This window comes from Crocodylus siamensis, chromosome 7 (genome assembly GCF_052110815.1).
Source record: "Crocodylus siamensis isolate JL-2025a chromosome 7, ASM5211081v1, whole genome shotgun sequence".
Taxonomy (NCBI): Eukaryota; Metazoa; Chordata; order Crocodylia; family Crocodylidae; genus Crocodylus; species Crocodylus siamensis.
In genome coordinates, this window is record NC_143401.1 from 22,176,304 (window position 1) to 22,320,482 (window position 144,179).

Genomic DNA, 144,179 nt, shown 5'->3' on the forward strand with positions numbered 1-144,179 from the left:
GATAGAGGTGGGAGTATCTAAACTAGACTGCAATGGTCTCTTCAGGTGAACAACTCCCTTAGTGGGGAGGTTAAACATGCTTCTCTCTCTGCTTAGAATCTTCTCAACTTAAATTCTCAAGGGTTGAGCATAAATTCACAAAGTCATGGTTGAAGGAACAAGACTGCACCACTTGAGCAGGTTAGAATGATGAAGAATACTGACCCCATTGCCTTTCTTGGAATAGTAATCCTTTAGTGGATTTTGGATGGAGGGGCCACTGAGTTGAGAGGAGTAAATTCAGTATTTGCTTTGAACCAGGGGCAGGGAGAAGAGCATAAACAATTTATGTAGGAGAGAGGTTTTTTGTTTTGTTTTTTACACCATGTCTTCTATATAAATTCCTTTCCTGAGGAAGCTTTCTTCTAATTTATATGCTGGTTCCTGAGCATACATTTTCTTTAGACTGTTCCCTATTACAGTTCCTCAAGAACTCCTTTTTACCCCTCCATCAGAAAGACACTAGAGGCAGTAATGCAGGCTTCCTGGCACTACGTGGCATTGCTGGAGTGCTGACTCAAGAAAAAATACTTCCTATGGAGCCACTAATGTCACTTCGTGCAGCAGTTAGCTGTTTCCACAGAGGTCTCACATCCAAATAGTGAGACAGCCCAACACTATTTTGCTTCTGGCATGTGATGGATCAGTTCTACAAGAATTTGTTTTGCACCAATAGTTCATTAGTGCCAGCCCTTTTCTGCTACACCTTCCTTGAAAGAGTTTTGCCTGTGTTTCCCTGTTGTTTTTTCCAAGTCCTGTTTTTAAGACTGTTTGAACAATTTAATTATGACAAACAATCATGCTGTTTTATAACTTTTCCCAACAAGTTGCATCTTATCTTCTGAAAGCTTGCAGCTTTGCTGGATTTGTGATGGTTCCTAGGATGTTTTCTGCTCCTCCAGAAAAGGAGTGTATTTCTTCTTAGAAATATGTAATATTTTTATTACAGCAAGACATTACTTGTTTTCCTGCAGCTTTCAGACTTTGTTTTTTAAATCTTATTCATTTCACAGCACGGGGCTACCTCTGCAGGCTCCTCTATGGCATTTCTGCATAGACAACCAATAGTTTCACACTGCAAAGAGTAGGTTTCTTTTAGGATCAGTCTTAGCAAAAGACATACAAAGGCTTTTTTTTCCTTACCAAAAACGGTGGCAATAAATTTCTGCCACTCAGTGGGTTCATCTACACGTGATGTTACGTCACTGTAGTGATGCACCACGGCAACGTAGCTCATTGCTATGGCAGGCACAAACTGTGCTGCTGCCACTCACTACATCACTGTAGTGACAAGCTACTTCATTATAGCACATCACTACGGCAACGTAGCTGGTCAAAGTAACTGTGCACTGCTGGGACAGTGCAGTAATGGCTTCCTAAAGAAAGTACTAAATGATGGCGCAGTAACAACTGTGCCATGGGCAGCATGTGTAGATGTGCCCAGTGTCAAGTTTACGTAGTTGGTAGGTATGAAAAATAATAGAGTCAACCGATAGAATTATAGACAAATAGGGCTGGAAGGGAGCCCAAGAGGTCATTCATGCAGTCCAACCCCATATCAAGGCAGTATCAATCCCTGACACACAATTCCAGACAAATGTTTGTCTAACCTGCTCTTAAAATCTTACAATGATGGAGATTTTACAATCTCTCGAGGCAACCTGTTCCAGTGTTTAACCAACCTCATGGTTAGAAAGTTCATCTCAGTATCCACTCTAAATTTCACTTGCTCCAATTTAAGATTGTCCTGTCATCTGTCATCACATAGTCTATCACCACCTTCTTTATAACCACCCTTCAGGTATTTGAAGACTGTTATCAAATGTCCCCTCAGTCTTTTCTTTTCCAGACTAAACAATCCCAGTTCTTCTACCCTTTTCTCATAAATCATGTTTCTGAGAAACAAGAGTTCATCAAGTTAATCTAGATTTACAGCAGCATAAGAAAGAGCATTATGTTAATTTCACAATGGGTGCATCTACAAGTGCAGTTAATGCGCCTTAAGGTTACTGTGTCAGGGAACATGTCTACACACGTGCTTGCATTGGGAGCAAATTTGTTCCCATTGGGAACAGTTGAACCCAAGGCTGCTCTTGCCCCCCTGAAGCGGCCAGGGGAGCTCCAGGCTCCCCCAGTGCCAGACCTGGGCCAGAAGGGGGCACAGGGGTCAAGCCTGGGCTGGGGGGGGGCGTGGGGGAGAAAAGGGGGGCAGGAGGTACAGGGGGCAGCTCCCAGCTATTTGGAACTTAGGATCACCGCCCAAGTTGGCAGTGCTGGCTTGGGGCAATAACCCGTGGCCAGGTGGTAGCAGTTTCCTGAGCATTCCCCGTCATGTTGCTTGCTGAGGGGATGGGGAAGCTCAGTGTCCCCAGAGTGCTGAGCCAGGCACAGAGAGCTTCCCCATCCCATCAGCTTTGTCACTGCCCATACAGGACATGCCCCATTTGGCTCCTGCTCCCTGCCTGTGCCTGGGGGGGGGAGCTGGGAGCAAATCAGTGCCAGAACTGGGGGGAGCTGTGGGGCCCCAGGCTTGTGGGTATGCTCCAGGAAGGGGGTTGGCTGGATGTGAGGCACCCCTGGGGAGGCACTCATAGCTTGGTAGGTGGTTGGGCGCAGTGAGGTGGGTGGCTCAGCACAGAAGCCTCCCCCTATTGGCCCGCCACAGTGCCCACCCCTGGCGCTGCATGATTGGGTGTGAGGCCAATCAGCAGCCTGCAGAGCCATGGCAATACGTGCCCAAGCAAGGTGGTGGTGACTGCTGCCATGTGTGAGCCCCTGCCACTTGGCCCCCTGTACCCAGCACTGCTGTTACGCACACCCCTGGGAGGGCATGTGTCCCAGGATCAGCATGCGGGGCAGGGCAGGCTGGACCAGGTGCTGGGACAAGTGGAGGCTTGGGGTGATGGGGCCCCACTTCTCCACTCTGTTTGTCCCACCACCCTGCCTGTTGGGTGGGGGGGGGGCACTCAACCAAGCCTGTGCCCTGCTTCCCCCCTCACAGCAGGGGCCTTGATCTGCTCTCCCCCCACCATGGCCCATTCCTTTTCCCCTCCCAGACTTACCTGTTGGGAGGGAGGGGTGCATGCACACATGTGCACTCACCTTCCCCAAATAATTTTTTCTCCTTCCACCTATGCAGTCCCTGCCCCAGCCCCTCCCTAACCATGGGGGTCTCAATCTGCCCCCCCATGCCATTAAAAATAAGAAGAAAATATAAGGGGGTACATGAGCTGAAACCGAGACTGAAGGGGTTAAAAAAGGTTTAAAACCCCTGGCCTAGGGTGATTAGAAGCAAGCTGCTCATGGTCAGCATCTACATGTGCACTACAGTGCAGTAGCTAATGCACTGTTAATCTAGTACCTGTATTTCTTGGTACTAGCAAACTGTGCATTCATTTAATTTACTGTGGAGTAAGTCTCATGCACATGTATAAGGTGAAACTTAATTGTGCATTAGTTTAGTCTAATATGCAGTAAAATATCTCACGTAGACATGGCCAGCATGAGCTGGATGGTAGAATAAAGAAAGAGACCAATATCTCCTTTCATCAAGCTTTATGAAAGCACATTTCAAACTACAGAGTCCAATGATCAACCCCACAAGCCATCATCGGAAAAAACTGCAAGAGAAAAACTTCTCATTCACTTCAGCTGAGTTGTAACCAGTACCAGGTAGTGTTACTATCACTTCCTGCATCTTGCATGCTACATAATGCTTATAGCCAAGGAACCTGGATGTAAAAAAAAAGTCCAGGCTCTCTTCTGATTGAACAGATTTGTTAGTTCAGACACTAGCAGATTCAAATCTCACTATGTATCCACAAGGAGGGATACAGCACCACACTTCATTAACTGCTAACATTTTTGAGATGCATGTTTTTTTCCATAGATAACACCTATTTACATCTATTTGGAAATGCAGATGGACTGTTGTCAGTAATAGACATATTTATCATCACATCCTATTCAGAAGAGGTGTAGCATATACACAGTTTTAGACGGAACCTTTTTTTTTCCTTCCAGGGCATAATATAACTTTCAGAACAAAGGATATAATATGCTGTGCAGCTAATCCAGTTTAGTTTATGCAAAAGGCACAGTAGAGGCAAAATACTGATGTGGATCAAATCATCATATTAAAAGCAGGCATAAATCTCTACTTCTTTTAAAAAATGTATAGTTTAAACTAGAAGGGAAAATTATGATTTAATCTGATCTCCCACAGAATGCAAGGGAGAGGATTTAACCCAATAAATCCAGTCCATATCACCATAATTCCCTACAGAAAAATCAGGATTTGTAGGAGTTTCCCCCCTTTCTTCACATAATGTTCCTACTGTTTGCTGTTTGGATAGGTAGATCACAAATGATGATTGCACATTAAATTTAGGCTTGATCTACACTATAAAGTTTTGCTGGAAGAGCTCTGTTAGCTAGGGGATGAAAGGTCATTTGTTCGAGCTGATGGAGCTCTGCAGCAAGAAGGCTTCTGCCATCAGAAGCTCTGTGGTAAGGGAAAGCAGTTTAGCAAAGTTGGCAGACACCGACTGCCCTGCAGCTGCTATATATTGCATCTTCACTAGGAGGCATTGCTACCACAGTTCTGTCAGCAAAACTGTGGTGGTAGCAGCTTTGTAAAGTACACAAACCTTAGGAGGGCAAGGTGGGTTGGACCCAATTTGTAATACTGTTCTAGAAATTATATTTTAGTACTGTAGTAGCTCTTTGTGCAAATGCGTTTTTAGTTAATATATCCTATTGGAATGGTTTTTGTCAGTAAGATAGTTTTATATATTTCTCTTAACACATGATCCTGTTAAATTGTGACAATTATTTGCATTTTCTGCTCACAAAAACACATGTGGATTAACTCTTAGAGCCAACGTAGTTTTGGAGAAATATAAAGGCCACTCTGCATAAGGAGTACTTTGAAACAAAGGCTGCATATACACATTCAAATAATCTGGGAGAATTCTCCCAGGTTTGTTCTACTAGAAAAACTTAGCCAGAACTGTGTACACAGACATTTGAATATGCAGGCCTTGAGAGCTTGCAGTGCTGACACTGCAACCAGGGCTAGGGAACTGGCTAGACTCTGCTACTGGGGAGGGAGGAGGACCTTGTGAACACATTTCTCAGTAGTCTGCCTGGCAATAAATGGCAGCATTGCATAGGGCAGCCGTGATTGGCTGACCCAAACTGGCTATGGTCAGCCTGTATTTCCTTGCAGCATAACGTGGGGATTGTGGAAGGAGTGTGCTCTGCTCCTTGCTGGAGTAGCAGAGTCTATCCAGTGACATCCCTGGGAGGGGAGAGGAAGAAGGGAGATGCTGGAGGACTATGTGCTCTTCTGAGAGAAGCCACAGCATGTACAGACATTCACTCTCCCAGGAGAACTGTCCTAGGAGTGATTCAACCCTGGTTGTTCCCAGGTTATTTTTCTTTTGGAATGGGTAGTTTTACTCTGGGAGAGAAAGCCTGAACATCTCTACACTCATGGGTTCTCCAGGGGAGGCAGCAACTCCCCCAGGACAAACTAAATGTCTATGTGCCTGGCCAAAGCCTTGGTATGCCCACATCTTGAATACTGTGTGCAGTTCTGGTCTCCACATCTCACAAATAATGTAGTAGAATTAGAAAAGGTCCACAAAAGGACAACAAAAGTGAGTAGGGATATGGAGCAGTTGTCATACCCAGAGAATCTAAAAAGGGTAAGACTCTTCCTTTTGAAAAGAAGGCTGAGGGTAGATATAGTAAAAGTCTAACATGATCATGAAGGATGTGGACAAAGTGAATAGACAGCAGTTATTCACCAAGTCCCAGGATACTTGGATGGGATGATGTAGTTGGGGACAGTCCTGCTTTGAGCAGGGGTTTGGACTAGATGACCTCCCAAGGTCCCTTCCAACCCTAATTTTCTATGATTCTATACTAGAACTACGGGGCACCAACTGAAAATAGGATACAGGTATAAAACTGACAAATCCTTTTTTACACAGCGTGTAGTTAGCTTGTGGAACTACAAGAGGTTGTAGAGGCAGATGACCAGGTTCAGAAAGAGACTAGACAAATACGTGGATGGTAGATCTATTAATAGCTGTTATTAAATAGAACAGTCAGAGATATATTCTCTGGCATCTCTAAACCAATGATGATGGATGCCAAGAAGGGTAATGAAAAGGGGTCCTTGTTTTCCCTGATAAAAAAAATAAAATCACAAATTCTCTGCTAAACCCCCAAAATCCAAGATTAAAATTAAAGCCCCCCCCCACCACCACAGCCCCTGCTCCCTCAGCCCTGCCAGAAGGACCCCCAGCTGCCAGAGGTATGGACCCAGGTCCATGGCCCCCTGCCTCCACTTCCCTCTGCTGTGGGCTTGGACGGCTCCCCGCCACTGTGTGCACTCCCAGGGGGCAGGGAGGACCTGTGCCCCCCAGATCTGCACCCAAGGCAGGCGCAGGCTGAGGTTGCTGCCTAGTTGGGAGGGGCTTGGGGCCCAAGGCTGCAATGCGCAGCTGCAGGGCCCCAGCAGGAAGCAGGATGGGGTCATGGGTGGCTCATCCGGGAGAGGGCCGGTTCCCTGCTGCGGTGTGCACTCCCAGGGGGCAGGAGAGACCCATGCCTCCCAGATTTGTACCCGGGGCAGGCACAGGCTGCAGGCCCAAGGTCCTGCCCTGCTTCCTTCCCCTGGGGCCTCCCCAGCCCAGCGGCATGACCTAATGCAGCTGGGGACAGTGGGGCAGTGCAGGGATTCTTCACCGCTGCAAGCTTCCTCCCCCTGCTGCCCTGGTGATGTTCCTCCAGCAGGGGAACATACTTACATACTTACCTGGCATACTTACATACACATACTTACCTGGCAGGGGAGACACCATGATCAATCAGGTGGTTTTCCCAGGGTAATTGTCTTTGATATGTCCTCCATAGGAGGTCTATATTGAACAGATTCTTTTTGGTATTGGGTGGTGGAACCGGAGCGTGCTCCATCCACTCCATGCATTGACCTGGTATTGCAGTGCTTCCAGGACCGGTGCAAAAAAAACAGAAAAGATGTTCCTCCAGCACCTGCTGGTTTGTGAGGCGCAGTCCCGTGTGCAGGAAGTGTGTTGCTGGGGCAGCAGGGGGGACAAGCAGTGGCAAGGCGGTTTTCTAAAGCAGCTTCTCAGCTCCCTGCCACGCTGGGTGAAGGCGGCAGGGAACAGCATGCCCCCTGCTTGCTGCTGTTCCCTGCTGCCCTGCTTTCCTCCCCTGTGACCTGGCGCAGAAAACCTCCTCACTGTCGCTGCCCCTGCCCAGGTGATACACCTCCTGTGCGCAGGGCTGCATTGAGGGCAGTGGCAAGCACTGGAGGCATGTTGCCAGGGCAGCGGGGTGGGGGCGGGGAGAAGGGGGAAGAGGAGGTAAGTGCGTATCAGCGAGGAATCTCCACACCACCCAGCTGTCCCCAGCTGTACTGGGTCATGCCCATCAGGGTGGGGAGGCTCTGGAGGAGGGAAGCAGAATGGGAGCTTGAGCCTACAGCCTGTACCTGCCCTCAGTACAGATCTGGGGGGCGCGGGTCTCCCCTGCCCCCTGGGAGTGCACGTGCCAGTGGCCCTTCCCCTCCGCATCACGAGCCACCCGTGGCCCCATCCTGCTCCCTGCTGGGGCCCCATAGTTATACATTTCATCCCTGGGCCCCAAACCCCACCTGCCCGTGGCCCCAGCCCTGCCCAGCTCCCTCCCTACAGGAGCCTCAATCCCCCTTTCCCCACCCCCACTTACCTATTAGAGCTTCTCTGCAGACTGCTTGGAGCCACATGCATGTCTATGGATGTGGCACCCCTGTCTTTCTGCTTTCCTCACACTCCCTCCTAGCCTGCAGGGAGCTCATTGCAAAATGGCAAAATCCGTGGGTTTCTCTGGTAAAATGAGAAATACGCATTTGCCTCTGGTAAAAGGCAAAATCCATGGTTTACTCCTTTTTTCCATGGGAAATGGAAAACCTGGATCCCTGGTAATGAACACAAAATCGCTATAGATCAGTGGTGCTCAACCTTCAAGTCAACCAACTTGCCAGGCTACCCATTGATGCAAAAATTTGTCAGCAGTGGTAGCAGCCTCAATTGCTGCTTCCCTGACACTGAATTTGTCGACCCGTGGGGAGCCTTGCAGGCTAGATAATATGGTCCTGTGCATGGGCAGTGCCAGATCTGGGTGCATGGAATCAGACCAGCACACAGGGTCACACAAATAGACCAAGCCTATGTACCACCCACACATGCGATTCTGTCTGTGAATTGGCCTTGTGCCACTTATGTGGTGCTCAGGGCCAGACAGTTGGGCACTACTGCCCTACATATATCCTGTTCAGTGTTCCCTCTCTAAAGTATAGCTTGTTGCCAAAGATACTGGGCTAGATGGACCACTGCTCTGACTCAATGTGGCATTTATGTTCTTGAACTGAAAATGTGGGTATATGCTGAATTTTTCTAAGGATGTAAATTGACATTGTATTTGTCCTGGGATCCTACAAACATGCAAATCTGTTGTTCCATTTCAAGTCCCTCTGAAGTTTGTGGGATAAAATATGCTATTGCTTTTTTCTGGAAGATGGACATGAGTGGATTATTGTGAGTCATTCCTGGGATAGGCTGGCCAGGCTGCGTACTCTTGCTCACCACTTACTGGCAGAGGTGCAGCAATACAATTTGGAAGGTTAATATCTATTGAGCCATGTGTATTTTGACCCCTGCACAACCCTGTCTCAAAAGAGACATTTATGTACACAGCCTACGTACGTTTAGATCTCCAAGCCACATTTTGAAAACAGACTTAGGAATGTAAGTGCTTATCTATGCATGGTATTATTCTGGAATAGGCCACTCCAGAATAACTCTATGTACGGAAGAGATGGTTTTGAATGTACATTAAGCTAAATCAGGCAAGGCTATCCAACTCTGACACACCCAGGGCTTGCACATGGTGCTGGTGTGCAGCCCTTGGGCCACAAAAGGCAGGGCCACATACTGAGGGGTGGCCACCTCTGCAGGATTCCCTGCACTGTACTGGTGCCATGTAGCCCACTGCCTGCAACATGCAGCGCCTCCCTGCCCTCCAGCATGAGCTATGCTGGCAACATATAGCCCTTTCCCTGAGCTAAATCAAAAGAATCCAAACTCTTATTCTGGAATAAGAATTCACACAAATGAGGTTATTTCATAATAGGTATATTCCCCTTTATATTTGCCCCCTTCCTTATTCCAGAATGAATATCATGTCTGGATAAACCCTTTTAGTCCTGCAGACTTTCATTTTAGATTCCTAAGGCCCCCTTTACACATGCAGGTAAAAGCATGATAAGATCCAACATACGACCTACATGATTGTGCCTCCTGCTGTGATGTGCATGGCAGGAGGCATGACTGCAGCATCAAGCATAAGATCCTCTCATGCCTTATTGCTGGAACAGGGAGATCCCAGGATTGCCATCCTGGACTCCCCTTGCACCAGCAAATAGCCAATTCTTGCAGCTGACAGGACTCTCAGCCTCACCTGTGCCCTAAATGCAGCCAGGGCTGTGAGTCCCATCAGCTAATGGGACTCTTAACCCCAGCAACTGTGGAGTCCCCACCCCCCATGGGTGGGAGATCGCAGTTGCTGCGAATTCCCAGCCGTGGGTGTGTGGAGCCCCACAGGGCTGGGAAATTGCAGGTTCACCTTATGGTTGGCAGGACCCAGAGTCCCACAGCTGCCAGGCACTGCAGGGGCTTAGAGTCTCCTCAGCTGCTGGACTTCCGGTCTCAGATGGGCAGGATGCACCCCTGTGGCTGGGAGCCCCATCACCTTACTGGGTCCCCACCTGCAGGGGAAACCCTGCTACACATGCAAATTAAAGCTGGATAGCAACCAGCTATGAAGTTAGTACACATATGTGAGGTCTATCTTTATAGCTGGTTTGAACTTGTTACTGTGCGACAGGTACTCTGCATGTGTAGCTGGTCTTAGTATAATTGCACAATTAACCCATTAATTGCACAATAGCTGTAACATGGAGAGGTGGGTTTAGTGCCTAAAGTTACTTTCAAAATTGAACTTCTCTTCATTTTACAGAATGACAGAAAAGTAGTGCTTGAGAAGGACCTCAAGAGGTGATCTAGTACTATCTCTGATCGAGGCAGGATCATCCCTGTCTAAACCATCTAAGACAAATTATTTATCTATCTTGCTCTTAAACTTCTACAACCTCTCTAGGAAGGCTGTACCAGTGCTTAACCCATCTAATTATGAGAAAGTTCTTCCTAATATTCCATGTAAATTTCCCTTTTTGCAATTTAAGAACGTTGTTCCTTGTTCTGTCCCCTTGGCCAAAACGGACAGGACAGTGTTTCAGAAAATGCTTATTCAATCTTTAAAAATCCTCCTTAAATTAACGGTTAGAAAGAAACTTAGAATGCTAGGATTTTTCACTTTCAATTGACATGAAAAACCATTACAATTCTTAATCTGAATTAAGCACAACATAAGTTCAGGCTTGAAAACATAACCTAACAGCAAAAAAAAAAGACTGGAGATAAAGCACTCTTCTAAGAGGTGTTTGTTTCATTCTACTGACGTTTTATTAAGCTTATAAAGGCTGAAGAGTTAAAGTTATGTACAGGTCCATGTTCATCAAAAAAAAAAAAAGTCAAATGAGATGAGAAAACTACAGATTTCTGCTTTTTTTAGAAGATGAACTATGCCTTAAAGACTGAAAGTATTTGAATTAGGGCACCTGAATTCTGATATTTAGAAGTCACATTCACATTTTTGCTGTAGTCAAGAAGTTTACATTTCATTTCTGGACTGTTCCAAACAAAAAATGACTTTTTTAAAACTTCTTCCAGGTAAAATGTAAGCAGAAGACTTGGAAAAAGCTCAAGGGCTATTTTTCTGCTTGTTCCAGAGCAAGAAAAGAACTTTTTATTCTTACTTCACCACTCACCCTTACACTTTGCTTGTTCTTGTATTTTATTGGGAAATTGAATAGAAATTGCTTATTGTTAATACATGGAAACAAAGCTCTAAAGCTGATCAGCTTTGGTACAGCGACAGGGAGAAGGAAGTCACTGGTGGCATGTGGCCATTTTTTGTTTAATTTATACATTAAACTTCCCACTGCTGCTGCAAGGATCTTACAAAATGGCATTCTTGCAAGTTTTCTACTAAGATTTTTCTGTCTAGCCCACGGGCATTTTGAGAACAGATGCAAGCAGGCACTGCCCAGTATAAAAGTTAGCTTTACTACAATTAGTACATTTTTTTTTTAAAACCTCAAATTCATTTATTGCTGGCCTAGCAGCCATGGAGACTTAAGATTTCTTTTTATCTACAGAACAGGAACAATATGACACTCAAAATATTCCTCAACCTTTACCTGTAATGATTGTACCTACAGGCATAATGATTAATGATAGCACGACCTCCATAGCCAATTCACTTCTTAGACTTTCTTGAGACTGAAAACAGGTAACAGTGCCAAGTGTGGCAAGTTTTTATGTTATGGAAACAAGAGCCACAATATACCAATATGAACCAAACTTCATTACCAGACAGGCTTTTCACTAACATCTTAATTGACTTCTATGGTAGTAAGTATTATAGCAGTTAAATGTGAGGGGGCTGAGGCTGGATTTGAATGGATAAAAGGGTTCTTTTATAACCCATTACCAGTCTCTCCCAAGTCATGCAGATGCTCTGCCAGGCTCTCTATTATTGCAATTAAACTTTTATGGCAGTAAGTTTTTCCCCAGGTTAATTACTGATACATGTCAAATTTCATACATTAATTGCTTCTGATTTTGCCAGCACACCCCAACAAGCAAATCCCCTTATTCCCTTACAGTGATTTCTTGATATCAGTATAAAGAAATTACCTTCACATACTACCTTACCCATTCATTATTAATATCTGTTTGGCAGCATGCTGTGTCTCCATATGACCATTCAAGTAATGTACAGAATATAAAAGACAGAATAACTCATTGAATCTCACATAAATTGGCTAAAATATGACAACATCCCTGGTTCTTACTGCAATAAGAACTTAGCGTGGTCCCCAGTGCATTTGTATTCAGATTCTTTGAAAATAAAGATGCTGCTTTTTGTATTGTTTTAACTGTGAGGTAGGTAACACTTTCATATAAATAGTATAAAGAAGAAATCTGTCATTATGCCTCTTCACTAAGGCAGATTTTTAAGTGTGGCACCATGCTGTGCAAGTTAGCAATTAAAATATTAAACACAATAAAATCCCCCCTTTTAAAAGATAAATAAAAAATCCTTGGAAACCGTCTTGGTTTACGCACAGGTGGACCCCTGACCAAAGAGTCAGCGGAATTCTGGCTTTAATTTCCAAATACCTTCACCATTTGGACTTCTATGGAAAATACAAAGATTTCTCAGAAGTTCTCGAAAGACACAAGACTGTGCTGACGATAACTTGGACTCAAATGCCTCCAGTATCTCCTGAGTACTGGCCTGTCCATCTACACAAGCCTGGAATGCAATAAAGTTTCGAACATCCACTAGCAAGTCATCATGCTCTGTTGAGGCTGGAAGAGGAGCAGAAGCTTGCTGATGATTCTCAATGCCTTCGTTCTCTGTCCTCTGAGGTAATATAAGGTGGTTCCTAGCCTTCATCTTAGCTAACAAAGATGATGAATCTAGTACACTGGATGATGACTCTCCTGCTTCCGTTTTCCCATCAAAATGCATGCTGGAAATGCTCTTCTTCATATTCTCTTTCTTTATATTATCAACCTCCTGCAAAGAAACACAGTTTGGAAAAAGATGGATTTTGAAATTCACTCAACTTTCTTAATTAAATCTCCCTGCCATGTAAATTAAAAAAAACTAACAAAAAATTGTAGAAGACAGCTACATGAAGTAATACACACCAGAATCAATACGGTGTTATCTTAGCTCAATTCTATATTTCACTAACTAGGAAACTACAAAGATCTCTGGGTCTCAAATGAAAGTAAACAGAACATGATGAATCCAAGGGCCTTGCTACATATTCAAACTAGTGCTGGCTGGAAACCAGCTATAAAAGTTGTTACACACTTTCAAACACTAATTTATAGCTGGTTGGCTCTTTTTATAGCTGGATAGTCATTTTTATCATGTAATAATTATTTTGCATGTATGGTTAGTTTGAATTTATTGTGTGATTCACCAGTTAATCGTATAATATATGTAACGTAGTAAGGGCCCAAGACAATTTCATCTCAATTAGATTTGTTTCGATGCTACATTTTTGGGGGGTGGGGAGGAAATTATTTAGGCATACTTGAAGACTTTTCAAACTTATCGGAATTCTGCATAAGACCAGGGGTGGCCAACCTGTGTGTGGCAAATAGCAGATCAGGGAGGGGGCAGGCAGCACAGTGGCAAAAAGAGGCAGCAGATATCAAAAAAGGTAAATAAGGCAGGAAACAAAAGGCAGGCAGCAGCAAGCAGAGCAGTAGATTGGATGGGGGAAGGGGATTGAAGTGGCACTTAGGGAGGGTGTTGGGCTTAATGTGTAGCATGCTTACCAAAAAATTTGGCTGTCACTGATACTGAATAATGACAACTGTTTCCGAGACATACATTCTGAAGAGCTAAGAGCTAGAGCTAAGAGGTTTTACTTACATCAGTTACTGAAAGTAAGGTTCTCAGGTGTGTACCTACCTTGCATTTTTTTCCAGGAGATGGGTCTCGTAGCATAGGATTTTTCTTTTGGCCAAACCTACTCCTAAAAAAACAAGCAAAAATTCATTATGACAGAGGTATCTATAACATGCAGCTTGCCAGTGCAACCTCAGTGGCTTGCCATAATTCTTTATGAAAATATTATGTTAAACAAAAAAGAATTTGAAAAGCAAAACAGCAAGTTCTCCATCTTCCCTACACAATGATTCATTCATCTGTGTATGAGACTTCATGTGCACTATTGAGCTTAGAAATGTGCTGACAGCATATAGCTGATCAGAGCAGTTCCCACAAGTGAGGGCCCTGCAGTGGAAAGTGCACTTTAAGTGGCACTAAGAGTTTGAGTTGTATAACCCTGCATTACAAAATCCCCCTAAAAAGGCATAACAAAGCTTTTGCTTTTATTACTGTTATAGGGGTTCTAAGAACCTTCCCTGAATACTACGGATCCTGTCACTTCAGGCATTGGGGGGAAGCTGGCTTGGGGCTTCCCCCCACAGGAAGGCAGTGTGGGGTGCGGCAGCAGTGATGGCGGTGCAGTGGTGGCCGCTGTCCCATGTGCAAGGGCCTCCCCCCCCGCTGCTTTTGTGCCACTTGCCTGCAGGGCCGTGCAGCTGGCTGTGGCAGGGCAGCATGGGGCATGGCTGCGCCGGGGTGGGGGGGCCCTTGCACATGGCACAGCGGCCACCACTGCACTGACACTGCTGCTGCCGCACCTCACACTGCCTTCCTGTGGCCGGTGCCTTTCTGTGGCCGGCCACATGGCTTCATAGGCACAGGCCCACGGCTGCACAGCTCTAGGCAAGCGGCGCAGGGCAGCAATGCCCCTCTGTGGGCTTCACACAAGTTGCCCAGCCGGCAGAGGTGCACCACTGCCCTGTGCTGCTTGCCTGCGGAGCCACTGCTTTGCCACCACCACTACCGTGTCTCGCACTGCCTCCTTGCGGCTGGCTGCATGGCTCCACAAGCAAGCAGGGAGCAGCAGTGGTGGTGGCTACCACATGTGAGCCACAGCCCCCCCTTCTCTGGCTGGCCAGGTAGCTTGTGTGCAGCTCGCAGAGCACTGCTGCCCTTGCCCTCTCCGGCCCTGCTCCCTCCCCCACCATTCTCAATTTGGCCCCTCCTAGCCCCTTCCCTTTCCCCTACATACTTACCTGTTGGAGTGTGTGTCTGTACCTCTGTGTGTAGGCTGGGGGTTGCGCTTTAATTTTAATCATGGATTTTGGGGGTTTTATCAGAGAATTTGTAATTATTATTATTTATTTATTTTTTATCAGGGAAAACCAGGATCCCTGTTTATGATAGTTGTTAAACTTGCCCCTACTTGTGCCTACGAAAAATGGTACAAAACCACTGTAGGCAACTGGTGCCACCTGAGTCGGGGGGGGTGAGTGCCCCCTCCACAGCTGATCTCGCTGACCAGGTAGAGGGGTCCCCCCTGCGGCTGATCTCACTGACCGGGGAGCATGAGCGGCGCTCCCAGAAGTGTCATTGGCACTTCACCTGGCGCTTCCACTCCCTGGTCGGTGCTTGCAGGGGTGGGCATCACCTAAGTGGGGAGCGCTGTGTGTCAAGAGGTGCACCAGTGCTCTCAGGGGGTACATGTGCACCCCCTATGTGTCACCACTGAAAACCACCTAATGTCACCCTCAAGTTTTCAGAACAGACCCAAGACAGACCAAAGGATTTTTCACTTGGTAAACTCTATAAATACATACTGGAGTTCCTACGCGCTTCTTGAAGGTCTCTCGTTTAACTATAAAAAGTCCTTTTTTAGATATATGGGGAGCCGGAGGAAAAGCAGGGGCAACATTGGACCCCTGCTAAACCAGATGGGGCAACTGACGCCCAGGAAAAAGCAAACATACTAAATGGGTACTCTGCATCAGTTTTTCATCAGCCCCATGGCCCTGCCCACTATGGGTCAGGGAGGCCCGGGCAAGGGAGATTCCTTGCCCTCCATCGAAGTTGACCTCATGAAGGAACACCTTGACAGGCTGGATACCTTCAAGTCACGTGGCACTGATGGGTTACACCCAAGGGTACTCAGGGAGCTGGTGAGCATCATAGCTCAGCCCCTGGCACGGATCTTTGAGAGTTCTTGGTGCTCTGGTGAAGTGCCTGATGATTGGAAGAGGGCCAATGTGGTGCCCATCTTCAAGAAAGGGAGGAAAGTAGATCCAACAAATTACAGGCCCATCAGCCTGACCTCTGTCCTGGGGAAAGTCTCAGAAAAGATCATCAAGGAGACCATCCTTAACAGACTAGATGAAGGCAATATCCTGAGGGATACCCAGCATGGGTTTGTTGTGGGTAGGTCTTGCTTGACCAATCTAATTTCCTTTTATGACCAGGTGACTTATCACCTGGAAAAAGGGGAAGAGATTGATGTCATATGCCTTGACTTTAAAAAAGCCTTTCATCTGGTATCCCACGATCACCTCTTGGTTAAACTGGCTAACTGTGGCTTTGACGTCACCATGATCCGCTGGCTGGGGAATTGGCTCCATGCTTGGACCCAAAGGGTGGTGGTTGACAGAAGTCAATCATCATGGTGCCCTGTGACCAGTGGGGTCACACAAGGCTCTGTCCTAGGGCCTATACTGTTTAACATCTACATCGATGATGTAGACATTGGTGTCAGAAGCAGACTGGCCAAGTTCGCCAATGACACCAAACTCTGGGGTAAAGCAGCCACACCTGAGGACAAGAGGGTGATCCAGGCAGATCTGGACAGACTCATGAAATGGGCGGACAAGAACCTGATGGTGTTCAACACTGAAAAATGCAAGGTTCTCCACCTTGGGAGGAAAAACCTGCACCATGCTTATAGGCTCAGTAGTACTACGCTGGTTAGCACTACAGATGAAAGGGACTTGGGGGTCATGGTTGACCACAAGATGAACATGAGCCTTCAGTGTGATGCTGCAGCTAGTAAAGTGAGCAAAATGCTGGCTTGCATCCACAGATGCTTCTCAAGCAGATCCCGGGACGTCATTCTCCCCTTGTACTCAGCCTTGGTGAGGCCGCAGCTGGAGGACTGCGCCCAAGTTTGGGCTCCTCAATTCAGAAAGCATGCGGAGAAGCTTGAGAGGGTGCAGAGGAGAGCCATGCACATGATCAGAGGGCAGGAAAACAGACCTTATGATGAGAGGCTGAGAGCAATGGGGCTATTCAGCCTGGAAAAGTGCAGGCTCAGGGGTGATCTGGTGGCCACCTATAAGTTTATCAGGGGTGCTCATCAGGATCTGGGGGAACAACCGTTCACCAGAGCCCCCCAAGGGATGACAAGATCAAACGGTCACAAACTCCACTGTGACCGGTTCAGGCTGGACATAATAAAGAACTTCTTCACTGTCTGAGCCCCCAAGGTTTGAAACAGACTGCCACCTGAGGCGGTTCAAGTGCCTACTTTGAACGCCTTCAAAATTGGATGCTTACCTTGCTGGGATCCTACGATCCCTGCTGACTTCCTGCCCCTGGGACAGGGGGGCTGGACTCGATGATCCTCCAGGGCCCCTTCCAGCCCAAATGTCTATGAAATCTATGAAACTACTTCGCTTGAGGGATTAACAATATGAAAGCGGTATACTCACAGGCTAAACATTAATTTATAGTGACCCCTGAATAATTCTAATTTTATTCTCATCATCTCTCCTCTGTGATTTGGGAAAATTTTCAAAAACATTTAAAGGATCTAGGAACTAAAGCTCCACTTGCAAATGTCTTTTCTAAGTGTCTAAGTCACTTGAAAAGAAAGTATTGAAAAACTGTCTTGAAAATTTTAAACAAAATATTTCTAAGCAATCTTACAAATCTGATTATATTTCATCTAGTAAATATTTTAAAAGTTTTTGATTCAAATCCAGCACACATTAGCCAGTACAAAACCAACCTATTAAACACCCACTGCTACAGATCGCAAAAAATGTGGAAACTAAATTTTACTTTATTCCTGATGGGGCACCAGATAGCCCACTGCTGCCTGTCCAGGTTGGCACACCAAAAGCTGCTCCTAAACATCGCTGTCGGGAGATCTTTAAGGCTCTTAAGGCATCCTGGGCCACTCGGTTTGCTTCTGCTTCCATTAGCACGTAATCTGGACTGGAAGCTTCCATAATAACATCATGCTTCATAACACTGTGTACTCCTGATGAGGCACATACAAGGAGGAAACAGCTAGTCGTTTTTTTTCAACCTTATCCATTTTAGTATATTGTAGACATGTTCAACATTTCACTATTGTCACTTGAAATGAAATAATTGAAATAATATTGGGAATAAAATATTTCTAGTGGTGTTGGAATCAAAATTCATGCATTTATACTTCTCCCAGTTACCATTAGTTTAGCTGTATTTCTGAGCACACACTAATTCATCTTGTCAATTTGAAGGATACTATTCTTGATTAAGTAGTAACTTCAGAACATCAGAGCTCATGAATACTGCTGTCCTGTGCAAAGCAGCAAGTATTTGATTCAGATTCAGCCGATTCAGAGGTACAGTGATTTGATTCAGTGATCCAAATCACTGTCCTGATTCAATTTGGCCGATTTAGATCTGAAGATTCGGCCATAGACTATACAGACAGCAGTCTTCAATGACATTGGACACAGTGGCCTCCAGCTGGTAAGTCTATTGTGGTGGGCAGAGGGGGGAGGGAAGGGAGGTATGTGGAGGGGGCAAATCAATGCCCCACAGTGAGGGAGGGGAGCTCCTGCCATTGCACACCACTGTGTGCTGCCGGTCCAGGAGCTCCTCTTTCAGTGGTGCCTTTGGCAACTCTCGCCGCTAGTCTGGGAGGGCACGGGAGCAGATGTGTGCCCCTACATCTGCACAGGGTGGGCCAGGCTGCACTCCAGATAGACGGGGGAAAGTGCTGGGAGCAGGGGCTATGCCTTCCCGCCACTTGCCCAGCTGGGGCGGGGAGGTGCGGAATAATGCCACTGTGCTGCCTCAGACAAACTGCACAGCGCCACTTCAGCCTCCCTGCGCCACCTGGACAAACTGTGCTTTGCCCTGCCCAACTGGGCGAGCACTGGCAGGGCATGGAGGTGGGCACATGCACCTGGATCAGGGTGGAACCAGCACAGGGGGCTACAGGGAATTTGCCCAGCCCGCCCTGAGCAAATCCAGGGGAAACACCTGCTCCCATGCCCTCCCGGACCAATGGTGAGAGCCACCAGAGGAGTCATTGGAAGAGCAGCTCCCGGACAGGCAGCATGCAGTGGTGGGAGCCCCCCTCCCCAAGTCCTGCACCCCCTGCCCTGGCTGGACAGCTTGTTTTAGCCCCATTCCTTCCTTTGCTGTGGGGGTATTGATCTGTTCTGCCCCCCCCTCCCATGCCCCTTTCCCTTCCCCACTCTGCCCATTGTAACAGATCAGCTGGAGGCAGCTGTGTCCAGTGTCATTGAGGACTGCTGCCTATATAGTCTAAAGCCAAATCTCCAAATTTCTCTGAATTGATTTGGAGGGTTCTGAATTGATTCAGACCTTTTAATGCGTCTCCCAGTTCGATTCGGAGATTTGGCTGCCAAATCGCCTCCAAATCGAATTGGCTACTGACGTTTCACACCGCCCTGTGTATCCTCTATTGGATTAGAGTTACTAGCACTCACAATGATGACAGCCCATTCATGTAGATTTTATGTATGTTTCTTAAACTGGCATTGTACAAATGAATAAAAAGGTTACCTGACTTTTTGAAAAGTTTCTCCAAGACATAATCATCATTCTTTTTTTGATCATCCTCCTCTTCATTGTCCTCTTTCCTGTATTGTTTTTGTTTCACTAGGTGTGAGATGCGTTCCCCTTCAAATTTGGCATCTTTTTTAGTTTTTGTCTTCTTTTGGTTATTCTTGCAGCCCTCACGTGCCAGCATATCTATGCTGTGTTTTGTTTTTGAGGTGCATTTATAATGATTATTACCTAACTGTCCAACTTCAAAATCTGCTTTCTGCTTTTCCTGTGAGCTGTCGGTTCCCCTCTCAATACTTACACCAGATGCTCCATGAACTTCACTAATGAATCCAAGGTTCTCTGGAGTCCCAGCATTCCCTGGGAGTGGTTGTAACACAGACCTGTCAGCTGTGTCTAAACTCTTCTCTTCACCCTTAACCAATGAATCCATATTATGAAGTACTTGTGAATCATCTTCTGTAACACAATTTGGGTTAAACGTATCAGAGTTTCCTTTGGTTTTGCCAACTGCCTCAACTCCTTCAGAGGAATTAGTTAGATGTCCTGTTGAAGGAGAACATGAGGGCTTGCTGTATTTAGATGAAATGTGTCCTTTAAGATGGAGACCACTTTCAGAAGAATTATCAGGTGGCTTTGCAAATTTTTGTTTTGATTGACGTTTTGGAGCTTGAACATCTGACCCAGTACCTGTTATATGTATGAAATTGATTTTAATAATTAAACATTTTGAACGGTCTCATTGTATAAAAATCATGTGTATAGTTAAGGAAAAATATTTCTCATACCTGCGAAAATAGCACTAGTTTCTGTTCCTTGAGACCCGTCTGGGCTGCTCAGAGTGAAAAGTTCATAAAGATCATTGGATTTGAAAAATCGCCTTTGTTTTGGATCTTTCAACACTCTGTTTGTTAAAAACTGTTTGAAGATTTGTCTGGAAAAAAATACAATTGTTCTATATATGAAACAATATCTAGCTATGTTTAACTATCGAATAAAATGCTCAAAGAGAAATTCTGTCAACACAAATTTTACCCTACAGAACAATTAAGCAGTAGGAGGAAGATGCTTGCTTTACAGAGACAATCTGAGTTATGGTAACTTTTAAACAATCCACTAAATTGTTAACCATAGGAATTTATTGCATTTCAGCAATCCCATAACACACTGGGTAGCCACCATCCTGAAATGTCCTACGAGACATCACTTATCTTAAGTTGTAAAAAACTTCACGGCTAGGAATGTTTTGTACATTAAAACTGAAAACCTGGTATACACTACAGTAAAGCTCAATGAAAGAGTGGGGGCCCATTAGAATGATTATATTTTAATGCCACGACGTTGGCTGAATGGGCTGAGATGGAAAGAGGCAATGCACCAGCATAGAGCCTGATAGCATCTGATGGCACAGACTAGATAATTTCTGTTAAAACAGATTTAAAAAAAATCAGAGTTAGGGAGTAGTTGGCTCCGCTGCCAGACCAATATATTTGGCAGTGATACATTTAGACTTTTGTTTAGCTTTAACCCATCCCTGCAGTTATGCTCATCTATCCTGTGTGGTTTTTTATAGCAATTTTTTCCATCCAAAGCAGACATTTCCTGCTTGGGTTGCAAACTGATTCTCAAAATCTTTTCCTCTTGTCCATACCACAGTTAGGCCCCGATAGGACCATGTGGGGAAAAATCTATGTTCAAACACATTTCTCACTAGCATGGTTTTGAACTACACCCCAGTACAGTAATACAATTGTTTCCATTTCAAAGCAGATTAGAATACCCAATTTAGCCTCCCAAAGGATTCTGAAGATTATCAGAATTATCTGCATTTCACAGACAAAGAAACTGAGGCAACAAGTAAAAGGTGATTTCTTTCTGAAAATAACTCTGACTGTTCAGACCCTTAGGCCCCACTTCCTCTGTGTGGTCAGGGTCATTCAAAGCAAAGTTTGATGGTGGGATGCAAGCCAAATAGCAGTGGAAACTTTATGTCTATGTGGTAAGGCGATTGGGAAATGGACTCAATAAACTGTTGACATTTTATTACATACTTTTTCATTTATCTGCATTTTAAAAAGAGGGCTTTATTGTAAAGGGAAATGCATAGCCAGGTAACGTCAAAGTACTATCATTTTGAATTTACATGAATGAGGCTTACTATTTAGAAGACAGTTGAGTGGAGAGGAAAACTAAGAGTTAGGGCTTTATTGCAGAGGTGTCAAACTTATAGCCCATAGAGCCCCATGATCTGGTTCTCAGTGCTGCTCTTGGGTCTAAACAGGCCACATGGAGCATACTGCATGCCAGACCACCCCCACGGTCAGGGACCAGGCATGCAGTGCCCACTCTGGCTGATCCAGGACTGTGCCATACAGGTCGGCATGTGTGGCACAGGTCCTGGAGCAATTGGGGTGTACAGCACAGATTCCAGACTGGCCAGAGTCAGCACCGTGCTGCATGCAGCACCCACTGTGATCAGACTGTACTACATGCGACTGCAGTACCTGCTCTAGTCTGGAACCCGCACTACATATAGTGCCCGCATGTGCAGCGGTGCAGTGCAGGTCCAAGACTGGCTGGAGTGGGTGCCACGTGCAGCGGTTCTCAGCGCTGGTGCTGTGTGTGGTGCAGACTGTGATCTATGCTCCATGTCCCCAAGCAGACTGCTCTGCACACAGTGCCCATTCCACCCACTCCAGGTTCTGTGACACATGCAATGCAGGTCCCAGATTGGCTGGAGTGGGTGTTGGATTCAGTATGCCAGGGTAGGAGTGAGGGGAAGGGTCTGTGAGCCTGATCCTTGAGCCACTCATCCAGCCTTTAGGACCAGAGTTTGACACCCTTGATTTACAGGTACAGGCAATCCCTGCTTAGTGCTTTTAACTGGTTCCTGAAAAAACAAGTGTTAAGCTAAATGAGCGTTAAGCGAAACCAAAAGAATCTGACGACCCAAGATGGTGACCGCAATTGTTTTTAATGACCCAAGATGGCGACCACGAGTGTTATAACAAAACTTGCTGAGCGCTAAGTGAAATCAGGTATTAATTTCAAATGAGCGTTATAGCAAAATAGTGCTAAGTGAAACAGCATTAAGTGGGGGTTGCATGTACATATATTAGATATGTTGCTTGCATTCTAAACATATCTAAATATTAAACAGCTATGTTTGACGACTTTGGTTCACTTTAATATTTTCAGAGTAACTATTGATTTCGTTCTTTTTTTTTCCTTACTGATCACAAGTTATATATGTACTGTGCAAAATTCTAGAAATCTTGTTGTTTCAAGTTAGGGAAGGAATGACAGTACACCTGGGTATGTGGGGAGGGACACAGAACCCACAAGGCCTTGGATGCAATATTAATGAGAGAATTAGCTGTATTAAAAGGTTTTATCAAATGCTGACTCCTGAAATCAGATTTTGGCAGACAAGAAAATGATTTATAAAACGTTTGATAATATTTAAATTGTACTTTAAATCCTGACTCCTGCACCCTGTGTTTGTTTGTGCTCATGTATCTGACTGAAAAATGTGTAAATGAAACTGCTGGTAGTCCACCAGAATTAACAGAATGCAGTTCACTAATTTATGGTTGCTCTGGTTTTGCACATCTAACAAATAATAAGAACAGTAGCCTGTCTTTGGTAATGAAGTCATTGGACTTATGTCTCGACACCCTCAGGGAGCAGATCTGCTAAACAGTTTTTTTTTTAATATTGGCAAGGTAACATACTTTAGTGTCATTCAAGTATTTTTTGTTTTAAAGGCAGCACACTTTTCAGAGTACTAAATGGTGTTTATAAAGATTCACTAAGTATGGAAACTGCTCTAAGGGGCAAAAAATGAGCAACAAGCATTTGCTTAACTGCTCTCATAGAAATTAATGAGGGGAGATATGGCTTATGAAGTGAATGCTGGTCTATGGGCTTAAGGAAACCTGTCTCCTACTACTAGTTCTGTTCTTGGCCTGGTGAGGGACAGTGGGGAAGTCACCCTATCTTCCTGTGGTTCAGTGTCCCTGCTTGTAGAGATGGTATGATAACAATGCGCTAAGATCTGCTGATGAAAAATATTGTATTTTCTGAACCCCAGAACAAAATATACACCTTTTTTTAAGGCAGAATGAAGGGGGAAAAAAATTCTTTCTTGTTTTAATTAACTTAGTGGCAGCAGCTTGGGAGCTGAGTGCTAATTACTGTATTCTGCTCCTTGTGGTTTGCATAGTTTATTTTTGCTTTTACCTGTCCAAAGCTTAAATGGCAGAAACTGCAGTTATCATAGTTCCTCACACAAAATGTAAATGTTAATTTCTGACAGTTCTTTTTTGGAAAAAAGAGAGGGGGGTGGGTGGGTAGAACATTACAGCTACATTCAACAAAGTTATAACCCGATTACATTTTTTCATAATACTATCAAATCCTTCAATTCTTATCACCCATTTGGTGGCAGAATTTTAAAAGGGGGCTCCAACAGACATTCACCTGCTTAAGACAGTTAAGTTATCAATGAATATCAGTACCACTTACCTGTGGTAAATCTTCTCTTCTATTGTACCTGCAGTAAGAAGCCTGTACACAGTCACCTGTTTCGTCTGACCTATTCTCCAAGCACGCTCTCGAGCCTATATAGCATGAAAGTTTTATTTAGCAGAAACTACCTTTCAGAAATAAAGGGCTGTATACACAGTGAACTACTGGCACCAACGTGTTCTAAATGTACTTTGGAAACTAGCACAGTTTGAGAGATTATAATAACCACATTTCTATGCTGATGGAAAGACAGCTCAAAAAAAGAGGTAAACAATTTTAAGAATCTGATTCTAAAGTGATAAATGACTTTATCCAACAGTTAGAATTAAAAGTTAATGCAGGATAATGTTGCCCCTTGGATAACCATATCTCAAATTAAGATCCATTTCATACATTAACTAGATTTTATTCACGTATTGTCCAGAAACTTTTCCTTTTTTCTCAATTTAATTAGTAAGAAGACTTCGTAATTCCTCATTGGGTTTTAGGAAGTATTTCCTACATTGAACAATCTGGATCACTCAGAATGTATGTGCAAGAATTTTCAACGACTTGTGCTGACAGTTGACTGAAGTCCTATTTCCTCCCAATAAACAGAAAATTAAACTATATTTACAAAGAGGAAACTAACATACATACCCTGATATTTTCAATGATGAATTTACAGAAGGCAGCTCACGAACACAAGAAGAAAGAGCGATTTTAAACTAGTTTTGAGATATGTAGGCTATTTTAATATTTGACTAAAATGAACTATGAAATTGCTAAAAAAAAAAAATGCCCCAAATTAAAAGAAATTTCCTACAGTCTCATCCATTCAAATGGGGCAAGAATTCTCAAAGCCCTATTACACTCATAGATAAGACCAGTTCTTCAACAATACCAGCATAATGGCAACTTCCACTCAGGATATGGCACCAATGTACATTTTATGTGCTTTAAAAGGGGAGGAGGAGGGTGTTGCTGCTGATGCTGTTGAGCCACTTGGCAGGGGGCTTGCTGGCAGCTGCCCTGCTTGTGGGATAGTTCCTGTCCAGTCCCCTGCTGAACAGGGCAGGTGGGGTGGGGGTACAGGGCTCACTGGCAGCTGCCCTGCTTGGGTTCCCAGACATGCCTGCCCCCTCAAACAGCTCTGCGTGGGTGTGGAGGTGGGAACTCGGGAGAGGGAGTGGGTGCTGGAGTTCCCAGCTCTGCGCTGCGCAGAGATGCTCTGGAGACCTAGCACTCACTCTCTGGAGCTTCCAGGTCTGTACTGGGAGCCAGGATAGAGAGCAGAGAGATCCCCAGTCCTGGCGGTTATCAGCTTCTGACTCCTGGGGGGTAGCCAGAAGCTGAGCAGCACCAGGACCAGGGACAGAAAGCTCCGTGTCTCCTGTGCCCCCCTTCTGCCTATGCTGACTGGAAGCAAATTTATTCCTTGTGTCTATACATGCAGTACTGTGTAGTAAGTACCTGTATTTACAGGTACTAGATAATTGTGCAGTAGCCTTATTTACTGTGCTGTAAATGCTCCACATATATGACACTTTACTGCTCAGTAGATTAGTCTACTGCGTGTAAAGCATCTCACGTAGACATGTCCTGAATCTCACTAGATAGTTCAGAAAAAAATTTAAGAAGCCCCCTCTTCTTTCAACCCCCATTTCTTTCAATTTGGCTGTTAAATGGAACATGATGAACCAAGCAACACCAACCTGTGTGTCTGTACTGGGATTCCAGTCAGGATCATAGATAATAACCCTGTCAGCACCTGTCAGGTTGATTCCAATGCCACCAACTCGAGTTGTAAGAAGAAAAATAAATATGGATTTATCCTGTAACATATGCAATACAAGACAGAATTTAGCAAAGCTTAATTATTAAAGTAGAATGTTACTTTTCTCCTGCTAATTCTGTATAGACCAATTGTGTATTTTTATGTAAGAAAGTGTGGTCCACTTTAGTCAGTAACATAGAAGTAGAAAACCAAAATTAATCTGCAGTCTAGCTCTAATTTAAATATTCACAATGAAATAATGACGTGCACCTATACCACAAACTCTCTGGAAACAGCACTCTAAGGATTTCATTCTGGGTTCTTGCAGAGTTTAACATTTTTGTCACTCTTGTTTCATCATCTATCTGTTGGAAGTTAATTCCATACTTAGATTCTATTAGTAAAGAATGCATTGTCCCCAAATCTCACATTTCATCCCGGGCTTTGTGATCTTTGTTGTTCCAGAAAAATACAACTGTTACAGTAGGTCATTAGATCAAAATATGATCTAATGTAGCTGGAGTTTGACTTTTTAATTGCTTAGAAAAGTTGGACCATGGTATTACACTGCTACCAAAAGGTAACTTGGAACCAGTGAAGTAGGCACTGTAGATCATGCAGGAGACAGACACATTCCCTATTAGCTGGAGGCTATGCACACAGCTTTAGGTACAGTAAGCTATAGGAATCTAACCTGGAGCTAACACATGCATGGATTATTTTGGCAGTCCTTATCTGGGAAGAGAAGTTGAATTTTTTAGGAACCTAGAGAATAGAGACAGCATTTTTAGATGCTGCCCCTTCCCGGCAAAACTGGGTCCAGAGGCTTCATTCTGCTTTGACAAATGCGCTTGCAAGCCTTAAATGGAGGAATAGCGATATGGTAGAGCTTAAAACACTCCTCCCTTCCCACTAGTGTTGCTTCAATATTACCTGGGCTGAGTTTAAGCTAGCTCCTCCTGAGCTAGAAACTGATCGCCTGCGGCTATGTTGGCACCTTAGTAGTGGCAATGGTTGTTTCAATGGAGAATGATATAGGCTGGTGTAGAAAACTCTCTCTGCCACTTCATATAGAGTAACATTGATTCTACAAGACCATAATTATCCCTCCTGTTGGTGATGCATCAGTCGGTACTATCTAACTTGATCTTCCATGGCAGCACTGACTGTGCACAGCTAACAAGCACAAAAACACAATTCTGTCAGTCAAGTCAGCAAATCTGACAAAGATGTAAAGGGATCAGGATATGCCTAATGTTGCCTTGTTTACTTATTCAGTTTTTTGACCAGAAGTCACATATTAAAGCCTAATGTTTGTTCAGGGATATAGGGGGTAGCCGTGTTGGTCTAAGGACGTAGGTTCTTCAGGTAAAGCTGACACCTTTTATTAGACAAACTCAAGTAGTTTATTAATTCAACAATTTATTCAACTCAACAATGTTTATTCATTCTTTTACAAGAACATTTCTTATTCAGTCCTGGGCCTTGGTTCAGAGAACCAAGCTTCAATTTAGGCAAAAAATGGCAATTTCTTTCTCTTACTCCTTACCTCAAGAGAAACAGTTTGTCTTGATTCAGAACTCCAAAAGCTTAAGAGATCCTACCCACCCAGAGATTTAAGCTATAGTAACTACTGAAATGGAAGAAATGCTTTCAAATGCACCAGAGCAAATAGTTAAAAGCAGTCTATTTTGATTGACCCTCAAGCATCAATCACTGGTAAGAATTTATGGGAGGGCTGCAATTTCGCACCTCATTGTATCTTGTTATAAGAGGCTGTCTGGATGCGATTGTTGTGGTACCATCCATCTTGAGGTAGGAATAGTTTCTGTCTCTCAAAAACGCTTCAAGGATGTGTAGCATCTGTTGTTATAGAAAGATTCTAATGAAATCCGAGCATGAAATTTAACTGAATAGCATGTCATATCATAAGCATTTCTAGTATTAACCAAAATGGCAATTAAATGGACAGTTCAGGCCTTTCCAGGAAAAAACAAAAAACAAACAAACTCAAACTCTCTAAAATGGTTAGAACTCCCACTGAACAGCATAGGAGTACAATTCTAAGAGAGGGCGAATTAACTTCATTCATAGTATGTAGCAAATTGCACCCCCTGTCAGAAATTGACTGACAATACCAAATCCATTAACTGCAATTCCTTATCTTACAGTTATTTGTACTGTTGTTCTGAACCAAATGCAACTCAGTTACATCAATGGCTAAAAGGAATTATTCTGGATGTACACTGGTAAACCTGAGAGCAATATTTACCCAAAATATATTTAACTACACTCAGCATATAAAGTCCCTCTAAGAATTTTCATGGAATAGACATCTAGGGCATCTTTATACATGCTTAGGGGTGGGAGGGGCGCTTTAATTAGAATGGCTCAAGAACTACTCTAAATTAAAGCACCTGCAGTGTCTCATGTATTCAGCATCCCACATGCTTCAAAATGACAGCAGGGACACTAACTCATGCTCATTTGATGAGTCTTAAAGTGCCCCCACCAGTGCCATTTTGAAGCACAGGAGTTGAATGCATGAGGCATGGAGGCTGCAGGAACAGGTTAATTATCATGCTCCAGGAGACTTGATTAATCAAGCTTGCTCTGATGTGCTGTAACTACAGCATACCAGAGCAGCATCCCCACACATGTACAGGCACCCCTAGTCTCCAGTTACCAAACACAAGAAACTAAAGGAATGTTTCATCATTGACACTTTTCAGGGGCACTGGAATTTTGTTTTCTAATACACAACTGTGTTAAGTTTATCTAGTAAACTTACTGCTGCACATAAGGTTGTCCCCATAGTTTTTAAGAACAGGTTCAACCAGGAGTCACCCATGGGCTGAATCAGGCCCATGGAGCTACAGGTTCTAGCCTGTCAAGGGCTTTGGTGGTGCTAGGCTTTGCTTATGCTGTACTGTGACCAAGTGTTTCGTCCACACCATGCTGCAGATAGATCCTAGCACTGACCTACTGACTTGGGTCATTCTGGCTTGCCTCCTGAAAATGTTGCTGACCCCAGGGTTAGATCAACACTTGTCAAGAATACTATAGATAGGGATGATCCTATCTTGAGCTCCCTTCCAGCCCTATGTTTATATGATTCTAAGATGTTCTTACCTGTCTTGACTGAGTAAACAGCAGCACTCTGTGACCCTGCTTATGCCATATTTTCAGCAGTGATTCTACCACTATCATTTTTCCAGAACGTTTCCAATATCCAAACTGATCCACTTCATCTATTTCATTATCTGGTACACTTTTCAAGACCTTGGGGCCACCAGAGAAAAGATCAGGATGATTGCAGATCTTCCTCAATCCTACAAGTCCAGAGAAAATCTATAGAATATAGGAGAACGATGATTTTTTCAAACAGCTTTCATTATGTCATTTAAGGAAAAAAGACAAAAAAGGATCAGATTAGGCATACTTAAGAAAGTCACTGGATTTTTATACCTGCAAATATTAGTTCTTGTACCAATAAAAAGATTTCAGAGAGCTGATATATTAAAGTGGCCAGTGAAATTCTACAATTTTGAGAATTAATTTTGGTGATAACATTAAGTGAATTCTGCAGTAATTTCCAGACTAACGCAAACTAATACTAGCAGCATTTTTCTGGAGCTTCAAAAAAACCACAGACATCATATCTGGCTGGAAATCACATGGTCTTCCAGCACAGATTCATAGATGTAAGGGCCGGAAGGGACCTCAATAGATCATCGAATCCGACCCCCTGCATAGGCAGGAAAGAGTGCTGGGTTCAGATAACCCCAGCCAGATGCCTATCTAACCTCCTCTGGAAGACCCCCAGGGTAGGGGAGAGTACCACTTCCCTTGGGAGTCCATTCCAGATTTTGGCCACTAACTGTGAAGAAGTTCCTCCTAATGTCCAATCTAAAACTGCTCTCTGCTAACTTATGGCCATTATTTCTTGTAACCCCCAGGAGCGCCTTGGTGAGAAGAGCCTCACCAATTCCCTTCTGAGCCCCCATGATTAATTTATAGGCAGGCACAAGGTCGCCTCTCAACCTTCTCTTGCGGAGGCTGAAGAGGTCCAGGTGCCCTCGTCTCTCCTTGTAGGGCTTGGCCTGCAAGACCTTAACCATATGAGTGGCCCTTCTCTGGACCCTCTCCAGGTTATCCACATCCCTCTTGAAGTGTGGTGCCCAAAACTGCACGCAGTATTCCAACTGCGGTCTGACCAGTACCCAATAGAGGGGAAGTGTCACCTCCTTGGTTCTGTTTGTCATACACCTGCTGATGATGCACGATGAAGTCCAGTTAGCTTTGCTGATGACTTCGTCACACTGACAACTCATGTTCGTCTTGGTGTCCACTAGGATTCCCGAGATCCCTTTCCACTTCCGTGCTGCCGAACAGGTCATTTCCTAGGCAGTAGGTGTGCTGGACATTTTTCCTCCCTAGATGCAGCACTTTGCATTTCTCCTTGTTAAATCGCATGCTATTGTTTTCTGCTCATTTGTCCAACCTGTCCACGTCTGCCTGTAGTTGTTCCCTGCCCTCCGGTTTGTCTACTTCTCCCCACAGTTTTGTATCAACCACAAACTTGGACAGAGTACACTTCATTCCCTCATCCAAGTCACTGATGAAGACATTGAAGAGTATCAATCCAAGGACTGAGCCCTGCGGTACCTCACTGCCCACGTCCTTCCAGGTCGATATTGACCCATCCACTACCACTCTCTGGGTACAACCCTCTAGCCAGCTTGTCACCCACCAGACTGTGTAATCATCCAAGTCACAGCCTCTTAATTTGTTCACCAGAATGGGGTGGGATACCATATCGAAGGCCTTCCTGAAGTCTAAGTAACCGATATCTACCCCTACTCCTGCATCCAGGTGCTTTGTAACCTGGTCATAAAAAGAGACTAGACTAGTCAGGCATGATCTACCTGCTACGAACCCATGCTGGTTTCCCCTCAGCATAATATTTCCTGCTGGGCTCTCACATATATGAACCTTAATAATCTTTTCAAAGACTATCAAGGATGGGGGTGAGACTGACTGGCCTATAGTTGCTTGGATCCTCCTTCCTCCCCTTGAAAATAGGGACCACATTGGCCCTTTTCCAGTCCTCCAGGACCTGGCCCGTGTGCCATGAGTGCTCAAATATTCTTGCCAGTGGCTGTGCAATGACATCAGCCAGTGCCTTCAGTACCCTCGGACGGAGCTCATCTGGGCTTGCCGACTTAAACGCATCCGGTCCTTCCAAGTGACTCTGCACCATCTCAGGGTCAATGCTTGGTAGTCTGGCGCCCAGCTGTTGCCTCTTTACAATCCCATTGTGAGACTTGTCTCGCTCCTTGTTTAGGAAGACTGAGGCAAAGAACTCATTGAGGAGTTCAACCTTGTCCCCCCTGTCTGTCACCAATTGCTTTTGCCCATTCAGTAGTGGTCTTATACCGCCCTGGGCCTTCCTTTTACTCCCTATATATCTGAAACCATCCACCGTAAAGCTGGCAAGTCAGTCAGCAACACAGAAGTCCTTGACTTCAGAAAAGCTGACTTTGACAAGCTCAAGAGGCTTGTCGGCCAGGCCCTCAGGGACCATGACCCCAGGGAGATGGGAGTTCAAGAAGAGTGGTTGCTTCTCAAGGAAGCAATCCTCAATGCACAAGCTAAATCTATTCCAACACGGAGGAAAGGCAGCAAGAAGGCACAGCACCCCTCCTGGCTCTCTAGGGACCTAGCGGACCTCCTGCGGCTAAAAAGGAAAGCCTACAAAGGATGGAGGACGGGATTCACCTCCAAGGAAAATTATTCTGCACTGGTCTGGTCCTGCAGGGAGCAAACCAGGGAAGCCAAGGCTGCAACTGAACTCTAACTAGCTTCAAGCATCAAGGACAATAAAAAGTCCTTTTTCAGATATGTGGGGAGCCGGAGGAAAAGCAAGGGCAATGTTGGACCCCTGCTAAACCAGATGGGGCAACTGACAACTGACGCCCAGGAAAAAGCCAACCTATTAAATAGGTACTTTGCGTCAGTCTTTCATCAGTCCCATGGGACGCCCATGCCTGCTATGGGACAGGGAGATCCGGGTGATGGGGATCCCCTACCCTCCATAAATGCTGACCTCATGAAGGAACACCTTGAGAAGCTGGATACCTTGAAGTCAGCCAGCCCTGACAATCTGCACCCCAGGGTACTCAAGGAGCTGGCGAGCATCATAGCCCAGCCACTGGCACGGATCTTTGAAAACTCCTGGAGCCCTGGTGTAGTGCCTGAAGACTGGAAGAAGGTCAATGTGGTGCCAATCTTCAAGAAAGGGAGGAGAGTGGATCGGCTAACTACAGGCCCATTAGCCTGACTTCTATCCTGGGGAAGATCTTAGAAAAGTTTATTAAGGAGGCCATCCTTGATGGACTGGCCCAGGCTAACATTCTAAGGGATAGCCAGCACGGGTTTGTTGTGGGTAGGTCTTGTTTGACCAATCTCATTTCCTTCTATGACCAGGTGACCTATCACCTGGACAAGGGAGAAGAGATTGATGTCATATATCTTGACTTCAAAAAAGCTTTTGATCTGGTATCCCATGATCACCTCTTGGCCAAACTGGCCAGCTGTGGCCTTGGCTCCACCACGATCCGCTGGCTGGGAAACTGGCTCCGTGGTCGGACCCAGAGGGTTGTAATTGATTGCAGTTACTCACCGTGGTGCCCTGTGACCAGTGGAGTCCCTCAAGGCTCTGTCCTGGGACCCATACTGTTCAACATCTTCATTAACGATGTGGACATTGGAGTCAGGAGTGGACTGGCCAAGTTCGCCGATGACACCAAACTTTGGGGCAAAGCATCCATGCCAGAAGATAGGCGGTGATCCAGGCTGACCTGGACATGCTCTGCAAATGGGCGGACGAGAACCTGATGGTGTTTAACACCGAAAAATGCAAGGTTCTCCACCTTGGGAGGAAAAACCTGCAGCATCCTTATAGGCTCGGCAGTGCTACGCTGGATAGCACTACAGAAGAAAGAGACTTGGGGGTCATCATTGACCACAAGATGAACATGAGCCTGCAGTGCGATGCTGCGGCTAGTAAAGCGACCAAAACGCTGGCTTGCATCCATAGATGCTTCTCGAGCAAATCTCGGGACGTCATTCTCCCCTTGTATTCGGCCTTGGTGAGGCTGCAGCTGGAGTACTGCATCCAGTTTTGGGCTCCACAATTCAAAAAGGATGTGGAGAAGCTTGAGAGAGTCCAGAGGAGAGCCACGCGCATGATCAGAGGTCAGGAAAACAGATCTTACGATGACAGGCTGAGAGCCATGGGACTCTTTAGCCTGGAAAACCGCAGGCTCAGGGGTGATCTGATGGCCACCTATAAGTTTATCAGGGGTGACCACCAGGATCTGGGGGAACGTCTGTTCACCAGAGCACCCCAAGGGATGACAAGGTCGAACGGTCACAAACTCCTGCAAGACCATTTCAGGCTGGACATAAGGAAGAATTTCTTTACTGTCCGAGCCCCCAAGGTCTGGAACAGTCTGCCAGCGGAGGTGGTTCAAGCACCTACATTGAACACCTTCAAGAGTATGACCCCAGCTGACTTCCTGCCCTTTGGGCAGGGGGCTGGACTCGATGATCTCCCAAGGTCCCTTCTAGCCCTAATGTCTATGAAAATCTATGAAATCTATGAAACAATTTTTTGTTATCCTTAACTTGGAATGCCATCCTCCGCTCCATGATAGCTTTGGCCTTTCTAACTGCCTCCCTACAACTGCGAGCTGAGAAGGTGTACTCCTCTTTAGTAATTTCTCCCTGTTTCCACTGCTTATATGCCCCCCTTTTTGCCCTTAGGCTGCTCTGGATTTCTCTGGTTAGCCAAGGAAGCCTCTTGGCCGCTTTTCCCCCGCATCAGGATCGTGCACCTCTGTGTCTGAAGGATTGCTTCCTTAAGGCACAGCCACCCTTCCTGGGCTCCCAACTCACCAAATCTCTTACCCTGCAGTGCATCACTGACTGAACGCCTGAGCTTGCTGAAGTTAGCCTTCCTAAAGCATGGAGAATTAAATATATGTTATCTACTAAAGCTGCTATACCCACAGCTGGACTTACAAATCAAGAACAAATATTACTTATATGCTTAAGCGGGATCTTTTATTTTATGCTCTTAACTCATTTGTTTGCTCTACTTCAATCACTGAGTAATTAAAGCAGTGAAGAATTCAGAGAAGTTAAACTTCCTATCATGAATTGGTTCTTTTTTTAATTATAAAAAAATGTGGCAAATTCCTAACTGATGGTATATTTTCAATAAAAGAATTAATGTTAATTTTCCTACTCTCAAAAGAAAAACTTAAATTTGCACAAACTAATTTGAGATAAAATTGTGCAAAGGCTAGCAGAAAATCTGAAGATGAGGGAAAACAACTCCAGTTTGGTAAGTAATACTTCTAACTAAAGTATTTGAATAGAACCTGTACATGGGGCTAAGACCAATCTTTACTTCACAGTATTGTACGAGTCATGTCCAATCATCTATTGCTTTAAATACTGTATATAATAATCCTTTTCTTTCAACAGTGAGAAAACTATAGTTAAAAATACCAAAACAACCACAACAAAAAAGAACCTGCCAGCATTGTCAAGTTGTGAATCAGGACACCAAATCCATCTGCTGAGGCCACCGAAGTGATCTACACTATAAAAACTTAGCAAAGAAAGCTTAAATAAAATATATGCTTCAGGGAAAAATGCATATTTGAATATTTCAGTTGTACGTGTGTTTGCTTACTACTAACATAACTCAAAATAGAAATCTGAAACAGCCACACTGCCCCTAGTATCTCCACTTCCTCCCCTCTGCCCTGCAAATAAGGCAAAGTCAGCAAGGAACATTTATAGTTTGTACAGTACCTTATCACATAGGGCCCTTGATCTCTGATGGGGAGCCCTGGGTGTTGTTGCAATAAAAATATTAAATAACTGCATTCAAATTTAGGGTCCAAAGTTTTTAAGACAGTAATAATTTAGGGAGACTTAATTTGAGCGCCTAATATGAATCTTCTCAAAGGAGTCAGTATAAACTCCTGTGCAGCTGCCTTCTGACATTTAAGCCCATAAAAGGCACTTCCAGACGGACACTGAAAATCACTAGTAACATTTGAGAACCTTAGCTACTGTACCATTCCAAGACCAGAAACAGCATAAGAAAATTATTAGTAGTCAGCTTACTCTTAGGGTAGAAACAGACATTGCCTGACATCTCATTTGTGTCATTTTGGGTACGTCCACACGAGTGCACACGTGTGGTCTGTGGCACTGCAGACCTGTCTGCGGCGCCGCAAATTGCATGCACTGCATATGCAGGTCCTTCATTGTTGGTAGGGTTGGAAGGGACCTGAACAGATCATCAATTCTGACCCCCTGCCATGGGCAGGAAAGGTGATTGTCTAGCCTCCTTTTGAAGACCCCCAGGGTAGGAGCGAGCACCACTTCCCTTGAAAGTTGGCTCCAGATCCTAGCCTCCCTGACTGTGAAGTAGTGCTTACTGATGTCTAGCCCGAACCTACTGTCAATCAACTTGTGGCCGTTATGCCTAGTTACTTCTGGTAGTGCTTGGGGGAACAGGGACTCTCCCGTTCCCAGTAGGTCCCCCCTGGTAAGTTTACAGATGGCCACCAGATTCCCTCTCAGCCTTCTCTTGTGGAGGCTGAACAGTTTCAGGTCCTGTAGCTTCTCTTCGTAGGGCCTGCCCTGCTGCTCCCTGATCATGCGAGTGGCCCTCCTCTGGACCCTCTCCATGTTGTCCACATCCCTCTTGAAGTGCGACACCCAGAACTGGACACAGTACTCCAACTGTGGCCTGACCAGTGTCGCATAGAGGGGGAGGATTACCTCTTTGGACCTGCTCGAGATGCATCTGTGGATGCACGACAAGGTACAGTTGGACTTCGTGACTGCATCCCCACACTGCCGGCCCATGTTCATCTTGGAGTCAGTGATGACTCCTCCAAGATCCTTTTCTGCCTCTGTACTGACAACCTGTAGGCATGGTGCTTACTGCATCCAGTTCTGGGCTCCACAATTCAAAAAGGATGTGGAGAAGCTTGAGAGAGTCCAGAGAAGAGCCACATGCATGATCAGAGGTCAGGAAAACAGACCTTATGATGACAGGCTGAGAGCCATGGGGCTGTTCAGCCTGGAAAAGTGCAGGCTCAGGGGCGATCTGATGGCTACCTAAAAGTTTATAAGGCCAGGATCTAGGGGAATGTTTGTTTATCAGAGTGCCCCAAGGGATGACAAGGTCGAACATTTATAAACTCCTGCAAGACCATTTCAGGCTGGACATAAGGAAGAACTTCTTTACTGTCCGAGCCCCCACGGCCTGCAATAGCCTGCCATCGGAGGTGGTTCAAGCACCTACTTTGAATGCCTTCATGAGACATTTGGATGTTTATCTTGCTGGGATCCTGACCCCAGCTGACTTCCTGCCCCTGGGGTAGGGGTGTGGATTTGATGATCTTCCAAGGTCCTTTCCAGCCCTAATGTCTATGAAATCCTATCTGCTGGTTCTCTCTCGCTAGGTGCAGTACCCTGCACTCGTTGGTATTGAATCCCATCCTATTCTCATCCACCCACCCCTGTAACCTGTCCAGATCTAGTTATAGCCTGTCCCTCCCTTCTATTGTGTCCACCTCTCCCCACATCTTAGAGTCATCCACGAATCTGAACAAGGTGCTTTTCAGCCCCTCGTCCAAGTTGCTCATACTTTCCAGCCACACTTGGGGGACTCTCTCAAGCCCTCAGGGCACCTGTCTGCTTTCCCTGTTCACAGAGAGGCACCCCAGAGAATTGGGGGTGCCTTTCCATAACCAGGGAAGTTGGAGTTCCTTGCTCAGCCAGACCCACTCCCCAGCAATTGCAGAAGACAGGTCTGAGCAGGGAAAAGCCCTGCTTTTCATATTCAGCCAGACCCGCTCCCCAGCGATTGTGAGGGATAGGTCTAGCTGAGTGGAGAAAGCAGGGAGATTACACTGCCCCTCGCTCTGCACCATCAAAAGCAAGACAAGAGACAACATACATTTTGTCCAACAAAGAGGATCAGCTGTGCTGCAAAACGTTAAAGCACACCTGATCCATTTTATTAGGTTACACCTATTTCTAGCCTTGGTGACATAGCAACATGCACTACTACACCAATGATACACTCAAATCTCTTTGGGATGGTGGAAGGGAAGAGGGAGGCACAGAAGATTGAAGGTGATACTATCTATTTTTCTCATACAGACGTATGAACATTTTAGCAGTATTCTATATTGAAAATGAGACAACATATGGTAATGTACATTTAACTGTGTATCATATCAAGAAAATCACATTTCTCCTTCAAAGGACAGTTCTATCCTGTGAAAGCTTCTTCAGTGGGACTGGAAAGCGCAGCGCCTGCATAATGCATACTGAGGGGTCAGCTGGATCAGAGGCTGGAAATACAAGACTCATAGAAAAAAGCAGTACATTTTATATAAATTCTATGCCAATTATTGCTCTTAGCTTTTCCTCAGGTGGAAATAATGCTAGCATCTGCTGTGCTGAGTGTCTAGTCATTGACTATTGCAACAGGGACACAGCTCTGAACTGTAGTCTCTGCAAATAAAACCCTTGCAGTTCATTTTAGCTGCTTAAGTCTATCCATGTGTTGTCGTAACAGCATGGATCTTACAATTCTGTTAACTCAACAGTAGAGAAGGGTGAGTACTGGCTATTAAAAGGTACCAGCACATGATGTTGCTTTGTTACTGCTGGCCTGAGCAGCTGGTTAAAGCACTGTATGTAGGATTCTGTAGTCCTCAGAGACTGCACCCTGAAGACCAAAGAGGACAGAAGTTATGGGATATACTGTAAGATTTCACAGGCTGTATATGGATCCTCTGAAATAAATGGGACAAGGAAGTGTGGGATATTATGTGAGCTCACTTCACTTTGCAAGGGAGGGGACCTTCTTAAATGTATGAAGTATACTTCTTCAGACACCATTACTGCATTCTCCCTTCTAGAAGAGTGTTATGGGGCTGAAAGCCAGTGACACTTTTGGGTCTGTACTAGGACAAAGCTGCAAAGATCAGAAATCCTTCTGCCTATGATTGCTCTATGAGTAGAAATTAAAGCTCCAGGTGGATGCTAGGAAATACTCTCTCTTTCAATAATGGATTCTTATATCCAAGTCAGTATTCAAGCTCGTACTGAACATGTAATGGCTTCCTCAACCACTAGAAGTCTCAAATACCTTTCTTTTTAAAGGACTCCTGGGTATCTTGATTACAAAGGTACTTGAGCAACAAAAGTCCACTGCATTCTATTACTTTTGTCTTTGGGCTCTGCAGTGCAGACACCACCTGCTAATCTCTACAAATTTTGTGAAAATTTTGAGGAAAAAAAAGAACTAATGTTCACAGGAATAGAACCAAAATCGCCATGTGTTTCCCCTCTGAGAACCTGCTCAGGGTCTAGAGAGAGGACTACTGAAGGGCAGTTCGTGTCTTTATCAAAATGGTTACCTTTAGACTAAATGCCATCGTCTACTTTAATTAATGCCAACCTGCATTTCTCCATTGAGGATCTGGTAAACTTCTTTGGAGTCAATGAAATTTTGATAGACTTGACGTTGCTCAGCTGTCAAACGGCAAAACAAGACCTATAAAAAAAACCCATATAGTACATGAAGTTATTTTTTTTAACTTTGTACAATATGAAAATGGCAACAAACGTATTGCACTTTTGATCCAGTAGAAATGTTAAATTAAGACATGCTGTATAGGGCCCATTAGAAATGAGAACCCATAGGAAAAGGTAATAGTGTTAGGATGAGTTTCATTTTCAGTTATTCACTCCCTTATACCAGTCTCATACTGATATAATTTTTCAAACTTTACTTTTATTTTGTGTTTTATTGCTTACCTATGTAATGCTGATATTCACTTAAGATAAGGGCTCCCTTCAAGTGATTAAAAAAAAAAATCCCCAAAAAACGAAGTTTACGGGAAATACTTTCAATACTGAATCTATGTCCCTTAGAACTTGCACTCCTTTTAGGACCTCCTGACAAAACAACAGGTTCGCACATAATCTATTCTGTCATTAATCTTTGAATGTGAGCATATAATGATTTTTCAAATGCCCTGTTGGGCTAAAATGGAACAAAATCACTTCCTTGTATCCTGCAGGGCACCAAACATTATGCTGTATGTCAAACTCTGTACAGCTCAGTAACTGACTACAAGAAAAATCAAATTGTTTCAGTCCACTTATGAAAGAATTCTTCAGGGAAAGCAGCCCACATTGAAACCTTGTTAAAGAGCTGGATTAAAGAGACCAGAAGTCTGTGGGGTGGATATAGTAAGTCCATACTGATGGCTCGCTGTCCACTCCTATGCTCACCCAGTGAGGAATCACTAGCACATCCACTTGACTTAAGATGGCACCTGTTTAAAAAACTTTGAGAGAAGAATGTAGCAAGGTGCAATTGCAAAGCCAGCAGGAAGAGGAGATGGAAGAAAACTGGGAGCACAGAAATGAAATCTGTAGCAAAAGAGGTGGGAAAACCTAACCCAGATTAGAAACAGTTATTCCTGGAACTCACAGATGCTTAAAACAAATGAAAAAAACCACCTTCAGTTATTTCTGAGGTAAGTTCAAGTTTCCCGAAAGCATTCATCTTTAAGAACGTAGCAAGCATGGAAAAGTTCAATCCAAAAATGAGAATGTATTGGAAAAAATGTATTAACACATACAAAACGAAGGTCACAATATAAACTGGTTGACCACCTAACTACCACTGTGAATATCATACATTTCTCTACCAAAATTAACCTCCAAACTACTTAAACAGCAACAGTTTTAATATGCCTACCAGTGATTATCGTTAGGCATCAGAGGAATCATCCTAACGACAGCTCAACTGTTTTGACTTAGGGTGCACATTTTTGGCCATACAAGGCCTGCAGTAATCACTCTCTGTAAACCAAAATGGAATGCCCTTTATGTACCTTTGCTTTTAACATGGAAGTATAGCTGTGCAGGGACTAGAGCATTCCATGCTGGATAGAAGAAACTGTAAAAATAGTCTTTGGAGGGCTTCAGTTCCTTAAAGGTGTAAAGAATGTATCTGCATTTATAAATTCTAACAGGTAATTAACAGATGTTTACAAAATAAATCAGTAGTTGTTCAAGCTACTAGTCACTTTGACCGTCACATTTGGAAACATTAACCACAGAGAACTAAAAATACCAAGGAACTTTTTTGCTTCAGTAAGCACACTGTTGCATATTTTGTTGTCCAAAACCTGCTATCAAAAAAGTTGGGAAGTTTGGCTACAGAATTCGGGAGGAGGATCAAACTCTCCACATATCTTATACAAACCTGTTCATTTTTATCTGGTAGCGAAAGGCTCATTTTCACGTCAGCCTTCATTCTCCGCAGCAAGTAGGGATTTATGGTGTCCCGTAAAACACATGCACACTTGTAGGCAGTTTTTACCTTCAGAAGAAAAAGAGCAAAGATTTGTGTTTAATTTTGTTTCTTAATATAATGCGTTATAGGTGGAAAGTCAGCAAAACTAGCTAGTACAAACCATCCACATTACTCTTCTTTTACCCTTCAGTGGATGTGGTTCGTCCTATCTATCTATCTTGCAAATTCCATGACAATTCATGTTACCCAACCACTACATTTAATAAACTGTCTCTCTCATAACAGATACCATTCATTTATTGTGCTCTAATTTGATGGAATTTATTCCATATAAAAGGAGATCAGAAATGAGAGATTTACTGGCAACTGAGACACTTCCCTCAGGCAAGTCCCTTTTATTAATGAATCCTTGTGTGTAATCTTGCATAAAACCCAAAAGCCACATGCAAAACTGCTAATATACAGACTGAAGATCAAAAAGAAGCCTGTTGGAAGCCTGCAGCAATGGTGGTTACCAGACAATACGTGAAGATTAGTGTCCACTTGAGACTATTAACAACAAAAAAAAAAAAAAAAAAAATCGGTACAAGAAAATCCCTATGATCACAGAAACTAAAGGTCACTCTGGCTTTAAATGCAGCATATGGTTCTGTAATGGGTAATGGATGTGTGAGATGGGTATTAACTATACGTAATGGCTAAAAATACCTTCAATTCTCTTAAAGCAAAACAAAGAATACAATAAATTATTGATATGTAAAAAATCAAAATTAGCCACCCAATTTAGTAAATTACCAACCATGACACAAGAGAAGCACTTACACTAAGAATAAAGAAAAAACTGTAGAAGATTATGTACATAAAACATTACCAGGAAATCTTATAAACAATTCATATTCTAAGCCTCTATATAAAACTTTAAATGTCCAGATCATTTTGCAAGTAATCTATTTACTAATGTAATAAATGTAATGCAGAGATATCCATCAAAAATAAAAAAACCCATGTAAAATACTGAAAACTATATTCTTAAACTACTAAAGATACATTTTAAACAAAGACATACAAACATTTTAGCTTCCAAGATTAAATTTTGTTTTAATAACATTTTCTGTTATGAGAAGGGGAATAGTTTATCTGTTTAAAATTTCTTTCACTTTAGATTTAAAGCATCTCTCTATAGTGTCTGAATTCCAAATATTACAACTGGCGAAGTCAAAATAAAAAAAACAAATGGACATTTCTGTTTAAGTATAAAATATATTCTTTACATTTTTAATCATATAATACGAACCATTTGAAGGCACCTGATCCTGCAAACACTTACGCTTTGTACAAGTGCCCAGTCCTAAAGAGAGGTATGATACCACTGTTACGTGTATAAAAGTTAAAAACACATGTGTAAGCATTCACTGCATCAGGGCCTAACATGCACAGTACAATACACATTTCCAAATGAGTTCTGAAATAACAAAGCAGTTTCCTTTAAAATTAATAATTAACTACTAAAAATATTTTGATGCATATTTACCTGCACAGGAGAGGCATTAGAATATCCTCCCATGGTTATTGGGACAGAAAACTGTTCCATGAAGACAGGCAGCGTTCCCAATTTTCCTGGGAATACAAAGTCAAAGAGGGACCAGAGCTCCTTTAGGTTATTTTGCATAGGGGAGCCAGACAAGATGATTCGATGGGGAGTGCAGAACTATTAATATAAAAAACAAAACAACTCAGTAATAAAACATTTTTGTGAATCAGTTTGTTAGAAAATTCCTGCCTCAGAAGATTACAAGTGTCACATAAATGAAGTGTCATATTTTAAAATGTATAGCACATTACCCCTGAAATATACATGAACTGTTTATGAAATATTATCTATTGAAGAGACAGATCAAATAAAACTTAACAATTATTTTATTTTGGGCTGCTTTAATGATAAAAATAAATTTGTTTTAAAACCCTTTTTTATGGTAATGTACAACATGTTCTAAATTTGTCCTGCCATTAAGCCATTAAAAATCTATAATGATTATTGTAAACAATTAACGCCCCCCCGAAAATATGTACCCAAGCAAGTTAAAAAAAGTCTTATCTTTTCATTCTTCAAAGTTCAATGATTCAACAGCACATAACATAGCTTCTACCAGGATCCTGTGCCCCCTTATTTTTTCAAGTAACTTATTTTTCTAAAACAACTACTAAATGAAATACTTGGTTTGCTTTCTGATACCGTACCTGTTTGCATGCAAGTGTAATGGCAGCATTTGGATTCCTAATTTTATGACCTTCATCTAAAATTATATAATGCCAGTCATAGCTGTGGATGTTATCCTGCATCAGCCGAATGTATGAATAGGAGGTAATCAGAATGCCATGGCATCCAGCAATTTCATGAATTAGTTTCACCTGCAGTCAAAATGATAGACAGTCAATAATTTCATACTGAAGATATTACATTAAGATCTAGCAAACTGTGAATTTATGATCCTACTGTTGTTAGCCTCCTGCATTTGGGGAAAAAAATGGTACTGTTGTTTTTCAATGAAACGAGTGTAATCAAAGCTGGTCATCACTCACTACAAATGGGCAAATTCATTAAAAAAAGCTGTTTTACTATAATAGTGTGATTCTTAAATAGCTAAAATGACTCAAAATGGATGTAAATATTGTTAAGTTTTGCAGCAGACTGAAACATAGTTTTAAGTCTATTTAGGGAAGAAAATACTGAACTAAAATTCAAGACCTTTGTTTGAAGGTTATAAAAAGATAAACTTCACCGCTGAAATAGATACAGTAGGGCTTGAAAAAACCTATTTCACATTTAATTGTAGCTAAAGTGCCAAACTTATGAACAAAATAGGAAATAGTTAATGAATTATTTTGGAGAGATACAGAAATCTGTACATTTGGTTAATCCCTTCCTGCATCCTGAACCAAATTCCAGTATTTTCTTTTTTGATTCCTAAACCAATATTTGTAAACCATCAAATTATTTACCTGACTTATGAGTTCTACCCTTTTCTCATATTCATGTGTCTTAGATGTTTAGGTATAACTCTGGATTTGGGAAAGTATTACTTTCCTTGGCTGCTTTGGTGTTGTTCTGGCCTTAGTATGTCTGCATCTCAATCTTTACTGTTTTATTTTCTTAAAATGCCCTTGAGATGGGTGTTATAATCTTTTTTTATATGCAAAGAAGAGAAACCCTGAACGATTAAGACTACTGACAGACATTAAAGCAGTTACATGGGCAGGATCTGAGGAATTGTGTCTCCCATCTCCAAAAGACCACGACTTGCCAGGTCACACTATTTTGGGGATTAGGCATAAAATTCTCTCATTCATAATCATAGGTGGCAGAAGGCTGGGGCTAATGGGGCTTAGCTCCCTCAAACACGGGGCAGTGAGTAGGGCCACAGGGCAGCCTGGGTGCAAGCTCTGAGCAAGTACAGGAGAGAGGGAAGGGCATGCACAGACAGACATGAAGCCACAGCCTGCTGCAGCCCAGTGCAATGTACAGCACTGCCCACTACAGCAGATAACTCTGGCGTGGGGAAAGGTTGTGGGGAGACAGATAGAGGGCCCCATAATGAGAGAGTGGAGCAGAGGCAGGGGAAGGGCTGGGACAAATGGGGCCCTGGGGCGAGCTGTGGAAGGGCTGGAGCCCTGGCAGCTTGTTCAGGTGTGCAGGGGGGCTCCCACTGCTGTGTGCATAGCAGCAGAGGCCCGGGGGGGCATATGGCCTCCAGATCTGTGTGAGCAACAGTGGTGGGCTGTGGGCTGGAATCTGAACATTGCTGCTGTTGCTCGGGAGTGGTATGAAGCCATGTGCCTGCCCCTGCTTGGCAGGAAGGGAGTGCAGCACAGTCAGTGTGCCCCCCTCCCCCACATTTTCTCCCTACACCTGTGATCTTAGTTGTGTAGCTGCCAGATGCTAGTACATGGGGGGCCCTGGATCAAAAGCCCATGGGGCTCCCTTGACCAGGCAGGTTTTCTACCTTGCCCTGTGGGGCTTGCACATGCACTACAGGGCAAGGTATTTAGAGGCAGTGTGAACAACTGAGGTGCTGGAAACTCTTGGCTCCCCAGCTGCCCCTGCCTCAGATGTAGAAGTGGCACCTGGGAGGCATGGAATTCCCTGTACCATGGCTGTTTCTTTCATGGGTGCTTTGAAAAGGTACCTAGGTGTGCAACTATGAGCTGCAAACCCCTTTTTTAAAGGTGCGGTCACAAGCCCAGCACTGGATAGCCTCTACCCAACATTGGGTTCACAATGCTTCCTAATGTCCCTCCGTGGAATCAGGCAGCAGAGAGGGTGGGGGAGAGTGAGGACCTAGGTCTGCCCCCAGCCAGATGCCACTGAACAGGCAAGGAACAGCTGTGTCCCAGGCCCTGGGATTACGTCACGACCAATCCTGATGGTCAGCTGAAGAGTGGGATCTGGCACGGACAGTCATGCCATATGTTCAATTTAAAGATGTGATATAAACAAATCATAAAGAAGTTGCACAATAAGTTGTACACATGTGCAATGTCTTTATAGCTTATTTAATATAGCATCACACCATAAACTGGCTTTAACATTTAGCATGTTACAATTTATTGTGCGATTAACATCTTAATGGTGCCAAATATGCAACACCTGCCAGGGCCCTAATGGTACATATACACAGCACGGTCCAATGTAAATTTATTCTATTGTCTTATTTCAGCTACCCTGAGTTTTTCTAAGGAAGAATCGCATATAAATCAAAAAAGTATATAAATATCATAAAGAAATATACCAAGCTTGCTGCAAACATGCTAGCCTGCATTTCAGAATCAGCATAGTACAAGGCTCCGGAATTACAGATAGTCTCTAGACATGTTAATGTCTAGCCTTGCTTCTCCTTGGGAATTATTAGCTAGGGTGTAGCACTAGGCTAATACAGCTATAGTACCTTCAGTTTTAAAGATAGTGAGTGCACAGCTAACTCCACGTCTGCATAGTGTTTCTTTGTTCTGTGTGTAGACATACTCTAAGTGACTTGCCCAAAAGCACTCTGGGAGCTTGAAGTGCAGAAAGGAAATGAACATAAGTCTCCATCCATTAGGCTAGTACACTAACTACAGGGCTAGTTTTTTATTAGTTTGTTTGTACACTGCCTAAGAAAATGGTCCTAGGTGTTGCCTTAATGTAAGAAAAAGAAATAAATTAATTACCATTTTCCTGGACACTTTAAGGAGGACCAAAGATCAAAGCTTGGGAATAAAATGACTAATGAGAAATCTGAGAAACAAAGATAACGGGTATGTTTGACAGCAGAACTATGAACTACACGTTCTAAAACTTATTTAATTTGATTTCAGGAAGTTCAGAGAAATTTCTGCATACGTAAGCGTCATACCTACATTTGTAAGGATCAAGGTTACTCGCTCACAATCTGTAGCAACATTTAGACAACAGTATCTTTACAGTTTTCTAAGTGGAGTGCCTTTTTTATATGTGAACTCTCACACTGCCTGCTGTTACCATTTACTACTATTCCAAGAAGTGTGTGTATTCACTACTCACTCAGGGCTTGATGTTGCATCACGAAAACCAATGGGATTCTATATATGGACATTCATGCAAAAATAAAATTAGAAAGATGACGACACCCTGGACATCTCCCAATATTGCAAGCACCCAAGATGAACAATAAAAAAAAACTGTCAAAGGATGGGCAGAACTGGGAAATTACAAATATGATCATGTTTCTAAAAGACTTCTGAGCTTCTAAAAAAACTGTTTTCTGATTTTCAAAATCAGAGACCCTAAAAAACCCAAAAAGCAACTTCTCCAACAGTCTAAAAACCAAACCCCACACAGTGCTTTGCCCGTCTCAAAAACTCAAAAGTAAAGCCTTAAAGTCAATCTTCCCTTTCTGTAAAATTTCTTTTTACAACAGATTGCTGTACAACTAAAAATACAAAAGGCAAAGGATATAAATCCTAATCCAAATAAAAGAATTTTGGCCACATAAACATCATCTACCAAAATAAGTCTAATGTAATTTAAAATAAAAGTAGAAAAATTCTCCTTTATATCCATGACAGAAAATGAAATCTTTATCATCTTTATATATAGAAGCAGAAACATTCCTGGACAAAAATGTACACATATAACTCAACCTTCCCTGGATCACTCTCAATATTCTTTAACGGTATGTTCTAGATTCTACGCAACAGCCTATCATGGAATATTGTAGACATCTCTACCCAAACACTTAAGACAAATCATCTCGGGCGATTTCAAATTAAAAGCTTGTAAAATATGTAACCTCTCCTAGTTTTGCAATTAATAGGGTATGTCTGCAATTAGCCTGACTTACAGAATGCTACACTGTTGTCATTAAAAGATGTTTTGTGAAAGTGCTGCTGTTATTATGGAGGCTCAAGAGACCAATCCCTCCTAGAGGGCAAACAGTGGACTGGTAGAAAACAACAGCCATAAATCACATTGTCAGGTAGCAGAGAGAACAGGAGTGAAACATAGGCACATGAAGGCCATTCACTGTAAACACAGCACAGCAGATTCCTAGTCAGGATTTACTGAACCTGTAATTAATTAAAATTTCCTTCAAGCTAAATCTTTAATAAACAAGGATTTGTGCTGACAAGGAAAAAAACAGCAACACAGTTTTAACAATGCATACAACATTTATTAACTATCATTTTACTTTAACTATGCACAGACACAGTTAAGGTTATACAGCATTAGGTACAGCTCTCGAAATAATTTGAAGGGAAAAGGTTTTCACAAATTTCAGAGTTTAGGCTATTTTAATAAGCTAGTAGACTTCTGCTCTCTTCACTTTGCTTATCTCAAGATGTACTGAAGTGAAATTTAACTGTATTAGGATGTCTCTCCAGAAACAAATCCAGCCTAATTCTACATGGTAATAAATGACTACTGTTTAACTGGGACAAGTTCTGCTTAATGGCGACAAATTCAGCTAATGTCATGTGAGTAAACGGAGGTTTACTATCTTTGAAATTCTGAGGTCTCATCTATTAATAAAGAAGGAATGATGGAGTACAAAAAATGATGAAATGGAAGTAAAATAAACTTTCTTTTATTTTTATTCAACATAGTGTTTTATAATTTCTGATTTCAAGAAGTGGCCTTTCCTCACCAAACCTGGATCGCTTACCCTCAATGTGCAAATTAACAAATCTAATACAAAAAAGCCAGCATTTTGACAAGCAGTAAACAATTTTTTTGACCATGTCCTTCAGCTCATGATGAGCACCAGGGAAACGGTTGTAAACGCACATATTTTCCTCTTCCTGGATAAATAAGAGTAACATTCTATGGGCTTGTTGGAATCTAAACTAAGTATCTGAAAACAAAATTCTCTGCATGCTCTCTACCAAAATAAAAGGAATTTATAACATTTTGTAAATAAACAGGGGTGTGCACCGATAGAGATTTTGGGGCCCAATACTGATAGCCAATTTTTAAGGAGGCACATTGGCTGATACAATCCGATTTCTGACAACAGCCTGGCAGCTTGGATAGCTGTGTGAAGCTGGTAAGCCTGGTGTGATGGAAGGGAAAGGTGGGGGATGAGCAGTGGGAGCAGTGGCAGGAGCCACCAAAAAAGCCACCAGACCAGTGGCTCCCGCACGAGTGGTGTGCAACAGTGGGAGCTGCTTCCCCCACACTGGGAAGCGCTTGTCCCAGGCCCTGCCCCACTTCTCCCTCACTGTGCGAGCCTTGATCTGCCCCCCATTCCCCTTCTACCACACTAGAATTACCAGCTGCACACAGTTCTTCAAACTTCCTGGCTGTGCTCCTTGTCACCTATGTGCTGCGCTACAGCTGCATGCATTTGTGGGCCATTTATCAGCCAAATTACATAAGAGTCTGATTTCCAATACAGACAGTCTTCTTTATATTGGTGCCAATCCAATATCAGGCTGATGTATCGGTGCACCTTTATAAATAGAACTATAAATTTGGTGCTCCCGTGTCAGAATTGAAATTCTCTGCCTCTCTATTGCAGAAGTGACCAAATCTTCTGGACAGAGAGAGGCAGTTAGCTGTGTTAGTCTGAAATCAGGCAGAAAACAGGGTAGGGATGCAACTTATACATCAACTGATCAGAGAAGTGTAAGCTTTCATAAGCAAAGGTTCACTTCATCAAATGCTAACTGCATCTTACTGTTCACAAAGCTCACAAAAACTTATGCATCTCTGATTCAGTTAGTCTACCCTGTCTTCTATCTCTGGACAAAAACATGTACAACTGAACTTTGCAGAATCAAAGTACAAATGAAAAGTGACACTATTCGCTAAACGTTCAGATGTGTATTTATAAAGGAAATGTGAATCTACAAGTCAAAAATATGATCACTTACGAAACCATACTTCATTTGTCAATCAAAACTGTATTCTTTAGCACTCTTTTCACTAACTCATATATAACCACTAAGACTAAGATCCATAAATTCAGCTTATACAATCTCTCACCCCCTAAACAATTTAAATGGCACCATGAAAAGGCTTCAGAAGGACATACTACAATCTTTAATAATGTAAAAGCTGCAATATGAATAACTAGAGCACTTACTATATATTTAATGGCAATGCTATTTGTTGTAATTTGATATTTTAAGTTTATTTCCATATTTAAAACCATACCAAGACAGTATCTTTGGGTATATCTGAATGTTGTTTCTGCTACTAGCTCAGTTAATTTCCCCCCACATGCTCAACAGCATACCTACCCTATGAGTAACGGCACAGTGCTTATCTAAGTTTGTGAAAAACAACATAGGTCTACACTGCCTTGAAGGTAAACCTAGGATTGCTGCGGGAAGCACTCCTTTTCCTCCTGTTCACAGCATGCAGAAGTTCAGGAAATTAGGCAAGAGTGGGGTTTTGGATTGGCCCTAAGTGCATGCTAAGAAGAACACCTGAGACAGACCTGGAGTGCAACTCTGGATGCATGTTTAGTATAGTGAATAAAGGGTTTTGTCCTTTATACAAATAACCTGCAGTATACCATGAACAGGACTTTATTTATGAAGTGCGAGAATTGGTTAGCTTCATTCTATTTCATCCTGAAAGATCTGAAACTGCTCTGAACATCCAGAAATCATTTAACTTATCAATCAAATATATAAAAAAAGACTGGGGTATTTTCAGTAACTACAAACAAGAAACAGCAAGTTTATTTCATCCAAATTGTCTTAGACTTGCCTCAAACTGTTTGGAAAAAACAGGAGTTAAAAGGCCTTTCTTCTTCAACCCAGCTACTGTTTTCTAACCCCAACCAACTTCAATAATTTGCCTTTCTTTGCAGACAGGTGCTGTCATTTTACCTGCTAATAATGCCTGGAGGCTCCCAAGACAAGCCACCTCTGTAACTGATGTCACTGATGGAAGGGGGAAAGAAACAGTCTGTTCTTTGAAGCTAGGGACAGATATTACACAAACTGGTTTAAGTGATCAGAAACTGGTTTAAACCTGTAACAGAACAGACATTTAGTGCACATAAACAAATCTGAAAATGACTGGAACTGGTCTGAGATGAAATTGGCTGAATGCAGTATCAGACTTAACTGATTTGGGTCAAAGCAGTTTATGCAATGTCTGTCCCAGACTCCTTCCTAGTTTAACCTAAACCAGAGTCCCCCAGCATCCCAGATACTTTGCAGTTCTGGATGGGGTTCTCTGCTTCCAAGCAGGGCTGACCCCACCCCTCCACTCCTTGGCTGGAGCTCTTGCAGCAACTGCAGGCACAGCAGGGTCTACCTGGCTTCCCTGCCCTCCACTCACCACTCCCTGTTCAAGCAGGGATTCCCTCCGCTCCTGTCTTCCACAGCACAGACCAAAGCCAGCATGTGGTATGCTAACTAATGTTGAGAGGTGTCTGTGTAAGGCAGACAGGACAGTGTCTGCTCACAGCTTTTTGGAGCTAATCAACAGGTAGCTGGTAATGTCCCTCTGTTCCTTCCTTGGAAAAAGCTGTTTAAGAAGAACTTGAACTAATGAGAGAGGCTTTTTTTTTGCTGATGGGCTGATAAATGTTCTTATCAACTCCTTGCATAACTCCCTGCCATGTAACTCCTTGCTGGACCTGGCCATGTCCCCCTCAGCTCAGAATTGTAGCAGGGAAGGGAGGGCTGCTCTACCGCACCCCCCCCCCCACCTTCTGGCCTGAGCCATTGCAGATATGTGCCTGCATTTTTTCAGTCTAGAGGGGATGTCTGTGTGGTTACAACTGGTTCAGCCCAGCCAGGTTAGACTAACATGCAAAGACTGAATCAATTTAGGCTCAGGCTTTTTGAATGTCGGTCCTTAGCTTGAACAACCAGATATTAAACTACTAGCAATGAGACTTCAAAAGAAATTACCACATCCCATTTAAGCTTGCATGAACATTACAGCAGTGCTATGTTGCTTAATTCAGCTGGCTGGGTGGTCAGTTTATTGCTCACAATTTAGCTTCTTAAACAACATTAACCTTTTACAGAACCAAAAGTGCCTACCAAAAAGACAGAGGGAAAAGTAGTGAAAAAGGGCACAAGTTCAGATATCCTTTGGATACTTTAACCATATCGCTTTCTATAATAAAATATATTTGCAAATCATATCCCAGTTAGGTAAAGAAGAAATTCGATTGCCATTATAAATCCACAACTAAAATTCATAAAAATGGAGTGTCTGCCTCAAAACTGGTATGAAAATGGTTATAGATGGCTACAGTAAACACAAACATTTATACATTTTAGGAAGAGATTTAATTTCAAAAGCAAACTGACCACTTTTTGATTCACGAATAGGTAGGAAAAACTGTCACAAAAAACATGTCCAAGTTAAAAAAACACAAAAAGCCTAAAAAACAATAGGTGACTTTCTTTGGCACCCTTGCTTAAGACATTCAGAACTCAAAGGTGCAGCACGAGGGCAGTGTTAGAACGCTGATTCTATTTAAAGAGAAAATCAGCTGCGAGTATTTGAATTGTTCAGTTTATAGCGAGGGCAGTGTGAATCCTGAAGTTGTCAATGTTTCCCTCTCTCTACTTACAAAAGTTCTGTGCAAGTTAGATTCATTAATTAACAATAACACTATAGTAAATATGCACTGTTTAATTTAAAGACACGCAAGTACACTATTGTGGTCAACAGACAGTTAGGACTTGGATGAAGACAAACTAAGTTAACTCAAAAACAGGAAGCTATTAGCACATAAGAGTGTGATGTTCATTTTTTGCTGGGTACTGTAATTGTATGGATTATTTCTCAATAGAGTTAATCAAGTGCAATTAAGCATCATTCCATTTTAACATTATTACAAGAAACTCAATAAACATTCGAAGAGAGATTTAAAATGATTTACTAAATTCTGAAAAGCCATTTAAGCGCCTGCTACGTGAAGTCTGAAACAAAAATCTAGATTGTCTTCTCATTTCATTTCAAACTACAAAGGACTGAATCATCACGTGAAAACAGAACAAAATAATTCAATATCAAAGTCAGCCAAGAAAGTCAAAGGATGGTGGAGATACTGGCTGAGGGAAAATAAAATTGCATTGTCACCGCTTGCAAGAAATGAGACCAATTGATGTAAACTGAGATAGTAACCAATTACAAAAAAAGGGGAGGAGGAATATGCCTGCATGCACTGATGGAATGAAAGAAATACTAGATCGATGCCATTCTGATGCAAGACAGTGTGATGGAAGAATGCACCAGTAACAGAAATCTGTACACTAATAGGTTCTTAGACACATTGATCTGTTGCAGCAAAGGCAGCTAATAATATCATAAGCTTTTTTATAAAGTAGTCAATGGAAAGAGTTACATCATAGCTTTGCACAAATGATGCACTTACTGGACAGCATCTTTATATGTATAAAGAAGAGCTACTGAATGGATTCAGAGAACCAAAGGTCTATCATTAAGCTCAGAAAGCAGAGGATAATCGTAAACTTGCTGGTTTCCCCATTCAGGCACTAAAGTTTGAGGAAGGGAAACCTACTGTGTTCAGGACATAATAAAAGTGCCCCAGAGGGAGATGTGCTGACTTGGATTATGACATTAGAACAGAGGAATGCGAAATTGTGGACTTCTAGAAATTAAGCTAAAACAATAAAACCTTATGAGAGTGCTACTCATTACACTGCTGTCAGGAAAGTGATCTGAGTTTGGATTCCTCTATCTCTAGAAGCAAAACATTTAACTCAGACAAGATTTAACAAGAAAAGATGCATATTAGACTACCACCACCAGACACCTGGGGTGTAAACAGGATTAGATACCTCTTATATACTTGAGTGTATTAAATTAATCCTCAGATTCGGGATTAAGAATTTCTTTAACTGACACATTTTAGCTTCATAGGGTGTGTCCAGATAAGCGCACACGTGTGGTTTGTGGCACTTCAAACCATGCGTGGTACATGGGAAACTGTTCAACTCACTGCAAATTCACAGCATGGTGCTAAAATTTATACTGGGGAACTCCCAGTATATATATATATATATAAAAAACACACCGCAAAAAAGTAGTGTGGCATACGCTCCAGAAGCACCTGAAGAACTGGAAGTTGGGTCCTGCAAAGAGATGTCCTGGCTGCTGGCCAGAGCATCTCTACTGCTTTAGGTCTCCCCTGGCTCCTCCAGCAGCCAGGAGGAGCAGGGAAACAGCTGTTTCCCTTAAGCGGGACACTTTGCCCCTTACCAAACCCCACGTGCAGGGACATGTACAGTGACACAAATTTGTTGTGCTGATGTTTTTGCTGCAGCAAACACATGCCCCCATGGGAATGCACCCATATTGTATATTAAGAGAAGTGTGAGATACATAATTTGCATGTGAAAAGACCAGAACAGTACTAGTCACTATGGATAGACATATTAAAACCATTATGAATTGAGACAGCGTTATGCTTTAATGTGTATCTTCACTGTGGGACTGCAACATAGCATAGGCCAGGAGTGGCCAACCTGAGGCAGGCATGATGCTACAAGTGGCATAGACAAACTCTGTGGCACACAGCAGACCAGGGAGGGGCAGCTAAGTGGCAGAGAGAGCAGGGAACAGATGAGAGATCAGGCAGGAGAAAGGGACATGAGTGACACTTGGGGCAGATACACAACTCATTTGTGGCATGCATGCCAAAAGAGCTGGTCCTTACTGGCATAGACGTACCCAAGCTACATTTAAACAAGCTAATCAGGACACTGGAAGCAGACTAGCTGCAGCAGCATGGTACACAATAAGGTGAAATTACATTGTGTAAACCTCTATACCAGAGGTTGCCAAACGTTTTGTTATTGCGTACCCCTTTCCAGATTTACCAACTCCCCACATACACCTACCAGCATACATTTCATATTTTAATCCCTTACATGCCAAAAAATATTACAATGAAAATTAAACCTGCTATTTATTACACAATTTCTCCCGTACAGCCTCCAGAAATGTCTCGCATACCCCCAGGGGTACACGTGCCACAGTTTGGAAACCCCTGCTCTAAACAGTCAAAACTAGATTGCTTCCAGTTTCTGAGCTACCCCATTTAAAACTACTTCAGCCCCCGCCATAATGGATACTGAAGTGTAAGCATATCCTATTCATCTGCTTATTTAGTCTACTTTATTACAGAATCTATGCAATCACACTACATTTTTTATTAGGATAAAACACAATTTAAAAAAAGGACAAGGAATATAAAAACAATGAAAAAAAAGACATAACCCTTGGTATTTACATAAACACATTTGTACAGTTACCTTTTTGTTGGTATAAGAGCCAGTTTCATGAAGAACTGCAACTCTAAAGGGAGGCCACCATGTGTGGAATTCTTTCACCCACTGATGCATTACTGTCGTTGGACAAACTATTATTGTTGGGCCCAACCCCTTGTATCTAAAAAAACCAAAAACAGTCAGGTAAAACATTAACATGAGGTAAACACTTTATATTAAGTGACCCATTAAAATAACCGAATACACACTTAACAGTTCAAGTGCAGTACAAGAGCTATAGACATTGATTGGCATTTTCTTCTTTTTCAAAAATCTATTTTTTAAGAAGCATGATGAAAGGGAAGCAGCTATAAGAAATCATCTGCTGAACAATTAATGGATGCATTTATCAATATAAATATAGAAAGAAAACAGTTGCAAACAAAATGATAAAAGGGAACTTCCTATGGTGGTAATGCAAATCATATTTGGGATGCATGTCATCCCCTTAGAAGAAAGAAAATAACTAACTGTCCACAACTTTGTCACTACCATGCCAGGAAGAAAGACTTTGGGCTTTACATTCTCTCAGATGACTTCTTATACTTTAAAGTTGTTTTATGCTGATAATAAAATATATGCAACTTTAAAACCAAAAATACTCCTGAGTTCAATTATTTGGGTCCTGTCCTACATTCATTTTCTTACAGACAGACAATTATTCTGCAACATGTTAAATTTTTAAAAGTCTTTTCAAGCAACTAATCTCAATACCCCGTAAATACTATTATCTCCCCATTTTACAGATAGAGATAGGAGACAGGATAGATGAATGATTTGTGCAAACCATTAGAGGATGCCATTGCTGGCACTAAGATAAGAACTTGAATGGCTCCCATGCCCCCCCGCTTCAGAGCCTTTGATGAAGCAGTGGTCACCTACAAAAGTTTATGCCTCTCTGAACCAGTCGGTTTCTAAGGTGCTACCCTACCCTGCCTTCTGCCTGTTTTTTTCTTTGTTCCTATAAGACTCTTCCTTCTGTCTAAAAATGACTGAAGATGTTGTTAAAAACAAAATCCCCCAGGAAGATATCCTATCTGAATTCAGAGCAAATTTCTATTTCAAAAGGAGAGAAGAGGGAGAAGCTTATCTTGTATGATTTTCCATGATAAATATACCAATACCAAATGTCAACACACTTAGGTATTTAGAATTTATTTTATTACAATGATTGATGCACTGGTAGGCTTCCAATTTTTTTTAAAATTGTAAATACACCAATATAACTTTGTGTTCAACTGCTACCTATATATATAGTTTCATTTTAATTTTGGAAAATCATAGACTTTGGATTTTTTAATCAGAAAATTTGGGATTTTTTAAATCAGAGAATTGGGGGGTTTTAAACAGGGGGGTTTTGAACAGAGAAAACCAGGATCCTGGGTGACGAAACAAGCAGGAAGTACTCCAACCAGACGAGAACAGTAACATGGGAAGGACTACAGAACAGCTTCTGAATGGCCACACACCAAGCAGGTCACATGCTACCTGGGCCACAAACCACATCGTATGTCTCCTCCCTCCTCCTTGCTACATTTCACCACACCGCTTGTCCCCCTGCTGCATTGGGTTGGTGCCATGTGCTCCTGACTCCACATCCCCACTGCTGTACAGCATCATGCTGCATCCTGTGGGCCCCTCTGCTGGACTGCACTGGCACCACTGCTGCCTTGGTTCTACACCCTGGGGTCCCTAAACCCTCCCAGCTATGGGCTGTCCATAAGCTCTGGGCCACTCCACCCCCAGCAGCAGGGACAGGATGCAGAAGGGAGGGAGAACGCAGAGACTCCAGTAGAAGCAGTGGGAGTGGGACCCAGACCAGAAACCTGGGGACTATGGTTTAATTTCTTTGGGGTTGGATATGGCCTGTGGACTGTTAATTGGACAACCCTAATACAGATGACTCAACAGTAGGAAAAAAAAATCAATACAAAACGTTTCTGGTTTACTGTTAAAACATTCTGTATGTTTAAATAGAACCATAAGAATAAGATGAGCGTGCATATTTACCCACAATTACACACTGACTTATGTCTTCAGGTCATGCTTACTTGCCTTGAAATACTGCATGAATTCCAAGAACTATTATCATCACTGTGCAAACTTAAAAGAATACTTTAAACACTTCTGAATTACCAACAAACATCCAAGGAGGAAGAAACAAACCAGAATTCTCAGTCACAACCCCTGGACATCAGTTTTCAAAAAGACAAAAGGAATCAAATTCTTGAGAAACAAGACACTTTATGGTCACTATTGCATGATCCTGTTTTTAATTCTGAAATGTAGGAAATTAGTAACTTCATATCTACAGTCAGGCAGCAAAATCTACCTCAGACATACTCCACTCCAGTCTTTTATTTGTTCACATTTTAAGAGTATTACAGCTAGCTAACAGTCAGGAATAATTTTAGGTTTTTTGGGCATGTAAGCGGCAGGCAGGATTGCCTTTTGGGGAGAATTCCATCTTGTGGGGCTCCCTAGTCCAGGAAGTGAGCCCCTGCCCTTTCTCTGACTGTATTCTATATCCATGTTCTGAGTGTGAGCCTCTAAAATCCCAAATGAGATGCAGGACTACTCATATCCAAGGCATTCGCATCATATTTGGATTCCAGAAAAAAAACCTATCAGTCAGCACTTTCAAACTTGTTTTTGGCTCTGGAATCATAACTTCAAATCATAACCGTCAAAGCTTAGAAACTTTAGTTGCTCTGCACCTCTGAAAGTACAGGAACTATGCTTAAGGGCAGACTTTGAGATAAATAATCTCAACATTTTTGCTTTAAACTCCCTAGCTGTGATACCCTTCTCTATGAGCTTCTATACTGCTCACCAGCACTTTAACTGTCACAATCGGATAATTAAAAGCCCTTCCTCTATAATAAATTGTGTATGGATTTTATCCAAATGGTACACCCCAAAAGGAACCAGTGACATGGATATGATGAATTCTGTAAAGTCAGCAACATTTGAGCCTTCAGCATCTACAGAGATTGCCTCAAGGCAAGAGATGGTTACCATAAATGCAGTCCTGGTCTTGGCTGAAACCTGCTCTTTGGCAAATCCCTTGTCTAGTCTACAAAGTTATGGACTTTAAACAATGGGGAATCCAGCCATGGGACTCTTTAGCCTGGAAAAGCGTAGGCTCAGGGGTGATCTGATGGCCACCTATAAGTTTATCGGGGTGACCACCAGGATCTGGGGGAACGTTTGTTCACCAGAGCGCGCCAAGGGATGACGAGGTCGAACGGTCACAAACTCCTGCAAGACCGTTTCAGGCTGGACATAAGGAAGAATTTCTTTACTGTCCGAGCCCCCAAGGTCTGGAACAGTCTGCCAGCGGAGGTGGTTCAAGCACCTACATTGAACACCTTCAGGAGTAAATTGGATGCTTATCTTGCTGGGATCCTATGACCCCAGCTGACTTCCTGCCCTTTGGGCAGGGGGCTGGACTCAATGATCTCCCGAGGTCCCTTCCAGCCCTAATGTCTATGAAATCTATGAAATATCTTTGTTACAAACTCATCTTGTTCAGTTTTACAGAAGTCAAGGACCAGTTTCACCAATACAATTAAATACATTTAATTCTTTTTTTAGTTAAAACAGGGGTGTCAAACTTATGGCCTGCGGGCCAGATCTAGACCTCAGAGCCCTGTCACCCAGCCCCTTGTGCTACTCCTGGATCTGAGCAAACTCCAAACAAGGCACAGTGTGCACCTGTGGCACAGAATCGGTTCATGGACTCTCTCCCATCCCCTTCCCTGTTCCCTGCCCACAGCATATCTGACCTGGTGGCTGCTCCACCCAGTCTGGGACCTGCCTGTGTGGCATGAATCCTGGAGCAGCCAAAATGTGCACCACATGCAGCGCAGTCCAGCTGGAGTGACAGCTATGTTTCATGCAGTGGCCACCCCACCCAGACTACAAAACACACAGTGCTTGCTCTGGGACATGTGCTGCACATGGTGCCAGCTCTAGTAGGTCCAAGACTGGCTGGAACAGGCACTGTGTGTCGTGCAGTCCTGGAGCTACTGGGGTGGGCACTGCAGCGAGTGGGGTGGGGTGGGATCCTGGTTCTCTCACATGCAGCGTGATCTGGCTGGGGCAGCCAATGTGTGCAGCATGGCTGCTGCTCCAGCCTGACTGTGTTGCACATGGTGCCCATTCTGGCTGCTCCAGGGATCTATGCTGCATACAGAGCTGGCCCCAGACCAGCTGCTGAATCAGGTATGCTGGGGAAGAAAGAGGAGGGGAGGGGGTCCATGAGCCATATCTGGCCCACAGATCTGTCCCACACCAGTTGGGCCAGACAAGTTTGACACTTGAGTTAAAGGAAACTACTTACAGGAAAACTATAGCTTTCACCTCACTACTCATATTTTACTTTGTTTGAGAGACAATAGCTCTCCAAGCAATTTCTTATCTTCACCACGAACTCTTTTTTCAAGTCACAGCGAGCCATTACAGCGTAAACATTTTGACTTCCTCTTCAATTTTCACAGCTGAGCTGTGCTTCTCTCTCCCATTTCCAATGATTCCCATTTCTTTACCAGCCTGAGATGTTTGGTGATGTTTGCCAGACAGGGCCCCAAACAATTCACCCAGAATCCCTCTGTCACTTCCTCTCTCAACCTATCACATGATTAGTGTGGCCCCGCCATCCATGAGGTAAAGCCAAACCAGGTTGCCCTGCACTAAATCTGAATATAAATTTTTGGAGCATCTCAGGACTCGTGACAAGAACATCTGACTCCAGTCATGTGTGGGGGACTGATTAGCACATAGGTCCTTTGAGAAGGCGGTATTTGGAGCACACATACTGAGCAGTGCTGAGTTCTGGGGTCACTATGGCTTGAAATGCTGTTGACTCTGCTATGGACCAGCCCAATAAATCATGATGCGACTTACAAGCCTCTTGGGCTTTGGATTAATATCATGCACAGTAGGTGTATCTAAACGTGCAATTCATATGACACGATGAACTATGGAGCACTTTGAACTGAAGCGAACTGCTCCCAGGCACAGCATCTACATTTGCACCCGAGACAGCAGCACTTTAAGCCAGAATGGAGCTGGCCCAAGCTGGCAGCAGGCTTGGGAGACAAGTGTGTGTGGGGTGGGGGGGACAGGGTGAGCTTCCAGGCCATGAGCGTGCCGAACGTGTGGAGTTATGTATCTAGACAGCAGAAAGCCCTCACTTAGGAACCCTTGTGCCCCAGCCAGCCCCAGTCATTGGTTCAGACTCCCAGTGGGGGTGGTGCAGGCTCCTACTCTGGAGATCTTCAAAAGGAGACTGGATGCACATCTTACTGGGGTTATTTGACCCCAGCAGTCTTTCCTGCCTACAGCTAGACCCGATAATCTCACAAGGTCCCTTCCAGCCCTAAACTTCTGTGAATCTGTCTACATGTGTGGTGTACATAGTACTATCTTACAGTGGAGTTAATTAATTTATTGTGCCATAATACCAGCACATGTGTAAATAGTAATGCTGTACCGAGGAGCTAATTAGTCAACTCCTCAGCAAAGTACATGTGTAGATGCACCCACTTTGTACTATATATATCAGTAGGTGCCAAAGCACTTCTTTTGAAAAAAGGTAACATTAATTGATAGTAGATAAACTGAAGTCAATGGGTACTATACACAAATTTACTACAGCTATGTTTAATTTCAAGGTCACTGCTTTCAAATTTGCTCCTCACTTCCATGTGCTCAGGGAGAGAAGGGTCTGACAGTAAGGAGAAGGAGCTGTAGGGGAAGCAAAAGTCAAAGGGGCTACCTGACTCTCCCAGATTCATTTTCTTTGCTGTAGCAGTGAGAAGGGGACAAATTCAAGGGAAGTTTTCAAAAAGTAGATTCTATACCTGGAAATTTATAACAAATGTATATATTTTCTGCATACAAAATCTAATTATTTGGGGGTTGTCTTATAATAATCAAGGTTGTTTTATATTTGAGAAATATGGTATTAAATATGGTATCATGGCATCATACGATCCAAAGTAATTTTTTTCTTCTCTGACTGCCGCAATGACTTTCTGTTCTCTCTAGCTGTGTGGATTTTATTTCAAAATAAGTCATCAGCTGGTTAAAGAAACATCTTAATTTATTTGATAGTTTTACCCTAGGAAAAAATTGCCTTACTGCATCTAGTTTTTTTCTTTCCCTGGGCCACATTACGAAAAGAAGAAACACTGAGATTAGAAGCTTGCCCACTGACAATTAACATGGAATTTCTTATTTTGAAGCAACAAAAATGTCTGCAGGGTTTTATTAATCCAACATAAAGTATATCCAAAGTTGTATTTTTTGGATATCAAACATACACATACAGTTCCCATTACAGCAGTACATGTCTCTGGCCTTAAAATATTTATCTTTACAACTCTTCCCTATGGTGGGACAGTGTTATCATGTCCATTTCATAACCAGGGAACTCAGACAAAGTAGGTAAGTGACTTGCTCTTACTTTTCATTTTATATGCAAGGCAACAATAGAAGGCAGATGCTTTACAGACAAAAACTAGGAATAGCGTCTTTCCCTGAAGTGTTCATGGTAAAAATGTTTCTAAGCATGCAGGCCAAGAAAAACAAAGATCTAATCATACATTTAGAATTAATAAAGATAAAATAATTATATTCTGGCTGCCTTAGTTCTCCTATAATTCAGACCGAGAGAAAGAGCCTCTCTGTAGTCTTACGCCCCATTCCTGTAATGGACTCCACATAGATGGATCCCTGTGTCACCGGGATTACCACTGCCTACAGTGGAGCTCCAGCTAAATACTGTGATCCATCCCTTGGGAACAGCTTGCAGAATTGGGTCCTTCAATTGTGCAGGAATGTCAAATTAAACCTAACATTTGCAATTCTGTGAAAGGAAAGGGATAATAAGGATAGAGATGTTATGCATTAGGCATTACTTTAATATTTGTGTCTTTGCCAAATATATTTTATATAATGATGCTTTACATTTAAAAAAAAAAATCGCATCTACTTATTTAAACTTTTAGTAAATTTCATTTGGTAGTTTGAGGTGATCAGATAATGAGTACCACAGATCTGGAAGTTATTAGTACTATTACACATGTACTAATAAATTCCAGGATGCATAAAAAGTAGATTTTCTGATAAACTAACAGATCTACAGATTAAAAAGGAATTGTAAATCTTAGACACTCCCCAGTGCCATATGGGAAGGAGCATATGGGGTGCAGTAAGAACAGTCAGTCAACTTAAAGAATTATTTTTTAAAAGAGAAAAAAGCTGATATAAATCTATATACAGGCTTAAAAAAAATTGCAAGGATGATTCCCCCCCATCAGAAATTCTGACTTTCATCATGAATAGGCTTGATACTTCCTGTAAAGCATTCACCTGGTCTCTTGCCAAAACAAATATTTTAATGTAAAATTTAATAAACGGAACTAAAGGTATTGCATCTAATTTAAAATTCCATATTGTGTAAACTATTGATATTAACATAATTGAGTTTGTAAACAATCCATTTGTGGAAGCTAACCTTAGACACTGTATTGACCCAAAATATCTAGCGAGGCTCATCTGCAAAATGAAGCATCAATGCCTGGAATTCATTAAAAGTGTTACATGTTTAATTTTTCCTGCCCTACAGCTCCATTGTCTCGTAAAAATTTTCCTTTGATGTCCCCCACTAAAAGAATTAAAGGAATATTGTAATTGAAATGTCATTAATAATTCACAGGACCCTCCTCCACCAGCAATACATCTGATGAAATATTAATTGAGCTCCACAGACTGACAGTCTGCAGAGGAGCACTTGCCTGTAATTTGAACCACGAGTCCTGATCTTGCTGTAGCTCAGACCTGCCAAGAAGGCAATTATCTGGATGGTCTTGCCCAATCCCATTTCATCTCCCAGAATTCCTCCTGCCTGCTGGCAGTGCAATTCCCAGAGCCACCTAACACCTGTCTGCTGGTACCTACAACAAGGAAAAAGATGATGGCAAATGTTTGATAATACACATCATAACAGAAAGTACTCATGAATTAATCATTTGGCAAGGTTCTAATACTAGTTACAGTAACATGCTGCATGTGTGTTTTACATGAGTGCTGTATTTACAAGGTCATACATTTTTGATGCACTTAGACATTATATGTGACACAGTCATTCTTCATGCAATGCTAAAACATTTCTAATTAAACTGATAGACATGGTAATTAGAGGGTTTTTTATTTCATGTATTTTTAAATATATTGTTAGAAGTAACTTGGGAAACTGCTCTAATATGCAAAGCTTTAATCTTTCCAAAAAAGGGGGACGCATAGGCAGCTTGTAAGTTATAACATTTAACCTTAATTGAAATGAAAACTTCGGTTTGTAAACACTGGGGTTTCTATGCTCTGTAACAAGATAAACAACCCGGTCAGTCAAAGCTTGTTTATTTTATATAACCCGAAAATCCTTAAAAAAAAATTTACCCTCTCCCAATACAGAAAAAGCTGACAAAAAAAAGTTTTTCCAAAGCAGAGCACCAAGATCTCTCTCTGAGTGGGATGCAGGAGAGCATTACATGGTAAGTATACCAATACAATTACAATTCAAAATGAAAGACTGAAACTAGATTAAAATAGTAATGCAGAACAGACTCCAATTAGAACATGTAGCTTAAGCGGCAAACCAGTTAAGATTAAAAGCTGGAAAGGCGGGAATTGCAGGGTTGGACTATGATTGATTTTAAGACTTTTATTTATTTATTTTTAATAACCTGCATCAGAAGCAGGAATAATACTGTATTAAAGAAAATGAGGTTAAATCAAGAAGAGGGTGAAAGCTAAGAAACAGATGGATTTAAAATATAAATAATTTAAAGAGAAAAATTAAAGAGATTGAAGCGTTAGTAGACTTTGGAAATTCAGGGGAAAAGCAAGATTACTGATTATATTTTCTCTGTAACGTAAGTTTCTAGATTGGATTTTGAATGTTTACAGTTCATTATACTGTAGCTTCTTACAATGTTTTATGTCATTCATTTGTCATGCTTTGAATGAAGAATACTTAGAAACACAGCTGCCTACTGCCACTTGTGTCTATAAATTCCTTGTAAATGCCTTCAACTATATAATGATAGGCAAAATAATTTAGGACACAGTTCTTCTCCTAGGTACTCATATAAAAGCTGAAGAAGTGAAAAAAACAGAAAAAGATCTTAGAAGATGAAAGGGTCCATGTAATACTACAGATGTTCACATCTCTTGATTCTCTTGAGTATACTGTAACAACCCTTGCAGTGGTAGGGAGTCCTCATCTCTCTGCTTTACCTGTGGCAGCTCACACACACATCTCTTTTTCAGATCTGATGTTTTGCAGGGGAACAATGAAAATATTCCTCTGTTGTGTTATACTGACTCTTTGGCTTCATCCAATGATTGTGACCGATCTTCAAATTCTATACAAATATCAGTTAAAAATACTAAAAATTCCCAAATACCATTTTTAGTTATGAATTCTATATTGAGATAACCATCCTAACCCTGATCTTCTCCCTCCTGTCACCCCTCGTTGTTACCAATGCATACATTTTCTGTGTTTTGGTCTTTACTATGGAAGACTACTGGGGGGCCAAACACAATACCAAATGCCTTTCCCAGAATAGCTGTGGTTGCATTGTGTTAACCAAGTAACCATATTACTTTACAGCCATGGAACATCATAGTTACAGCATATCTTGTCTTCAGTGTTGGACAGTGAAGTGTTTTAACCTTATCTTCACTTTGGACAAAGATATTCTTTAATTGCCTCAGGGGAGCACTATCCTAAAAGCAGTTATTGCAACACAGTAGATTTCAGTAGTGTAGATGAGTCCTCTTCTAGGCTGAAAAAACAGACATCTGGATAATTGTACAATAAGGCTGGAAACAATACCTTGCCCAGCAGTTCTTGTTCTGTTCTTACACCACTGCTATTGACGCCTAGCCCCATTATTGTACCATGAAATATGAAGTTAGTTCATCTAGCTACACCTTCTTGAGAGCACAAGAGAAAAGCTGTAGTAGTAGTAATAGTACAATAATACCTTAATAGGCTTACCAAAAAAGTTAAAGATCAGCTATTTCTAGCAGCAGGAACAAATCTATTTGAGATTCAATTTAGTATAGAAAGTATCACTTAGAAGAGAGGTTTTCAACCTTTTTTAACAAGTGTAACCCTTCTACCTCAGTTTCAATTCATGTACCCAATTATATTTTCTTGGTTTTAAGGGGCGGGGAGGAGAGGGGGCAGATCGAGGCCCCCATGGTAAGGGAGTGGGGTTGGGGCAGAGGTAGGCGCTGCACAGCCAGGGCAGAGTGCGGGACGGAGCCATGAGAACAGTTTGTCTAGGAGGTGCGGGAAAGGGGGGGTAGTTCCTGCCACTGTGTGCACCCCGGTGGTGATTTAGGGTGCATGCCCCCCAGATCTGCGTACAGCACAGAGGTAGCTGCTACTGCAGGCTGGACTCTGCATCCCACTGCCTCAAGAGCCACACGACGCCATGTACCTGCTGTGGCTGAACAGGCAGGGGACAAACACATGCACAAAGACACAGACATGCAGATGCAGACACAGACAGACAGACACACACACACACACACACACACACACACACACACACACACACAAAGGTAAGTGTATTTGGGGAGGAAGGGCAGGGTGGGAGACAGTGAAGGGGCTGGGGGTGCAGATCAAGAAGGTGGGGGAAGTGTATCTGTGCCCGCTCCCAGGAGCAGGGCCGGGAGGGCGAGGGCAGCGGTGCCCCTCTGCGGACTGTACATGTGCTGCCCAGCCGGCTGGCGGGCCGGGAGGGTGAGGCTTGAATGTGGCGGCTGCCACTACCCCACACTGCTGTCACTGCTGCACCCCACTCCCACGGCTGGTCGCACATGAGCTGCTGACGGGTGGCGTGTGAGATGTGAGGCCTGTCAGCAGCTCAAAGAACTGCACATGTCACCAGCTGCAGGAAAGCTGCGTGGGATGTGGCAGTGGTGGCAGTACAGGGCAGTGGCAGTCGCTGCGTGTGAGCCCCACATCTCCTGTCCAGCCAGTGCATGTTCCGCCTACAGAGGGGCACCACTACCTGTGCTCCCCCAAGCCCTGCTCCGGGGAGTGGGCACAGAGAGAGGAGGTGGGGGGCGGGGAGGCACCACAGTGTGCCACGTAAGGCTGGCAGTGCCCAGAACGCCCCTCCCCCTCCTCTAGGTAAGAAGCAAAGTACGCAAAGGCGCCAGGGGAGAGATTGCCACCACACCCCAGGGTATGCTCCATCCCTGCCCACCTGCATGTACCCCCTACATCCTTTCTAAGTGCTCCTGGGGATAGGCGTACCCCTGGTTGGCAACCCCTGACTTAGAATATGCTACTGTACACTGCCTCATAAATATACTGACATCTTCATACTCAAATTTGTTCAGAAATGAAAGGTTAGTACTTATTGGGTGTGTCTACATGAGATGTTTACTGTGCAGTTGACTAATTAGTTGTGCAGTAAATATCACAAGTCTACATGTGCACCCCTATTAGGCCAGAGTAAACTAATTTACTCAGCAGCAGGATAGTACTTGTAAAGACAAGTACAGAATAGTAAATACAAGTACTATCCTGCTGCAAAGTAAAAAACTCAGCAGCAGTACACGTGTAGACACTGCCCCAGCTAGCTTCATTGTGCTAAGAAGGTGCTTCATTGCGGGGGCTGGCTGCTGACTAGCTCTGCACTGAAGCACTCTCATGACCCACCCGTCCCTTTGCATTATGCTGAGCCAGGGGGAGCAGCTCCAGGCTAGCAGGCTGATCCCCTGGGTCCCCTGCTAGCTGGGGCCGCTCCGACACAGTTCAACGTGCTACACTCCCAGGCGCACATGCAAACAGTGCCCAAGAACACAACACTCTGGAGCAATAAGCTTCAGAGCTTATTAATGCGCACAAACAGCACATGTAGACACAACCACAGACTGTGAGCCTTCATACGTTGGAGATTTCAGCATTTAACTTACAAGTCAAACAAATCATTCAACTCCACTGATGTTTTTAACCACTTAGAAGTTCTGCCAACTGACTCATACTTACAAGGATAGCCTTCATTAATGAGGCTTACATCTCTAAGATTACTTTTTAGTTGCCTGCCTCTGTTCAGTTCCCTTTGGATTGCTCAGACCATACATACGTTATGATGATTATTTCTACAGTACGTCTGCATAAACAATTGGAGACTATGTATTGGGTCACTGAGGTCCTCTCAATCAAGTCATTATTCAAGTACTCTTCATAGCTAGTGCTTTAGTTCTGAATAACGATGGGACAAAACCAGTAGTTTCTTATCTGCAGAGCTAATTAGAAAGATCTAGTGTTAATCTTTCAGGAAGGGAGATGGTTTTCCTGTTGAATGATCTGAAGAGATCCTTCAATATTAATACCACTATAACACAGAAATGAAAGACAGACATGCCCTGCTTAGTTTTTTAACGTCAGACAGGACAAAATGCTTATGTATGAAAAGGCTGTAATTGTACCCTGGCAGAAGTGGAGAACTGCTACAGAAGACTGTATACTCTTGTATAGCACATTTAGACCTGATAAAATGCTCAAATAAGGCTTAAATACAACTAACGTGTTTCTCAAGATGGACTTGTCCATATCCTTTAGCAAAGGAGAGTCTGACTCATACCTTTCCCACCACACAAATATCTATTTTCCTTATTTTATATTCAACTGAGACAGCTGCATCTGGAGAATATTCCTCATTAATTAAAATAGTTTTGCCTTTCACTTCAAATCCTAATTAAATTAGTAGTTGAATGAGAAAGAGCCCCACCCCAAATGCACCCCCCCCCACTAGGAAGAGCCCAGTGCCACCCCCTGCCTCAGCCCACAGCAGCAGCCCACCATCACCCCGCGCACAGATCCAGGGGGGCACATGCCCCCCATGCCTCCCCTGGGGGTGCACACGGCAGTGGAAGCTGCCCCCCTGCACTCCCCAGACAAGTGTGCCTCCATCCTGCACCCTGCCCCAGCCCCATTCCTCCCACTTCAGGGGGCCTCAATCTGCAGCCCCCCAATGCCCCTTCCTATCCTACCAAGCCCCCCGCCCCCCCACCAGACTTACCAGCCAGATGCTGCTCTCCAAGCTGCCTGGCTGCATATTGGCAATTGGATTGGTATCGGCCAATATGGCTCGTTAATAATCAGCCATCGGTACTGGCCCAAAGAATCTTTATCGGGGCACTGCTACAGCCAACTATTATCTATTTGTGAACAACACCCAAGCTGTATAATAATATAACAACAACCAAAAAAAATTATACATATATATATATATATATATATATAAAAAGACATACTTAAAAAGCTTTTTAAAGAGGAATCCTGGTACTCTGAAACCCTCTTCAAATTCAGCATCACTTTCATCTGAATCTTCTTCTGCCATCCGACGTTCCTCTTTGTCCTTCAATTGCTGTTTATTCCACCTCCTACCACGACATTAAGAATCACAATGTAATCATTGTGGTTATAAGATATAAAATGAAAAACTAAATTGATCTATGCAGAAAGGAGAAACTTAGAATAAATTAGGAAAAAAAAGTGCTTGGAGTTCCCACTCCCAAAAATTATATAGTTTTTGCACACTACTTCGCACAAATTTATCCTAAAACACCTAACAAACTTAAAATGATCCATTAAGGGCACAACGTTATAGTTACTTAGTTGTGTTCTACAATTCAGAAATACAAAGGTTGGCATGCATACATCTTTAAATTGCTTCTGCATAAGCATTTCAAGTATTTAACTTCAGGAGCATGTTTAATAATGTTTTTCTACAAAATTAGATATACAAGTAGAATGGAGTCAAAAGGCAAAATTTTCAAAAGCAATTGTGCAGCATTAAATAAACAATTTAAGTTTTTAAAAGTCAACAGAACTTTGGCACTGACGTCTTTCTTGCAAAAATATTACCTCTGAAATATTCTTTATGTCTATTTCAGCTCACCAGAAAAATCTCATGACACCCAATAAATTTATACACAAGATCCACTTTGCTGACTAATGAAACACAGTTGTCTTTAGGGCTGCTTTAGTTGTTTAACAGCTACTGTTTAGGGGAGAAAGAGAACATCATAATGATTTCAGTGCGTTTCCAGGTAGGCAGTACTAAAGTTGAAATTCAGACACATCTAGGGGGTTATGACTTTCATGATTATGAAAAAGTGCCAAAGAATCTGAATTGTCCAAATGATTAAAAAAATAAATCTTATTCAAAATAAGGACCTCCAAAAGCAATATTCTGTCTCCCAGGGCACGTTTACATGTGCATTAAGGTATAACCTGTAATAACCGGTACTAAATATGCTGTAACTGGCACCACTGGGCAGTAGCACTGGCACACATCTTTTATGTGATGCTAATGTGCAGTAGAGTAATTCTAGTATTAGAATACTACAAAACTAATTCTAATAGAATTAATCTACTACACTTCTAGTGTCTCATGTAGACATGCCCCCATTCCTTGGAAGTCTCTCATACAAGTACTATAAGATCCAATCACATTAAACTCATGCACTCTGACAGAATTTCTACATAAGGTGATATAGCTATGGGACAGATGGAAAATGTGCCACCATGCTTCTGTTCTAGAGACACAGCATAAAAGAAGTCATCAATATTTAACTTAATGAAAGGTTGCCACATACTATAAGAAACAGAGGATGCAATAAGTTTTTTCTTATAGCTGTTTTTAAACTGCTTAGCCATAGTTTATACCTGCATAAATTCCACTTCCCACATGCATTTCCCTACCCCCGAAAAGACAAATATTCTGTTTCTCAACACTTAAGTGAGTATCACTACTTAATCCTTTGCAAAAGTTATCATAGGTTGGAAGGATAGAGTCAAATAAACACTATGATGCCTTATAAGAGGAGGTAGATGCAACAGGATTTGAGGGCTGTAGACAAACAAAGTGAAAAATGATGGCCTGTTTCAGATGGTTCAAGATGTTTTAAACAGTGGCAACGAATGAAAACAAGAAAGGGAAAATTTTGGCCAAGTACCAGAATAAAGTATATAACCATCCCTCACAGTAACAGCTATTAAGATGTGGAGCCATGTTCCAGGTGAAATGTTGAAAGCTTCATCTTAAATCATTTACACCAATATTGGAGAAACCACCGAAGAATACATCCTCTAGAACAGGGGTAGCCAAGTGCCACAGGCAGCCTGTATTTGTGGCACATGGCTGATCGGGAGGGGGCAGGCAATGCAGGAGTGGACAGGGCAGGAAGCAGAGCAAGAGATCAGGCAGGGAGCACATGGCAGGAAGCAGAGGACATAAGGCACTCAGCACAGGGCTGGGAGCAGAAAGCAGTGGTAGATTAGGCAAAGGAAGGGAATTGGAATGTCACTGGGGAAGAATATACAGTATGGCCAATTTGTGGCACACTTGCCAAAAAGACTGGCCCCCACTACTCTAGAACAACCTTGCAGTGGTTCACTGGGGGAGGGCTCAACAGGAATAAACAGTTTGTGACGGACCCCGTTACTACGAGACAAATATTACAGCTGAACAAGCAACATTTTCCCTTTGCTAAATTCTGAGCTCTTGAGGTTTACTATTGTGAAAAGTTACATAAATACATTTTAGTTAGCTTAGGCTCCCTCTGTTGGCTGGACAGTTGTAACACAGAAAAAAAAAGTTAATGCAAGACAATGCATTCATGTAGCTTCTGTTTTTTTGGCCTAATTGCTCCACATCAGCATGAAGGAATTAAAATGTCTTTAGGAGGTAAAGCACATTTACAGAGCTGTTGCAAAAAGTATTCTTTCTTGCTTCCTGTTCCATAACTTTTCATTTTTATTAAACATTTCAGTTGATATGGTAGATGGCATGTATTGGATTTCAAGAATCAGATTCCCAAACTTTGGAAGCCATTTTGGCAGTGAGGGGCTTTGTTCATACAAGGGCTGAGCAGTGGGGAGAAATGGCAGTGGCAGCACTGGGGGGAAGGATGGGAGAAACTTATGGCTTGGACCCATGCTACCCCATGTGCCCAGCCCCGTGTGCCCTCTAGTGAACGGGGCCACAATATCCAGCCCTTGAGACTCTCCATGCATTTGGACATATGGCAAAAAGGGAGTGGTAATTAATGCTGCCAAGTTTTCAGGCTGGTTGGGAGCTCTGTGGGTCTGATGACATGGCTCCGTGGGCTGGATCTGGCCCATGAGCTGGGTGCTGAACATCCCAACTTTAAAGAGAGGGAAGAACAGTTCATGCCACTTAATTCCAGAATAACATACGTCTGATAGAAAAATTCATTACTCTACAGGCAATGCCTCACAAGGATGACTAAGCAATAAAAGAAATACAGACATAATTCTATTATTACTATAGTATAGAATGCTATGGTGACCTTTTGGAGAAATCTTTGCTTTTAAGTTATCAAGGGTCACTGCCCCAGGCATGGCCTCAATCTGTAAGGGCAGCAGCAAAGTCATATCAAGCAGTTAAATCTTTCTTCATATGGACTAAATTCAGATATTAAGCTCATTTTCTACTTATTGCAATACCCAAGGAAGACATTCTGCAACTGAGGCACAGTAATAAGCACAATTTGATTTTTTAAACTATACTCAGGAACCAAGCTGAGTGTTTAATATAGTTTGCATTTGTGTAGCACAATATGTTTTCTATTTTAGACAGCTAAGAATCCCTTACAGATTACTCTAATTTGCTAAATTGAGACATTCAGTTTTACTTTTCCAATCTGACTTTTTATGGTCTACATGGGTGGATTTAATTGGCATGTCCTAGCAGATGAAATACATGCAGTTAGTAGCATAAGCCTTGGTTAGTAAATTAAGACCGATGCAGACAATTATGCACCTGTGCTTGGAATGAAAGGTGTACTCAGAGTGTGAACCAGAATACATCTTCATTTGTGTCTTAAGTTTCTCATTTTAAAGAGCAGTCAGGATGCTCTAAGAGAAAGTCTTCAAGGAAAGAGAATGTTTAATCCTTAGTTTATGTCTCTGAGATTATGAAGTATTTGAGTCACTGAATCTGGCAGAGGAAGAGAGGTGGAACATAAAAGTTGACAAGGCCAGAGAGGACAAAAATTAATTCCTCAAATGTCTCATATGTTTGGTTGAGTTCTTTGGACCCAAAAGTTCTGGATACCTCCGTGACTATAAAAGCCTACGCCTGACAGATAAAATGACTACTGCAACTTTGGGTCACTTTTGAAGGGAAACTTGGAAAATTAATTTCAAAAGTGTATGCCTGTTGATAGAAGAAAGATCTTTTCATTCGTTCTCTAAGACCTTTCATAGCATGAAAACAATGTTTTTTCAAAGTCCAAAGATGTCTACTTGATAAGAGACTGACAGATGCATTATGTTGGCATAGATATGCAAGTAACTTAACACTTGCTTGTACCTGTAGTATCTTTTGATCGTGGGTAAAGGAAAACAAAACGTGTTTTCCATTCACAAGCAACAAAATCTTCAAGTTCATCATTCTTGTCTTCACCCTACCGTTATAAAGGAAGGAAGGCAGCCATTTAGGACTAATGTTAGACATCTCTAACTTAAAAAAGCTGTAGCTAAAGTACGATGAACTAAAACTCAACGCACACAAACAAGGTTGTAAATGGGGGAAATTACACTTGAGAACTTCAGCAACAAAAGAGAGTCCTTTCTTCATATCAGGCCATAAATATCTCTTCTGCTGATAAAGGAGAGGATAACAAAAATGTATTTTTATTCATTCCACTTAACGTGTACCTAAGTCTACATTTTACCCCATTTAGAAACAGCCAGTTACATACATTTGCAGCCTCTGTTGCCCTCATCCTCTCTTCTACTGTTTACTACTCTTGCCTGTTATGCCCCATTTTAAATTAAATTTTTACCTTCTAGCTGGAATAATATTTCCCTAGGAGTCTGTAGAATAACAAGGCATCAAATCCTGACAGGGGTCTTTGGATACTACTCTAAACACATAAGGGCAGGACCTAACAAATTTGTAATTTTGCCAAATCCAGATAAGGCTTGTGAAATCTTCAGAAAAAACCGCACCAAAAATAAAACAGTGGCTCCCCAGAGGGAGCCAGCAGTTCTCAGCATACTGCAGCAGCCCAGCTGGGTGGAAAACTGAGCAAAGGGCCAGGGGAAGAGGGCTGCCCATTTCAAGGGCTGCCGGCACGATGGCTGCTACCCCCACTACCAGTTAGTGACAAGGGCTGCTTGTCATGTGACCCTTCCCTTCTCCACCAATTGGTAGCAAGGGGCAGGGTTGCATGAGCAACAGCCCTTGCAGCCAATCAGTGGAGAGGGGTGGGGCCAATAAGAGGCATGGGGGGAAGTTGCCATACTCCACCTGTGAAATGGCTGCCTGGGCCCATGTTTCGCTTGAGAAAGTCAGGGGGTCAGCCCTTGTGAATTAGGTAGGTCCCTACACAAGCCAATATGCCTCCAGATGGAGGTTGCAAGCTGTTCCAGTTTCCAGTGACAGCCACTAGAGGAAAATACAACCAGATCCAGTGTCTTTCTTACATGGTCTCTAGATCTAGACATTGGTTGATATTACCATAGTTTGCTAATCATCAGGCTTTAAAAACATTATACTAAATTACCCTTTATTTGGTGCTTAGCATAAAATTACCATTCAGCTGAAGGATCCTAAAGGTTTTTCCCCCCTCAACTCAAGAATAAAACTTACTGTTATCTCATCCAGTCACTTATACCAAAACTAAAAACTGACATGAAACAAGACATAAATATAAGCAAATGACAGCATTTATAAGGCAGTCTTAATACGTTTCTTAATTCACTGCTTTTTACTTTCTAGTCTAATTTCCATAATGAAGATTACCTGGGGGTGTCAGTAAAAACATCAATGTGGACAGCTGCAGTTTAACAACCACAATAACTGAAGCTATGAAATTTTTAAGAGATGTAGTGTTTTGGTAGCAATTACAGTTATTGATATTTCTAAAATTCATTTAGGCTTTTATTGTAACTTTAGCAACTGAAAGAAATGTAGTCTGTGATATGACTTTGCTAAGGATAAATTGTCACAATCTTAACATTATTAAAAAACCTGTTTGAATGAATTTAAACTGTGAATCATATTAAAACTTTCAATCAAAATAAATTACTCTTGATGAAAACACTGAATTAAAAATGATTTAATATTGGCTTAATTTAATGGGAAGAGCACAGCTTTATTCAATAAAATAGTAAATATTTTACAGATTAATACAATTATTAATTCTTCATTGCATCCAACAGAAAAGGCATCTCTCAGACCTTATGGGCATCACTCAGATTAATCCCTTGCTGAAATACCTATACAAGATAATTATGTAATTAATAGGTGGTTTTACTTTGAAAAATAACCAACCCATGATTCTACTGTTTCTTGTCTACTCCAGCAACCCAGATCTGAAGATAAAGCTAGGTTGATTTGTTCTGGTTGTCTTCTTTAGCTGAGGCCTCTACAGTTAGAATTTATTAAATCATTTGTCCCTGAGCCATCATCAGCAGACACCATTTTCCCTCAAGGCTTGGTTTTCCTCCCTTGGGAATGAGGGGAGAGAGAGGCTGTCATAGACAGTTAGTTGCACTTCTTAACCGCTGCTTGGTTTCTTTGACAGCATATTGCACTCAAAGCCCTAAATCAGGGGGTGGCAACACATGCCCTGTCAAGCCAATGCATCTGTCCAGCAGAGCCAGAGGACCTGGCCTTTGCCCAGGGCAGGGCAGGGCAGCAAGGACCCCCAGGTAAACCATGGGCAGGAAGGACCTCTGTTATAACTTGACAGTGAGCAACTATACCCACATTGTTGTAGCTTCTCCCTGCCACCCCCTTCCCCTTGCTGATGCACAGGTGCATCTTCCAGCAGGTGGAGAACAGAGCCAGGGCTGGGCAGCTTCCAGCTATGTATGCACTGCAGCAAGGAGGCTGGAAGAATCAAAGTTAGATCTTGACCTCAGTGAGGTCACAGGGAATCATTCTCCCCCCCACTGCTGACATACCACCACTCAGCCCCTACTTAAGTCTTTACTTCCTGGGGGCTATAACTCCACCTTTGTCAGCCCATCCCACATGAACAATCTGACACGCGTTTCCACCTCTCTCTCCAGAAGATCTTTAAGTGTTTAGTGATCTTTTCATTCCCAAGCCCAGCAGCACAAATCTTGCAACTTTGCTTACACCCAAGTGGCATATTCACAGTTTAATAGCTCAGAAATTGCTGCTTCATTATGACCTTAAACTGTTGTCTAAATGGAGACACTGTGCTTACTACTGGCTCCTCAACAAAAGCACTACTAAAATCAGTATAAGCATACAGTAGGCCAGTGAGGCAAACATTTTTGGCAGGTGTGCCACAAATTAAGCCCCATGCTCTCTGAGTGCCACTCTGATCCCCTTCCCCTGCCTAATTCACCATTCTGCTCCCTACTTCCTGCCCTGCACTCTGTATGATCTGCTTTTTTCTGCTCCTTGCTTTATGCTCCATGCCCTATTTTGCTGCTTTATTTTCTGTCTCCTGGCCTATCTGTGGCTGTGGTGCCTGTCCCTCTCTGTTATGCTGTGTGCCACATGTACCACGTATACCTCAGGGCAACTACCCCTGTAGCAAGCATTCTTTAACTTAATACAGCTGACCAGTAACCAAGTGCACAATGTTCATAAATTCCAACACCATGCCCTGCCCTGCCCCGCAGCATCTTTATTTAGGCTCTTTTAGCTGTACTCCCTTTGAGAAAGGGAACAACTCCAACTGGAACTGTAATACCAGAAGAAAATTAGTTTAACAGACTTCAAAATGCCTGATTTTTAATAAGTTATTCATGTACGCAGTTTGAAATAGCTATGTTATGCCAGAGTGTTAAAACGTTAGGTAAATTAATTTTAACCTCGAACTAATTAAACAATGTTAGTTGTACATACTCAGAAAATTCATTTGGCCCTCAAAGAGCAGCTGCTGCCATTTTGGGGAAGGGATTTTATTCTTATGTGATACATTGGTTAAATCCCTGCTTAATATGTAAAACTCAGTATTAACTATGGAATAGCAACCAGGATTTCTCTAATAGTTTTGTTGATGATACTGGGTGGGGGAAGGGGGCAGAATCCAGTCTTCTCTCCCACAGCTGTGTTGGTTGGACTGCCAAGGCTGTGAAAAAATATTTCGCACTATAGCAAGTAGATGTGATCTTGAATACCTAGGAGTAGATCATTTGAGCAAGATTATGCCATTTTAATACAGTGAAACCTGTTTAAAATGGAATTGTACCAGACTGGGAAAAAGTTCTAGTTTAGATTTTATCTTACAGGAGGGACAGAGGCATCTACTTCCCCAGCTCTCTGATAGCCCACCCAGCAAATGGTCACTGCCAATCAGCTGATTGGCAGGACAAGGTACAGGGTGGCTCTATACATAGGGACCACTGAGAACAGCCCTAACCCTTGTGGGGCAGAGGTCAGCAAGCAGAGCTGCTACCCATGCTGCAGACACCCTGGGGAACAGCAAAGGTAAAGGGTCAGCCTGTGCCCCCCAATCAGCTCCTGGTGCTGCTTGCTGAAACTCTCTCACCCTTCCTTCCCTACAAGTGGTCCCACAGACAAGGCAGCCTGCAAGTGCTGTTGCTCACCAATGGAGTGGCAATGGGGACAGGGCAATACCAATGAACACCCCAGAACTAGGCAGCAGCATCCCAGTCCCAGGCAGAACAGACATTGGGTGCTTTAAGAAGTATGCCAGCAGCCCTAGGACTGGGAAGCTACTATGCAGTCCTGGGGCTGCTGGCACACCCTTTAAAAGGCAGGGCATGCAAGCATCCCAGGTCTAGGAAGTTGCTCCCAGTTCCCTGCCTGCTTGCATGCCAGACACTTTAGAGGGTGAGCCAGCAGCTTCAGGACTTCATACTAGCTCTTGTTTCTGGATGTCTGACAAAGGTTTTTGCACACCCTCAGTCAGCATCTGTTGCCAATATAGCTGCCCTGTTCCCATTACCAGCCACTGCAGGTGGTAAGTAGGGGCAGCTCACAAATTGCCCCAGCCCCACTGCTACCAAGCAGTAGGGACAGAGTAGCACTGATGGGCAGGGGGACAAGGCAGCCTCTCCCTCCCAGGGCAGCTTGCAGGCTACCCTTTCCCCACTGCTTTAAAAATTGAGGCAGGACAGTACCAAGTGAACTAGGGCAGCTTGCAAGCTGCCTTGTTCCCACTCCTGCCAAGTGGCAAGAGAGAATGCAGCCTACTGGGTCCCTGCTGCCACCAGCTACCAACGGCGACAGAAAAGCACAGAGGAGAAGGAGCAGCTTGCTGCTGCCCCACCCTGGCTGCCACAAAGCTGTCTATGAGACTGTGACACCTGTCTGAGAGGAAACCTGTAAAAGCCAGAAACACGTCAAACTTCCCTTCCATTTCTACTTTAGACATCTTCTGTCCTATACAGACTAAATCAGTCACTCTCAACCAGGCTGCTCAGAGATCCTTTGAAGGATGCCAGGACATTTGAAGTGATAAGCAGAAAAATGCAGGATGATTCTTTACCTTTACTGCCCAGCCTCTTTGCAAGGAGTTAAGCACTGTAACATATAAATTATTTTTGAAATTGGCTGCCATTCAGTTCACAAAAGTAATGGAAGTGTGCCCCAAATCCAAAAAGTATGAAAAGTACTGGACAAAATATACATCATTTCCTATATGGCATACTAGGAACATGGAAGTTTTCTAGCTTGAGCAAGCGTTTGGCTTTTACAGGTTTCACTGTATACGAGCCCTCGTGACTACAGTAACTGCATCAGAAAATACAAAATCAGAATCTCTTTGGTCAGTAATAATACTGACCATATATTGGGAAGTATCTTGCACATATATTTAAACAGTACTAAGTAAAAGAGCACGTGTATTTGATGGAAGGAGTTTCTCCAGCTATCCTCATACACAAGAAATAAAAGGCTCCTTTTATTGGAAACCAGAGTTTCCCCAAGATGCAATTCTGTAAATTCCAAGTTGTGGCATAACCCAACAGGTGCTACAGGATCCCATAAGTGAAAATGTAGAGAGGTCACTCAAGGGAGAACAGAGGCTAATCTTTACTGAGCTAGTGCTAAGGCAAGCTTTGTTACAGACAATATTACCCTCTGTTATAAGGTGTGACTGCACATGCCAACAACTGATTTGACTGTGGAAAAAATAGTACAAAAATCATCATTCGTGTTATTTCTTTGTGGACAGTAAAATCAAGGGCTTAGAGCACAGGACTGGCAAATCAGTAGTACTGCCTTTTAACCATAACTCTATCTGTGACTGAGAAACAAAAATGTCAGGCAAGTCATGCTCTCTCTGCCCTTGCAGTTTCTCTCTACCTGTAAACTGGGAAGAAGGACACTTATTCATTTTTGTAAAAAATATGAAATCCTTTAAAACACAACAGAAGAGAACAAAATTCTCTAAGAGTACTGAGACATGTACTGTCTTATTTTGGATGATTTTTGAGCACATTCAGAATGCTGAAAACTAAACATGAAGTAACAGTTATTTATTTCACAAAACCAGGCTGCATAGTAGTAAGACATCCCTATTGGCTCAGTCTAGTTTTACAATCACCTCCCCCACAACTAAATTCTTAAAAAATTTATTTTGGGGATTTTGCCCTGTTTGTCTAATGTAACCCCATAAAAGTTAATAAAAAGCCTTCTTTGACTAACCTTAGCCTTTGTTTATAGCAATCTTCATCTCCATCATCTTTGCATCTTTTTATTCTGCATTTTCCTATTTTGTTCTCTTCTTCCTCTTCCTCTGAACTTGGGAAGAAATCTTCATCTTCAGCTTCTTCCTTTAGGTCTTTCTTTGAAGATTTTCTTTTTCCTAGCAAAGTCTTGAGTTCATAATCAGAATCATCATCAGCATGAGAAAGTGCCTCTTCCTCCTGCTCTTCCTCTTCAGGGTTGAAAAGCTCCTCATCTGGCACATAGTCTGAATTTTCACTATCATCCCCATCATGAACTCTCATCTTCCTCTTGGGCTCAAGAGGTCTCTTTTCCTTTGGGATTCCTGACTTAGAATGGATCTGAAGAGCATGGTTCTGAAGTTTCTTCAAACGCTTTTTCACACACTTGTCTGTTGTTGAGAGGGGTCTAGTTTTGCCATTTTTCCCCTTTAGGGTTAATGCGGGCACTGCACACTGAATGTTCTTAGACTGTGCTTTCTTCTTTGCTCTTTTCTGAAAAGACAGCCTCTTCCTTTCAGATGACAATTTAGCTTGATCTGCTAAGTACTTTTCAAAATCAGATGCTTCAGTTAGCATTAGCCTGCGTGGCTTCTTTTCTGGCTTTTGAGGGACTTTGGTCCCAAAAGGGGTCATGTGGCCAGTGCGAATAAGCTCCTCCCATTCTGTTTCCTGAGCTGGCATAAGCATACTGCCAAGGGATGATGGACCAGGCTCTGCAAAGAGAGTTGGAACTGTCACTTATCTCATCTGTAAACTCAGTAACATGCTCCAAGTAATTTAATGTGGGTCCAACAGATAACTAGGTTTGTTTCACCTTTAAATGCAGGTTTTGGAAAAAGGAAACAGAAGATCAAAATGGCGAGATACTCTGTAGTATGTACATAGCCATCTTTCCTCCCAAAGTGCTTTTTAAACTAGACTCATAGAGGAACTACTTCATCAACCATTGAAATGCAGTCATGTCTGGAGTAAAGGATGTCAACAGCAAGGAACATAAATTACGAAAATATCCACCCCTGCAGGCTCAATGCCCAAGTATGTTCTGTAAAAGTAATGGATTAACACAGTGGTCATGTATCAGTGGATCTCAATCCACTGGTAGATCTCAGAGCCTCTTGGAGTCAATCCTGAGGCCGGGGTGGGGGGCTGAGGTCTCCTGTGCATGCATGTGCATGCCCCAGCCCAGCAAGTCAGTCTGTGGGGGAGGGAAGGGCCAATGGCTAGATCGAGGCCCCCCGCAGTGAGGGACAATGCCATAGAGGCAGGAGCAGCGGTAAGTTGACTGGAGCCTCAGCCAGGTGGGGAGTGGTGACAGAACATGGTAGAACTTGGGTTTCTTTTAAATACCTAAGGTGATCTGCTACTTAAAAAGGTTGGAGACCACTGGATTAACAAAACCACCAATGTACCAATACCTTAACACACTTTCAGTTCATCAACCCTCAGCATATATAACATTGAAAATCTCACACAGCATTAACTTCAGTCATTTAACACTACAATTAAAAATGATTGGGATCCTTTCATCTGCCAGAGACAGTGGATGTTGCAGCCTATGACATAGATGGTTTGCAATGTTTCATGTGACTGAATAGTCCAGTCTGAGGTTTGCATGATCTAGAACAGTGGCTACAAGTGTATATGATTGGGTGGCTGCGAAACTGTTTACTTCCTATAGACTCTTGTTAGGGCAATATTACTGTTAAACTTGTAACTGGCCATTTTTGCTTCCCATTCAATAGAAAAGGGACACAATGGCAGTATCTCTACAATACAACTGTCCATATTCCAGCCTTCCCACTAGAAAGATAAAATTCATAACTCCAATCCTGTATGGTATACCTATCATCCAACATAGTACTTAAACATGCTTAAAAAATTAAATGCGAGTTTTCTTTTTGAATGCAGTGGGAAACTGAACTTAAAGTTAAACATGTGCTTAAGGGATTCCTGCTGGTAGTTGCAAAGTATAGAACTGAGTTTGTGCAGTCAGTGAAATATTTTATTTACAGCTTTAATATATTCCAACTTAGCTCATAAGAGAACAAATCAAATCAACTGTATTTACTTACCCTACTCAAGAGATGATACTAACACATGCATTAAATGATACTATTTAGTTTAATTAATGGTTCTTCCCCCTGAATCTGGTGATTACACTCACTTATTGACTAAATTTGATAAACCATAGCTTTCAGAAGTTAAAACACAGTTCAAAAGTTTTCAGCATGACCAAGCTGCATTACCTTGTATCAAAGGCCTGAGGGGTTCACTGCATTCATCAATGTAACAGCAGAGACCAGTGCCTGAGGTCCCTTCCAACCCTAATTTTCTATGATTCTATAAAAGCAGTAGTTCTTTGGAGTAAGAATGCCTTTTTTTTTTTTTTTTGCAAAAATCTTGTTGGTCTAATAAAACATCTCTACCATGAGTCCCAATTGCTGCTTCTTCTAGACTGATATGGCTACTACAATGTCGACACATGACACATGGAAGATCTCGAATTTTAGTCATTTTTTAAATGAAATCTTCATATTTCCCCAAGCAGGAAGCAATTGTGACCACCTGAAACCTGAGACACGGCTCCTGCCTTTGTTTCAAGGTAATCTGCATCATCACAGATCCTCACAGGAGGTGAAAGACTCCATACCAGCTATAAACTGACTGCCCAGAGGAGTTTTCCATCTATTGACTCCTCTGTGAAATCCCATGAAATATGAGCTTTCATTTCTACTCAGGAGAACTTTCACAATCTTTTCTCCAATGCCTGATGAAAGTTGTTTGTGCCTGAAAGCTTGCAATTATTTTTTTTTTTTTTGCCAAAATTTTGTTGGTTTATTAAAAGACGTCAGGACTTGCGTTAGAAATGATGTCTTTTAATAGACCAACAAGCTTCTGGCAAAAAAAATAAATAAATAATTGCAAGCTTTCAGGCACAAGTCCTGACTATTTTTATTGTTAAAATTGTTCAGTTTTTACTTCTATAAGCTACATATACCCAAAACATATCAGACTTGGAATCTGCTCCAATTCATGTCCCAAAACATTTTACTATGTTTCAGTTCGTTACACCTAGGATAACTCACTAACACAGTGGCGCTCGACATTTGAGACATGCAGGGCGGGTGGCAATCTGGCACAGAGCTCAACGGGGTATAACTGGACCTGTGGAGTCGATGATTAGTGATAAATAAGAGAACAGATACCAGTTTGAATCCAAGAGCCTAAGCTGAGTTTGTAGTGGGCAATAAGAAAAACCATGTGCTTGGTTAATTTGATTTAGGAAACACTGAGACAATGAATGTAGTATTCCATTAAGAGTTGTGTGCTATATTGTATAAGAACATCCAAAACAAATATTTTCCCCTTCTAACTAGCATTTCCTACCAAGATAGGAAAACCAATTTTGTGAGTACTGATTGATGACATTCAGCTTATAAAATGTAATTCAATCATGATGTTAGTCATCTTTATCAAATTAGCTGTGAAAAAATGTTAAGATTTCCAATTTATTAAGCCTGATACTTTAATGCACAGTTCTCCCTACTGAACTAAGCACAAATTTACTTCCATTCTTTAAAAATCCCCACATGAGTATTCTGTGATCTGCAATTCTGCAGGTGCAAAGAATTAAGCATTCCTAAATCACTCTTTGAAAACAAACGACTGAAATTTATTTACTCACATACAAAGATCTTGACAATTAGCTTCAAACAACAAAAGGAATTACACAGAGTCAAAAATGAGGAAGAGATATACCATAATGTTTTACCTCACCTTCATCATCCTCAAATTCAATATTGTTTGCTTCAATGAAACTCTCTCCTCCACCAAGAACTGCCTGGAGACGCTTCTGTTTTGCTTTGATTTTCTTTAGCTGTTGTTCCTTGAATGATAAGGGCATACAATATTTAAAAAAATAAGAAAAGCAAGTTTGCATATAAGTGAGAGACTTGAGTTACTCATAACATGATATGCCAGAACAGCATGAATAGCATTTCACCTCTGAAATATAAGTCCAAATTTTGATGTGTTCCCACATGAATACAAAATATGTAAAAGGATCAACACACAAACTGGTGGGTCCTTGTTCAGAAAACTTAGACAATTTGGCATGGTTTACCAAGAGTAAGTCTCAAAGTTTTAAAAGTGCATTCAATTATATGTAAGAACACACCATACTTGTGCAAAATACTAGTTAACTACACCCAAAGGAGAGTCGTTTTTTGGACAAAGTGCACATTGGGGTAATTACAAAAAGTTACCACACAACCACTTACCCATCCTTACTAACAAAATATCCATGTCACAAAACACTTATTATATGTTATCATTAAGACAGAGGTTTTCATGCATCTGTTTTTATCTTTCTACCTCAATATCAAGAGTCGGATTTTCAACTACTGTAGTTTTTTTAACTGCTGGAAAAAGGAAAGTAGTATTAAAAATATTGCTGTAATTCTCAATTTCAGTACAAATATAGTGAAGCATTGATTTATGGCAGGGGTGGGCAAAATATGGCCCACAGGCCAGATCCGGCCCTCCAAATGATTCCATCAAGCCTGTGGCACAGTCTGATCTCCTCCCTCTACCATGCAGATCCAGTGGGGGCTGAGGCATGTAGTGGAGTGTGCGCATGCAGGACCACAGAGGGAGTCAGTCCCTAAACCACCCTCCTGTCCCTCTGCCGTGGCTCCTGCTGTAGGCACTCCTCCACACCAAGCTCCAGGCACCTTCCCCTCCCGCCATGAGTTTGCACATGATGGCAGTGGAGAGGGAATGTGTGAACACAGCTGTAGAGGTCAGTAGGGGTCAAAAGCTTACAAGAGTAAGACTATTTGGGTTATTATGCAATCTCCTCTAAATACAATACGCAAAAAAAGGAAACCAAAACAAACAAACCAGGAAAAAATTATTTCTTGAAATACTGTAAAATTTTAATTTTAAACATTTGATTTTTTAGTGTATTGCTGTTTATCTACAGTCTGTTAAAATGATATCTTTTGAAAGATTTTGTGTGTACAGGCCTCAACTTGATTCGTTTGGTGCTATTCTCTGGGACATCCAACACCCCTGAAATCCCCACCAACTGATAGAGGGAGATGAGGCAGGTTATCAGAGGGGTCATAACCTCCCAATACATAAGTCATGCCTGTGTGTTGTGGCCTATGGGGCAGAACTTCTGGGACCCCAGGGGCAGGTCATACACCATGAGGGTGGGCCCTCTGGATGGGCAGTGTTTCCCAGTCAGGGGGTGGACCTTCTGATGCCAGGGACCAATAGGAGCAGGAGAATCTGTGACCAACATGGTGGCTAACATGGCAGTGACGGGGACAGGGTCTGATGTCAAGTGGGCAGGCCTTATGTCATAGGCCACACGACAGGGTGGGACTTCCAGTTCCAACACTGCAACCCCCCCCAACTCCCAAAAGGAATACTTCTGGGGCAAGGGAAGAAACTTCTGGTGGCAGAGGTCTGAGGTTAGGGGTGGGACTTCTAGTCCAAAGATGGCTAGGGGCAGAGTATTTGTCAAGGGATGGAGCTAAGTTTGACAGAAGTTGTACCCTTGCTGCCCTTGACAGCTCAACAAAACTTGTCAAGTGGCCCTCCAGCTGAAATAGCTGCCCACCTCTGATTTAGGGTCTAAACCTGATTCAAAGCCCCTTAAAGTCCTGCATTCAAATCCCAATGGACTTCAACATTTCTGGATGTCTTTACAACTTTTGGCAGAAAAAAAACAAACTACTGAAAAGGTAAAGGAGCATAAAATGTAGACTCTGACTGTATTTGAATTCTCAAGCATGGAGCTACTTGAAGCAGATTCCAAGCACATGTTTTTTCCAATAGAAAGATAAGTTCTTTCAGTCACCTTGTTATACTTTTGCCGTTTTACGGAATCTAGTTTTCTGTTTATATCTTTGTTTTTTGCAGCTTGTGGGGTAAGTTGCTCAATAATTGCATTGATGTGTTTCAACGATGTTATACATGACCTGAAAAGTAAAAAAGGATATTAATGTATTAATCAGATATTATAATGATAGGAGTAAATATAAGACATTTTTCAAATACAAATAATTTAAACCAAAAAGTTAAAGCAAAATTTAAACACATACAAAAGCCTAAGATTAAGTCCCTAAAACTGAACAGATTTTCTAGACCTTTGAACTTTATAAAATCAAGCATTTAAGATTGCTTTAGTATTAGCAGAAATATTTCTAAATTTAAAAAAATTAATATATGAACAACCCATTGCAATATCTGCAACTCAAATCACACCTCTCCTAATGCAGGACTACCTAGACATGAAACAGACCACTTTATTTTTATTGTCTAAAGCAAGTGGCCTGCAAGAAATAAGCATGGGGGTGAGAGAGGTAGGTCTCTTCAAAAACTGTTTTAACAATTTAATGCCGGGATATCAAATACATGGCCCAAAGGCCAAATTCTGCTCACGGAGCCACACAACTCAGCCCTTGGGTGGCTGGATCAACCACATGCGCCAGCTCTGGCTAGATGGGCTGTATGAGGCACATAGGGCTGAACTGACCTTACATGGCTACATGTAGTACAGGGGGCCAGCACAGGGCATATGCTGCATGCTGTGCTACACAGGACCAGCCCTGAGTGATGGCTCTGGTGGTGGCCCAGATAGGGCTGGGCTGGAGACAGCATGCAGGGCCAGTCCAACATGGTACCACATGCAACTTGTCTTGTGCTGGTCTCCTCTGCTGCATGCAGTACACATGACCAGTCCAGCTTCATGCACAGCATGCAACACACATTGCCCATTGGGGATTTACTGTGCGCATGGAACTGACATGGCGATCACGCTTTCTGAGACAAACAGGCTGGACACAGCATGGCACACAACACAGGGGAACTCAGACTGCATACAGTGCCCTGAACTGATCCATGGGGCTAGGTCCAGCCAGCATGCTGCGAGCAACATGCACTCTATGCCAGCCCCACAGACCACATGCAGTGAGGCTTAGCACATGTGCTGTACAGCTTAGGGTATGTGCTGTGCATGGTGCACGGGCTGGACAGTATGCAGGAAACGAGGAGCACAGCCCAGCAGCTTGGAGAGCTGCATGCAGCTGGAAGTCCATTGTGGTGGAAGGGGAGGGAAGAGGGGGGGAAGGGGTGTGGGGGGGTATGGGGGGCGAGCAATGGGGCTGCCCAGCTGGGGCGAGGCGCAGCATGGAGCTGCAGCTTGTCCAGGGAGCAGGGGCGTGTGCCCCCCCAGATCTGCGCAGGGCAGGGCGGGCAGGCTGCAGCTGCTGGATAGAGCCAGGGCTGCATGAGGCTCTTCTCGGCGGGAGCTGGGCTTGGGGAAGGTGGCAGCAGCGCTGGGAGGGGGCTATGGGATGGGGGGGTGCAGCCACCCCAAATCTGGCTGTAGCAGACCCCCCCCAGCGCTGCCGCCACCCACCCAGAACAGCCCCGGCACATGGGTGGAGGCAGGGTTTGAGCCAGGGCTGCACCAGGCAATTGGCAGCAGTGCTCAGAGGGGGGTTGGGGGGTAGACGCTACAGCAAAATTTGGGGTGGCTTTTATCTGCCCCCCCCATGCCACTTCCCTCCCCTTCCACTGCAACAGATTTACCAGCTGGATGCAGCTATATCAAAAATTGGATCAGTATTGGCCAATATGCATCCTTAAAAAAGACTCGGCTATTAGTACTGGCGCCCAGAATCTCTATCAGTGCACCCCTACTAGCTGGGATTTATAACGATGAATACTTAAGTTAGGGGTGTCAAAGATATCGCCTCTGAGCTAATTCTGGTCTGTGGCACTCCATCAACTCGCCTGCAGTGTTGTCCATGAATCTGAGTGGATTGACATACTGCATGAAGTATGCACTGGATTGGTTTAGTGCTGCACACGATGAATATGGCCAGCCTGGGATGCACATGCTGTGCAGCATTTTCACTGAGTGAGCCCTACACGCTGAATCTAGCATGTGAGGCCAATCTATGGGTCCATTTGGCTTTTGGACCAGTTCTGCACTATTCATCCAGCCCACAGGGCCAGATGAATTTGATGCCAGCTATACATGGCATCTATTCTATAAATGCTTTTGACTCTACCACCCTCAATAAGTATATCTTTTCCCATCAATTCTGAAACCATTCCATTTTCCCACTCTCTAATTCCTACCTTTATGACCATTCTTTCATAGTCTAACCTTCTTCCACTATTCCATCTCCCTAAGTCTAGAAGACCATAACCATAATTACTTCCTTTTTTTTCATTCTTTATGCAGTTTCGTCTAATCATTTGGTTTCAACTACTGCCACACTGCTGACAAAGTAAATCTACCACTCATTACTACTGTTCTCCAAAAAAGTCATATTATTTCAGCATTATAAATCCCAACCCTGCAAAATCAGTTCCATAATCTTGTGGAGGTTGCCCCATTCTTCTTCCCTGAGCATCTGTCCACAATGATGTGATTTTCTGAACAGTACCCAAAACTGGGCTCTGATCCCGTAAACACTCATGAAACCTGCTTAACAGGACTACTCAGGTGCATAAAACTGATTCAGTGAGACTACCGATGCTTGCACTTATGCTTAATTTGCCTTGCTTCTAGTTGTCAGTTCATGCACTTATTTAACAGTGCTAAGTTTAACTAAGTGACTGATATTTGTAGACACTTATATCAGGCTAGGCACTTACGAAACCAAATAGAAGTCTCTCTGGAACACACCTGGAAAACAAACTAAAACATGAAAACAGAGATGGGGACTGAGTGTCACTCTACTAGAGGCCATCACTTAACTAGTCAGCTAGAGACAAGAAAAACTGCTCTGAGCTTATATACTATATTTAATACATCGCTAATGTACTTTGGCAAAGTGGATTTTCTTAAGCAAAACAAGTGCCAGAATAAGTTTTAAAAAGGAGAACTGCATGTTTCTATTGCCATCTGCATTATGTACTGAGAATGCACACTAAATGCTTGTACTAGTTTTTTTTCATTTTATTTCCTATTGTAATTTGGGTATAGAACATTGTTTCAAGCATCTTCACAAGGATCTCCTCCCACTAGTAGTCACTGTCCTTAAATCTCGAGTACTAAATTCTTACACAGAAAATTTCCTGAATATTTTTACAAAGCCTTGCAACAAGATCCTTTGTTCTACTACTCTCTACACACATGAAGCACATCACATGATGCTATTTTCAGCATCACTGTACTCAGCATAACTCCACTTAGGCTAGCTGTTCTTAACCAGGGTGCTGGAGCACCCTGTGGTGCTACCAGATCTTTTGAAGGGTGCCAAAAGGATGAGGATGTAAGTGAGGTGTGAAGAAATAAGCAGATAAGCGAGGCTCAGGCCTAACTGGGATGATCCCCAACCCCTACTGTCTTGTCCTTGTATAAGAAGATAAGCAGTGTAACAAACAGTTTTTTAAATGAGGTGCCACTCAATTCACAAAAGTTATGAAGGGGAGCCTCGGGTCCCAAAAAGTTCAGATTGACTTAGATTGTCAATAAACCTTACAGCTTTTGCAACACATTATGAACCAATCTTGCACTGACTAGTCAGACAAGGAACAAAACAACTCAGGATGGGCTAGTGGATACAGCAGGGCTCGGCAATGTTTTTGGGCAGCGTGCCAAAAACGCCTGCCACTCAACTTACAAGATGTTGATGTGCCAGGGGCAAATGATGGGGAAGCCGCAAGGGGCTGGATCCTTGTAGCAGCACAGCTTTGTCTCCTCCCCCACCATCTGCCTCAAGATGTGCATGCCAAGCAAAATGCCTTTGCGTGCCGTGCCTTGGCACCCGTGCAGGGGGTTGCCTACCCCTGGGATAGAGCACCAGACCGGCAGTCAAGAAATTCAGTTTATAGTTCTTCATCTGTCACTGATTTACCATATAAACTTGAGCAAACTGCTTAACATCAATCCCTACCCATAAAACAGAAACAAAGATACTTATCTATCTTTTTAAAGCTGTTCTGAGCTCTGATGGTGACAAAGGCTAATTATTTTGACATCTGGAATTCAAAAAAAGAACCCCTAAAACTGAGCAGTTTTAACTCATGTGCCCAATTACAGGAAAAGACATGACAAACAAAACTTACCGTAAGTCATCAAGAACTGACTGATATTCCTTCTCTGCATCAGCTACTTTTGCTGTCTTGTTAGCTTCATTAATTGCATTATCTACCTGCTGAAGGACTCCTTGTTCCAATACATCTTGATCATAAACATCAACTCCCAAACCTTTCAGCTCAGCAGTTTGAGCACTGTGTGCAACACACTGGATCTGCTGTCTGTCAATATGTAACAGTGGCTGTTTTTTCCTCGGCACCTCAAAAAAAGGAGCCATAGATGTGGATGGCCTATTCTCCGTAGCAAGAGCTCCTCCAAGACTGTCTTCCAAGTCACCATCGCACAACTTATTCTCTTGCCCAATCCCTGTTTCCTCAGAGTCGTTTAGATTCTTATCACTCACAACAGCCACCGCAGCCTCTTCTTGGCTACTGTCTGGGAGGTGGCTAGTCTCTGTTGGCATCATCTGCTCAAATACAAATGACAACATTAAGAATTTAATTATTCTCGTTGGACTCAACGTCTGTGACATGGCTGCCTGCAACTATGGGGAACTCACTGACCACTCCGTGACCAAAGCAGCTCCCTCCAGGCCTGCATTCCAGATTTGCTTTTTGGCAAAACCCTCACAAATCAAACTCCCTAGGGAACTGCAGCTGGGGGGGGGGCAGGGAGACAAGGAGCTGGCTCCTGTGAGAGAACCTGGCTTTCCAGCCTCCTCCTGAGAGCCCCAAAATTAGCAACCAAAAGAAAACAAAAATCCTAACTGAAGCCGTTTTAGATTTCACAAAAACGCTAATGGAAAACAGCGGCTGCCAAGTTATGGGTCACAGGTGACAGCTGGTTCAATCACTAGGCCGCGGCCTGTAAGGCAGACCAAACCAATCTCCCGTGTAGGGCGACTCGGGTGTGCTGAGCCCGGCCGAGGCCGCCGAGTCAGCCGCCGCCGCCGCCGGTCCCAAAGGCGGGCTCGGGGCGCCAGGACGCGTGGGCGGGCGCGGCCAAGGGGCAGGGGAAGGCGCCGCCGCACCACGTGGCTCGGGCCAGGGAGGACGCGTGGGGGCCCGGGACCGACGGGGCCGCTGTGACTAGCGCCGCCGCTACGCGACAACCCCCAGCAGCCGCGGGCCAAACCCGCAGAGCCCGCACTCACCTCCCCCGCCGCACCGGCAAACACCAGCGCGCCTGCGCACGGGTCAAGGCTTGCATAAACGCGCCGCATACTCGCCACTGCCTACCCATCGCGCAACGCAGCGCTACGCGCACGCGCACGCAACCCTCGCCTTGCTCGGGTGGGGACGCGCATGCGCCGCCTCCGAGCCGACTGGGGGCGGGGCCTGGGCTGCGATGAAGCCGAGAGGGGGGCTGAACGTTGAGGCCGGGGGTGGGACTGGAGTATTTCCGGGCCGAGGCTCTGACTTTGCGTCGGGGAGTTTTAGGGGTAGTTTGTGGTTGATCTGTTGTTGTGTAACAGTCTCCTTCTAGGGGAAAAACGTGTAGGAAATTATGATTAGCTGCATAATTTTTAAAATATCTAGCGATCAAAGTAAGGTGTGTGTTGTTGGTGGGAATGGAAACTGAGCTGACTGTATTTTGGCGACATCTTGTTTATCATTGCATACTTTCCTTCATAGAATTGTAGAAAAGTAGGGCTGGGCGAGGAGGGGTGCACCAATAAAGGTTTTTTAGGGCCAATAGCAATGGCCAAATGTTGACCAGCCACTTATTTCTCCCCTTCCTCTGCCCCACTAGAGAAGGCGCCAAATCCCCAACCAGTTTGCCATAGGGTAAAAATTTTTCCTGACCCCAAAAATGAATGGACTTTGAGCAAAGGGACTGACTTTCCCTCTACCCAGGAACCTCTGGGTGTGTCCAGATAAGTGCGCAGTGCCTCTTGCAGTGTCCCAAACCAGTTTGAGATGTTGCAAGAGGCATATTGTGAACAAAAAAATATTCCCTGCACTGCATAGTTGCAGCGCAGGCTCAAAATATGATACCTGGAAATCCAGGTATCAAAAAAATACATGGGGGAGAAAAAAGCAGGGCAGGGCGCAGTCCCGCACAGTGCCCTCAGGTAACCCAGAAGCCTGTCTTCTGGAGAAATGCTCTGGTCTCTAGCCAGAGCGTCTCTGTGCTTTTACCGCCCCAGCATGTGGGGCACACACCCTTAGCTTGCTGGGGAAGCAGAAGCATGGCAAGAATCAGGTGCGACTAGGGCCCGCTGTCATGGGTAAGTAGGGACTGGGGGTAGGATTAGGCATAGACTTCATAGACATTAGGGCTGGAAGGGACCTCAGAAGATCATCGAGTCCAGCCCCCTGCCCAAAGGGCAGGAAGTCACCTGGGATCATAAGATCCTAGCAAGATAAGCATCCAATTTACTCTTGAAGGTGTTCAATATAAGTGCTTGAGCCACCTCCAATGGTAGGCTATTCAAGAACTTGAGGGCTCAGACAGTAAAGAAATTCTTATGTCCAGCCTGAAATGGTCTTGCAGTAGTTTATAACCGTTCGACCTCATCATTCCTTGGGGCGCTCTGGTAAGCAAATGTTCCCCCAGGTACTGGTGGTCACCCCAATAAACTTACAGATGGTCATCAGATCACCCCTCAGCCTGTGCTTTTCCAGGCTAAAGAGCCCTATGGCTCTCAGCCTATCATCGTAAGGTCTGTTTTCCTGACCTCTGATCATGCGCATGGCTCTTCTCTGGACTCTCTCAAGCTTCTCCACATCCCTTTTGAATTGTGGAGCCCAAAACTGGACACAGTACTCTAGCTTCGGCCTCACCAAGGCTGAGTACAAAGGGAGAAAGATGTCCCAGGATTTGCTTGAGAAGCATCTATGGATGCAAGCCAGCGTTTTGGTCGCTTTACTAGCTGTAGCATCGCATTGCAGGCTCATGTTCATCTTGTGGTCAATTATGTTACCCAAGTCTCTTTCTTCCATAGTGCTAGCCAGCATAGCACTGCCAAGTCTATAAGGATGATGCAGGTTTTTCTTCCCAAGGTGGAGAACCTTGCATTTTTCGGTGTTAACCACCATCAGGTTCTCATCTGCCCATTTGCTGAGCATGTCCAGGTCAGCCTGGATCACTTGCCTGTCTTCTGGTGTGGATGCTTTGCCCCAAAGTTTGGTGTCATCAGTGAACTTGGCCAGTCCACTTCTGACTCCAATGTCCACAACGTTAATGAAGATGTTGAACAATATGGGTCCAAGGACAGAGCCTTGGGGGACCCCATTGGTCACAGGACACCACGACGATTGACTTCCGTCAACCACCACCCTCCAGGTCTGAGCATGGAGCCAATTTCCCAGCCAGTGGATTGTGGTGGACCCAAGGCCACAATTAGCCAGTTTTGCCAAGAGGTGATCATGGGATACCAGATCGAAGGCTTTTTTGAAGTCAAGATATATGACATCAATCTCTTCTCCCTTGTCCAGGTGATAGGTCACCTGGTCATAAAAGGAAATGAGATTGGTCAAGCAAGACCTACCCACAACAAACCCATGCTGGCTATCCCATGTTGGCGTGGGCCAGTCCATTAAGGATGGCCTTTTTAATAAACTTTTCTAAGATCTTCCCCGGGATAGAAGTCAGGCTGATGGGCTTATAGTTAGCTGGATCCACTTTCCTTCCTTTCTTGAAAATAGGCACCACATTGGCCTTCTTCCAGTCTTCGGGCACTACACCAGAGTGCCAGGAGTTCTCAAAGATCCATGCCAGGGGCTGGGCTATGATGCTCGCCAGCTCCTTGAGTACCCTGGGGTGTGGATTGTCAGGGCCAGCTGACTTGAAGGTGTCCAGCATCTCAAGGTGTTCCTTCATGAGGTCAGCATTGATGGAAGGCAGGCGATCTCCCTCACCTGGACCTCCCTGTCCCATAGCAGGCATGGGCGTCCCATGGGACTGACGAAAGACTGATGCAAAGTACCCATTTAATAGGTTTGCTTTTTCCTTGGCATCAGTTGTCCCATCTGGTTCAGCAGGGATCCAATGTTACCCTTGCTTTTCCTCCAGCTCCTCACATATCTGAAAAAGGACTTTTTATTGTCCTTGATGGTAGAAGCTAGTTGGAATTCAGTTGCAGCCTTGGCTTTCCTGCTTTGCTCCCTGCAGGACCAGATGAGGACCAGACCACCTCCTTGGAGGTGAATCCCATCCTCCATCCTTTGTAGGCCTTTCTTTTTAGCCTCAGGAGGTCTGCTGGATCCCTGGAGAGCCAAGGGGGGCTGCTGTGCCCTCTGGCTGCCTGTCCTTCAAGATGGAATAGACTTAGCTTGTGCATTGAGGATAGCTCCATTGGGGAGCAACCACTCTTTCTGAACTCCCCTCCCCCTGAGGTCATGGTCTCTTAGGACCTCACTGAGCTTGTCAAAGTCGGCTTTCCTAATGTCAAGGACTTCTGTGTTGCTGACTGACTTGCCAGTTTTACGGTGGATGGTGAAGGTGATCAGCTCTTGCCTCGCCCACAGATTGTACCAGGGCTGGGGCAGGGGTAGGGCTCCCTTAAGTGGCTTGGCCTGCTGCCTTTGCAAGGGTTGCTCAGTGGGCTAGTGGTGGTAGTCCCCCGTCCCCCCTATTGTGGGTGTGGGGACTGTAGGGAGGGGTTGTGTGTGGGTGGGGGGGATGGTTGGGGGTGTGGTCCCCTGCAGGGCACACAGCCACCTGCTGCAGCAGTGGGTGTGGAGCACTCAAGGCCTACTGGTATCAGAGCCTCCCTGTGGTGCAGCCCTGGCCACCTCAGAGCCAGCGCCACCTATCATGGTTGCGACCTGGTGTGGCACGGCATGAGGCCATGCATCTTCTGCAGCTCTGGCTGCTGCATACGCTTCCCTTCACCCTTGGGTCACACATGGCAACCGGCACATGCACCTTAGTGGACTGCAAGGGATCAAGCTGTTTCCTGATGCCTTCCTTCAGCTGCCTCATCAGTGTTTGGACATCTGGTGACAGCGGCTTGTCCCAGCCAGGAATATTGATCCCCTGGAAGCTCTGCATTTGGTTCTGAAGTTCCCTCACTACAGGGATCACCTGGTTAAGGAGGGCATCAGCAGTGCTGAGGGCATCGGCAGTGCTGAGAGTCTCAGTGGCCTTGAGGAAGGGCTTGAGGACCACCAAGATATGGGACATGGTATCCCAGTCAGCTCTGTTAAGGGGGCTGCTGATCCCAATCTTCCTGAGCAAGGCCATCTCATGGATGGTCTTCTGTTGCTCCACCAGCCTCTCAAGCATCAGGTATGTGGAGTTCCACCAAGTTTCCACATCTGGCATGATTTTGTGCTGTGGGATGTTCAGTTCTGCTTGTTTGTCCTGCAGCATCTTGCCCCACTTGATGCTCCAGTGGAAGTAGCCTGCCACCTTCCTGCATTTGGAAATGAGCTTGCTGGTGGTGCTGGCACTGTCACCAGCAGCCCTGTCCCCCTCCAAGGAGTCCCTGACAGAGAGGTGGAACTTGTGCGCCACACAGCAGATACCAGCAAAGTTGGCATCATGGACCGCCTTGACCATATTGGCCCCTTTATGACCATGAACCCGCAGGTGAGCTTGCCCTGCCCAATAAGCCACCCCTGCACCAAGTGGTTCATGGCCCCCATGATCTCGGTTGCTGTGTGGGTCTCATCCATCACCTCATCTTGAAGGAGAGTCCACCGATGGCCTAACTGGCCACACCAGTGACTTGTGAGAGAGGTAGGCATAATCTCCACCCTGGCTGCTCCAGATATTTGACATGAAGTGTAAGACCACCTGCAGACCTGCCTTACACAGCTCGTCCCTCAAGTACTCCCTGGATGTCTTCTACAGGGAGGGCACCACCGTCCTGCTGAAGGTGGTGCATGCAGGCGCTTGGTAGGATGGGGCCATGAGCACCATGAGCCGCCTGAACCCTGCCCACTCAACTAAGGAGAAGGGTTGGCCATTGATAGCAAGCATCTCCCCAATGGTCTGGGTGATCTTGCTCGCCCTTGCAACGCACCCTCCTTTCTGTCCGCCTTTCCCATACTGTTCCAGGGTGGCCTGCCTCTGCTTTTGGAGGATGGGAAGAGCGAGAAAGCAACTTCCCTTTGGGTACACTCCTGCTGGTGCCAGACTGAGGAGAAGCAAGGGCAAGGAAGTGGTGCCTGCGGAGATGCATCAGCATCCCTGTGGTGCTCATGTGTTTTGTTCCTTTGCCCCGGATGGTTTTGGCTCTTCAGTGTAGGCAGATAGTGTACATGGGATCATCTGCCAACTCAGAATGATCCCAGACCACAATACCTGCTCACTTCTGGGGTGTGGGTGCATGTGTGGATGCTGCACTTTCCCCCTCCTCAGCAGGCAGAGGCACAGCAACAGGGGAAATGGACTCAGCTGAGCTGCTTGCCTCTGCAACCTCTACCTCAGCCTCCTTTGAAGTGCTTTCTGGGGAAGGAGACTTGGCTGTAGGGGAAACTTGAGGGGTGTGGAGCACAAACTCAGCTGATTTCCCCTCCTTCCCCAGAATTTTCCTTGCTAGGGCACTCAGATCCAGATCCAGCTCTTCCTCTGGCACAAGATGGCTCAGCATGGGAAGTGAAATGGGGGTGGAAGAGACTGTCATGCTGGTGCTGCTGCTGCTGCTTGTTGTCATGGTGGTAGTGGTGGTGGGGTGGGGTTGGGTTATTGCTGGTGCTTTTGGAGAGTATGCAATCTCAGGCACAGGCAGTGGCACTGCTCCCCTCTCCTTGCTGCTAGCTGGAGGAAAGAGGTTGCTTCTCAATTTTTTTGCGGGGGGGAACTTACACCTCTCCCTCTACCCACTCTTCCACCCCACCCTGAAGGCTTGCCACCTGCTTTTCCACCATGCTTCATGGTGTATTTCATAGTGTATTGCTCTTATACAAATATGTAAATATATCTGCGTTCTTATATAAATTCTTTAAAGTGTGTAGTCTTCTATGCCATAAGGTAAATGTATCCGTGTTCCTATATACATTTTCTAACGTGTGTAGTGTATGCTGCAAGGTAAATGTATCCACGTTCCTATATAAATTTTCAAAGGTGTGTAGTCTTCTATGCTGTAAGGTATAAATTTATAGAAATAAAATATAAATATATCTCCCTTCCTATATAAATTAAGTTATATAGTGTAACATCCTAACCAATATAATTATAAAATTGAAAAGAATAAATCAATTAATATAATAATAAAATAAAAGCATCTAGAAGAAATAAAAATGTAGTCTGGAATCCCTCTTGCTAAGCTAGACTAGCAAGCAGGAAATCATTCAGATCAATGCTAGTAGTAGCCTTTGTTGTCTAACGTTCCTGAGCTGCTGGAAGATAGATAGTTCAGTAACTGTCAGACCCCAAAGCAGAAAGAAAGCAGGCCAGTTCAAACAATGCTGCCTTTTATGCTGTTTTTCCATCCCTCCCCAAGAGCACTGGGATTGGAAGGGACCTCAGGGAAGGATCACAGTCACTGGCCAGCTACACAGTCAATAAGAGAGCAGTCCTTCCCCTCTCTTCCCCATCCCTCTCCTTACTTTCTGTTTCCCTGCAGGCAAGCCCAGCTTGAGCTTTGAAACTCGAAATGTTTCAAAACTTTTGAAATGTTTCGACTGCCCTTGTTTCATTTTGAGGCTGTTTCGAAGCCCTCCATTTCATTTCAATTTTGCTGTTTTGAGCTCAAAAAAAGTCAAAACAGCGCTGAAGTAAAATAGCTGGTGAAATTTCACACAACCCTATTGATATTTTTTCTTGCAAGTTCTTGCTACTTCCTTGAAAGCTTTCTTGGTGCCTTGCCCATTTTTCCATTGCCTGTATGCTTTCCTCTTGCATTTGAGACATCTTACATGCTCCTTGTGCAGCCACATTAATTTCATACCATTCTTGTGCTTCCATCAGATCAGAACAGTTTCTGGCTGGGCTTCTAATAATGTAGCTAGGTTTTGAACACCTGTTCTGCCTTTTTGAAATCTATCAACTTATTTATGCTGACCTCATGTATTTTCCATCTCAGGATCATGAATTTTATCATATTGTGATCACATCTTCCTGAGTTTCTCATCACCTTCACATCTTTCACCAATTCTTTCCTATTGGTCAGGACAAGATCCAAGATAGATGATCTATTTATATCCTTAGCCTTCTGGAACAGGAAATTGTTCTCCATACAGTTTAGAAACTTACTTGACATTCTGTTTGGCAGTATTCTTTTAGAAATGTCTGGACAAATGAGGTCTCCTATATGTACCATCTCATAACTTTTGGATAGGTTTGATGTCTCCTTTAAGAGTTCCTCATTTACTTATTCTTCCTGACTTGATGAATACATCTTATTTAGTTAGTCCATAAAGGTGCATATCTACTCTGCCTTCTATAATAAATCACCATTATATCAGTGCTGTATTTTTCATCTTTTATCTTCACCCAAATATATTCTGACGTGTCACCTTCTTTCTCCTGAACCAGGGAAAAAGTACATGTTGGGTTTTTTGCACATAAGGTGATATGACCACTTTTTCTCCCAACTCTATCCCTCCAAAACAGAGTGTACCCTCAACATTGATATTCCAGTCATAAGAGCTGTCCCACCAGGTCCCTGTGATACCAATCAGAGTATAGTTCTTTTTACAGGCTGTGAATTCTAGCTCATCTTGCTTGTTCTCCATATATCTTGCATTTGTAGACATACATTGGACATATTTTTCATTCTCATCTACTTGCTTCCTTTTTTCATTGCTTGTTGCTTTCCTGTGACTCTGGCCCTTTCCCAAGGTTGAGCTTCTTCCAGTCCTTTTCCCTCTGGCATTTTGCTCTGTTGCTGGAAGGTTTTGTCCACCATCCCCCATAAAACCTAGTTTAAAGCCCTTCTAACTAGGTTGGCTAGACAACACCCAAATATGCTTTTTCCAGTTCTGGTTAGATGGTTCCCTTCTCTTGATAGCAGTCCTCCTCTCCAGAACATCTTTCCATTGCCAGGGAATCCAAAACCTTCACATCAACATCACTATCTCAGCCATGTGTTTACTTCCAGTATATGGTGGTCCCTGCCCAGACCCTTGCCTTCCAGTGGCAGGATCTATGAGAAAACCACTTGTGCTCCAAGGTCCTTAATCCTCCTGCCAAGACTCTCATAGTCTGCTCTGACATGCTCAGTGTCATTCCTGCCAGTGTTGTTGGTGTCTACATGGACAAGTAGGAAAGGGGAGTGGTCTGAGGGAAGGTTGAGCTTTGACAATCTTTTTGTAACATCTTGGATACCAGCTCTGGGCAGGCAGCACACTTCCCAGGACCCCAAATCCAGATGGCAAATTGGTGCTTCTGTCTCCTGCAGAAGGGAGTCTCGAATTACCACCAATCCTCTTTTACATCTTTGTGCAGTGGTCTTAAGAGCTCCCATTCCTGATGCCCCGCACTTCCTGCCTCCTAGAGTGCTGAGTCCTCTGGGTTGTGCTTGCTGATGTCCTCACCTCTGCTTTTTCCTCTGCTGTTCTAACCATGGAGTTCTTGAATGCAGTTACTAACTTCAGTTTGGGGGGGGGCAAGCTTTGCAACAGGCTTTCCACAAATAAGCCCTGCATCCTCACCAAGTGCCGCTCCAATCCCCTTTCTACCTAATCTTTGTTTTCTGTTGTGTTCCCTATCTGCTGCTGTCTGGGAGCCCAGGCACTGGGGGCTGGACCTGGCTCTGAGGCTGTAGCTCAACTCAGTCTGTTCTGGTCACCAGGTCCTGGCCTCTGTCTCCTGTGCCCCACTGGTGCTTGGCTCTCTAGGGACCAGGGAACCCAAAGGGGTGAGGGGGGCTGGGTTTATGTAAGAGGGCACCATACCCAGGGGCAGTCAAGGACCTCTGGAGGCACCCCAGAGTCCCCTTTATTTGGATTTGCTTGTGGGAACAGTCTCCCCTGCACTCACCTGTTATATTTTGATGTTTCTTTGGGTTCTCAAAAGGGAGGCTTCCCCAGGGCTTCCCAGATCTGGTCTTCACTCCCAAATACACCCAGAGTGAGGAGCTGCTGGCTTAAGGGCTAATTTCACAGCTCCATACCATCCCTGCACCACGCCCCATGCCTCGCAGATGTTACACAAATATTATTCCCTCTGTTGGGGTTTCAGCCTACTTGGCCGTGGCCCCTTTAATCTGGCTAGGCCATCTAGCCTAGGCTCACTGTGCTGGACCTGGTTCTGAGGCACTAGCTCAGCTCAGTCTGTTCCAGTCACCACGTCCTGGCCTCTGTCTGCTGTGCCCCACTGGTGCTGGGCTCTCTAGACCCTGTGTAGCTGCGCACCTCTGGTAATGGGCCCCCTAACCCTATGTGGCTGTGCCCCTCAGGTGCCGGGCTTTCAGACCCTTTTCTGGTTGCACCCCTCTGGGCACTACTGAGGCCTCCACCTCCCCTTATAGCCTCATCTCATACCACCAGTTTTAAATCTACAAGATAAATGCTAAGCCCCTGGTCTAACAAAAATAATAGAGGCAGTGTCCCTACTTACCACACATCTCTTCCTCTCTAGGCCACTCTGTTTGGTGCTCCAGCCTGCAGGCTGATTTCCAGTTCACTGGGGTATTCAGGAGCCCACACACTGCCACAGCCTGGGCTTGCTAGCCTCCAGGTAGCACAGCCCAGGGCTTACATAACTCTGGCCTGAGCTCTCACACAGTCATGTAACAGCCTCCAGTCAACTGGCCAGCCTGCAGAGCTACCCTTTAACACCTGCTCTGCTGGCAGGCTATGCTCTGTAGATCCTGGCCTTAAAGGGCCCACCATGCTATCTAGTAACAGGGCTATGGTTTCCTGTTACAGTGTATAAATATGCAACATCAGAGAGAGAATGCCTGTGAGGCTTGGAGCATGGTGTAAGGGAGGAATGGAGCCAATGCATTGAGTTTTTAAAACTATGGGAGCCCTGGAGGGGCACAGATGCATATATAGTCTTTGAAGCTTCAGACACCCTGCAGGGTCACAGGCCAGTCAAGAAGGGCCCCTTGGGTTTAAGGGTTAAATGAAGGCTATTGGGGTCCAGGAGAGACCTGGTGGTGCTGCAAATGGATTAAGGCTCACTAAGGCCCATGGGCAGCCTCCCTTATTTAACCTCTAGTAAGAACAAGGCATGGCAGGTGAGCAATCATGGGAGGGCTGCAATAGATACTGAGCCAGGCAGAAGTTACATGGTCACCAAGGGGTGTCATATCTTCCTCTGGGGTACAGACCTTCTACAACTATATTTTCTTTAATCCAAGATGAATCCTGTCTCCCGACCCACCCCTCATTTAATATGGGAGGATATGGCAGCAGGACCCCCCGCCACTGAACCCTGTTAAAAGACAGGAGCCACCAGAGACATCCCTAACCCTTCCACTGCATGGGAAGGGAAAGAATGACCCTTTCCCCTGCATAGGCACTTACCAGGAGAAGCACGAGCAGTGCGGTCTGGGGAATCCCCAGTGCCACGGCAAGCACGCTTTGCCAGCTCGTGCTGGCTCCAGCTGAGCTGGCGCATGGCCAAACACATTGTAAAGGTGTGCCCCATTTCAGCTGGGGATGGGGAATCCCAGAGAAGGAAGCACAGCTGCAGAGAAGCCAGCTCCCATTTAAACTTGCCCTGGTAAGGGCAAGCAGAGGAAAGCGGCAGCTGCTCCTTTACAGCGAGACTCAGAGAAGTCTCTTTACTTGCCAGAGTTCGTTGAGATAGGGACGAGGGGTCATCAGACAGCAGGCAGGGTATCAGGAGGTCCTCTCCACCTTACAGAAAAGAAGAAGACAACAAACCGTGAGTCAGTCACTACATGAGGGGAATATTCCCCATGAACCGTTGAATAAGGGTGTCCCTTTGGACTTCCTTTGTTTTTTGTTGCTCAAGTAGAGTTGCTTACAGAGATTAAAGCACTGGGTGCAGCCTATTTAAAGCCCAGAGGAATGAGCTAAAATCAGGCTTTTTGACGGTGCCAAATATACCAGTTGTGAGGACAGGAATACTATGATTCCTTAAAACAAATGACCTGAACAAGACCAGTAATATTGGGTTGGCGCAAGGACAGGGTACAAGGGGAGACAGAGCCCTGAGGAACATCACTTGGACAAGAGTTAACTGTGTCTTAGATCAAGGAACCTTCCTCTTTCTCTATATTTACCTCAAAGCATGGCGGGCGAAACGAGTGGTACATGCCGTTAATAATTCTTCACTGTGTCAAGCTGTCAGATCCTAAAAGTTGGTGAGCGGAAGATTGCCCCTCAAAGTGTACGTGGCCAACCTTGACCTTCCATGGCTGCTTACAGAGGAAAAAGCCCCTCATCTTGGATTTGAATACAAGGTGGTAGGGGGTAGGGGTCTGCTTCAGCTCCAACCCCTACCCAGGATTAGGGTGGAAACTGTAGCTGCTGCCTGCCCTCTCCCAACAGCTCTGCCCCTCTCCTACCCCCTTGTTGTCTTCATCTACCTTCCTTCTCCACTCTTCACTGCTTGCTTTTTGATTCTGGCACCGCTCTGCCCCTGCTGCAGCCTGTGAGTAGTGGCTGGAACTGCGGCCACAGCAGCTGTTACCAGGTCTGGCTGGGGTCAGAGCAAACACATGCTCTGTGCAGGGAATGCATGCCCCTCTTCTTCTCCCCTCCCTCCAGTGTGATCATTTTCAATGGGTAAATGGACATCTTCTACCACTTCATCTGCATTTTGTTGCTCAGAAATAAGGGTAAGTACAATGCTCCTGTTTTCTTTATTGGCTGTCTATATATTTAGGGCAATTGGCAGTGTAAACTGCTCTGTGTTTAGTTGATTAAATCACTGTCAATTTAGTTTTCTGGGGAAGGTGGATTGTGCTGGTTTCTCAGGTTAATGGAGCAATGGACCCTGCCTTTCAGCTTGGCTTTATCTGTAAGCATTAGAGATAACAGTTAATACTTGCTGGAGATGTCCTTGACAGCTTTTGAGAGAGAAAAAAAATATATGCTCTTTGACCTGAACTAGTGAAACTGGGAAATTAAACTATGTGGGCCTCCTTCCTTTCCTTCAGCCTTTGAGATTCTTGGAGAGGAGCCTGGCAGTATCTAAAGCAACCAGCTAGAACAGAGCTGTCCATTCTGGATGGCTGTGGAGGAACTGCACACAGATTTACAGTGAAACTCAAACATGATAACAACTTGGAAAGGAAACAACTTGGCATCGTGCCTCTGAAATCCGTAATGAAAAGGCAGATGCTATATATTTTGCTGTCAGTGACAAAATGTAAGGGGACAGAAACATTCTTTTCTATTTTGTTTCTTGCTGTGCAGGCTTGGGAAATGTTCCAGTCCTGGATTCTACCCATTAGCATTATCGTTTATTTCACGGGTGAGTGCCATTGGCTCATAATATTTTGGAAGTGTGTGGGAGTTTTTCTCTCAGGCCCTTCAAACCCTAGTTATGCTGTGAGGGCTATGTCCGATTTACATTTGTCCAAATCCTGAAGTCTTTGCTTTTCACTTAGCTTTTACATTGGCAAAACATTTATTATGTGAGGACATGACCTGTTATTATTGGTCTCTATCTCAGTCCTGAATCTCCTCAGTCCATGTCCTTCCATTGACTCTCAAATGAGTAAGTACACAGAGGGTATAGAGTGATGCCCTAAAACAAGAGCCATCTACTCTTATTATAGTTCAGAAATGAGTTGCCCAGAGCTCTGCACACATGCATAAGTGATGTTAAAATAACTGTGCTTTGGACCCAGGATTGTTACTATTATTTGTATAGCATCCCAATGGATGCAGCACTTAATTAAATGTTTAGAGGTATTCCTCATCGCAACGTGCTTAGATCAAGACTTTCACTTATTTATAGATTCATGAGGGCTTAGGGATGGAATGATCTATTTGATCATCAAGTCTGACCTCCTGTATAGCTCAGTAATTTGACTGAATAATTCCTACATCAAGCCCTTGGTGTTGAGCTAAGGCATCCCATTTTGATACGAAGACTTCAAGTGATGGAGAATCCTCTAGGTTTCTTGGTGGGTTGTTCAGCTGGTTACTTAGTCTGATACTGTTAAAAATGTATGCCATATCTCTAGCATGAATGTAACCAAACTTGCTAAAACAGGAGTCTAAAGTTAGGTTCTGAAACTCATGTAGACACCTAAATAAGTGACAAGACATTAATAAAGGCTGAGAACCTGAGAGCTCTCATTAGGATCTTCGGGATTCACCTAGAAAACCCTCCATCAATGGGAAGAAGGGCTTTTAAGTATTGTGCATCTTGTTTTCACCATCTTTCCAATTGAAGTGTCAGCGGGAGATTTCAATTAAAACCCTGAGAGGCTTTCAGCACAGTAGGAAGAATGATACCTATTGAGCCACACTGACATTTTTAAAACAAAGTATAAAAAATCTGGAGTTATGATGAAAATAGATAAAATGATTTAGAGGCCAACGCATTACTTCTCAGGAGGGTATAGAATCGCTGGTACTGTTGGCAGAAATGGGAATTCTATCCACAGCAATAAAGCTTTCAAATCTGTCTGTACCAGCAAGTTGAGTGGCAACGATCTCTCAGAGCCATGCCACTGTAATCAAGCTAGTATATCAAGTGAAGAGAAATGCTAAACACAATGGAAAACATTTATATACTTGGCAGGGCCCGATACCTTTTACTCTGGGTGGGTGCTTCTACATGAGATGCTTACTGCAGAGTTGTCTAATTAGCTTTGCAGTAAAGTGTCACTGGTCTACCCGAGCGGTGCTATTAGGTTGTAGTAAACTAATTAACTCTGCCATAGGATGGTGCTGCCAAATACAAGTACTATTCTGCTTCAGAGTTATCTACTTCATTGCAATGCACATGTAGATGGTGACTGGGGCTGGCTGGGGCATGAGAGTGCTACAGTGTAGTACGGCTGTGCGAAACACCATCATTTCATGTCAATGTCTGTTTCATCGTTTCAAAGGGGCAATGTTTTGTTTTGTCATTTTGTTTCATTTTGAAGCACTGTCCCGTTTTGTTTTGTCAAAACTGTTTCGCCGTTTCGACATTTTGCCCTTAGGCTATAATGGGGAATCATGAAAATGCCTTAAACTTTGTCATTTCTTGCCTGATTCAGATGAAAATTCCAGGGGTGTAGCCCCTCGTGAGGGCATGAAGCCAGCCAAGTTTCAAGGAGATAGGTGCAGAGATTTCTCAGAAACTGCACCTCAAACTGCAAAAAGCAAAACTCATGACCCTTACCGGCAGAGGCAGCCTCCTGCATCCAGCACGCAGATCCAGGGGCCCTCACCCCTGGGAGAGTTGCAAGGCTGTGCCAGACTCCTTCTGGGGGTGTGGGTCTCCAGATCTGTGCTGGATGACAGGAGGCTGCCACTGCCTCTGCCACCTGGGACTGGTGCTGGGCGCAGCCCACATCCAGTGCCGGGCTTCATGGAGCTCAGTCTGGCGGTGGAGGGTGAAGTGCATCCCTGGCTCTGCCCCCCGCCTACCACTGGGCTGTGCTCCATGGAGGAGGCAGAGCTCATTGAAGCACAGCCCTGGCTCTCCCTGCCTCTCGCCACTGGGCTGAGCTCCGAGCGGCTCTGCAGCCCCGTGGAACACAGCCCAGTGGTGGGAGGCAGGAAGGGCCAGGGCTGCTCTCCACCTACCACCACTGGGCTGAGCTCCATGGGGCTGCAAAGCTACTTGGAGCACAGCCCTGGCTCTCCCCTGCCTCCCACCACTGGGCTGCTTCAAAACTTGAAGCATTTCAAAAGTTTTGAAATGTTTCAAGTGCCCTCATTTTGTTTCAAATCTGTTTTGAAGCTCTTTGTTTTGTTTCAGTGTTCCTGTTTTGAGCTCAAAACATGTTGAAACAGCTTTGAAATGAAACACTTGGTGATATTTCACAGAGCTGCTGCCAGCTAGCACCACACTGTAGCACCCTTGTGCCCCAGCCAGCCCCTCCACAGCATGTCGAGCTGGGGCAGAGTAGCCCCAAGCTGGCAGACTGAGCCCCAGGGCCTCTGCCAGCTAGGGCTATGCCACCCTGGCTTGACATGCTGCAGTCCTGGGTGCACATGTAAACACTGTACCTAAGGGCTTTAAACTCCTGGGCAAACTATGCCAGTGTTTATTGCGTCACATTAATAGTCACTTGTAGACATGCCCATTGTGTGGTGCTGAGGAATATGACTGTTTCTCTTTTCTCACTGTCACAAGGTTGCAGAAATTAAATGCAAAAATCTGGTGCTGATGCACCATCAAGTTTGAAAGGGCAAGTATTCACATTCCAGAAGTTAGGATTTCTGCCAGACCATTTACCAGGCTAGGTTGCATGTCCTTTTTCATTTACAACCCTGGATGTATTTATAGCAAGCATTACTGAACCAAAGTTCACATTTATCCAGGGCTCTCAGGTGTACCAGATTTTACAGGAAGTTCAAAATGTGATGTGTGTCAGGCTGCATGTTATTCTACTGACTACCCAGCCAAAAATACTGGAAACTAAAAGCATGGTCATTGGTCTCCTCTCTGCTATCTGTCATGTATACATCTGTACAATTCATAGTCCTTGTTTCCCAAAATCTCAGCTTTCGAAGGAACCAACTACTAGCCTATTTAACAAATGTTTGACAGAACAGTTACACAGAGATGGGACTAGAACCTAGATTAGTGATTCTCAATCTGTGTGCCACAAGAACCTTTTAAACGTGCTCTGAGTTATCATGTTATATTAGCACTGTTAGATGTGCAAACACCTACACAATTCACAAGATGAAACCCAGAATTTTTGCACTGGAATCTATACTGTCAAACATATTCTCATTTGTTCTGAGTTCTTTGCAACAAAAGATTTGCTCTACTTTTCTGTAGTCTAAAAATGAGTGAAAGCTAAGAGCTGGCATTTTCCAAGGGGGCCATTAATCTAATGAGGGGTGCCTTGAGTCTAAAAAGGTTGAGAACCGTTGATCCAGATCTTTAATATGGGAGATGGAAGTGTTCGCTCTGCGGCCATTTAAACTAAATGTATCAAATACATATTTGTTGTATAAATTACCAAACCACATTCCTTTACTAGAGCCAGTTTTCATGAATTTCAGTATTTGATTGCCATATATCAAAAGTTTGTAACCTGGCAATTTGTGCCAGGTCCCTCTCTAGTGGCTGATTCATACAATTGCTCCCATAGCTAATTGGTGGAGGTCTCTTAAACGTCCCTATAAACAAGGCATCTGAGCATCTCACAACCTTTAATGCATTCACAACTCCTGTGTGAAAGCAGTGCTATTGTCTTCACTGCTGTAGGTTCTATTTCCTAGATGGCATTCAAAACCAGTCTTTGCTTTCTTAAATAGTTCTTCTTTTGCAATAATTGACAATCCCATGGAATTTTTAACAATCCTACTCTTGTAAATCACTGATACCTTGGTTAAATCCTAAGTCTAATTACATTCTGTCCCCCTACCTTTTCTGCATTCCTGATTTGAAATAGAATCCATTCTCTACAATGTGCAGTTTCTGGTAGTTACCTCATTCTGCTCCAGAGATGGCTGCATTTGGATATTTGCTACATACAGGATAGTATAAAACGTTTGGGGTTTTTTGCTTACAGTGTAATACATGCTGTGGTGTTTTAGGAAATAAAGCTAGGGCAGTGTGTGGGATCCAGGGCTGGGGCAGGGAGCAGGACAGCCATGGGTGGCTTGTCTAGGGGGCAGAAGGGTGGGGAGGAAGTGCAGTTTCCTGCTGTTACGCACAACCCCAGAGGAGGCATGGGGGGGCATGTTCCCCCCCTCATATTTGTGCATGGGGTGTATGTGGGCTGCTTACCATGGACTTGGGGCTTTCTGCCCTGCTTCCTTTGCCCCTGCAGCCCCATGCCAGCCACACGTTTCCTGCCCACCCGGCAGGAGTGGAGGCAGCTCATCTGCCCTCAAATTTATGAGCTTTCTGGTGGGGAGGGGGAGGAGGTAGAAACACGAAAAAAAGATCTTATATTATTTCCTTTCATAATCTCCATGGGGACTTTACAGTGTACCTTAATTTGATCCCATTGCTTCTTGCTGTGGCTACAGTTCAGAAAAATAAGAATGTGCTTCAGGTTCATGTTTAAGTTCTATTGATTTCAAAATTAAGCACTTGCTTAAGGATTGTCTTGTGTAAGGCTTCCTGAATGAAATCCTTAGTCCCTGTACCATCTTAAAATCCCTTCCAAGTGTTTACAACTTAAAATTCTTAATTTTAATATTGAGGTTTTGCATTATAATTCAGTAAAATGCCTGAATGGACTCACCGGATAAATTCAAAACTCAGGAATCTGGGACTTTTTTGTCAGAAGCTGAGTCATGATCAAGGCAGTTTTTTTCTAAAGCTAGTTAAAGGAATGTAACAGGCCATGCTGGACATTAGAAAGGAACAAGGCTTAACTTTGGGATTTACTTAAAATAGTGTGAAAAGCAAGAATTTCTCAGGGTGATATCTTTTATTGGACCAACTGCGTAGTTGGGATAGAGTAAGACAAGCTTCTGAATGCAAGACAGTCTTTGTCTGCTTTCTAGGTTTGTCTAACTCTATCCCAACTACACAATTGGTCCAATAAAAAATATCACCCAAAGAAATCCTTCCCTCTTGCATAATTGCTGGATCATCATGGCTACAAAATCATTCTTATGCTACCATTAAATAAAATAAAAATCTCCTTATCAAACAGGACATCACATTTGAAATATGAACTGAATTAACAGCAGGTACCAGAGTGTTTGAGTTGTTTGCTGTACTATATAAAGAATTCATTTACTCTTTTAAGAGCAGAATGATGAAAATGTCAAGCAGTCCAAAGGCTTTGTACTCCCAAAAGAGCTGTATCTGATACCTGCCATCTGTCTGCTGTAACACTAGAGGGAGTCATTGACCAAAATAAATCACAAAGGCCTCTGAAATAGCACAATTTAAACCAGCATTTTTTGTGTCTTGAATGAGAATGAAATATGGACTTCTTTTTAAAACTTCTGTTTTTCCTCAAATATATCATGGAGGCCTCATCTGGGCTTCAGAATGCTCATGGATGGATAGAATTGCAGCCTGATTGATGAGGCAGGCAAATTCAGTCTGAGCTGCTTTGTTTTGTCCCAGCCATGCTCTCCTGGGAGATCCTTTTGAGCAGAGCTGAAGGCAGTTCAGTTGTTATAAATAGTCCACTGATGACTTCTGTGACCAGATTCTGAAAGGCTGTGTTGAAGGACGGCAAGTTGTGCTTTTTCAGTTCACTACAGACTGATACCACTTATTTTGCTTTCTGGCCTGAGTGGGTGCATGTACATGTGCTTTATTGCAAAGCTGACTAATTAGCTTTGCAGTAAAGTGTCACCATCTACACATAAGCCCCTACTAGGGCACAGTAACTTAATTCTACTGTTGGATAGTATTGTTTGGGACAAGTACTATCCTACAGTAGAGTAGTTATGTGTGCCTAAATGCACATGTAGATGGTGACCGGCGCTGGCTGGGGCACAAGGGTGCTATAGTGTAGGGGCTGCCTGCTGCTTATCCCTGCACTATAGCACCCTCATGCCCAAGCCATCCCTTCTGCTACATGTTGAGCTAGGGTTGAGCAGACCCAGACTGGCAGGCTGAGCCGCCCCAGGGCCCTGCCAGTCAGGGCTCCTATGGTCCCAGGTGCATGTGTAAACTCTGTGCCTGAGAGCAATAAACTCCAGTGCAGTCAGCGCCAGAGTTTATTGCTACATGCTGATTGCACATGTAGATGCACCCATTCTATACTTAAATAGGCCACATAAATGACAAGTCAGAGCTTAACTCTCTACTTATTTTCTCCTAATCACATGTAAGTATGATATGTATTCACTCCTATAAATAGCATATTCACAGGACCTATAATGTTATAAACAGCAAGCTGAGGGTTCCGCTGCAGTGGAGGATCCCTAACTGGTATAAGGGATTAAGTATCAGTAAACAAAGAATGGCAAAAACCCTGGGTAACATAAGTTCTGTAACAGGAGTGAGCTGGGTGTGGAGGAGTACATTGCAGTCTGGCAATCTCTCAGCCTCTGCACAGCTGGAATTTAGTCAGGGCTGCTCTAAACTATTCTAGCATCTGGGTTAGACCCTGACTGTACACAAGATCAGGGTGTTGCTGCCAGTTCCTTTGCAGCTGTGCCACTTCTTCTGTAACTGGAAGATTATGGATACAGTAAATAACTAAACTCTTGGTGCTTAAAATGATAAGTATGATTTGAAATGGGGTCCCCTTGAAGGCAGACCATTGGTTAGTCAAGGGAAGGGGGACCCCGTAGGTTCAGCTGGCCATGATTCTGAGCATCTGCATCCAATGGAGCAGAAATGATTATACTGTAGTTTATCCATCTTATCCACTGCATATTAAATATGTGGCACAGTGAGTCAGCTTCCAGAGGAGGGTTGGGGAAGGTTTCCAAGCAATGTGTTTGGCCTGGTGGTTGGAGCACTTTGTTGGGAAGTGGCAGATATGGGTTCAAATCTTCTCTGGTTGAGCAGGGCTCCTTGCTCAGCTTGGATCTCCTGCCCCCTGGGCATGTGCCCAGGTAAACTGGGGGCATACAACTTTAATACCACCATCAGGGAATTCCCATCTATTTGGCTGCTCTCCTAACTGATACAGTCTTGGGGAGAACAGCCAATCAAGGCTGCTACAGGAGGCAAGGCTTGTTTTCTCCTAGGAGCTGACACCATTCTCATGGGAGGCAAGGAGGAAGAAGGAGAAACAGTCCTACAGATCCTCCCTAAGCAAGGCAGATGGCCCTTCTGCTCCTTTTCGCAGACTCTTCCTGTAGTACCTGTCCTGGGAAAGGAGAAAAGAGCCCCTGCTGCAGCAGCTTCCCAGGCAGGTGGGGCTGAAGAAACCCTGAAGTTGCAGGAGGAGTAGAGGTGGGGATGGGAAGGTAGACCTGATGTAGGAAGTAGAGAGTGATGAACAGATATGAGGGCAGAGGTAGGGAGGGGGAGCTCTTATTGCCATGTGCAGAGGTAGGTAGAGATGGAAGCTAGTTTTGCCCACTTTTGGAGCTGATTTCAGCTCTGAGTACATGTGTAATATAAAATTCATGCTGAGGGGCAAGGAGTTCTGATACTGCTGTGATAAGAACTTGGGAAAAGAGGTTGGTCAGAAAGTCCAAATTGGTGGTGCTCAAACTTTGGGCCCTATGGCCAAATAAAGGGTGTGGGACTGGTTTGTGTTGTGGGTCAGACTAGGCCTTGTACACCAGGATTGGGCCCCACACTGCCTTCACTCCACCATGTGTGCCTGGTTTGGCTCCATGCTACTTCTCCCCAGCTACATACCCCCTGTCGCCAAATTTTTGGAATCACAAGCCAGAGGCTGTGCATCTCTGGTCTAAACTTACACTCTTAATAGATAAGCCAAGTAATTGGAATTTACAACATAGACATGCATAAAAATTACAAAAAATTAGTTTCTATCTAGATTGAGCCCTATTTGAATTTGTGTGTGTCAGACACTTTTTCCTTTTGGCAATGCTAGAAATGTCCTGAGGTGTCCTTTCTAGAATGTGATTTTATCTGCAGTCCCCTGTGCATCCAGCTGTTCCATATCAGTCATATAATCCTTCTAATGAAAGTATTTTCTCAGTGTCTATCTTCAGTTTAATTCTGTTGAGTCCCAGGGATGCCTCATCATTCTTGACTCTCATCTAACACTTTGCGATGTGTTTTGTTAAACAGCTAAAGAAAATTGCATTGGGAAAGCTGCTGATATGTTTCCTTTAGTATTTTGGACTGTAATCCTGCAGATCTGTGGTTATTAGAGAAGATCTCTGCTTAGAGCAAGGAAGATTTCTCAAGGCGCTGTTTAAGACTTCCTGGTTTGTGCTGGCAAATTGTTAATCAGTCCATGACAGCATAAATAAAATTAAAGGGTTTAATTAAAACTAATGAATGAGTGAATGGAGAATACACAGCATGTTCTGCTTTCAGAGCCCTGGTGCTCTGAATAATTAAAATGTCACAAAGTAGAAGATGCCTTAGCAAAAAATGTTGGAGCTGCAAAAATAGAGGCCCTTGAACTTTGGCAGTTCAGGAGATTTTTATTTTTTAAACCTGTATTCTTGTAATTCATGGTAAAGACATATACACACATTTCAACCTGTAACTTTCATTAGAGAGGAGTGGAGAACAGGAGCTCAGAGCCAGACCCCTTTTGTATTTTGGATAAGGATTCAAATGTCTCTGCATATGCAAATCTACTCAGACTGTTTTGATTCCGGGTCAGCTCCAAATCAAGAAAGGGCCTGTCCATGTGTCTCCCCCTCCCCCCAGCCCCTCTTTCTGCTTCAGATACAGCTGTTATCTTGCAAGACTAAACAGCACTGACATATCACCAACCAATCTGAAACAAATATTAGCCTTGGTTTGAACGTGTAATCAAGTCTGAGCCATAGTCCGGGCTTGATGTGAATCCTTGAACTCAGCAGGGTCGTCATGACACAGTTGAATGACAGGCCAGGAAGATGATCTTGGCAGTTCTTGTTTTGAATGGACCTGAGACACAAGAATTTGGGTTTAGAAAGATAAGGTCACCAGTTTGAACAAGCAGGTGGCGGTCCTAGATTACCCATTATTTATAATCGCATTACAAATAATGGGTGACCACTGTCCACCTTACAGTTCTAGGGCTACTTTCCCAGCTCTGTATGAGATATAACCAGGGATCCTGGTTTCCCTGCTAAAAAACCCACAAATTCTCTGATAAAACCTTCAAAGTCCATGATTAAAATTAAAGGTCTCCCACAGCCCCACAGCCCTGCTTATGCCCCCACTCTTCCCAAAACAGCCCCCCAGCCCCACATATGACACACACAGACATGCAGGCACAAACACAGACATGGACATGCAGGCACAGACACATGTAGGCACAGACCCCAGCAGGTAAGTGTATGCGGGGGGGGAAGGGGCAGGGTGGGGGAAAGGAAAAGGGCTGGGGGGAGCCAGATAGAGAATGGTGTGTGGGGAGAGGGGATGGGGGTGCTATGTCTCTGTGCCTGCTTCCAGGAGCAGGGCTTGGTGGGGTGAGGGCAGTGGTGCCCCTCTGAGGGCCACACACACACTGCCCAGATGGCTGGATGGGAAGAGAGGGTTCACACGTGGCAGTCACCACTGCCCCATGCTGCTGCCACTGCTGCTTTGCTGTGTCTGGTTGCATATGTGGCTCTGCAGGCAAGTGGCACAGGGTGCAGCAGCAGTGGTGCAGGGTGGTGGCAGTGATGGCTGCTGCATGCAGGGCCTCCACCCCCCATTGGTGCCTCTCTGCAGGCTACATATGTTACTGGCAGTGGCAAAGCAGTGTGGGGCACGGCAGTGGTGGTGGCAGCAGTGTGGGACGATGGCAGCTGCTGCATGCGAGCTCCCTTGGCTCTATTCGGCCGGCCAGGCAAACCACGTGTGTGGCCCACAGAGGGGCACCGATGGTGGGGGGAAGCTCGCACATGGTGGCTGCCACTGCCACCACCCTGTGCTGCTGCACCCCATGCTGCTTGCCTGCAGAGCTGCATGTGCGACTAGCCATGGCAAAGCAGCACAGAGCACAGGAGTGGCGACCACCGTGTGCGAACCTTTCTTTCCTGTTCGGCTTTCTGGGTGGCACTCGTGTGGCCCGCAGAAGCACACCGCTGCCCTCAGCCCCTGGCCCTGATCCTGGGAGGGGGGCACAGAAACACACTCCCCCCACCCCATTCTCGACCTGGTTCCCCTAACTCCTTCCCTGTCTCCTGCCCCTTACCTGCTGCGGTGTGTGTGTCTGTGTCTGTGTCTGCCAGAGAAACTCCTGTGGGAAGCTGGCTGGAGGCTGAGGGAGGAGGAGGTGTTAGGGAAAGCCCCACATGGAGTGCCTGCCTGGCCAGCAGCACATGGACCCAGAGTGGTGCTATCAGGTTGTGGGGGCTCCACGCCTCCACGTGTGGCTTCCCTGAGGGGCCACTACCACGCTGCTCTGGGTCCACACCAGTGAGCACTTCATGTCTTCCCTCAACACGTCTCTGTTCCCTCAGTCCCCAGACACCTTCCCGCGTCCAGCTCAGTCCACAGCCAGTTTCCTCCCACAGCCCTGCCCCATAACGCCCAAACTCCACTTATCTCACAGGCTCCAGGAAGAAAAGTGAGCCAGATCCAAGCCTTGGGTGAATGAGAGCCTCAGGCCCTGCCCTTCCCTCTCTCTCTCTCTCCCCCCACCTCCACCCCTGGGCAGGGCTGGGGTTTTCCTGCCCTTTTTGCAATCAGCACTTGTAGGCCAGAACCCTGCATGCCTGTAGAACTCTTTGCAAAAGCAGGGAATCTGTGGGTTTCTCTGTTAAAAGGGAAAATCTGTTTTTTCTCTGATAAAAATGGGAACTTCGTGGTTTTCTCTGTTTTTCAGTTGATATAACCTGGCTTTCTTACTGCCCCTACTATTACGGTCCCTCCTATGGTTCTCTTTGTAATCCTGGTCAACTCTGAGCCTTTCCGTAGCTCCATTTGCCCCTTAGTGAACCTCTTCTTTGCAGGCCAGCTGAAGGATGGAACAGGATCCACAGCTAAGTGTTCTGACTGCTGACTTCACAAGTGACATCACAGTGCCACTGACATAGCCAGTCAATGACACAAAGAGCTAGACTGATACCTGGTGTGAGCCCACTCAAGTCCGTGCAGTTACACGAAGGATGAACTTGACCCCACATAACATGTTTTTAAACTCTTGACTAGAGGCTATGCTCTAATGTCAGGTTGGAGCTGAATGGGGAAGATAAGGTTTCTCTCAGAGGTAAATAGCTGCTTTGCTTGTGCATTACTCTCTATGCAATTTTCCAATCTGGCTAAGCTAATTTACCTTGACAGTTTCTCCCAGTTGTGGGGAAGTTGGCCAAGGCTGCTGCAACAAGTTGCCCCTTTTACAAACAGTGCCAAGAAGTTTTCAGTGTCTATGCTGGATAGACAAGTGTGACAGGGCACTTAGTACACCTGTCACTTTAAGTAGAGGCAGGCTGAAGGAGAAGCAGCCAGCAGGTGTGGCAGGTGCCAGTCAAGGAGACACCTGACAAGAAGGGGGCTGGGCTTGAGCCAGAGAGAGAGAAGCTCCTGGGAGGCAGCGTGGCAGCAGGGCTCCTAGCAGGACAGCTGAGCTGGGGTAAGTAGCACAGAGTCTGGGGACAAAGGTTGGGTGAGCCCGTAACCTGGAAAGGCAGGCTTTGGAATAGATAGGTGTGAGGGAATGGGGGCTAGGGGCGGCCGTGAACTCCCTAGCGCCCCCTACCGTCACGTTAGGGTGAACGTAGCACCCTCAGAATCTCGCCTGCCACGACTTTGATGACTAATATATATAGTATGGAGGCTGCCTGTTCCCTAGTGGACGGTACTGGTGTTCCTGTCCCTATTCCAGAATGGGGTATCTATCTGCGTCCCGCCTTAAGGGCTATGCGTGCCTCCAAACCTCCCCTTCAGCACGCCCCAAGCCTCGCAGCTGTTCTGGGGACGTTTGGATACTCCCTCACCCCTCGGGTACCCTTGTTCTCTCTCTCGGGCCCGGGGCTCCTCGCCCACCTGGCGCCCCCTTGGGTTGGGCTCCTATCTCCAGCCCGCTCCCTGCGCCCTGGGCCTGTCTCACGGGCCTCCCGCTAATCGCTGGCACCCCCTTGGTCTCGAGCGTTATCGCCGCCCTAGTCTCGGCGCCCTTGGGCCGGCTTGCTCTCGCCGCCGTAGTCTCGGCGCCCTTGGGCTGGCTCGCTCTCGCCGCCCTAGTCTCGGCGCCCTTGGGCCAGCTCGCTCTCGCCACCCTAATGCCGGCTCTATCGCCGCCCTAGTCTCGGCGCCATTGGGCCGGCGCTATCGCCGCCCTAGTCTCGGCGCCATTGGGTGGCTCGCTATCACTTCTTATTCTGCTCCACTCTGGGGCCTTGCCCTCTCTAGGGCCGGGGCCTAGCGCCTCGCGCTCTGTCTCTGCCCCACTCTGGGGCCTTGCCCTCTCTAGGGCTGGGGCCGAGCGCCTCGCGCTCTGTCTCTGCCCCACTCTGGGGCCTTGCCCTCTCTAGGGCTGGGGCCGAGCGCCTCGCGCTCCGCCTCTGCCCCACTCTGGGGCCTTGCCCTCTCTAGGGCCGACACCGCGTGCCTCGCGCCCTGTCTCTGCCCCGCTCTGGGGCCTTGCCCTCTCTAGGGCTGACACCGCGCGCCTCGCGCCCTGTCTCTGCCCGCTCTGGGGCCTTGCCCTCTCTAAGGCCTGTCTCTGCCCGCTCTGGGGCCTCACGCCCTGTCGCTGCCCCGCTCTGGGGCCTTGCCCTCTCTAGGGCTGACACCGCGCGCCTCACACTAGGGGCACAGGCGCTCGCCGCCGTGCCTGTCCCCTTGACCCTTCGCTGGGTCAGGTTGTCCCACCGGGCCACACCCCGCCCTTATGGGCCGGGGTCTGCCACCTTGTACACCGCGCCTTCCTGGCGCAATACGGTGCCTCCCTGGCGCTGACAATAGTGCCCCCCGGCACTGTGCCCCTACTGGGCACTGGGAACCCCCAAGCTGTTGGGGAGCTCCCGTGAGGCCTCCTCGCTCCCCTACAGCCTCACCCGGTCCTCCGGTGCAAACTGTAACATAACCTGAAGCCATCTGGCTGCAACATAATCACAGAGGCTCCATACACCTATCCATAACTCCAAGCCCTGCCAGGGCTCTCAGTCCTACCTCCCGTCAGGGTGATCCTGTTCCCCGCATCATCGCCGCCTGTTAGTCGGGTAAGGCTGCGACCACCAACTCAGGCCACTCAGCTCAAGCCGCAGAGCTCCTACTCCTGCGGCAGCCAGAAGGAAACTGTGAGTCAGGCTCTGGCCTAAGCTGTTTATAAAAGCCTGGCCCTGCCCCCTTCTGGCCATGTGACCCACCTGGTTGCCCTGGTAACCAGGCACCTGAGCTGCCTGGGTGATTGGCAGCTCTGCCAATCACCCTCACAGTCACGGGGCACCTCCGTGGCTCCGTGACAATAGGACTGGGAATAGGGGTGAGTGAGCCCATATCCCGGAGAAGGGGCAAGGCTGAGCAAGGCCTGGGAGCAAAGCTGGAGCCTGAGTAGAGGTGCCAGAGGGCAGATTATGGGCCAGAAGGCCTGAGCCCAGAGACAGGGCAGAGTGTAAGCAGGGCCAGGGAGCCCAGAGGTCTGTAGCCCAGGAAGGGAGGTTGGCCAGTGGGGCCTGGGAGCCCGAAGGTCTCACTGGCCCAGGAGTGGGGCCAGGGACCAGAGAGGGATGAAGAGCCACAGCGGGAGACTGGCAGGGCCACAGGAGCCCAGGAGTCTCACCTGGCCTAAGATTGGGGCCAGGGCCCAGAGAGGGGCCAAACACTGGGTTTCTTAGCTGGAAACTGAGGGGACCAAGGAGCCCATAGTTAAAATACAGGCATACCTCAGAGATATTGCGGGTTTGGTTCCAGACCACTGTAATAAAGCGAATATCGCAATAAAGCGAGTCGCACAAATTTTTTGGTTTCCCAGTGCATATAGAAGTTATGTTTACACTATACTGTAGTCTATTAAGTGTGCAATAGCATTATGTCTATTAAAAAAAAAAAAAAGTACATACCTTAATTAAAAAATACTTTATTGCTAAAAAATGCTAACCATCATCTGAGCCTTCAGTGAGTCATAATCTTTTCGCTGGTAGAGGGTCTTGCCTCGATGTTGATGGCTGCTGACTGATCAGGGTGGTGGTTGCAGAAGGTTGGGGTGGCGCTGGCAATTTCTTAAAATAAGACAACAATGAAGTTTGCCACATCGATTGACTCTTCCTTTCACGAAAGATTTCTCTGTAGCATCCGATGCTGTTTGATAGCATTTTACCCACAGTAGAACTTCTTTCAAAATTGGAGTCAATCCTCTCAAACCCTGCCGCTGCTTCATCAACTAAGTTTATGTAATATTCTAAATCCTTTGTTGTCATTTCAACAATGTTCATGGAATCTACTCCTGGCGAAGATGCTATCTCAAGAAACCACTTTCTTTGCTCATCCATAAGAAGCAACTCCTCATCCGTTAAAGTTTTATCATGAGATTGCAGCAATTCAGTCACATCTTCAGGCTCCACTTCTAATTCTAGTTCTCTTGCTATTTCCACCACATCTGCAGTTACTTCCTCCACTGAAGTCTTGGACCCCTCAAAGTCATCCATGAGGGTTGGAATCAACTTCTTCCAAACTCCTTTTAATGTTGATATTTTTACCTCCTCCCATGAATCACGAATGTTCTTAATGGCATCTAGAATGGTGAATCCTTTCCAGAAGGTTTTCAATTTACTTTGCCCAGATCCATCAGAGGAATCACTATCTGTGGCAGCTATAGCCTTACGAAATGTATTTCTTAAATAATAAGACTTGAAAGTCGAAATTACTCCTTGATCCATGGGCTGCAGAATGGATGTTGTGTTAGCAGGCATGAAAACAACATTAATCTCGTTGTACACCTCCATCAGAGCTCTTGGGTGACCAGGTGCATTGTCAATGAGCAGTAATATTTTGAAAGGAATCTTTTTTTCTGAGCGGTAGGTCTCAACAGTGGGCTTAAAATATTCGGTAAACCATGTTGTAAACAGATGTGCTGTCATCCAGGCTTTGTTGTTCCATTTATAGAGCACAGGCAGAGTAGATTTAGCATAATTCTTAAGGGCCCTGGGATTTTCGGAATGGTAAATGAGCATTGGCTTCAACTTAAAGTCACCAGCTGCATTAGCCCCTAACAAGAGAGTCAGCCTGTCCTTTGAAGCTGTGAAGCCAGGCATTGACTACTCCTCTCTAGCTATGAAAGTCCTAGATGGCATCTTCTTCCAATGTAAGGCTGTTTCGCCTACATTGAAAATCTGTTGTTTAGCGTAGCCACCTTCATCAATTATCTTAGCTAGATCTTCTGGATAACTTGCTGCAGCTTCTACATCAGCACTTGCTGCTTCACCTTGCACTTTTATGTTACGGAGACGGCTTCTTTCCTTAAACCTCATGAACCAACCTCTGCTAGCTTCGAACTTTTCTTCTGCAGCTTCCTCACCTCTCTCAGCCTTCACAGAACTGAAGAGAGTTAGGGCCTTGCTCTGGATTAGGCTTTGGCTTAAGGGAATGTTGTGGCTGGTTTGATCTTCTATCCAGACCACTAAAACTTTCTCCATATCAGCAATAAGGCTGTTTCGCTTTCTTATCATTCGTGTGTTCACTGAAGTAGCACTTTTAATTTCCTTCAAGAACTTTTCCTTTGCATTCACAACTTGGCTAACTGTTTGACACAAGAGGCTTAGCTTTCGGCCTATCTCGGCTTTCGACATGCCTTCCTTACTAAGCTTAATCATTTCTAGCTTTTGATTTAAAGTGAGAGACGTGCGAGTCTTCCTTTCACTTGAACACTTAGAGGCCATTGTAGGTTTATTAATTGGCCTAATTTCAATATTGTTGTGTCTCAGGGAACAGGGAGGCCCGAGGAGAGGGAGAGAGATGGGGGGAACGACCAGTCAGTGGAGCAGTCAGAACACACCCAACATTTATCGATTTAAGTTTGCCGTCTTATATGGGCGCAGTTCGTGGTGCCCCAAAAAAATTACAATAGTAACATAAAAGATCACAGATCACCATAACAAATATAATAATAATGAAAAAGTTTGAAATATTGCGAGAATTACCAAAATGTGACACAGAGACACACAGTGAGCAAATGCTGTTGGAAGAATGGCGCCGATGGAAACATGGTGCTGATAGACTTGCTCGACGCAGGGTTGCCACGAACCTTCAATATCTGCGAAGCACAATGAAGCGAAGCGCAATAAAATGAGGTATGCCTGTATAGGTGATTGTGTGCTTTTACAGAGATAATTCATTAGAACCTGTCAGTGGTTTACCAAAGTAGATTAGTTCTTCTGCCTTGCCCTATAATATGTCCCAAACTGTGGTATGCATACCTCTGAGGTATGCAAGATATCTCTGGGAAGGCATAAGGGAAACTAGGTATTGGCAATAAGGAATTAAAATATAAAACAATGCCGGGAGACGTACACAGGTAAATAAATCTGGAAGGGGGTACAGAATATGAAAATTTGGTAACCTCTGATATACAGGCCTTAGTTATCCAAAGGGAAAAAAAAATTGATAACCAAGAATTTGAGCTAATTAGTTAGGGTCACTTCCTTACATAAATTATGTTGATTTATGTGACTTCTTGGACTTTAATGAATGCATTAATAATTAACTACAAATTAAAATAATCACAAGTACGAATGAAATGTAGATTCATTACCTCACAATTCAGTTTCAATTAAAGGGTTGAATCAATAAACCTTGGAGGTATGCCTGTACTGTAGGAAATTTGATGATGTAATGCACCTTAAATGACTTGGGGAGAAACAAACTAAACCCCCTTTGAAGAATTTTGGTTTGCTGCCCCTACAACCATGGAGCAAAGCAGCGGGCTCCATGCAGCTCCACAGCTCTTCAGGAAGCCCTGCAGGCAGCCTGGCAGCAGCCCGGGAAAGCAGGCTTCACCCAAGAAAAGCAGCTAGCCTGATGTTTTCCCCTCTCCCCCTCCCCTGGAGCCTGCATACCTGTCTGAGCTGTGTGGTGGCCCGGTGCTTCCTTCCATGGCTGTGTCGCCCTCCCAGGACTGCCCAAGCCGGGTGCCTGTGGGCAGGTGCTGCCTGGGGCGAGGAGCGCTGATGCCATGGAGGGAAGCACCAGCCCCCCCCCGCAATCCAGGAACTGCTTCGCCCACTGGCAGCTTGTCCTCCCCTTCCCACTGGAGAGGCAGGTAAGGTGGGTGCATGACACAGGTGTTTAATCAGCCCTAAATTGAAGCATTTTTTTTTAAACCCACAGCTTCATTTAGGGCCCCCATTTCATTTACGTATGCCCTATTATTAGCCTATTTTAATGCACATTAAAGCTTCACAAAAAAGTGTGTTTTTGCTAATGCACATTAAAATAGGCACGTACCTTTTTCTAGTGCCTCACAAGAGATACTAAATTTAATGTGCATTACCAAAAGTGCATTAAGGAACGTGTAGACATGCCCACAGTCACCCATCTGCAGGTTGGTCTAAGGTGGTGGCCAGTTGCTATGGATCCTGAGGGTCACCTTCAGTGGTATTCCTGTCAGCTGGCAATCTCTTTCAGATATTACTCGCTCCTTAGGCAGCTTAAGGTAGACCAGTGAGTCTGCTGTACATATCTTTTTCATATGCTTCACATTTGTTGTTACCAGGCAAGCTTGTCTAGCTGCATGGGCACCTTAGCTGTATGATTCATGGTGACAGCCTAGCGGTCTCTGCTGCCTACTGATTGAAGAAGCCATTAATCAGCAATACTCTGGAATTAACCCTTTTCTGGACTAGTCAGGCTTACAATAGGAACTTTAACATTTAAAATAAGGGCAATAGAAAGAGCAAAGTATTGTCTGCAATGCATTATTTTCTCATTACTGTTGCTCATATTGGCAGGAAGGGTTAAGGACTACTTTCATAGATTTAATGGGTTAACTTATATGTCATTGCTAATATCTCAAAATGATGCTGGGTGCATCTACACATGCAATTGTAGTACATTATTAAACTTTGGAGATTATTGCTATAGAATTTTTTGCTCCTGGGCATGCTGTTTGAAAGCGCATCTGAGAGAAATTAACTCTGAAGCAGTCAGCTCCTAAGTTTCATAGAATCATAGAATCAATGAGTCGGAAGGGACCTAGACAGATCATCTAGTCCGACCCCCTGCCATGGGCAGGAAGGAGCACTGGGGGTGGGAGGGGTCATAAGACCCCAGCCAGGTAGCTATCCTGTCTCCTCTTGAAGATTTCCAGAGAAGGTGAGAGCACCACCTCTCTAGGAAGCCTATTCCAGGCTCTGGCCACCCTTACAGTGAAGTAGTTCTTCCTAATATCTAACCTAAACCTACCCTCCCTCAGCTTGTGGCCATTGTTCCTAGTGACTTATCAGGGGCCAGCAGCAGGGACTCAGGAAAAGTCTGTTCACCAGGGCCCTGGGGGACTCTGCTGCCCACACCCTCCCAGATCAACACTGACCCATCCACCATCACCCTCTGGGTACGTCCCTGGAGCTAGTTTGCCACCCATGTGACTGTGCATTCATCAATGCTGCAGTCCCTCAGCTTGCCCACCAGAATTGGGTGGGACACTGTATCGAAGGCCTTCTGGAAGTCCCAGAAGATGACATCGACTTCCTCCTTCACATCTAAGCTCTTTGTTATCTGGTCATAGAAAGAGACCAGGTTAGTCAGGCAGGATCGGCCTGGCACGAACCCACATTGGTTACCCCTCAACATCACATCCCCTGCAGGGCTCTCACAAATGTGGCCCTGGATAATTTTTTCAAAGACCTTCCCCAGGATAGAAGTGGGGCTGACTGGCCTGTAGTTGCCAGGCTCTTCCTTCCTCCCCTTCTTGAAAATAGGGACCAGATTGGCCCTTTTCCAGTCCTCAAAGACTTGGCCTGAACACCAGGAGTCCTCAAATAGCCGTGCCAATGGCTCCGCAATGACACAAGCCAATTCCCTCAGCACCCATGGATGAAGGTCTTCTGGGCCTACCGACTTGGACACATCTAAGCCCTCCAGGTAATCCTTAACTAGGTCTGAACTAACAGTCGGGGGACTCGCACCCTTCCTGGGCCTCTCTACCCTATCACCCGAGAGCACCCCCTTGTCAGTGGACAGGAACATGGAGACAAAGAACTTGCTGAAGATTTCTGCCTCCTTTCTCACATCCATCACCAACTGCCCTGCCCTGTCCCATACGGGTCCAATGTTACCCTGAGACTTCTTCTTGCTACCTATATACTTGAAGAAGGACTTTTTGTTATCCTTAATCCCAGAAGCTAATCTAAGCTCCATTGCTGCTTTAGCCTCCCTTACCAAATCCCTACAAGCTTGGGTCAGGGAGGTGTACTCCTCCTTTGTCTCTGCCCCCTGCTTCCACCGCCAGTACGCTTTTTTCTTTTCCCTCAGGCCAGCCTGGATATCTGCGGTCAGCCATGAAGGTTTCTTGGACCCTTTTCCCACCTTCTGGGAGGGTATTACTTGTAAATAAGAGTACTACCCTGTTGCAGAGTTATTAGTTTCCTGCGCCCCTATTAGGGGTGCACATATAGATACTGAGACGTTTACTGAGCTCTGTAGTAAACATCTCGTGAAGACATCCCCACTTATAATATTTCTAGGTATTTGGGTCACAAAACATGATTCTGTTTTTCCCAGATGATGACCCAAATCCTGCTAAGACATCTGCATTTCTCATACAGCTACATTTTCACCTTACTAAATTAGTTTGCCCTTTTGCATGTATTCAGAAGCAATTTAGTTTGTACCAAGGGCAGATCTAGGTGGTCACACCCTGTTTTGATTCCTGCTCTATCCAAAGTTAAAAACCAACTGCATGGTAATAGTTGTGACATTTCTTTTCAGGCAGTACTAAGGGAGCCAACTGATTTCATTGAATATTATAACCAGGCATCATGGTTGTCTCTGTTTAAAAATCCCAAATTTTCTGATTAAAACCCCACAAATCTGTGTTTTTCCACAATTCAAATCAAATGTCTATGTGTGTGTATATGTGTGTACAAGTTTCCCTGGCTTTATGCTGTAACTACATTCCTGGAAAATGGCGCATAACTCAAATTTGTGTAAAGGGAACCCACTTTACAATGTAACAAATTGGGATACATTCCAAGACCTCAACTATACTGACTCCCAGACTCATTTCTACCACTTTTGCAGTACAATTTTGGTACTCGCCAACAGCAAACAGTACACACAAGCACAGGGCACTATCATAATGGGGATGGCAACTACAGAAACACATATCGCAGATGAGCAAGGAGCACAGATCCACGCATGAGACTATATTTTGGTATGTGTTACTCCTACAATGCACCACAATGCACCACAAAAAGCAGCTGACTGTGGGTTTCCACCACACAGATCGTATAAGAGTAAATTTACTGCACATATAACAAATTTTTGGTATAAAAAGGGTCATTGCATAAGAGCAAATTCACACATACAGAACCCGCATAAAGCAAGGGAAACCTGTGTACAGATTTCCGTTGATTTATGTGGTACATGCATTGCCAGAAAATGGCACATAAATCAAATTCACATAAAGTGAACCAATTTTATAATGTAACAAATAGGGATAGGTTCCCATGGCGGTGAGGGAGGGAGGGAGTGAGGCTGGGGACTAGGAAAGGGGTGGGGGGAGGGGTTCTGCTCTTGGGGCTGCACAAGGGAGGAAAGCAGAGGGAACCAAATGGCACTCACCGCAGCTCCTGCTGCAGTGGCTCTGGGAGCGACTGGCACCAGCTGTCTGCAGCTGCTGGGCTGCACTGTGGTGCTGCGCTTGTCCCCCCGACCTGAGCTCTGCCTGTCCCTACTCACCCCAGCTCCTAGGCTGCACCATGCCCTGGTACAGGCAGCTGGTGTCAGTTGCTCCCAGGGCCACTGCAGCAGGGGCTGGTGTGAGTGGGAAGAAGTGGAGCCCTGGGCAGCAGAAGGCACAGCATTTCTGCACTCACCCTAGCCCTTGTTGCAGCGGCCCTGGGAGCGGCCAGTGCCAGCTGTGGAGGGAAGCGCCAGTGGGTGCAAGAGGGTGGTGGTGCCTCTTGCTGGTCTGCAGTCCCTGGAGGCTGCGGGCTGGGGGGGCTGTGCCGGGTTCCTCCTAGGGGGGCATGTGCCCCCATATCTGTGTGCAGGATAACAGCAGGCTACCACTGCAGGTTGGGGCCAGTGGCAGCACCAGGCTGTTCCCGGCGATTTAATCAGCTATTAGATAAAAGCACCAAAAAGGCCCACTGACACGCCTGATCTGTACAGACATTGCAGGGCCAAGTAGAAGTAATGTACTGTTTCTTCCAGTAAAGCAGTTTCCTTCCTTCCTTCCTTCCTCATCTGCAAGCAGTCCTGCTAATCATTTTTGCCTAGTTTGTTGTGGTTTTATACTTTATATAGTATAGTAAACTAATACACATTCCAATAAAGTTATTTGTTTTTGCTTTGATCTTAAACTGAACAATATAGCCCTAGGCCCCTAATATATTAGTAAAGCTTCTAGTTTCTCTTTAGCTGGAGAAAAATATATGTTCTATGTGATAATGTACCACACTATCTTCCCATGGATTGTGCCAGAGGTGCCCCAGTGCATTTAAGCTGTTGTGATTCACTGTAAAAGCACAGATATGCTGTTAAAGCACAGGAAGCAGAAGGGGCAGAGTTCAGTATTAACCCACACAGCTGCTACGAATTTGCAGTAATTTTTGGCTGAGCAGCCAAAAGCTGCTATTAATTCCTCAGTGGGCATGAAAGGGTTAAAACTGTAACTTCTGTAGCCTGAAGCAGCCATTGAACTGGTTCAGGGTGAGTAAGCTGCTGTATGCAGTTGGCCATGCCTGGAAAGATTGTTTATTCTACATTCATCCTTCCAAAAACAAGTTGTGTGTTTTACTGGGGGTGGGTGGTATACGAAAAAAAATCAATAAGCTTTCTCTAGCCCATGGGGTCTTAAGATCAAATATACTAATGAAGGACTAGAGAAGGTACAGAAAAAGGCATCAAGGATTATTAGAGGTATGGAAGGACTTCTACATAAGGAGAGACTAAAGATGTGTGAGTGGGACATGATAAAATGCTAAATGTTTAAAAAGAAAGTAAATAGGGATTTATTTTTTACTATCTCCCAATACCAGAGCTGGAATTCCTAAAATGAAACCACTAGGTAGTAACTAGCTTAAAAATAACAAAATACAATTCTTTTTCATACAGCATGTAATTAAAGTGTAGAAGTAATTGCCATAAGATGTTGTGGAAGCTGACAGTTTAACCAAAGTAAAAAAAGGGATCAGACAAATTTTTGGAAGAAAGGGGCATCATTAGCTATTGAGTGTGGGAGTTAGGGGTACAGACTCTGAATCAGAACTTCCTAGACCTTAAATGCTAGAGGATGCAGGTAGGAGAGGATCACTGGAAAAACCCTGCCTGTACCCTGTTCACTCTCCCTTTCAGCATCTACTCTCTGCCACTGTGTGACACAGACCTATTTGAGGTGCCAAGGGTCATGGGCTTTGGCCATTCACAAACAACTATAAACCTCCCTGACGAAGGGAGGCCACTGGGGACATATCAACTAATTACTTAGGACAACTAAAACAGAAACAGGAATGGGAATGAAGTGACAAGTTAATAAGGGATTTGGAAAGGGACATTAAGGAGAGCACACCAGCCAGTTCCCCCTGCCACCAGAATGAGTTGAGGGAGCCCATGGACTCCAACCAGATTCTGGAGGAGGCAGAAGGGGGGCTGCAACCTGGCACACTTGAGGTATGTGTGTGCCAGGGTCACCATCAGTTGGCAAAAGGGGTAGATGTCAGGGGTGTCCGTAAAGTGCACCAGATACACTCCCTTGGTGATGGCTCACTGGAAGAGCCATCAGCTGAGGTCTCCAATCGCTCATGGGATCAAGGTGGAATACAGACTGATCCACTGGGGGCTTTCACTCCAGCCCTTGCATAGGGTGTCCTGCCACTTTTTGTCAGGGCAGGATGCGAGGATGGGATGATGCACTGTGCAAAACACAAGCATGTAGATCTGGCAGCAGTGGGCTGTTCAGAGGTGGTCTGGCTTGGTATCCCCCAGCCTACTTGGATGGTGAGGCAAGGAGTGCCATGGGGCCTACTGAGGCAGCAGCCTCACAACTAGCTTCAGAGGGATGCAGGTTACTGGAGGGCAGGGAATGCCTTTGCACAGGACCTGGGCAATATAGGTAAGGGCAGTGGGCAGCAGGGCAGTTTTTACCTCCTGGAGTATGCATCAGGGAGCATGCAGCATGGACAGCGCCGTGTCAGGCCAGTGCAGAAGGATCCTCCCATCCTTGCCTGGCATAGTCCAGGAGGTGTCTGACCTGAGGGATGTTTGCCAGGATCATCCTCTGGGGCATCCAGGACAGCTCCATTTCTGGCACCACCAGCTGGGGGGTTTTCAGCAGTGGCTTGGCGAAGAGGTAAGTGCCCTGGGCAACCTTCCCTGGGGACCTGGAGGCAGAGACCAGCCTCCAAGCCCTGAGGAGATCCTAGTAGAAATCTGGCAGCTCTTCCAGGTCCTGCTTGGGGAGACCTCACGGGCAGAAGAACTGCTAGTCATATCAGAAGCCTTGGAGGCAACAGAGGAAGGTACAGCCAATCAGGCACCATGTCACCTAAACACCAACACTGTACATGAGCCTCTGCAGGGCCTGAATGTGGAAGGTGTGAACCTGGCTTTGGAGGTAGATCAGGCTTTGCATGCCCTCCCACGAAGGGAGGCTCAAGATACTTGCTCAAGATACTTGCAGAGACCTAGTGCCATCTTGGCAAAAAGCACTCATCCCTGGAGACTTGCCAGGAACTTTGGAGGCATGGCCAGGGTGTTAAAGCAGCCTATACTCCATTGGATGTGCTGGAGAGCACATGGGAGTGAGCTCACCTGCCACCCAGCACCCACCATCAGGCCAGAGATCTTGACTTAGGTGACTCAGGCAGAGGAAGCCACTGGTTAGATGAACTTTCAGGCTTCCACCTATGCCAGGTCGCTTGGGTCCTGGATGGTGAGGAGTACGTTGGTATATGCTGACTGGACCACGTTCATGGGTGGATCCTTGATCACCAGCCCCACTACCCACTTGTGAAGGAGGCAGAGGAAGGACTCGAGGACAATGATGTAGAGCTGGCTTGACAGCAGGCAGCCTTGATGCATTCCTTGGCTGAACAGGATAGGCTCCATCAGTGTCCAGTTGAGCTTGACCATACACTGTGCAGAGGCATGCAGCACCTGGAGAAACCGCATGAATTGGGGACCAAAGCTGAATGCCCTCAGTGTGCCTGATAGGTACCTGTGATCCACCCTGTCAAATGTCTTCTCTTGGTTGAAGATGGAGCACCCTGGAACTGTGTAAGTCTGGTCAGGGTGAATCGCATCCTACTGCATGGACTCCAGGCACAGCAAGGTGGCTTTCTCTATGACCTTGTAATCCATATAGAGAAGTGAGACTGGGCACCAGTTCCTCAGGTCACAGGGGTTTCCCTCTTCAGACAACATGGTCAGGATGGCCTTCTGCACAACAGGGGGGAGCTCCCCATCCCCTTTAGATTCAGCCCAGACCCTGGTGAGGTCCAAGCTTAGGATGTCCCAGAAGGCACAGTAGAACTCCATGGTCAGCCTGTTAATGTCTGGCGCTTTGTTGGTGTGCATTAGGTGGATGGCATCCAAGAGCTTGGCCAGGGTGAGAGGACCCTTGAGCTAGTCCCAGTCACCTATGCTGACCTGTGGCAGTCCCTCCACAGGACCTAGGAGGTGTTAGTGTCAGTCAGCTATGATGGGAAGACCTCTGCATAGAAAGCCCTTGCCCTTTCTCACAGCTTGCTGGGGTCAAAGGGGGGGCGGGGTTTCTATCCTTTGCCAGGAGGCAAACAATGTACTTCTTGGTACCCCTTCTCTTCTCTAGGGTGTAGAAGTGGGAACCACAGTCCATCTTCTGAAGGAGCTGGGCACACAAGTGGACAAATGCTCTGTGGGCATGTCAGTGAGAATATTGTGGGAGACTGTACCAAAAGCCTTGCTAAAATCAAGGTACACCAAATCCACCCGTCTCCCCACATCTATAAAGCCAGTCATCTCATCATAGAGGGCAATCAGGTTGGTCAGGCATGGCTTTCCCTTGGTGAATCCATGCTGACTGCTCCTAATCACCACCTTCTACTCCAACACTTCTTGATTTCAATATTCCTTACTACAATGCTACATCTGACCACCAACAAGATTCCAGTGGGAGTGGAGCTAAACAACCAAATGGATGATACACTGTTTAATCTCAGCTGACTCAGCCAAAATCAAGACTACCCTAGCCTCAATCATCAAGCTCCACTGATGATGCTGTAATGTGTTCTCATTCAGAAACAGATCTTTAGGCATTCGTCAATGTCTTTAATGAGACATATAAGACAATGCAACTGATGCTTTAACATTAAGAGCTTGTTAATAGAGGACCTTAGTCTTCTTAATGAGCAGTCCCCAACTTCAGTAATTCAGATTTATGGTGAGACTCTGGAGAACATTATTTCCCATACCTTGGAAGCCATCTCTCACAGAAGGCTGACATAGATGAATCATAGAATCAAAGAAACTTAGGGTTTAAAGGGACCTCAGGAGGTCATCAAGTCCAATGCCGTGCTTAAAGCAGGACCATCCCCAACTAATTCATCTCAGCCAGCATGACCTCAAATGTTCAAGTGCAGCCTTTGGACACCTGTTGTATGTTCAAAGATTGTGATGGGTGTTCAAAGATCACAACATCAGATTTGAAACCAAGCTCATAGTTTATGAAGCAGTTATGATCCCTACCTTAATGTAAAGAGCTGAAACATGGACAACACACAGAAGACACCTCAAGTCCCTGGAGAAATACCATCCACACTGCTTGCAGAAGATCCTTCAAAATCAGTGGGAAGACAGATGCACCAGTTAGCATCCTCTTGCAAGCAAACAACATGACTATCAAGGTGATGATCATCCGACATCAACTTTGCTGGGCTAGCCACATCATCTGGATGTCTGATTCCAGACACTTAAAGCAAGTTTTATTCTTCCAGCTCAGTCAAGTTTTATTCTTCCAGCTCAAGAGGAGGGCACAGAAAGTCCTTCAAAGACATCCTCAAGGCAAATTTAAAAAAATGCAACATTCACATCAACTCATGGGAGACTACCACTCAGGACTGCCCCAAATAGAGGAAGAGTATCCTGCAAGGATCTCCATACTTTGAAATTTCACCATCACAACAGGAGATGGAAAAGTGGGAGCAGCAGAAACAGTATGTCGTGGACTGAACCAAGAATACAGAGCCACCCACCCTGCATGGAAACACGTGCCCAAGTTGCAATAGAACCTATTGATTCTGGATTGGCCTTGTCAGTTACCTTTGGACCCACAGATAAAGCAGTTATGGAAGACAATAATCCTTGACTGCAAGGGATTGCCAATGATGACGAGAATGTACTCATGTTTTTAAGATGTCCTGGGATTCCACCCCTGCTGCCAATGGCCCACTGAGGGGTGTGATGTTATACTTGTACAAAGTAGAAGACTTTTTGTTTGTTTTTATGTTTAGAACACAATACACAAAAAGGGTCATTCTACTTTCTTCTGGGGCAGAAGGTAGGGGTTCTAGTTTCTAATCAATTGGATAGGTTGGTGGGATGAGCCAGTCAACACTGTCTTTAAAATCTGTATCTTTCCCAGTTCCTTCAGGGGGTTGGCACAAGTCTCCCATATTCTTAGATGCAGCGGCAGGTTATAGTGGGACAAAACATCAAAGCACTCTGCAGCTAGGATTTATGAGACATACAAACTTTAAGTTTCACCGTAAGGATTTGATTCACACAGTCTAGGTACATGTTCCTTAGGAATGTTCTTTGTTTGGCCAGAATAATCTTGTACATACTCCTGAAATCACTGGGATGTTGTAGCATGGAGTCAGAGCTTGACCCTGCTACGTTTATCCTTCCAGATGAGTCAGAGCTGGAAACACCATGGTGAGATATTCCAGCTGCAGGTGTGGTCCTTTTAAGACTGGTGTTCTTGGCAAATGGAGGGGCAGAAGAGGAAACATAAAAGGATGCTGGTGTCCCAGGCCATAAAGGCCCCAGACTGTCTAGAAGCAAGGTATTATCACCTTTCCCTGGAAGGGGGAATGAGCCAGGAGCAAGCAACTTACTGGGGGTCTGCATGGAGGTACAGGGAGATTCAGAACAAGACTGGCTCTGGAGTTCCTGCTGCAGGTTGAGAGAGGTCACAAGACTCTCATCATGGCATGCAGAGAACCTAAGCAGCCAAGGACATGTGGGAGACAATAGATAAACATAAGCAGAGAGAGATCTTGAGTAGTACTGCAAATCTGACACTGGTACCAGATGCAAAAAAAGCACTGTGACAGGGATTTATGTCCTGCTTGGCATCAGGGTAGGGCAAAGATAACTGCCAGGGTTCTATGGGAAGCAGCAACTGTAGTTCACAGAGTTGCTGCAAGCAGTAATAGGACACCTCAGGTCAGCTGCCAGTTCAGGTGGAGAGGACTGGGAATCTGCTGTGCTAGAGAGTCCTGGGCAGCCCACAGCCTATGACTTTGGGGTGGGCAGATGAATAACCAAGGAAAATACCCTGTGCTGAGCCCATGGTTTGTGGCCCAGGGAAAAGGAAAAGAAGGGGGTGGAGGGAAGACCCCATTTAGAGCAGTGAGTGGGGGGAAGACACCCCAACACCCCATGGATGAACTAATGAGGGTCCACCGAGTTAAGAGGGCCCCTAAAGAGAAGTGACTGAGAGTATAGACCTGCACACCCAAGGTCATTCTGTTTATTTTCTGCATTGATATAATTTGGGTGGTATGTAAATGGAGACCACATGTGGTTGGCCAGTAGGGAGTGCTCGTGTGCTGAACCACCCAACTCACTTTGCCTGACCACCTTCCAGGCTCTGAGTGCCTCCCTGGGGGCACCTCACATCTGGCTGACCCTCTTCCTGGAGCACACATGCAAGCCTGAGGGTAACACTGCCACCACCCAGGGTCTGGACTGATTTTGGCTCTGTGCCCACTGGGAAATACAGGTCTAGTAGTCCTTGAGGGGTACTCAACTCACTGCAGGAATGTGGGGTGCTTCCCTCAGTCTGAAGCACAAATAGTGGTCTCCCTTAGTCAGCCAAACCAAGCAGACCCCAAGGCATAATCTGGACCATCTTCCAGTAAGTTTCCCATGCTAGGTACAGAAGGGAACTTTATTGGTTACAAGGAGTAGGTTTGGAATAGGGTACAGGGTAGAGCAATATCAGAGAAATACCTTAAAGCAAACAGTGACATGGTAGCCTTTGATCATGCATCTGAGTTACTGCAAGCTATATATCTAGTCAGATCTTAAGTAGTTTACTTGCAAGTATTATCCAGAGGCAGGTGGAGATTCCCTCTGGAGGCAAGCAGTTCATTGAACATGACTTTCAAGAGAGACAGCAAGTTTCAGATGATCCAGCTTCTCTGAGAGTCCTCATCATAGCTGCGGCTCTTCCTCCTGGGCAGTCTTTAACTTATATAGACCTTGTGACCTCATTTATGTGATCCAATGAAGGCCAGCAGTTGTTGGCTGCCAGTCAACCAATTTGAAATGCATCACTGCTTGTTGGGTAGACTGGCAGGGTCTCTAGCTTGTGATCTAATAACTGTGATCTAAAATAACTGTAATCTAATTCTGATTATGACACATCAGATATAGGGAAGAGAGAAGTGGTCTGATGTTTTCTATATGACATTCAATATCACTGAGATTAGTGCGTGAGAGATAGATCAGGGTGTAGGGGTGGAGAAGCCCTGGGCAAAGTTGGCATCATATACAACACACCTGAGAAGTTGTTCTGGGATACAGCTTTTTTCCAGCCTCCTGTAGCTTCATCAAAGCATGGGGGCAAGACACTCAGTGGCAGGGAAAAATTTAGGACCTGAGAGCGAGCAGGTGCCAGTTTGAATAACACCCTGTGACAGATGTACTTTAGGAAAGATAGATAAATTGGCTCACAGCCCCTTTCTCTGCCAAAACACTTGCAGAGAAATATTAGGGTGGCGTACTATTTATACAATTTATAACTGGGCATTCCACGGCAAAATTAAGTAAAAAGAAAATGTAGTCTGAAGGTCAAGAAATTTGTTGACAGCTAGATATATTAGCTTTTAGCTAGCCAGAGAAAACAGAGACGCTCCAATGCATGTCATGTATAATTATGCTAGGCCCAAGCCATGCAGAATACCGTGTAGAAAATAATCTTACATTTATTGTACCTGGATTATGGATCAGAAGGGTGAAGAGGGTTTTCTTATCTCTTATTTTGAAGCATTTGGTATGTTGCCCTTTCTACTTTCTTTTTTCTTGTCTGAATGAAGTCCTTTCTTGGATAATAGCATTCCACTTCTAGTCTCTAGACACCCATATACAAGTAGGGGGTGCTTATGCATCTCAAGCATCTGATTACATTTACTAAAAATGATACACACCAGATACTGGGTCCACTATGTGAAGGAATGATGGTATGTATGTACTACTTTAACACTGCAAATTCACATGATGGGCCCAGTCCATCTCTTTGCTTGTCTAATTTTATACCATTTATACCAGTACAGAACTGAAGTAACGAAGGCACCTGTGAATCAAGCCCAGTAACCAGAGTCAGATCAATTGCTAATTTTGTAAAAGCACAACAACACCAAACAACCTTTCTGGAGATGAAAGGAGACTAGAATCAGCATAAACACAGCTTTGTAGTTCCCACTTCACCGGACCCTGTAGAAGAATTGTAGGTACAGCTGATATAATTTACACTGTAGCTGAAAACACTAACTTCAGCAAATATAGAAAGTAAAAGCAATTTTGGAGTAATCTGGTAGAGCAATTCCCTCCACAGTAGGTTTAAACAAACCCAAACTGATGCTTTTTACACAAATGATTATAAATAAAAGCCAAAATTTTGTCAAAGCAATAGTGTAAACTTAACATATTGGCCCCTTGGTGTCATTTGAAGAAAATTAATGTAGAGGGCCAAAGAGACAGAATCTGCAATATGTAATGCTCTGGAGACGTGGCTGAGATTTTGTTCCTAGCATAGCAGAAATAAATGCTCTTGGCAAGTCATAAGGGAAAAATAAGACATGTACATAAGTAAGATTAATCAGTAAAGCTGGCGTCTATCTCATGAGTCATCTTTGACATCAAAAAACCTGAAATATACAAGGTTTCTGCATGTCAAATTTGTGCTACCACAGGAAAAGAAACAACAACAGAGAATCTCTCACACAAAGCATGCAGCAGTTATTAGAATGGCAAACATCCCAGTACTTCAATGGGGCTAGGATTTCATCCAAGCTATGCACAGACCCTGGTAGTGTAGAAGGATCAAATTCTGAGTTTTGCTCTCGTCCTTGCTCAGGCAAACTCACCAAGAATGCAGTAGGAGGGAATCCTGAGTGATAGGATTTCTTCTGATTTTTTGTGTCATCAATTTCTATGTACTCCAGAATGCTAGATCCAGGATGTGTCTACATAAACTCCTGCACAATTCACGCTGGAGTTTATTGCTCCCAGGTGCCATTTTTGCAAGTGCACCTGGGACCGCAACATGTTGAGCCAGGATGGAGCAGTCCTGGCTGGCAGGGGAGTCTGGGGGTCAGCTTCCCAGGTGGGGGCTGCTCCAATCCAGCTCAAGGTGCTGGTGGGGCAGGTGGGACTTAGCTGGGGCATGAGGGTGCTTCAGTGTGGGGCTAGCCAGCAGGCAGTCCCTGCACTGAAGCACCCATGTGCCTCTACCAGGCCTGTCAGCATCTACACATGCAATGTGCTGGAGTAACTCCACAGTAGGATAGTACTTGTGTTTGGCAGTACTATCCCGTGGCAGAGCTAATCAGTTTATGCCATCCTAATAGCACCATATGTGTACATAGTGATGTTTTACTGCAAAGCTAGTCAACTCCACAGTGACTGTCTCATGTAGTTGCACCTCCAGTGTTCCACAACAATGAGCTAAAATAGAGAAGTGGACTGGGCTGTCTCTTGAGTTTCTGTGCAAAGATGGGCTTTGTGTGCATGTACAGAGTTACTTCTACCCACAGAGAAGGAAAGGAGCCTGCTCTGCTTCCCCACAGCCCATCGTGGATAATTATGTGTAGATTTGTGCCTGTAGAGCATAAGGAGATGCTCATAGAAAGGCCTTGCTTTCTGCAACATATTCCCTCCTTTGATCGCAGATTTCAAGTCAGACATCCAGCCAGGTCATGCTTGCAGCTGTATTTACTTAGCAAAGGGAACCCAGCTGTCAGCCAGAGCAGTGCTGTCTGTGTAGAATCATAGATAATTAGGGTTGGAAGGGATCTGAGGAGGTCAACTAGTTCATCCCCCTGCTCAAAGCAGGACTGTCCCCAACTATATGATCCCAGCTAAGGCTTTGTCTAATATTCAGTTGGGGTCAGTAGAACCAAGAGTTGCTCTTCATGTATTGCTGCCTCTTCAAGTAAGAGGGCCTCCTATGATCAGCCAAGCTGGGAGGGCTGCCTACAATCTCTGATATCATTTTCCTTCTTGATACCTCCTATAGAAAGAACCCATCTACCTTTATGAGATCCAGGCACCAAGGAGTGTCTGTGCTCCATCTTTCATCATGCATAACATACCTTGGACCTTATGCTATATGCTTATTTGCTCACTGTTTTACTTTCCCCCTTTTTCCAACAGAAAAAGGTGAAAATCAAGAAAAGAAAAGGGAATGGAATACATCTTCAGATTCCAATTTGAAATGGAACAAAATAAACATTTTGGTTGTTTCACTTTCAATTTTTCTACTGAGAATGGGAGTTGAAATCACAACATATTCAAACATATATGTTGACTTTGCTGAAAATGCATGTTTGACACAAACTATCAGCCTCCTCTCGTTATTAGTTTTGCTCTAGCTTGAAAAATAAAGAGGTTGGTGATTTTAGCTGATGATTCAGGTTTAGCTTTACTTGATTTCACAGTCCATTTTAAAAGCTTCTCTCAGCATAGGAATCCTCCTTTTCATCCTTCGCATTACTAATAGTATTTATATTGCCTGAGACTCTAGCATTTGGCATAGATCAAGACTCTACTGTGCAGTCATAAGATGCTGCCACCTCCAACAATTCACATTCTTCTGTATGTCCCCTGGTAGTTGCAGATCTTGCTGCACTGTTATCTCCCTTCTCAGCCCTTTTGGGACATGTTACATTTATTATCACATCAGTTCATTATAGAAGGCAGAATTTTATTTCACCTACTGGGCAACCCAAGTGAAGCTTGATACCAATTCTAAGTCGCCTAACTAAAAGCCTAGGAGGGATTCTAATACCTCTGTATGGGTGCATAAGAGCTCTCATTATAGGAACAGCGAGAAGTTTGCACAGCTCTGGAGGGTGTTTCTATTCCTTTAATGTGGGAACTCACATGTCCAGAGGAGGTAACTGAGTCACTCCTACACTTTACTTGTGCAACTCAGAGTTGGTTGCTGGCTTCACTTTTGTTGTCCACTAGGCAAAATAGAATTCTGCCCAATTTCTTAAATATACAGGCATACCTCGTTTTATTGCGCTTCGCTTTATTGCGCTTCGCAGATATTGCGTTTTTTACAAATTGAAGGTTTGTGGCAACCCTGTGTCGAGCAAGTCTATCGGCGCCATTTTTCCATTGGCGCCATTTTTCCAACAGCATTTGCTCACTTCGTGTCTCTGTGTCACATTTTGGTAATTCTCGCAATATTTCAAACTTTTTCATTATTATTATATTTGGTATGGTGCTCTGTTACTGATGTTACTATTGTAATTGTTTTGGGGCGCCACGAACCGCGCCCATATAAGACGGTGAACTTAATCGATAAATGTTGTGTGTGTTCTGACTGCTCCACGGACTGGCCGTTCCCCCGTCTCTCTCCCTCTCCTCGGGCCTCCCTATTCCCTGACACACAACAATATTGAAATTAGGCCAACTAATAACCCTACAATGGCCTCTAAGTGTTCAAGTGAAAGGAAGAGTCGCACGTCTCTCACTTTAAATCAAAAGCTAGAAATGATTAAGCTTAGTGAGGAAGGCATGTCGAAAGCCGAGATAGGCCGAAAGCTAGGCCTCTTGCGCCAAACAGTTAGCCAAGTTGTGAATGCAAAGGAAAAGTTCTTGAAGGAAATTAAAAGTGCTACTCCAGTGAACACACGAATGATAAGAAAGCGAAACAGCCTTATTGCTGATATGGAGAAAGTTTTAGTGGTCTGGATAGAAGATCAAACCAGCCACAACATTCCCTTAAGCCAAAGCCTAATCCAGAGCAAGGCCCTAACTCTCTTCAATTCTATGAAGGCTGAGAGAAGTGAGGAATCTGCAGAAGAAAAGTTCGAAGCTAGCAGAGGTTGGTTCATGAGGTTTAAGGAAAGAAGCGTTCTCCATAACATAAAAGTGCAAGGTGAAGCAGCAAGTGCTGATGTAGAAGCTGCCGCAAGTTATCCAGAAGATCTAGCTAAGATAATTGATGAAGGTGGCTACACTAAGCAACAGATTTTCAATGTAGACGAAACAGCCTTATATTGGAAGAAGATGCCATCTAGGACTTTCATAGCTAGAGAGGAGAAATCAATGCCTGGCTTCAAAGTTTCAAAGGACAGGCAGACTCTCTTGTTAGGGGCTAATGCAGCTGGTGACTTTAAGTTGAAGCCAATGCTCATTTACCATTCCAAAAATCCTAGGGCCCTTAAGAATTATGCTAAATCTACTCTGCCTGTGCTCTATAAATGGAACAACAAAGCCTGGATGACAGCACATCTGTTTACAACATGGTTTACTGAATATTTTAAGCCCACTGTTGAGACCTACTGCTCAGAAAAAAAGATTCCTTTCAAAATATTTCTGCTCATTGACAATGCACCTGGTCACCCAAGAGCTCTGATGGAGATGTACAACGAGATTAATGTTGTTTTCATGCCTGCTAACACAACATCCATTCTGCAGCCCATGGATCAAGGAGTAATTTCGACTTTCAAGCCTTATTATTTAAGAAATACATTTCGTAAGGCTATAGCTGCCATAGATAGTGATTCCTCTGATAGATCTGGGCAAAGTAAATTGAAAACCTTCTGGAAAGGCTTCACCATTCTAGATGCCATTAAGAACATTCGTGATTCATGGGAGGAGGTCAAAATATCAACATTAACAGGAGTTTGGAAGAAGTTGATTCCAACCCTCATGGATGACTTTGAGGGGTTCAAGACTTCAGTGGAGGAAGTAACTGCAGATGTGGTGGAAATAGCAAGAGAACTAGAATTAGAAGTGGAGCCTGAAGATGTGACTGAATTGCTGCAATCTCATGATAAAACTTTAATGGATGAGGAGTTGCTTCTTATGGATGGGCAAAGAAAGTGGTTTCTTGAGATGGAATCTACTCCTGGTGAAGATGCTGTGAACATTGTTGAAATGACAACAAAGGATTTAGAATATTACATAAACTTAGTTGATGAAGCAGCGGCAGGGTTTGAGAGGATTGACTCCAATTTTGAAAGAAGTTCTACTGTGGGTAAAATGCTATCAAACAGCATCGCATGCTACAGAGAAATCTTTCGTGAAAGGAAGAGTCAATCGATGCAGCAAACTTCACTGTCGTCTTATTTTAAGAAATTGCCACAGCCACCCCAACCCTCAGTAACCACCACATTGATCAGTCAGCAGCCATCAACATCGAGGCAAGACCCTCCACCAGCAAAAAGATTACGACTCGCTGAAGGCTCAGATGATGGTTAGCATTTTTTAGCAATAAAGTATTTTTTAATTAAGGCATGTACATTGTGTTTTTAGACATAATGCCGTTTCACACTTAATAGACTACTGTATAGTGTAAACATAACTTTTATATGCACTGGGAAACCAAAAAATTCATGTGACTCGCTTTATTGCAATATTCGATTTATTGAGGTGGTCTGGAACCGAATCCGCAATAGCTCCGAGGTATGCCTGTATATTCAAATGTCTGTATGTCCTTCGTGTCCATAATGCTCCTTCTTTCTGAACCTTCCTTTAGGCCTTCAGAGGACTTCCATGTCAGGGGTTGTAAACATCTGTAGTGCCTTGTCCTTGAAAAGGTATGTGCATATGTGAGGTGGGGGTGGGAGCAGATGCAAAAATATTTCTGTCCCTTTGTGCTGCCCGAGCAGCACAGTCTCAGGTGCTGCTGTCAGAGAGCCTAGGGCCCACCATTTGCTGTGAACCCTTGAAGTACAAACTACCCACATGAAAAGAGGGGGATACGGAAGCAAGGCTGAGCTCATGCAGTCAAGCCCATCCCCTGATCCAAGTGATCTGAAGCTGTTGGAAGCACTATGCTTCCTTAGGGACATTTCCTGTCCAAGTTCCTCCTACAGTGATGCAGCCCCACCCATTCTACTTCCAACACAAGTCAGTGCCTTTAAGGCACAACCTAGGGTGCAGACAGAAATGCAGTTCCCAGCAGTAACTCAGAAGGACTTTTTGCAAAGCATTTTGCGTTACAATGTTACCCCAGATCGAACAGAAGTTCACTGTTGTTCCAGGGGGAGAGGAATCTAGCTGCTGGTTGGGAGCCTGCAGCCAGGTTCCTGTAGCAATGGGCAGGCTCTGCCAGCGATCACTGTTTTCAGAATGGGAGGGATGGAAAGGCAGCAGGGGGAAGTCATTCTTGGGGCTCCCCAGCTGGTGCTGAAGGTTGGGGTTGGTGAATTGGAGCCCCCCCAAACTTGCGGGGCTCCAATACACCTGCCCCACCCTTTAAGGGGGCTGAAAACCCCCCAGACTGAACTCCCTCTGCTCACTTCCCCCCTCCCATTTTGAAAACAACACAGGTTGGGAGCTCAGTAGACACAAGTTACAAAAGATGCTACATTTTCAAATGTCCTTATCTGATACCTCATGCAATGAGGGGTCAGATTTTCACCTGATTGGCCATTTTTGCAGCTCTCTGCAGCTGTGCACTTGTGTTTGGTCACAGCTATGAACTTCCTTCTGTGGCCAGATCTGGTAACAATTGTCACTTCTGCCTACACCCCTGGTCCTTAGTATTTGCATCACGGGTGCCATCTTGGCCAGCTCATCAGGGATTGAAATCAGAGGCTGCCTGAGTTAAAAGCCTGTATATACAGCTTGAGCACAAGTGCCTGGCTTTGTAGCTGGCATCTGTAAACAGGCTCATATTTTCTAGTGGTTGGGCAGGGGAGTGGGATATGTAATGCACAGTGAGCAGTGGCTTGCAATAACACAGCATTATGAAACCATTTGCAGTTCAGGTTTTACCTGAACTCTTGTGCTGGGTGATTGACTGAACAACAAGGTGAGAAGAATGCTATTTAAGCCGTTACTGCATGCATGCATGTGTTCATATGCATGTATGCAGATGTGTAAAATCTCTTCTAAGCTGGTGAGAAGCCTCTCAAATCACCGGTTCCTTAAGAGCTCAGAGAGTAGAAAATATTTTTCTATCAATTCCAATCCTCACCTGCCCCAGCTCCTACAAAAGAGCACCAGACCAGCACCCAAAAACGTAGTAGCAAATCAATCAATACAAACAGACTAGAACCCAGCATGTTTTAATCAATGCAAAAAGGAACAGCTTGCTTTATCCTGTGCCACGAAAAGTCACACTGAAAGCCTCCACACACTTTCTACTGTGATGATGTGCAGTAAACATACAACATAGGTAAATATAGGTACCTTTACATAGATAAACATACAACCTCTCTAAAGGTTATGCAGAGGATAGGGTTGGAGAAAAATAAGCAATACTACTGAATAAACAGTAGATGTCAGCACTGGTGCAGATACAAAACCAGGCAGCTTAGGAACAGATAGAAGAGTACCTACTATTTTATAGTATGTGTATGTGCACATGTGCACAGACATGTATGTGTGTTGTGATGGTGGGACAGAGCGCTCAAATGTAAGTGTATATGTACCCAGTATAATTCAGGCATCAGTGGTAGAGGCAGTTTTAAAGTACTGATGTCCAACTGCAGCCCCCAAACCTCTAAATGTTAGTGAGAACTGGAGCTAAGTCCTATACCACTGAGAGGTAACCTTTGATATATGAATACACTGTCTCTTATACCATTGACTAATTTCTATTATTAGCATTTACAAGGGAAAATGGTAGGCCTCTTAAATATAGGGATTCCTGCCCATTCCCTGTCCTAAATCCTGATAAAAGATGTTAAAATTGAGTTAAGGTTGAGAGTGCATGTGCATACTATAAGGATTAAAAATATTCCAAAATGTTGTCATCTGCAGACATGTTAAGGTGTGGAAATGCACAGTTAAATGCTCACACTTTGTCTCTACCTTCTAGTGATGCCTTAAGACAGGGCTGTCCAACTTCTGAGTGGCCAGGGGCCACAAACTGCACTAGTCTGGGCTATGGGCCCCTCATCCATGTTCTGTTTTGGTGTAACTGTGCCCCACCATGCAATTCCAGGCCACGCCACACCACACCACACCACACCATGCCCATAGGTGCCTCCGATTGCACTATGTGCCCTGGGCCCCAAAAGCTCCCTAGGCCCTGGGCTACCATCCGGCCCTGCCTTCAGGGGTGGGGACAGGAAGTAGAAGCTTGTGGAGGGAAGGGGGGCATAGAGACCCTGGTGGCAGTAGCAGCTGGAGCTATGGGGAAAGCAGGAGCCTCACAGGAGCCCATGGGCTGTGAATCTACCCCTTGTGGACCACATGTTGGATACCCTTGCATTAAGGTGAAAAGATATTAAGAAAGTAAACTGATGTAATCTAATTTGGGACCACAACCACTGAGAAGCCTGTGTCATAATCAGATTTGGCTTTGTTTCAACCATGCCACCCCACCTTCTTCCGCACTGCAGAGCCACTGTGATTTCCACTGCAATGCTGCAAAGGGATGGGAGGGAGTGTGCCCATGCACTACTTAGATCATTTACTTTTTGGGCCCCTGTGCCAGGGAAGTGCCTGAGATCAAAGTGTTTGCCTGGTAAGCCTGTATAGGAGAATTTAGGATTTGTTCCTGTCCTTCCTTCCCTTCTCTGTTCAGCATTGTGTTGTCTCATAGCACAGACATCTTTAACCCTGCAGCTGTCATAACACTTGTAAACCACCCATTTTTCACAGGAGTAATTACATGTAACCCAACCTCCTGCCATGTGTGCAAATTGATCTCTTCCACTGCCCTTATTCAAGCTCTTTGGAATTCCTGGGTTTCCACACTGTCACTTCTCTCTAAGTCACAGCACCACTGTTTTCCGATTTGTCTTCAGCAACCTATGATGTTGGACCCTTTTGTCTGTAACTTTCTATAAGGACTCTACTTAGAGGACATATACATGGCACTGCATGCCTAAAATTCCCTCCTACGCCTCTTTTGAATTAAATAACAAGTTGATTTATCTCCTAATTGCATTGGATTATTTGTCAACGCTATTTTCCTTTGATTTAATTCCATCTCTCTTTCTCTTCTCCTTGGCAGACTTCTGGAGTAAAGCTGTCTGACAATGATTTACTGAGCACTTGCAGTGGCTTACCAGGCCTTCCTGTTTTTTCTCATATTTCTCACTGCAGCCAGAGATCAGGTGGAGAGTGGTGGGGAATGCTCACAGCAAAGCAGGAGCCATAAAGAATCCGCTTGGTTTCACATTTCATTACATTCCAGAATCCCAGATCAGATTTAGCAGGAATGTTGCTAAACTAGACAGACCTTTCCAACGAACCTGGAACTCTGCTTATGACCAGTTTCCTGTTGGGTAGAGACAGACTGGGGAGTATGAAGAAACAAGGAGGCACAATTATAGTAGTATGCATCCAGCATTATGTATAGCTAATCTTTCAATATAGCATAAAATAACAGAATGAATTGAAAAAAATCAAAATGAAATGCTTCAGTGATCCTAAATTTATCATAATTTCCTAAGTCACATAAAATTTCCAGATTTTGGCAGTTTGTACAACTTCAGAATGAAAGGGTTTTCAAAATGTTGAACTTTCACTTCAAAAAGAAATTCCAGCTCCTGACCTGTGTGAACTCTACCTCAAGGTAAGAATGTGCATGCAAGTAGTTACTGCCGAACACCTGATGTGTGGTAAAGTCCAAACTAGGGGTGTCAATTAATTGTGGTTAACATGCTGTGTTAATCAGTGTTCCCATAATTTTTTTTAACGCTTTAATTGCACACATGGTTTTGGGTCCTGTGCTCAGACTCCACTCTGCTGCCATCACCACCACCTCCAGTCCGCCTAGCTGGGCAGCGGTGGTAGCACAAAGGACTGCAGAGCAGCTTGGGTGTGGGCTCTGGGCTGCTGCAGCAGGGGGTGAAGGGGCACACACAGGCACAGACACAGATGAGCAGCTGCAGCCTGCATGCAGCCAGGAATGCAGCCTGGCAGTATGTAGAGAACTGCCCAGCAGGTAAGTCTGTGGGGGAGAAGGGGTGTGGAGGGGGGAAGGGGAAGGGGAAGGGGGGCAGATCAAGGCCCCCATGGGGAGAGAGTGGGGCAGGGCCAGGGGCAGGGGCTGGGATGAATGGGGACCTGGGGCTGGGGCAGGTCATGGCACAGAGCCATGGGTAGCTCATCCAGGGGTGTGGGGTGGAGGGCGTAGCTCCCAATGCTGTGCACCCCTCCAGGGGAAACATGAGGGGCACATGCTCCCCTGCATTTCTGAATGGGGCAGAGGTGGGCTGCAAGCATAGGCAGAGGGAGAAAAAATTATTGGTGGGAGGCGGAGTGTGTGCTCCCCCCATCAGCAGGTAAGTTTGGGGGGGAAAAGGCTGGGGGAAGGGGAAGGGGTATGAGGGTGGCAGATTGAAGCCTCTACGGTGAGGGAGGGAGTGGGGCACAAGCAGGGGCAGGGGCTGGGCTGAATGGGGCCCTGGCTAGGCTGGGTGATGGAATGATCAGAGCCTGAGCTTCTCATCCAGGAATGGTGGTGGTGGTGGGGGGGGTGCTCCTGCCACTGTGTATACCCCGGCGGAGGCCCAGGGGACACATGCCCCATGGATCTGTGTGCGGGGCGGAGATGGCTGTCACTGTGTGCTGCACTTTGCACTCCACTGCAGCTGCCACTGCCTCCGTGTGTGTGTGTATGTGTGTGCGTGTGCCCCTTACCCCCCAACCCTGCTGCTGCCCCTTATTCTTGACTCACAGTACTCTGCATCCTGCCAGGGCATATGGGAACCCCCTTCACAGGCCTCCAAACCTCACACACACACCCATAGCTCCCCACACCTTCACAAATACCCACACATACCCCACCCCCACCCCCACCCCAACCATACAAAGTATCTGTATAATTTTGCATCATTTGAGTTTTTATGCACATAATTTTGAGTTTCCAGCTGTGTAATTAAAATTGCAATTAATTGTGACTTTAATCATGCAAATAATCTCGATCAAATTTTTAAATCATTTGACAGCCCTAGTCCAAACCTAAACTAATGCATAGTAAAGTGTCACCGTCTACATGTATGTGGCACGCATTAAATTAGTTTAACATGCTGTTTGCTAGTACCAATGCATGCAGGTACTAGAAAAATGATGTATTAATTAATGCTCAGTAGTGCACATGTAGATGCTGATGTCAGGTGCAAACTGTGCCCAGTCAGCCACACCAACAGGGGTCAAGCGTCCTGCTTGGTGCAGAGCCACATGCCTGGCAGTTTGTGAAGCCACGTGGCAGGGACAGTTTGCTGGCTGTCTCAAGCTGGCTTATGGACCCTTGGCCTGATACCTGGGGCCCATGCCAGCTTCTGCCTGTCCCCTGAACACTGTGCCCCACCACTGTCTGTCCCATGGGCTCTGTGCCAAATCACTGTGGGCACATGCTGGGCCCTGCAGCTCTGTGGACCCTGGCTCTCCTGCCCAGGACTCCCCACGGGTACAGTCTGCCTTTCAGGCAGTGGGCCCCATCCCAGTAGGCACATGCCAGATGATGCTGGTATGCAGAGCCCTGGCCTGATCCCCGAAGGCCCCTGGCAGCAGGTGCCATGTCAACCTCCCTGATGCTGGAGACAGCAGTCCAGGGGCCAAACTGGAGAGGCACAAGACCATGAACCTCATCACAATCTGGGGTGATGTGGAGATCCAGCAACAGTTTGGCCAGGTCACCTGGGCCAATGCACACATATACACAGTCATGATGGAGTGCATATTGGAGTATGGCCACCAGTGCTCAGGCCACCAGTGCTGTGTGAGAGCCAAGAGCCTGTGGGCTTAGTCTATCCAAGTTGGGGGCCACAATCATTAGTCCAGGGCTGCTCACAGGTCCATGCCCTTCATGCAGCAGCTGGACTGGATCCTGGGCCCGATGGACCCTGGTAAGGCCCACCACCTCTGTTCCAGGACAGGAGCCTGCACCACTGGCCAGTGACCAGGAGGATTTAGTGTAGGAGGGTCCCTTGGGTTTCTGGTGCCAGGTCCCAGTGCACTTCCCATCCACGGGCTCACCTGGCAGCTCAAGTAGCCCTGGCCAGCACCTGTCCTGGCAACTCCAGCTGCACACCCTAAGCAAGGAGGACAGATTCCTGAGAGAAAGTCCTCTGCTAGGCTGAGGCTGTACCTGGAGCCCCCTGCCAGCCTGAGGTAGCCTTCCTGAGCCCCCTGCCAGGTTGAAGTGGACCCCTGAACTCCCTGCTAGCTTGAGGCTGCCCCTGGAGGCGCCTGCCAGCCTGAGCTGGCCCCTCCCTGAAAAACCTGCCAGCCTGAGGCAGGTACCCAGGCTGCTGCCATCAAAGCCTGGAGCTCCCCCTTGATACTGCAGGGGAGCAGAGCAGGTCAGGAGCAGCCCTGGACTTGATTACTCCTGTTGGGTGCCAATGTGCACCTAATAGGGAGCATGTGTACATGTGTTCCTGGCCAAAGCGTAATGTGCCTGAATTTACTGCACAGTAAGATTCAGGTGCCTTAATTGCACATGAAGGAGAGGGAACTTTCCTGGAAAGGACTCCTGGATTCTGCCTCCTGCTCTCAAGATTGTCTATAATTTTTTCCCAATGATGATTTCATTTCTCAAATATATAATTGATATGTATTTAAATTTGTAAGTCATGACACTATTCTGCATTATATTTTAGTAACAGAGGGCATGTCAACAGAAGCCATGGAGGTGTGTCAAGACAAGTAAGAGGAGACTTTCGCCTGCATTTGGTATGGTGATCTGAAAACAGATGAATCTTTTGCACTATGGTTATTTCACCTTTGTGTGCAAGATCAGTGTGAAGTAAGAAGGATAACAGGTGAAATGTGATTTCAGGAGTAAATTGATAATGGAGCATGTAGGGCTGGTATCCCATAAGGCAAGGTGCACTAGTGAGAGAGGACTGTAGAATGCTGAATATTTGACAGCAGTGGTGCTCAGCTTTTTAGAGTGATGGGCTGAGCAGGACCTGGCTGTACTGTGGGCATACTCCCCTTTGGGAGAGGGGAAGGAGAGAGGGGAGAGCGAGGTGGCTGTCAATGTCATGGAGCAGGACCAGAGATGGAGAGAGGAAGAGAGCCGACCTCAAGGCAATAGAGTCTGCCTAAGGGAGGGGGATGGAGAGGGGAAGGAGGACAGGGGGAGGAGAGAGCAGGGGGCTGCCGTAGGGATCAGTGGTAAGCAGGCACCCTGGTTTTCCCTGATAAAAAATCATAAATCGTCTGATAAAAAATTACAACTTTTCTCATGAACCCCCCCAGGGAGCCCAAGTCTGTAGTGGGCAGCCTGCCCCTGCCCCAACTCCCACTCCCACACACAGATTTGAGGGGCATGGGTCCCCTCTGCAGCCCAGGAGTGCACGCAGCAGCAGGCAGCCAGCTCCACCCCACCCTGCAGGCAAGCTACCTCCAGCCCTGTCCTACTTCTTGC

At 44.7% G+C, this 144,179-nt stretch overlaps 1 protein-coding gene, 1 long non-coding RNA gene and 1 pseudogene across 2 annotated transcripts in view; 2 read left to right on the forward strand and 1 right to left on the reverse strand.

Annotated features, from left to right (window-relative positions):
* The first annotated feature begins 6,907 nt into the window (after positions 1-6,907).
* LOC149859591 (U2 spliceosomal RNA) lies at positions 6,908-7,080 on the forward strand (annotated as a pseudogene).
* A 3,534-nt stretch (positions 7,081-10,614) lies between these two features.
* On the reverse strand, positions 10,615-89,079 carry ERCC6 (ERCC excision repair 6, chromatin remodeling factor). Its single transcript, XM_090056533.1, has 21 exons — positions 88,950-89,079; positions 87,826-88,262; positions 83,597-83,717; positions 81,505-81,613; positions 77,705-78,440; positions 67,326-67,454; positions 61,775-61,933; positions 53,955-54,090; positions 42,420-42,590; positions 41,713-41,889; positions 40,131-40,247; positions 38,310-38,405; positions 28,871-29,089; positions 27,491-27,601; positions 25,677-25,796; positions 23,980-24,074; positions 20,241-20,386; positions 19,450-20,142; positions 17,704-17,905; positions 13,735-13,798; positions 10,615-12,822 (listed from the first exon to the last, which is right to left on the reverse strand). Exons 1-21 carry the CDS (start codon positions 89,016-89,018, stop codon positions 12,388-12,390), a joined length of 4,542 nt encoding a protein of 1,513 aa, XP_089912659.1. The 5' UTR covers positions 89,019-89,079; the 3' UTR covers positions 10,615-12,387.
* A 51,023-nt stretch (positions 89,080-140,102) lies between these two features.
* The window catches only part of LOC149859593 (uncharacterized), a 23,259-nt gene continuing 19,182 nt past the window's right edge, over positions 140,103-144,179 (forward strand). Inside the window, exons 1-2 of the long non-coding RNA XR_016443609.1 lie at positions 140,103-140,372; positions 143,407-143,479. This is a non-coding gene — a long non-coding RNA (uncharacterized LOC149859593). The remainder of the gene's footprint in view (positions 140,373-143,406; positions 143,480-144,179) is intronic.

Excerpts from the sequence above, each read along its gene's own strand:
- ERCC6 (XM_090056533.1), bottom strand. The coding sequence starts at position 89,018 with ATGCGGCGCGTTTATGCAAGCCTTGACCCGTGCGCAGGCGCGCTGGTG. Across the intron at positions 67,455-77,704 it reads TGCTATAAACAAAGGCTAAG|GAGGTGGAATAAACAGCAAT; the intron begins GTTAGTCAAAGA and ends ATGTCGTGGTAG. Across the intron at positions 24,075-25,676 it reads ATCCCAGTACAGACACACAG|GCTCGAGAGCGTGCTTGGAG; the intron begins GTTGGTGTTGCT and ends CATGCTATATAG.